Raw genomic sequence first — 144,179 nt, forward strand, 5'->3', positions numbered from 1 at the left:
TGCAGGTGACCAATTCTTTGCTTGCCCACACTCTCTTTCCATCTGTGCATGTGAGTGAACTATGGCTTTGGGTTCTTCTTTCTCCTACCTGTACCATGAGTGTCCTCTCTCTCTATAGGTCATCCTAAAATCAGGTGGGTAAAGAGGAAAGTTTAAGGAAATCCAAAGGTCTCTTACATTTTCCAGTTAGGAAATTGATGAAAAGATTAGTGGTTATTATGATATTCTTGCCAGGTTAGTTTATAGAAGCAATTAGATATTTTTCTACAGAATCTGGGTGGGAGATTCATTTTTCAGAAGTCAAAACTCGCTTGGAGTGATTTGGTTGTGGTAGCCACAAGAAAAGACTTTTCTTGGCTTTGCTTTTGACTTCTTGTGTGACGTCGAGAAAGTAAGTTTCTGTCACCATACTCCATTAACCATGTGTTTCTGGTGTTTTGGCATCTTGGGGTCTGGCAGACCTGGAGAGACTGCCCCTCCAAGGGCTAGCCAATTTCTGGAGAGAGCAAAGAACCAGCCTCCATGTGTGACTTTCATATGCAAGCCAATCCAGAGGCCCCACCCCAAGTATCTTCTTATCAGAGGCTCACATTCCAGGCCAGCATCCCTCTGCCCTAATCATCCCCAGACCAGGTGCCGGAGGAGTAGGAACAGCCCCTAGACCCAGAGCTCCCCTGAAAGTATTCAAACTAGCCACTCCTCAGCAGCTTCCCCTGAATCGCCAATGATTTCCTGCGGAAAACACAAGAAAGGCTCTCCCAGGGCTTCCTCCCACTCCTTCCACCTCCTGACCTATACCCTGGGGCTTCTCTGTGTGGTTCTGCCTGGTGTGGCAACCCCCTCTACTTGGGAACTGTAACAAATGATCTTTTGAACGGTGGTGATCTTGATCTCTTGGCCCTGATATACCTGAATATTGATCTCTTGATCTGTTGGCCTCAGTGTACCTGAATAACAATGAACATTATTAGGACATTTTAAGACATCCATTGAAAACGCAAACTGGGACAATATGGTAAGCGCTGAGCCTCTTGAAGAACGGGGACCTGCAGGGACAGAACCCCTGCGATTTCTTCACTACCAGCAATCACAGTACATGTGCCCCGCGTAGAAGCTTGAGAGGGAAAGAGTACCATCTTGTGGCGTGTTGTGGTCTCTCAGAACATTTCTTTTTCATTTTATAATTTTAATTTTTTATTTTTATTTTTAGGCACGTTTAGGTTCACAGCAAAGTAGAACAGAAAGTATAGAGTTCTCGGGGCACCTGGGTGGCTCAGTGGTCGAGCATCTGCCTTTGGCTCAGGTCGTGATCCTAGGGTCCTGGGATTGAGTCCCACATCAGGCTCCCCACAGGAAGCCTGCTTCTGCCTCTGCCTGTGTCTCTGCCTCTCTCTCTGTGTCTCTCATGAATAAATAAATAAATAATTTTTTAAAAAATGAAAGTACAGTGGTCTCATCCTCCCTGACCCCACATACACAGCCTCCCCACTGTCACATATCCTATCAGAGTGAGACATTTGTTACAATTATGAACCTGCATTGTTACATTATCATCACCCAAAGTCCATAGCTTAGAGTTCACTCTATTGTATATTTCATGGGTTTGGACAAATGTATAATGACACACATCCATCATTATAGCATCATACAGAATAGCTGTACTGCTCTAAAAATCCCATGATCCACCCATTCATCCCTGCTCCCCACCCCCAACATCTGGCACCCACTGAGCTTTTTATCAGCTCTAAACCGCTGAGCTGAGCCACCGAGGGATCCCTCTCAATAGCTTTTTTTTTTTTTTTAACTTTTACTTATTTATGATAGTCACACAGAGAGAGAGAGAGAGAGAGAGAGAGAGAGAGGCAGAGACACAGGCAGAGGGAGAAGCAGGCTCCATGCACTGGGAGCCTGACGTGGGATTCGATCCCGGGTCTCCAGGATTGCGCCCTGGGCCAAAGGCAGGCACTAAACCGCTGCGCCACCCAGGGATCCCTCTCAAGAGCTTTTTAAACCAACCCCGCCCCCAGTTCCAATTTGAGGTTTTAAAATTTATTTAAAAAAAATTTTTTTTTAAAGATTTTATTTATTTATTCATGAGAGACAGGGAGAGAGAGACAAGCAGAGACACAGACAGAGGGAAAAGCAGGCTCCATGGAGGGAGCTCGACGTGGGACTCGATCCCGAGACCCCAGGATCAGGCCCTAGGCCGAAGGCAGCGCTAAACCGCTGAGCCTCCCCGGCTGCCCGAAAAAAATTTTTTATTGAGGTATAATTGACTTACATTATATTCGTTTCAGGTGTACAACATATTGCTTCGGTATTTGTATGTATTACAAAATGATCACTACAGTAAATTCAGCTAACATCCATCCCCATACATAGTTATAACACTTTTTTTTCTTGTGAGAACTTTTAGGATTTACTCTCAGCAATTTTCAAATATATAATACAGTATTAATTGTATTGTCATGTATATTACACCCCACAACTGATTCATTTTGTAAATGGAAGCTTATACCTTTTGACCCCTTCACCTTGATACCATTTTTAAAATGACCATATTTTCTTAGATGCCGCCTTGATCATCTACTAGTTGTTTTGTATGAAGTTTGATCTAATTTTGCACTTTCTTCTCTGTGCTTTAGAAATATCTGTCAATTCATGCGCCACTTCCATATTTTTTGTTTAGAGCTTTTGTAGTATGTTTTAACATCCAGTAAGAGGACTAGTCTCTCCTTATAGTTCTTTCTCTCCATTGTTTTCCTAGATATCCTTTTGTGTTTATTTTTCTCATGTGAATGTTAGAATTGGCTTTTCTAGTTTCCTGAAAAGGATCACTGGAATTTTTATCAGAGTCACATTGAATTTATAAATAAACTGAGAGTGGGCTGACATGAAAGTATATTGAGAAAGCCTAACCAAGAATGAGAATGTTTTCCCATTAGCTCAAGTCTCCTGTGACTTTCAGAAGTGTTTTAGAATACTCTTCATATAAGTTTTGAGTACAGGCATACCTTGTTTATTGCAATTTACTTGATTTTGCTTTGCAAATATTGAACTTTTTACAAATTGAAGATTTGTGGCAACCCTGTGGTGAGCAAGTCTCTCAGTGTCATCCTTCCAATGGCATCTCTCGCTTCATGTTTCTGTGCCACGTTTTGATAAACCTTGCAGAGTTTCCAGCTCTTTCTTTCTTTCTTTCTTTCTTTCTTTCTTTCTTTCTTTCTTTCTTTCTTTCTTTCTTTCTTTCTTTCTTAGTAGGCTCCATGTTAAGCTTGGAGCCCAACACGGGGCTTGAACTCATGATCCTGAAATCAAGACCTGAGCTTAGATCAAGAGTCAGATGCTTAACCTACTGCACCACCCAGATGCCTCTCCAGCATTTTTGTTATTATTATACTTGTTATGATGACTTGTGATCAGTGATTTTTGATGTTACTACTGTAATCATTTGGGGGCACCGTGAACTGCAGCCATATAAGATGGCAAACTTAACATGGATGTTGTGTGTGTTCTGACTGGTCCACCAACCAGCTGCTTTCCTGTCTCTCTCCCTCTCCTCGGGCTTCCCTGTGCCATGAGACACAACAACATTGAAATTAGGCCAATGAATAACTTTAATTATTAACTCTAAGTGTTCAAGTAATAGGAAGTGTTAATTGAAGCAGCAAACTTGATTGTTGTCTTATTTTAAGAAATCACCCCAGCCACCCCCACCTGTAGCTACCACAACCCTGATTAGCCAGCATCCATCAATGTCAAGGCAGGATGCTCCATCAGCAAAAAAATGATGACTCCCTGAAAGCTCAGATGATGGTTAGCATTTTTCTGAAATAAAGTATTTTTAAATTAAGGTGTCTACATTTTTTTTAATTAGATATAGTGTTATTGCTCACTTAATAGGCTACAGTATAGAGTACTCATAAGTATTATATGCGCTGGGAAACCAAAAACTTTGACTCACTTTATTGGAGTATTCTCTACATTGGAGAGCCTGGAACTAAAGCTGCAATATCTATGAGATATGCCTGTATTTCTTGCTGCCTCATTTCTCATATATTCTCTTTATTGCTCTTGCTGTAAATGGGATTCTCCTATTCATTGTACCTTCTGACTGGATATTACTCATGTGTGTGAATACTACTGATTTTTGCACTTTAGTTTTATTCTTTTTTGAGAGAGAGAGAGAGAGAGAGGGAGAGAAACAGCATGCGAGCTGGGGTAGAAGGGGAGCAGAGAGAAAGAGAATCTTTTTTTTTTAAAGATTTTATTTATTTATTCATGAGAGACACAGAGAGAGTGGCAGAGACACAGGCAGAGGAAGAAGCAGGCTCCCTGCAGGGAGCCTGATGTGGAACTTGATCCCAGGATCCTGGCATCATGCCCTAAGTCAAAGGCAGACACTCAACCACTGAGCCACCCAGGTGCCTGAGAAAGAATCTTAGGCAGGCTTCCTGTCCAGCTTGGAGTCCAACCCATGGCTTGATCTCACAACCTTGAGGTCATGACCCGAGCCAAAATCAAGAGGTTGGCACTTAAATGACTGGGCCACCCAGGTGCCCAGTTCTATACCCTTTTATTTTTTAATTAATTAATTAATTAGTTAATTAATTAATTTTTAAAGATTTTATTTACTTATTCATGAGAGACACAGAGAGAGAGAGGCAGAGACACAGGCAGAGGGAGAAGCAGGCTCCATGCAGGGAGCCTGACGGGAGACTCGATCCTGGATCATGCCCTGGGCTGAAGGTGGCGCTAAACCTCTGAGCCACCCGGGCTGCCCTTATACCCTTTTATCTGGATGAATTCTTTTACATTTTGTGTTACTTTTATTATTGATAATCTAGAATTTTCAACGTATATAATCATGTCATCTTGAATATAGATAATTTATTTTCTTTCCCTCTTGTTCTTCTATAGTGTTCTCAGCCAGATTCCATTTACTCATACCTCCACAGCAATATTAAATGGTAGTGGAGTAAGTGGACATTCATGTCTGGTTTGTGACTTTCGGGCAAATATCTCTAGGTGTCCCTCTTGAGTAAGAACTTAAGTAAAACTGTGGTTTTATGATTAAGGTATATATAATCATGTTAAAAAATATATAAAAATAATCATATTTATGATTATATACGCATTTCTGCTTTTTCAAGAGCTTTTACTAGGAATGAGTGCTGCAATCTACCAAAAGCCTTTCCAGCACCTATGGAATAATTATATGGCTTTTCTTTTTAGGCTAATGTGATGCATTTATATTAATCTATTTTCTAACATCAAATCATTGTATTTCTGGCATCAATCCCACTTGATGGTGATATACTATTCTCTTTACATAGCGTAGAACCCTGTTAAGTTTCATTAACATTGTATTTAAGATTTTTGCATCAGCATTCATAAGTGATGTTGATTTTCTTTTTTAGTGCTATCTTTATCAAGTTTAGGTATGAGTGTTATACTTACTTCATAAAGAACAGTTCAAATATTTTTCTTTATTTTCCATGCTCAGTGACAATTTATTAGCACGGAGACTCTCTGACTTTTATTTTTTAAAAGATTTTATTTATTTACTCATGAGAGAGAGAGAGAGAGAGAGAGAGGCAGAGTCACAGGCAGAGGGAGAAGCAGGCTCCATGCAGGGACCCGATGTGGGACTCCAGGATCATGTCCTGGGCTGAAGGCAGGCGCTAAACCACTGAGCCACCCAGGGATCCCACTCTCTGACCTTTAATGGTTTAACTGAATTCCCCTGAAAAATCATCTGGACCTGATGCTTTTTGTGGGGTAGTTCTTTGATAGAACTTTATTTCTTCTATGGAAACTGGTATATCTAAGGTATCCATTTCTGCTGGGGTAAACTTTATTTGCTTAAGAAATTATCCATTCTGTTTTGTTTTGCAGTTTATTTGTAGAGGTACAAAAAGTAGTTTCTCATAATCTATTAAATTATTTATGTATCAATAGTTATTTTCTCTGTATCCTTTCTTATCTTGCATATTACGCTTTTTCCCTTTTTTTTTGATTGTGGAAGTTGGTGGCTTGTTCATTTTATTAATTTTCAAAGAGTCGGGATTTTGATTTACTAATCTGAATGAAAGGTTTTCTGTTCTCTAGCTCATGAATTTTTTTCTTCTTTCTTTATTATTTCATGTGCTTCCTGCTTTCCTTTATTTTTTGAGGTTTTGAATTGAGAATTTAGTTTATTTCTTTTCATTTTTTTATTTAAAAAATTAAAAATCAATTAATTATTTTTAAAGATTTTATTTTTATTTATTTGAGAAAGAGAGAGATAATGACAGAGAGCAAGAGCATGAACTTTAAGTCCGTGGGTCAGGAAACCACTGTGGACATTCTGCAGTTTGCTGGGTGTATCTGTTCAAACCCTGCTTTCTGAAACTGAAGAAATAACCACAGTAACCTAGTGAACTCATCTGAGTTCAGGTAGATCCTAGCCCAAACTTGGAAACCACCCAAAAGTCCAACAACAGGTACATGGATAAACAAATCATGGTATAGTCATACAATGGAATACTACCATGGGTGGGTGGGGAAATGAACAATAGATACACACAAAAACATGGGTAAAGCTCAAAATTACGCTGAATGAAAGGAGCCAAAAAAAGAGTACATAGTGTATGATTCCATTTATAGAAAACTCTAGAAAATGCAAATTAATCTACAGTGACAGCAGATCACTAGTTGCCTAGGGATTGAGGGTGGAGGTCCAGGAGAGACAAATTACGAAGGAGCTGGAGAAAATTTGTGGAGACCCTAAGCCAGGCTGGAGCATTTGACAACATGTAAATCATGGCAGAATGGGAGGAGCAGGAAGCAATTGGCAGCAGGTTGAGAAGTGAATGGGAAGAGTGTGTAGACAGTGAACCTGTGTAACTCTGTCCAGAAGCTTAGCGGGAAAGGGAATCGAAGGATAAAGTGGTTTCAGTGCCAGATTTTATGGAACTTCCTCCTGGCAGCTGTTTATGATTCCAGTTAGCTTATTCCAATTAGCTGCCTCCTCATCCCCTGGAATGCTAGTTCTGCTCCCAGAGTGGCCTTCATTCACTTCTCCACCTTTCTAATAACTGCCAACCTTTATTTTCCACAGCAATTGTTCTCTGTATTAACATCATCAGTCCAAGTAAGTAAGCTCTCCCATCTTGGAATTCAGATGGCATTTGTTGCCTCTTTCTCATCATATGACATGTTCAACTAAATTTTACCAATGTCAAAAGGCACCACAGTGTTCAGCAGGTAGACACTGGCATCAGGGGCACCTGGGTGGATCAGTTGGTTAAATGTCTGCCTAGGACTCAAGTCATGATCTCAGGGTCCTGCGATGGAGCTCCACATTGGGCTCCCTGCTCAGCTTGGAGGAGGCTTCTCACCCTCCCTCTACTCCTCTTCCCAGCTCATTCTCTCTCTCTCTCTCTCAAATAAATAAATAAAATCTTAAAAAAAAAAAAGACACTGGCATCAGATTGTCGGAGTTTGAACCTCAGCTCTGTCATTCCAGTGGCTGTGTGACCTTGATCAAGCCACTCAGCCTCTCCGTGCTTCAGCTTATCCATCAACTTACTGGACAATAGTTACTTTTGTTCTACGGAGTTAATATTTATAAAGACCTTAAAGCAGGATTTGCCACATTCTAAGTCCTAAGAATGTTAGTAAAAATTAATTTGTGTTCTTATTACAGGAAGAAGGTTCATGCTCACAGTTATGTGTTATACAGAGATGTCTGTGGCATTTGCTCTCGCTAGCCGGGAGCTAGGAGCTAGCAATTGCCCATCAGCTTTAACTTTTCTTAGGAGATCTTCTGTGCGCCCGGGGCCCAGCGGCCTCTGCACTTGGTCACCCTTGGCATGAAAGCCAAAGAAGATGGACTCTCAATAGTCACTTTTTGGAATGTATCTGCAAGTTGGAGGAATGGTGACTGCTAGAATTCGCAAGAGGAAAGAGCCACGCTGGAAAGGGAGAGGTTAGCCGTCCCAAGACTTTGGACAATTCGCGTTTCAGCCAACGCATGGTGATATTCATGGCCACCCCTGAAAGCATGGTCAGCCTATTCAGGCCCCACAGCAGTCTACAACCTGACCACCGCGGGCGTGGGTACCCAACCACTGTACCCCAGCCCTGCAACCGCCCCGCCCTTCCCTGTCGTCCGCCTCTCGCCGTGGCCCCGCCTCTCGCCGTGGCCCCGCCTCCCCGCGGCTCCTGTAGTCCCCGCCCCGCAGTGAGCCCCGGCCCCCGCCCCTCCTCGCCCCGCCTCCCCGCAGTACCTGCAGTCTCAGCCCAGCAGTGAGCCCCGCCCCGCCTCTCCCCGCCCCTTGCCTCCCCCGGTCTCCCAGCCCCTCCCCGCCCCCCGCCCCTCCCGGTCTCCCCGCCCCTCCCCGCCCCCCGCCCCTCCCGGTCTCCCCGCCCCTCCCCGCCCCCCGCCCCTCCCGGTCTCCCCGCCCCTCCCCGCCCCCCGCCCCTCCCGGTCTTCCCCCCCTCCCCCCCCCCCCCGCCCCTCCCGGTCTCCCCGTCTCCCCCCGCCCCCCCGCCCCCGCCCCTCCCGGTCTTCCCCCCCCTCCCCGCCCCCCGCCCCTCCCGGTCTCCCCGCCTCCCCCCGCCCCCCGCCTCTCCCGGTCCTCCCCGCCTCCCCCCCGCCCCCCGCCTCTCCCGTCTCCCCGCCCCTCCCCGCCCCCCGCCCCTCCCGGTCTCCCCCGCCTCCCCCCGCCCCCGCCCCTCCCGGTCTCCCCGCCTCCCCCCGCCCCCCGCCCCTCCCGGTCTCCCCGCCCTCCCCGCCCCCCGCCCCTCCCGGTCTCCCCGCCTCCCCCCGCTCCCCGCCCCTCCCGGTCTCCCCGCCCCTCCCGGTCTCCCCGCCTCCCCCCGCTCCCCGCCCCTCCCGGTCTCCCCCGCCCCTCCCCGCCCCCCGCCCCTCCCGGTCTCCCCGCCCCTCCCCGCCCCCCGCCCCTCCCGTCTCTCCCCGCCCCTCCCCGCCCCCCGCCTCTCCCGGTCTTCCCCTCCCCTCCCGCTCCCCCGCCCCCCCTCACGGTCTCCCGCCTCCCCCGCCCACCCGCCCCTCCCGGTCTTCCCCCCCCTCCCGCACCCGCCCCTCCCGGTCTCTCCCCGCCTCCCCCCCGCCCACCGCCTCTCCCGGTCTCCCCGCCCCTCCCCGCCCCCCGCCCCTCCCGGTCTCCCCGCCTCCCCCCCGCCCCCGCCTCTCTCCCGGGTCTCCCCGCCCCTCCCCGGCCCCCCGCCCCTCCCCGGTCTCTCCCGCCCCTCCCCGGCTCCCCGCCCCTCCCGGTCCTCCCCGCCCCTCCACGCCCCCCGCCCCTCCCGGTCTCCCCGCCCCTCCCCCGCTCCCCCGCCCCTCCCGGTCTCACCCGCCACCTCCCGGGTCTCCCCGCCCTCCCCGCTCCCCGCCCCTTCCCGTCCTCCCCGCCCCTCCCGGTCTCCCCCGCCCCTCCCCGCTCCCCGCCCCTCCCGGTCTCCCCGCCCCTCCCCCCGCTCCCCCGCCCCTCCCGGTCTCCCCGCCCCTCCCCGCTCCCCGCCCCTCCCGGTCTCCCCGCCCTCCCCGCCCCCCGCCTCTCCCGGTCTCCCCGCCCCTCCCGGTCTCCCCGCCTCCCCCCGCCCCGCGCCTCTCTCGGTCTCCCCGCCCCTCCCCGCCGCCCCGCCTCCCCGCCTCCCCCGCCGCCCCGCCTCCCGGAGGTTTCCGTAGACCGCCGAGGTCCGGCTGTCCCTCCGCCCCGCCCCGCCCCGCCCCGCCCCGCCCCGCCCCGCCCCGCCCCGCCGCAGCTGCTCCACCTGAGCGGCGTCGGTGGCCCCGGGAGCCGGCCCCATGGCGGCCGAGGCGGTGGCGTCGCGCCTGGAGCGGCAGGAGGAGGACATCCGCTGGCTGTGGGCGGAGGTGCAGCGCCTGAGGGACGAGCAGCTGAACGCGCCCGACCGGGGCCAGGCCGAGGGGCCGTGCCTGACGCGGGAGGTGGCGCAGCTGCGGGCGGAGAACCGCGACCTGCGCCAGCGCCTGTGCCGCCTGCGGCTGTGCCTCGCCGAGGAGCTGAGCCAGCGGGCGCCGCTGGGGGGCGCGGCGCGGGCGGCGGGGAGGAACGGGGCCGGGCGCGCGGCTGCCGGCGCGCAGGTGACCGGGCGCGGGTGGCTGCGGGGAACCTCGCTGCGGGGAGGCGGGGCGGGCGCGGCCCAGAGTCCCGGGCGGGCGGGCGGGGACCGTGGCAGCGGGGCGGCGGGCCCGCCGGAAGCCCTGCGCTGTGCACCTGCCGAGGCCTGGGAACCGCCGAGGCGCCTGGACCCCCTGCGGAGCCCGGTGGTCCCGGCGGTCGCCGGGCTGGATGGTGTTTCCTAGCTCTTCCGGGAAATTGCCTGCCGCGTATTTTCTTCAGTAGCAAAAATAGCGTTTTCCTTCGTTTGAAAAAAAATGCTGGAGTGTGTAAAACTCACTGTTCTTTCCTTAGCAGGAAGACCAACAGCTACATAAACAAAGTCTTCCATCCTGTCTAATGAATGGCTGGTTCATTTATGACAGGTGGTTTTGGGTTTTTTTGTTGTTGTTATTCACTTCTTGAGATCTGTACATTTAGCGTTATTCTTTAATCTAGTGATTTAATATCTTGGCCCATTGAAGGACAGATCATCTTCGTGTAAAATAATACATTTTCTGAAGTTCCAAAGGCTTTCTCAGACTGTGGGATGTTCTTGAGTTCTTTACCAACGGTAACTGTGGTGCACTGGCAGCATCTTCCTGAAACAGTGCATTGAAAGTCCGTGGGCAGCTACACAACCATTTCCCAGCGATATTATCTGTTTAAGGTTTAGGGGAAAGAACTTTAGAGAGCAAAATGTGTTAAATGTACCTAACCAGAGTGTGTGAAAATGCACAGACAAGAAGAAAATGACTTGCCCATGGAGAGCTGTGGTGGTGGTCAGGGAAGCCAGAACTCCGATGTGGGAGCCTTGCTGACTGCTAGCATATCCCTCCCCTCTGCACGTTTCTGATGTGTTCCTCTTTCTTGTCATTGGGATGAGTTATTTATAATTTACCTTTATTTCTCAGCCTCCTTCCAGTCAAAGCCAAGAAAAGAACACTAAAACGGAGGAGGAGGAAAGCAGGCCTGAGAGTGAGGTAAGTTGTTGCTGTCTAAATAATGTAAAATACTACCTGTAATTTAAATATGCCTATACAGTTAATTGCCTGGATTTTTAATTAAAGTATAATTCCTAACTCAATTATGACATTTGTAGTATATTTAAAACCTTGCAAGCCTTAGCTACAATGTGTCTTAACTTCAAGATGAGCTAGCCACACAGCTAGAGTTAAGTTAGCCCCTTGTCTATTTAAGTTGAGATAGCAGAGCTTTTCTTTTCTGTTAAGGAAATTAGCTACCATCTACCTCATTAAAACCACCAGAATATGTTTTGAGCATAAACACTTGGCAGGAGCCAAGGAGGAAAACCTGGTCTCAGAGGGATCAGTCTGGTTGAGATCAGATAAACAGGAAAGACAACCAGAGAAAGTACAGTGGTATATGGGTAGGTGCTGAGTTGTGGGACTGTGTGCACCCACGCATTAAACATGTGTCAGGGGGAGATGTAGTTAGAAGAAGTAGGCTTTGAGCTGGACCCTGAGACCCAAGAAGGAGGTGGGAAGTGACCAGAAGGAGAGTTGGAAATGACCTCGGGTGTGCAGAGAGCGTGTAGAACAGGTATAAAAAAAGTAGGCTGTGTATGTTAACCTCTTTGTATTCTGATGACTTTCAGGGAAATAATCAACCAGATTTTGTAAAGGAAAGATTGAAGCTATATGAAATATTGAAGAAAGACTATCAGCTCTTATTTGCCCTTAATGACAAAAAGGGGAATACAAGCAATGTGATCACAGTAAGAATGGCTGGTGGGAAAACAGTGGAAGGCGAAGTCTGGACAACAACACCTTATCAAGTGGCCGCTGAAATTAGGTAAACCATAGTTTGGAGAAGATACTTGTTATTGAAGTATCTGTTATTATGCCAGAGCTTGGTGGCAGGGTGTTCCCTAGGGACTGCAAAAATATTTTTTTCTAACTCAGTTGAATAAACTAAATATCATTAATTTTTTTCCCTCTGGCTTCTAAAGAGGGCATTTAAAGAAGTAATTGAATACCAGAGTAAAATCTCTTCTTCTTTAAAATGCCCACATTTTAAAGTAATAAAAATATATGGTAGAGAAAAACATCTAATACTTGACAGGTCATTTACATTGACTTTGTTCATCATCAAGATATCTCCATGACATTTTACAGATTTTTTTTTTAAGATTTTATTTATTCATGAGAGACATAGAAAGAGAAGCAGAGACACAGGCAGAAGGAGAAGCACACTCCCTGCAAGGAGCCCAATGTGAGACTTCATCCCAGGACCCTAGGAACATGATCTGAGCCTAAGGCACATGCTCAACCACTGAGCTACCCAGGTGCCCTGAGGTTTTACAGATCTTTTCCTGGACTTGACTCCAAGTCTAGTCATTGTCCCACCAGTAAATAACCATGGGTGATTCTTTCAACCAAGTTAGAAAAATCCCTGAAGGTTTCCAAGCCTGTTTCCTTTTATCTCAGTGGAAGTAATGATGCTTTTCCCATTAATGAGGTTGTAAAGGGGATCCCTGGGTGGCGCAGCGGTTTAGCGCCTGCCTTTGGCCCAGGGCACGATCCTGGAGACCCGGGATCGAATCCCATGTCAGGCTCCCTGCATGGAGCCTGCTTCTCCCTCTGCCTATGTCTCTGCCTCTCTCTCTCTGTCTCTCTCTGTGACTATCATAAATAAATAAAATTTAAAAAAATATTTTAAAAAATGAGGTTGTAAAATTAAGTGAAATACTTTTTTATACTCTGAAAATTAAAGTGCCTCTAGAAATGTACAAAATAACTTATTATAGATTGAAGGTATGTTAGAGCTATTATCAACTCTGGAATAAGTACTTTGACTTTCCTAGAAATTAGATACATTAGTAAAGTTATATTATTTTGACCAATGTTAATTCCTAGCATTAAATATGATTCTATAGAAGCTATAGCTCAGGGCAGCCCGGGTGGCTCAGTGGTTTAGCGCCGCCTTCAGCTCAGCGCATGATCCTGGAGTCCCACGTCAGGCTCCCTGCATGGAGCCTGCTTCTCCCTCTCCCTCTGCCTGTGTCTCTGTGTCTCTCATGAATAATAAATAAATAAAACCTTAAAAAAAAAGAAGCTATAGCTCAAAATTGCCACTTAAATAAACTTTCACTATTTAAAAAGCAAGCTTTTTCAACAATTGAAATCTTCAGATTTCCTTTGGAAACTAGTTAAAGTTGTATTTTTCCCCTTTTTATCATATCTTGCACTCTAACGGCCCCTCCTAACCTGTTCCCCCATTTTCCAGGGGAGATGAATAAATGTGCTGGGAAAAACGGGCTTTGAGGCAAAAAATAAGTTTTTCTTCATGGAGAGTCAGTTTGCATGTTGGCATATTAGAGCCTGAAGAATCCTACACTGAAGAAACCTGTTAAAACTTGGGAAAATAGAACAGGTTCTTCACTGTACTCTCAATAATATGCATTTCCACAGGGTACCAGCTTACAAACCCTACAGTCACATTTCATGATAGAGGGATTGTAGGAATGTTTAAAAAGTAAAGTTATCCAGAACTAAAAGATGAGCAAACCTGGTAAGAAGAAAGCAGTGATCATAATATTACTATGGGGCACCAGAATTCAGGGCCGAAATCATCAGAAATAGACAAACAGTGTATTCCTAGCATTAAATATAATTCTCTGGAAGCTATAGCTCAAAAACTGTTCAAGCTATAGCTCAAAACTAAGTGAGTTAAATAATGTAGCATCAGATCAGAATACAAAACTACAGATACTAGGGAGTATCTTAAACTTTGGGTAGTTTTTAGGCAGGTCAAATAGGTAAACATTAGGGTTAAATGTGACTGAATAATAACACAGTGAGGTGAACTTAGTGGCTGCTCATCAGTCCCTGTGGTCTACAGACAGAGGTCTCTCAACACCTGTGGTTGTGTTTTTGGCTTCTCAGAACCTCAATTAAATGCAGAAATGCAAAGTTCACATATTCCATGAATAAAATGAAATCAGTTTTGAATTCAATACACATTACATGATAGAAAAAGCAGAATAAAACTTGAAAATTGAAAATTCTTCAAAATAACTCAGGTAAAAGGAAACAAAAACTCCAGAGTTTTTAGAAAATACTTAAAAAGGAGAATATGTATCAGAAATCTATGGAATATAGTTAAAGTAGTGATCAGAAACAGATTTGTAGTGTCGAAGGCATTTCTAATAAGAAAGAAGAAAAAGAAACAGACTAAGAATTCAACTCAGGCGGTTAGAAAAGAGAGGGAGCTCTAAAATGAATCAGAGGGGGCACCTGGGTGGCTCAGTTGGTTGGGTGTCAGGCTCTTGATCTCAGCCCAGGTCTTGATCTCAGGGTTGTGAGTTGGACTGTGTGTTGGGCTCTTTTTTAAAAAGTGAGTTAGAGAATAGTATTAACTGAAAAACTATCTGAGTAAGTATGGGTTCAGTGAGGTAGCTGGATATAAAATAAATGAGAAATTAATAGCTTTATTAAATTATACTGCCTGTTCTCCTGGGTAACTGAGAGTTTATTGCATAGATGATTATTCCTGCTCTGGGGGAGTCTAAGCATAACATGAAAAGTGGAAATCATTAGAGAAAGAATGGACAAATTCAAATGGTGCACGAAATAAAACACTTAAGAAAAATGGCTATGTGTAAAAATGACACGTAAGACGGGAAATGACAAATGTGGTAAAAATGTACCATATAAAACAAATGATTGCTCCCTAAGTGTTTTTCAAATTAATAGGAAAAAGATGAAAACTTCAACAGAACAGATTGTCTTAGAAGTGTAAATGAAAATTATGTGTTCTCGATTTGTCTGAGGTTTATGAATAGCAATTAATATTGATAGTCTTGGGAAAGTGGCACTTTTGGAGGGCAGATAAATAGGTCCAGTCTCTTTCTGACTTTTAAAGCCTTAAAAACGTGCTGACCTTGGACCCAGTAATTCTATACATGCCCATATATCCTAAGAAAGCACCCCTGTAGAGGGATGCGTGTGTGGCTCAGTTGGCTAAGCATCTGCCTTCAGCTCAGCTCATGATCCTGGGGTTCTAAGATCAAGCCCTGGGTCAGGCTCCCTGTTCAGTGGAGAGCCTGCTTCTCTCCTTCTGCCGCTGCCCCCTGCTGTGCTCTCTCTCTCTCCATCAAGTAAATAAAATCTTAAAAAAGAAAAGAAAATATCCTGTAGAAAAAAAGGGGCAAAGGACAGTTCATAATAGTTCATGAAAGAATTGTTCGGAGAGTGTGGTCCCCAGACCAACAGCATGAGCATTACCTGGGATCTTAGAAGATCAAATTCATGGGCCCTGCTCCATGCCTCTTGAATTCATTAGCAATCTATTGAGCTCCTAAAGGAGTTTCTGATGCAAGTCCAAGTTTGAGAACCTCTGAGTTAGGCCGCATTGCTGTAACAAGAGACCCCTGAAGACCATGGCATGAATAAGGAAGACATCACATTTTCTCACCTGACAGATGACATCAGCCTGGACTGGTGGCTGTCTCTGGTCCTTGCAGTCATTTGTAGACCTGGGTTCCTTCTGTCTTTTTGCTCTTAGTGCTCTGCACTAGGTACAGTTTGTCCATGTTTGGGGGTGGAAGTTGAGTCCATGCACCTATAGACTTGCCTATAGGCATGGGGAAGAACAGCTGAAGAACAGTGATGCTTTAAGGCCCAGACCCCAACCGTGGCACATTTTAATTACCTCTAATATCCTATTAGCTCACATTTAGGTACCTGACCACCCCTAGCAGTAAGAGAATGGAAATGTCACTCCTGCTGGCCAGCCACACGTCCAGCTAAAGCATTCTCTCCATGGAAGAGGGGAAGCATGGTTTAGGGGACAGCATCTGCCACAGTGTGCCCCTGTGACATCCAGAAATCTGAGACCCTTTTCCATTGTCCCCCACACTCAGTCCCTCCCCAGGTGAGACAACTCTAGGTCCCAACAAGCTGACAGTGTAGGATTTTCAAGGGATGTGCAAAATACTTCATTAGGCTGGCCCCTTATGCTCTAGCAATAAATAAGCTAATAGACAAGGCTGCCCACCCCACGTTTATATTCAGTGGTGGAATACACACAAGACTGTTACAACTGAAGTGTATTTGGGAAAAAGAGGAAAGAGCGATGGGGCAGACGGTAGTGTAGAAGAAGCCAGATCTTGCTGGCAGTGATTGTGAGGCCAGACTGGCAGCAGGTAGTGCTTGGGTCAGCCCATCTGGCCACCCTTTGTTTTTCTGTGAGCAGTCCTCTTGTCCACAGTCCTGCAAAGACTCTGATTTTGCTCTTTGGGAGCTTTGCAGTTGTCTATCCTCATTAGCCACATCTGGAGTGTGGGGCAGTTTGTCCTGGGGGCTGTACAGTTGGTACCATGCAGTTCCTCCTGGTGCACACTTGGTGGCTCAGAGCTTCTTTAAAAAGGATCAAACAGGGATCCCTGGGTGGCACAGCGATTTGGCGCCTGCCTTTGGCCCAGGGCGCGATCCTGGAGACCTGGGATCGAATCCCACATCGGGCTCCCGGTGCATGGAGCCTGCTTCTCCCTCTGCCTATGTCTCTGCCTCTCTCTCTCTCTCTGTGACTATCATAAATAAATTAAAAAAAAAAAAAGAAAAGAAATAGTAAGTCTTATTTAAAAAAAAAAAAAAAAGGATCAAACAGTCATAGGTGTTTGTAAGCTGGGTTTGTCCTTTGGCAAGTACCCTTCTCTCCAGCATAGTAGGCTTCCAGTCTCTTTGCTTCTAATCAGTTCCACGTGAAGTAATCTTGCTTAAGGAATTCTAGACAAAGACTTCTCACCCCCTTTCTTCCCTGGCTTTTGTGCTTGGTCCATTCCTCTGTCCCTCACTTTAATGACCTGAGGTCGCATGAAACAATAGGATGTCAGAGGGCAGCACCCTTTCTCCAATTCCTGCCCTCGGCCTGGCCCCTACTGTCAGTCTTGACATGTGGCCTTTGAGAAGAGCTGTCCCTCCTGCTGTTTGGGACAAAGGACCGTTTCTCCAGTCTTACACAGCCTTACATTTCTGGACTCTTTGTCAGTTTGGATTACAGGCCGCAGGCAGAGCCTCTCTTGGCAAAGCCCTTTCCCTTCCATCTCTGCCTACAAACCCAGTAGTTCTCACCCAGGCCCAGCTTGGTCTGGTATTTTGAAAAAGCTGCAGTAGCTGTCCAGCATTTGCCAACATTCTCCCTTTTTATGACAGCTTCCTTATGTGCTATAGGCATTGTAAGCACATTAGTTTCCCTTCAGACTTTACCAAATATTTTATCAACTATTTAGATCAAGTATCTGTCAGTATTTGATATTTATCAGATATATGCCACAACAAGGGGATATTGGCTTCCCATATCTTACTGCCCATTTGCTAAGCCAGTGCCACATGTTTTGTTTTTGTTACTCACCTCCAGGTCCTTACTTTTTTGGATTAGTTAAGATACAGGCTAAGATGCTGCAACAGAGAGACCAACAAAAATTCAGTGACTTGAAATATGACCAAGTTTCTCTCCTGTAACAGTCTGGGGGAGCGGGGGCTGGCGTGGCAGGGCAGCACTTCTCCATAAGTAAACTGAAGATCTGAATTCCTTCCGTTTGGTCATTTGGTCGAGGGACCATCTGTAGGCATGTACAGCACTGCAGTTGTCTGTGTGGTCCAGGGGAACAGTGCATGTGCACTGTGGTCTGCGGAAGGTAGGGAGGGGATGGAGAAGGGCTCTCTGTTGTCTTGAGGCTGAGATGCAGAAATGCTACAGACCACTGCTGCTTGAATCCATTGCTTCTAGACTTAGTCACATGGCCACATCTGGCTGCAGGGAAGGCTGAAAACTATTGTACCAGAAGGAGAGAATGGGTGTGGAGAACCCCTAGCAGTCTACACAGCCAGTAAAAATGAAAATAAGTTTCTACTTCATTAGTAACAGTAGCTAACATTTAATAAGAAGTTTTTATTATGAGTATGTCTTGTTTCATCCTTAGAATAAATGGATGAGGAAGGTCCTATAAATCCCTATTTTACAGATGAAAAAGCTGAGGCTTAGAGTTAATTGTTCAGTGTTGAAACCCAGGTTGGCCTGACACCAGAGCAGGTACTCTTAACCGCAGCACTGTACTGCCATTCAAGTTATAGAAACGCAAGTTAACACATTATCTGGTAAAGAGGACATGGTCTCATAGTACCTGGCATTACAAGGGGACAGAGAAAAAAGTATTCTTGCTCCTTTCCTGGTTGGAAAATTGGGCAGTATCCTCCAACAGAGATCATTAGAGCTCATTTTCCTTGACTCAGCAGTTTTACTTCATGAATTTTTTCCTGAGAAAATGATTTGGAACTAAGATATGTGTTCAAGAATGTTCACTGCAGTATTATTTGTCATTGGCTAAACAAAACAAAGCAAAATAATCCCACAAAGAAATAACCAAAATGCCCAGCTATAGAGGGTTCAGTTAACAAGTCTTGGTTCTGCCGCGGCTGGTAACTAGTGTGTTTTTCAAGTCTGTCTATGGTCAGGGAAAATATGTAACTTACTAAGTTTAAAAACTACATTACCAAATAACATAAACAGAATGGTACTATTATTAGATTTTCATATTGGTGTATATATTTATCAAAAAATGTGGAAGGACAGACAACAAAATGCTAACAGTAATTTCTGAGTGGTGGGATTGAGGGTGGGTTTTTTTTCTTTTGCTTTTCTGTGTTTTTCAGGGTTTTAATATATTATTTTTGTCAGTAGTTTTCAAACAACAATAAATGTATGTGTGTGTGTGAGAGAGAGAGAGAGAGAAAGAGAGAAAGAAAGAGAGAGAAAGAAGAGGAGGGGTGGATGTAGAAAAAGCCTAGAAAGACATGCATCAAAATGTTAGGCATAGTTATTTCAGGGCAGTAAGATTTACATGGTATTTTTGTTTTATTTTTTATGCTTTCTCTGTTTTCCAATTGTTAGTTTTATTTTGTTTTGTTTTGTTTTTACAGTGGGTGTATACTACTTTTGTATTTAAAATAACTGTTACAAAATTTAAAAAAATATGCGCTATTAATTTACTTTTGTACTTTCTATTCACTTGAAAAACAAGCAACCCTGGAAATTATTCTCTTTTTCTTTAAAGATTTTTTTTTCTTTATTTATTCATGAGAGAGAGAGAGAGAGAGAGAGAGAGGCAGAGACAGGCAAAGGGAGAAGCAGGCTCCATGTAGGATGCCTGATGTGGGACTCGATCCCGGGTCTCCAGGATCATGCCCTGGGCTGAAGGCGGCGCTAAACTGCTGAGCCACCTGGGCTGCCCAACCCTGGAAATTATTCTAATCTATTGTTTTAATGAATCATTGTAGCATGTGATAAGGATAACTCCCAAGTGACTTTTCTCTTATTAGTCCAGAACTGGCTGAAAGCACAGTTGTAGCCAAAGTAAATGGTGAATTGTGGGACTTGGACCGTCCATTGGAAGGGGATTCCACTCTAGAGCTGCTTACATTTGATAATGAGGAAGCTCAAGCTGTAAGTATTTAAAAACAATCAACGAAACCTGAGGTATTTATATTGTAAATGATACTATGCATGAAGACATATCGAAGTCAAGAATGATGAGTTTTATAACCTTCTAAGACTTAAAATTTGTTTATTGGTGTTTAGTAAGTATTTCATGAGTTTCTATGGAACGAATATGTACAAATGTGTATCAGCTTCTAAAGAAACTCCTATTTACCATTTTTTAAAAATAGTTGTTTCCTTAAGCTATAATACTTTATTATAAAATCAATGTATAGTCCAAATGAGTTTTTAATAGATTCTTAAAAGTGGGTCTACTTTATAACATAATAGGTATAGGAGAATTGGAAGACTATCAAAACTCAGATATCTGTTCAATAGTTATTAATTCTGTAAACTAGATACCAGATTTTCATGCAGGTCTCTGATACACAGTATTACCTTAACTTTGAAGTTTCCCTTCATGCAATCTATTATCCACCTAAAAACCTAACCTTAATCTTGAAATTTATGCTAAATTTGTTGATTTATTAATCCAAACCTATAAGAATCATATTTAAAGTATGTGAGGTATAACAATTCAAGAGCTAAATAATGCAATATCAATAAAATCACACTTAAAAGTGATTCAGAAAGAGCAATCTTTAGAAGAAACAAATAGTGTATATGTATTATTGAGTTGTTCTCATGAGCTGTTCACAGCTGTCACTTAACTTCATCTCCAATGTCATCCCTAGACTTTAAAATTTTGTAAATTCCCTCAATCAGCTGATGAGTGTCCAAGGCCCTGGAGGTATGTGCTGGACCCTGTAGGGCCACAGTGAACAAGGCATGCAGACTCTCGCTTCCAAGAGTTTACATCTAGTGGGAGAAGGTAGTAAATGAGAAAACAAACAACTAGAGGTTTCAGATAGTGTCAATTTCTGTAGAAAGTCAAATAGAGCCTGGAACCGAGGGCAGCCATGACAGCTGGCGGGGCAGTTAGTTTTGATCCTCAACTAAGGGCCAGATCCTGCCTGAAAGCCTTGCACTTTCCTATGCTGGCTAGCTGTTGGCTTATTGTGCAGGTGTCGCTGCTACAACTCTTTTTAAATATTTTTGGCTGTTGAATTTTTTTTATTGTGCCAGGTATTAGGGTGGTAGGGGATGGAGGAATGATCAAATTTAATGTTCCATGGAGATGTGAGGTCTTTGGGATTCTTCCCTCCTTGCCTTCAGTGATTTCGTGGAAAAAAAAATTCTTTATCATGGGAAATCTTTCTAGAGTGAAGAACCAGCATGCCCTTCTGCTTGCCATGATCCTAAGATTGGGTTAATTATAGGGCTTCCATAAATATGTGTGGTTGTGAGTGAAAAAGATAATGGTGAAAAAAACAATTACCAAATGTTTATTTACCACTTACCAAATGGCCCTGACCCTTTATGTGCATTATCTCCTTGAGTCCCCAGGTACCCTAGCACGCAGGTACTGTTTTCTGTTTTTTGTTTTTGTTTTTGTTTTTATTTTGGCAATCTTTGATATTTATTTGTTTATTTATTTATTTAAATTTTTTTAAATTAAATTCAATTTGCCAACATGTACTATAACACCCAGTGCTCTTCCCATGAAGTACCTTCCTTAGAGCCTGTCACCCATTCACCCTATTCCCCCATTCACCTCCCCTACTGCAACCCTTTGTTTATTTCCCAGAGTTAGGAGTCTCTCATGGTTTGTCTCCCTCTCTCATTTTTCCCACTCATTTTCCCTTATTTCCCTTATAATCCCTTTCACTGTTTTTTATACTCCCCATATGAGTGAAATCATATGATGATTGTCCTTCTGTGATTGGCTTACTTCACTCAGCATAATACCCTCCAGTTCGATCCACGTCAAAGCAAATGGTGGGTGTTTGTCATTTCTGATGGCGAGTGATACAGGTACTGTTTTAATCCCCATTTTACAGATGAAGCAACCAGAGCTCAGAATGGTTAAGTAACTTCTCCAGAATCTCAATGCTTCTTTTAATGTAACTTAGTAACAAAGATTTCTCTTTTCTGTTCTTGGAATTTATTTTCCTGTTATTCTGAATTCATTAAGATACTGAAGAACATAAACCAATTTATGACTATATAGCACACACATCCATGAAAAAGAAACCGTGTAGGGGATCCCTGGGTGGCTCAGCGGTTCGGTGCCTGCCTTTGGCCCAGGGCGCGATCCTGGAGTCCCGGGATGGGTCCCGCGTCCGGGTCCCAGCATGGAGCCTGCTTCTTCCTCCTCCTGTGTCTCTGCCTTTCTCTCTCTCTCTCTCTCTATCATAAATAAATAAACCTAAAAAAAAAAAAGAAAAAGAAACCCTGTAGAGAAACAAATCTTGAAAACTCAGATCTGGGCAGCCCCAGGTGGCTCAGCAGTTTAGTGCCGCCGTCAGCCCAGGGCCTGATCCTGGAGACCTGGGATCGAGTCCCACCTCGGGCTCCCTGCGTGGAGCCTGCTTCTCCCTCTGCCTGTGTCTCTGCCTCTCTCTCTTTCTGTATGTCTCTCATGAATAAATAAATAAAATCTTTAAAAAAAAAAAAAGAAACCTCAGATCTAAAAAATGAGAAATTAATGATTTTTTAAAAGCAGTTTTTGCTTCACAGAAAAATTCAAGACTCCTTTATATTATAAAAGATGATTCTGTTCATAAGAATATTTAGAGCATAATGTAACATACAGAAGAAATAAATCCCTCTGCTTTCTGGATAGGTTCATATAGAAAATGACAGGAAGCATATTCACATAAAGCTGATAAATACATACAACAGAAACAAGAGTCATTTTATAAAATGATACAGCTTGCAAATTTCAAACATATCTCAGAGTATTTCCTTTTGTAACCATATTGTCCAATAAAAGAATATACATAGGTGTGTATTATTCTACTTTAAATCTTTGGGGGAAATCCCGGAGAAGCCAGTGCTGTGCAGCTGTGATTTCATGCTCAAGAAAACCCCTCAGGGCACTTTATGGTACTTAGAGATGTGAACAAACAAAAGCAGATTTGTGCAAGAACCAAAGCTGCTAGTTCGGTGCTTGTAGTCCCACTACATGGTCCATAGTCACACTCCGTGGTCTCTTGCAGGACATCAGGGCATGAGTCCAGCCTCACCCCCCATTTCAATGGCCACTTCCCCTGCCCCCATCCTCTGGATTTGCTCAGCAGAAGTGACAATCAACCACACCCTTCTTTTAAGTTTTTTTTTTATGGCACCACTGCTTTTCTGGCTTCACTCCATTCCCACCGTGGGTTCTTTTTTTTTTTTTTTTTCTTTAATCTTATTTATTCATGAGAGACACGCAGAGAGAGGCAGAGATATAGGCAGAGGGAGAAGCAGGCTCCCTGCATCGATGTGGGACTTGATCTCAGAACCCTGGGATCACGACCTGAGCCAAAGGCAGATGCTCAACCAACTGAGCCACCCAGGTGCCCCCCACCGTGGGTTCTTTCTAAGACTTCTTTGCTAGCTTTTTCTTCTGCCTTTGCTTCCAGAGTGAGGAATTCTGTGCTCAGTCACAGCACCCTCTGTATATTCCCGTTCCAAGCTGTCGTGTCTATTAACTGCTGTCAATTCTCTTTGTAGTGAGATATGTCTCAGTCTTTTATATGCTACTGCCCATGTGATATCTCCATCTGGAGAACGTTCAGGAATCTTTAGTATGTCCACAGTGGAACTCTTGATCTTAGCCCCAGAACTTACCCCTTCCCTGTCTGCCCATCTCACGGTACACCTCCACCACATGCCCAGTTGCTCAACCTAGAATCTCATGGGTTGAGTGTGATTACTGCCTGCTCTCTCAACTCCAGTCTCTACTTAATTGCCAACCCCTTACTTTCCTAATGTATCTTGAATCTTTCCACTCCTCCCCATCTCTACTGCCATTGCCCAAGAGTCTACAATGGTGGTGTTATAGCACTGCCCAAGAATCTGCCCACCTGCTCTCCTAGTCCCCAAAAATCCATTCCCATGCTGCTACCAGACAGTATGTTAAAATGCAAACTGAATAATTTCTTTCTGCTTCGAGCCCTTCAGTGCATCTCATTGCATTTAGAATAAAACTCAGATTTGTCTTCTCCCCCTGCCCAAGGCCTGCATGGTTGCTGGCTCTTTGATAGCTCTGCAACCTTTCTTTGGCTACCCTGCTTTATCCCTTACATGTTAGTCCTGCAGGCCTTCCTGACTCCCTGGGAATGTAGAGCCTTCACTGTTATTCTTCATCACAGTGTCCTGCTCATCTCTTTCTCTTGTGATTATGCACTTACTGGTTGGTTTATGCCTGTTGCTTCCACACTGCGCAGTAAGCCAACCATATGAGGCCAGTGACTCCTTTTTCTTTCACAAGACAGTGTTTGGCTCAACAAATATCTAGGTGTGGACAGCACACCAAAGAAGAGACTTGGGTTCGTGTTGGCAGTTAGCTTGCCCTCCTGGCACCATCCAGAGCAACAGGGCTCTCCCCAGGGACCAACCAACGCTCTGGGGCTGTTTACAGACCGGATCTCAGCCTAACACTGCGGATTGGGATCACCCGTAGCCTGCTCAGTGCTGGAACTCCCTCTGTTCCAATTTATTTTGTCAACTAGTTTTCTAACTGTAATGTTTTCTATTTAATAAGGGAAAGAAAGTGCTGCCAGGGGACTCAATTGTCTTGCTTCTTTGGTACCTTTATTTATTTGGTGACTTTGGTTAGTTATAATTTATCCATAAAACATTGATTCCTTGGGAATTCAACACCAAATTCAAAACCAAACTTTCTGAACTTGTAGACCCGATGAGCAGCCTTTGGACTTTGGCAAATTTACTGGTGTGTGTACTGCCTCGGGGTCTCAGGCAGCCAGCAGGGATTCCCAGGCCACACTTCTCCCTCCAGAGCCATTTTATCAAAAGCTGTTCAACATGTAAAGACTGCTGCTTAGACACAAACTACTTTGGTCCTCTGCATTCAGCTTAGAGGCTATCTTTGGAGAAACCAAGCATGTGCCTCTGGCATAACTGCAAGGAGCACTCAGAAAATGGTCTCTTCAAAGAGGGCATTGAAGACAAATTGATATTGCTCTGTTTTTGTGTTTATCCCCTTAAAGTTAACCCACTTGCTTCCTTGTATTATTTTACTAATAATTTCCCCTGACACAACTTCAATATCCACTGGCCTCTGTGTTTGATGCTCTGCAGGTATACTGGCACTCCAGTGCTCACATTCTTGGGGAGGCCATGGAGCTTTACTATGGAGGCCATTTGTGCTATGGTCCACCCATTGAAAATGGATTCTATTATGACATGTTCATTGAAGACAGGTAATACCACTGCATATTCATATCTGAAGGCATGTATTAATAGTCCATTATTTTATAATGGTTACATATTAATTTAGTTAATGTGTATGTTCTATAACATGAGTATAGATTGGCTGTTTGAAAATTATTTTTTTATGAGTTTAGATTCCAGAACTAACTGAGCACCCTGGACTGTATAGCTCCTGTATACCAACTTGACCAGCTTCATCTCCTGTTACCACCGTTCTAAGATTCATTCAGCAAGATTTTTTTAACTGCCTGTTATCTGCTCTGTGTTTGATGCTGATGATTCAGTGGTGAACAGATCAGTCTGTTCCCATGGAGCTAACAGTCTCTTTAGCTTAGACAGTAAACTAACAGCCACCTACTACCAGGTGGTGATGAGTGGTATGGAAGAAAATAAACCAGGTATGGGGAGGTGTGTGCCATGACAGGTGGTCAGCAAAGGATAAAGTGATGTTGAAGCAGGGATCAGGATGGACAAAGGGAGCAAGCTCTGAGGTTGTGTGTGTGTGGGGGTGTATTTATGAACATTTTGGGAAAGAACATTCTAGGCCTCTGGGACCTCCCTGGCATGGGCTTATGCCTGGCTGTTTGAGGAAAGTCAAGGAACCCAGTGCGGGTGGAGGAGAACTAGTATAAACCAGGGAGTGGCTGAAAGAGGTCAGCTGATGGCTCACGGAGGCCCATTCCCTGTGAGTGCCATTCTACTCTGCAGTTCACACTCACAGATCTTTCTCCCAACCTGGATCCAAAGTCACTGAGGGTGGGGGTTTGTAAGCACTTACTACAGTTCCTTTGAACAAAAATGTAGATGCATGAAGTATAAAGTAGACCACACAGAAGAACAGGCCTCCAAGGAGCTCACAGTCTAACCAGGGAGTATTTTACCAGGGCTTTCCAATTGCACACCTCATTGCAGAGAAGAACTGCAGGCAAATCTTTTCCTCTGTTGGTGCCTCAGTGTTCTTCAAGAAATGAGATGATCTGCCTTGCATGTGGATACATACAATAAAACACAAAATTCCTTAGTGCATGTCAGAAAGCATGTCAGTTAGTGATGAAGGTCCACAAAAAGGTAACTGCATGATGGCTGAGAAATCTGTGTTGACTCTTACTTGCTTTTCTTTTTAGAGCAGTGTCCAGCACAGAGCTGTCAGCACTGGAGAACATATGTAAGACTATCATAAAAGAAAAGCAACCATTTGAAAGACTGGAAATCAGTAAGGAAGTGCTCCTAGAAATGTTTAAGGTAACTTCAGGAAACTCTTTAGAATAAGAAAACCTTTTGCCAGGAATATTAAAAAAAATTAACAGACAACTTTCTTTTTTAAACAAATAATTAAGTGTTGCTTGCCACATTATTTCAAATAGTCTAGCAGCCTAATGTGAGGTTGTCACCACTTGCCCAATGTGATATTTCCCCACTATCTCCTGAAAATTTTAATGCAGATATAAGTGGGTAAGGGGCCAGGTGAATAGTTTTCACATGTGTGTTTCTAAATCTGATTAATTTTGAGTGTTGTTAATATTCTGACTACTAAATTCCATAATACTTCTGCTTTCTCTTTATCTTGTTTGACCAATATATGTAAATATATTCTTACTTTAATTAATTAATTAGTTAATTAATTTAAAGATTTTATTTCTGTATTCATGAAGAGACACAGAGAGACAGAGGCAGAGACACAGGCAGAGGGAGAAGCAGGCTCCATCCAGGAAGCCCAATGTGGGACTCGATCCCGGGACTCCAGGATCATACCCTGGGCCGAAGGCAGGTGCTAAACCGCTGAGCCACCCAGGGATTCCCCTATTTATTTATTTTTGAGAGAGTGTGTACACGTGTGTTGGGGGGTGATCAGAGGGAAAGAGAATCTAAAGCAGGCTCTGGGGGCAGTTGGGTGGCTCACTGGTTGAATGTCTGCCTTTCGTTCAGGTCATGATCGAAATGGCCGCCATCACCACCATCCATCTCCAGAGATTTTTCCTCTTCCCCAATTAGAACCCCACACGTAGTAAACACTAATTCTCCGTTCCCACTTCCCCTTTTTCTACCTTTATGAATTCGATTACTCTAAGAATCATAGAAGTGGAATCATATGATATTTGCCTTTTTGTGACTTCCTTATTTCAGCAGCATAATGTCCTCAAGATTCGTCCATGGTGTGACATATGTCAGAATTTCCTTCTTTTTAAGGCTTAATAATATTCTATTGTATATATAGACCACATTTTGTTTATTTATTCATCTGTTGGTGGACGTTTGGGTTGTTTCCATCTTTTGACTATTGTGAAAAGTGTTGGTGTGAACATGGCTGTACAAATATCTGTTCTAGTCCCTGCTTTTAATTCTTTGGTGTTTCATGTACTTATTGGGCAGTTGTATGTCTTATTTGGAGAAATGTCTATTCCAGTCCTTTGCCCATTTTGTTGTTGAGTTTGTTTTTTGTTGTTGAGTTGTAGGAGTTCTTTATATATTCTGGATATTAATCTTGTATCAGATATGTGAGTTGCAGTTATTTTCTCCTATCCTATGGGTTGCCTTTTTGCAGCTACTCTTAAGAACTAAACTTGATCAAATCTCTGTGAAGAAAAATGATTTGAATACTTAAGTATGAAATAGTTAAATCATATGAATTTTTTTTTCTCTCAACAACTATCTCCTTTAAATATGAAGTACCTGGCACCAAAGTAGTAGTGATGAAAGCAGGAAAGAAAGGAAAAGTGTCTGTTGATTTTTTTTGTGTGTGTAACAATATGATCATTTACTATAAACTTGGTTTTGTTTTATGCAACTTAATAATGTAGCTGTGCCCTCAGAATTTTATTTACTTCGTGTAGTTAAAATTGGAATCTTCTAACTTAAATGTGAGACCTAAAACCATAAAAATCCTGGAGAGCACAGGCAGTGTCCTTTTTGACAGAGGCTGCAGCAACTCCTGAGGCAAGAGATATAAAAGAAAAAAATAAACTATTGGGACTACATCAAAATAAAAAGCTTCTGCACAGTAATGGAAACAACCAACAAAACTAAAAGGCAACATACTGAATGAAAGAAGTTATTTGTGAATGACATATCTGATAAAAAGTTAGTATCTAAAACATATAAAGAACTTATCAAACAATACCCCCCAAAAAAGAATAATCCAATTAAAAAAGGGCAGAAGATGTGGATAGACATTTTTCCAAAGCAGACATCCAGATGGCCAACAGATACATGAAAGGATGTTCATGATCAGGCAAATACACATCAAAACTTCAGTGAGCTATCACATCACACCTGTCAGAATGGCTAAAATCAACAACACAAGAAACAACAGGTGTTGGCAAAGATGTGAATAAAGAGGATCCCTCTTACACTGTTGGTGGGAATGCAAATTGGTGCAGCCACTCTGGAGAACAGTACAGAGGTTCCTCAGAAAGTTAAAATAGAATTCCCTTAGGATCTGGCAATTGAACTACTAGGTATTTACACAAAGAACACAAAAATACTGATTCAGAGGTATACTTACACCCCAATGTTTATGGCAGCATTATCTGCAATAGCCAAAGTATAGAAATAGATGAGTGTCCATTGACTGATTGATAAAGAAGACGTGGTATATATCTACAATGGAATGTTATTCAGCCATTAAAAAGAAAGAAATGTTGCCCAGCAAGACATGGATTGAGCTAGAGAGTATAATGCTAAGGGAGGTAAGTCAGAGAAAGATAAATTCCTGATTTCATGAGTTTGTGGAATTTAAGAAACAAAACAAGTGAGCAAAGGGAAAATAAAAGAGAGAGGGAAAGAGAGAAGCAAACTAAGAAACAGACTCTTAGCTATACAGAACCAACTGATGGTTACCAGAGGGGAGGTGGGCAGGGGGATGGGTGAAATAGGTGTTGGGGATTAAGGGGTGCACTTGTGATGAGCACTGGGTGGTGGATGGAATTATTGAATCACTATATTGTAGATCTGAAACTAATATAATGCTGTATGTTAACCAACTGGAACTTAAATAAAAACTTTAAAGAAAAACATTCTGAAAATGAGATGAAAAAACTTGGAATCTTCTAGAACAATGCTGTTCAATAAAAACATAACGTGATCCACCAATCCAAGCCTCATAGGTAATCTTAAATCTTCTGATAGCCATATTTTAAAAATAAAAGAATGGTAGAATTAATTTTTACAATATCAAAAATATCACTTCAACATGATAACCAACATAAAAATACTTAATGAGCCATTTTACAATCTTTCTTTCATAGTATGTCTCTGAAATCCAGTGTGTTTTGCACTTCAGCACATTTCATTTCAGACTAGTTCTAATGCAAGTGCTCAGTAGTCAGTTGGGCTTGTAGCTCCCGTTTTGGACACTACAGCTTTAAGCTGTGAGTTCTCCATATTCCCAGGGTCTTAGTACCTAGAACATACTAGACACCCATTCAGTGTTTGTTGAAAAAAGCAAAAGTTTCTTTTCCCACTTAAACATTTTATGTAATAATATATAAATATGTGTGTGTTTTTTTGTAGTACAATAAATTTAAATGCCGTATCCTGAATGAGAAAGTTCACACCTCAACTACCACAGTTTACAGGTGAAGTGTATGTAAATTTTAAGCACTGCTCCGTGGTCTTTGGGTGGGTGGTGTATTTGTAAATTTGCATAGTTGATATACCACTTTAGTTTGGGACTCTGAAATGTTATCAGCGAAGGGAAATGATTCAGCCTTCATTTGTATTATTGCTGGTGCTAAAATCTGAATTTTTGTTTTCTGGATGTTAGCTTTGACAGCATCTTTTTCCATGTGGGTGAGACTGTGTTTGCCCAGGGCTTTATGTTTTAGTGGGGGCTGTTAGGAAAGGGAATCTTGCTTTATCCTGCCACATTCTTATTAATATGGCAGTGGAAGTCATTATGGGCCATCTTCCTCCTGTGGTGATTTTTTGCCTCTTACTATACTCCCCATTTCCTGGAGCCCAAGAGCATTAATTTTCATGCATGGATATTCCTAACGAAACATAATGAAGGACTCTGTTGGGGAACCAAGGGCAAATCAAGTGGTAGGAAGAGGCAAGTAAAATCAATTCTACCCTGACTTAGTTCTGTTTCTTTGACATCTGAGCCCCTTTTTCACTCATGCAATTTTTAAGCTGCCTGACAGGTAATTGCTCTGTGTTCTGCCTGTCTGGCTGCCTCTTTGACTTTCACGGATCCATCTTAAGAAGATCTGATGTCTATGTAATTGAAATCACAAATATCCTCTCTAGGAGCATTTACTTTCCACAGTCAGGTACTTGTGGTTCTGGGGTGTAAACGTCATCTTCGCTCTAAGCAAACCTATGCACAGAGCATTTCTTACATTATAATAAGAACTCATCGCCCTTTGATTTTGAAGAGGGATACCATGGTTACCCTTTACCATTCTCCAATGACCTAATAAGGTTTTATTTTTCATTACCTGTAATTCAAATAAATGTTGGTATATGCATTTCAAAGCTTAAAAATACATGAAGATATAGAAAAGATAGGCTAAGTCTTAAAATTTTGGCTTCTAATACTTGAGCTTTTGTGGTTATTTTTTTGAACCTTACTTAGGTCAACACTGACACTTCTTATTCTGTCAGTTTAATTTTTGGAAAAGGAATTGCTTTTCTTTCTATAGAGTTATTTAAAAATTAGAGTATTGAAGTCTTCTATGCTAATTAGGCATTCCTTTTATTCCTCTGAGCATTGATTTACCACTTCCATCTTGGACAGAGAACAATAAAGCCTGGTCATCCCAAGAAATTGTCATTTCTTTTTTTTTTTTTTTTTTTGAAATTGTCATTTCATTTAAACTTTTCATGTTTAAAGCTTATCCTTTTGGTAAATAAACCAGTCCCTTTATGTATTCATTGTAATTTTTAACTTTTTAACCAGCGAACTTTAAAAATATTTAAAGTTGGTTGGAATAGTTAGGGAAAATATTTTCTTTACTAAATTTTCCTTAAATTAGTTGATGTTAAGTACTTTCCCTCTGACCGGTGTCACTAGTATTTTAACTTTTTAAATGTTTCTGTACTTCAAAAAAAGTCTGTGCTTATTAAAGTTTGGGGGTCCTTGTTTGTTAGAGGTGCAAATGAATCCTCAGCAACAACACCATGTGTTTTGTTTTTTAGAGAGAGAGAGAAAGAGCCCGTGCACGCAGGGGTGGGAGGGGTGGGAGAGGAGGAGAGGGAGAGAGAGATCATAAGTAGGCTCCACACCCAGCATAGGATGCAGGGCCCTGAGGTCATGACCGGAGCAGTAATCAAGGGTCAGACCATTAACTCACTGAGCCACCCAGGCACCCCACTATGTGTGGTTTTTTTTTTTAAGATTTTATTTATTTATTCATGAAAGACACAGAGAGAGAGAGATAGAGGCAGAGACACAGGTAGAGGAGAAGCAGGCTCCATGCAGGGAGCCCGACATGGGACTCGATACCTGGTCTCCAGGATCAGGCCCTGGACTGAAGGTGGCGCTAAACTTCTGAGCCACCCGGGCTGCCCCCCACTATATGTTTTATTATTATTTTATTATTTTTTAAAGATTTTATTTATTTATTCATGAGAGACACAGAAAGAGAGGCAGAGACACAGGCAGAGGGAGAAGCAGGCTCCATGCAGGGAGCCTGATGTGGGACCCAATCCCGGGACTCCAGGATCATGTCCCAGGCCGAAGGCAGGTGCCAAACCGCCGAGCTACCCAGGGATCCCCCCGACTATGTGTTTTAATATAAGTGGTGCCATCTCTGACCTAAACATTTGCGTGAGAATTGCACTCTAGTCAATGTTCTGTTTTAGTAAACCAGAAGACAATTAAGCATTTTGTCACAATGCCAGGGGGTCTAAAAACAGATAAAAGATCCCTGAAATTTATTTACTTATTTTTTAAACAGACCTGATGTTGTTAGCGCAGATTGAGGTTCACAGCAAAATTGAGAAGTACAGCGATTTCTGATTTCTTGTAACCTCCTTCACTATCAGTACCTCCTCCTGCAGACTAGCACATTAGTTACAATTGACAGACCTACATTGACACATCATAGTCACATAGAATCCTGAGTTAACTATATAGTTCACTCTTGCTAGTGTACATTCTATGGGTTTGGTGAAGTTTATTTTTGAAGTAAGGTATCAAGTTGGTGCATTTTGTATAAATTGTAGATAATTTTGGTTTTGAAAGTTAGTGTAAAGCAGAGGAATGGCTTTTTAATTTTATGAATTAAAAGTGGAGAGTTTTTAAGAGCCTTGGCATATGACAACGAAAAGTGTCTTTATGTATAGTTAATTTCAGAAGATTCTGTAACTTCCGATTTTGAGCAAAGGAGGGAAGACTGGGATCAAAGGCTAGATAAATTGCATCTTCATCCTAAATTAAAAATTAAATTATTTTAAATTGTTCCCAAATTAGAAATTGACCTAAGACGTACAAATAAGTGAGATCCTTCACTTAAAACATATGAAAACATGGTTTGTAACAAATGGTCCAAAAAGCTCTAACTGTATCTGGGCATGTCTGAAATATTTCATTGTAGGTGTGGTCCATTAATTGACCTTTGCAAAGGCCCCCATGTAAGACACACTGGAAAAATTAAAGCCATAAAAATTTTCAAGGTAAGGATTTTTTAAAAAATATTTTATTTAAAAAAAAAGATTTTATTTATTTACTCATGAGGGACACAGAGAGAGAGAGAGAGAAAGAGACAGAGAGAGACACAGGCAGAGGGAGAAGCAGGCTTCATGCAGGGAGCCCAACAGGGCTCCATCCTGGGTCTCCAGGATCAGGCCCTGGGCTGAAGGCGGCGCTAAACCACTGAGCTACCTGGGATGCCTGGATTTTTTTTTTTTAATACAGCAAACTTAAGATGATCTAGATAATGAGGAATTTCAATCATATCTTTTATATTCTGAACATCATGGTCTTTTAAAATACTCCATTATTTGATTTTTACATAAATTTCTAAAGATACTATAATTTTTTACATTTCTGGTAATTAGGACCTTACATGTAGCTTTTAATTGTCTATTGCCTAAACTTACTATACACATTACAATGCCTTTCTTTTTCATATGATATGTTAAGGTATTGTTCTCCATATAATGATTTTCTCGGATTACCTTAGTAATTTTTCCACAGCAGATGACATCATTTTCTGATGAATTCCGGCTGGGCAAATTTAATTAGAATCTATTTTAAAGTCTTTCCAGTGCCACAAAAAGTCATTTTTTAAGTAAAGCCATGCTGATGATGTAGCGGAAATTTTTTCACATATATGAGTGATTTCATTTATCACCAGATGTTTGGTGTGTTCACCCAAATCCTGTTTGATACTTAGAATTCCTCAACTTACTGGGAGGGCAATCCTGAAATGGAAACACTGCAGAGGATCTACGGGATATCATTCCCTGATAACAAGATGATGAAGACCTGGGAAAAATTCCAAGAGGAAGCCAAGAACCGAGATCACAGGAAGGTTGGAAAGGTATGCTGCCTGTCCTCATCACCAGCAGGATGGGGATGTCCTTTGTTGGCCTATGATTAAACTGTTTGGTATTTCTTTTCTCTGGTTCCACCTTCTGTTTGCTGTTGAATTCTTGCATGCTAATACCCTGTCTTCTCATCTCTTGCCTTCTTGTGTCTTTTATTAGTTTTAGAAATTACACCCTTCTCTTATTCTTACCATGATAAAAATGTTCTAAAAAATTGTACCTAATAACATACTTTGTATTTGAGAAACAGAGAAGAAAGAAAACATGAGATTTGAGAGCAGACAGACCTGGGTTTCAGCCTCCATCTGGCCACTTACGGCTGTGTTATGTGGAGGCCAGGTATTCACTTAGGGACCTCCACGTGCTTGTCTCTTGCTTGGTAGCATTGGCAGGGCTGATGCAAGGACAGACGCTGGACCATGGTGGCACATGGGGCAGGTGTTCAGTAATGACAGCGTGATGATGAGCACCACCAGGTAGGGCCCACCTCCTGCACTGAACTTTTCTGGTATTTCTGCTGTATTCTCTCCCCATGAGATCCACTCCCAGGTGCCAAGTCAGAAATCAGCAGTAAATAAAGGTACATGAAAAGCTAACTATTCATGTGTGCTAGTACATATAGTTAGAGGTAAGTACTGAGGGGCTTTTGGGAAGTCAGTTATTAGAAGATGGAAATTGTAACTGAGTATGTCTCATTCCTAGCATGTCATATGTATACGGTAAATACTGATCAATGGCAGTGAGATCTGAGATGCAGTTATTGTTTTAATCTAGGAACAAGAACTGTTTTTTTTCCATGATCTCAGTCCTGGAAGCTGCTTTTTTCTTCCCAGAGGAGCCTTCATTTATAATACACTTATGGATTTCATACGAGTAAGTTAACTTTTAAAATGTTTCTCTTATTCAGCCCCATTTTACATTTTACTATTTTTTCATAATAAAATGGCTGAGCATTTTCATTAACTTTAACAATATTAATAAGAATTTTGAACCTAAGAGAGAAATACTGGGTTGCGCTTCCAAAAAACAATGAGATGAATTCTATATCCCCTAAATAAAATGCATTCTTGGGATTTCTAGAAGTGCACTTACTGTCCATTTAAGTTTCTAGAGCACAAACAATACAGAGGTAAACAATAGACTAAGTGTGGAACTCCCTGAGAAGGAGAAGAAAGGAGGAAGTGTCCTATCTGGCATACTATGCTAAATGATCAAATGTTGCTTCTGAAAATGTGGTCCATGGTCCCCCTCCACTGTGACTCCCAGGTGACGTGGCAGCTCCATCCAGAGCAAAGGGTAAAGACAATTGTGTAAGATACCTTCTTGTAATAAAATTTATAGATAGAAAGTCTTCAGTTACATCATTTAAACTACAGATACTGTTCAGAGGTGATCCACGTAGACTATTAGGATTATGTTTCCTTCTGAGTGTGTTTTTTGTCTTTCCATAATTATTACCTGAAATTTCATTTACTCAGTTTTATATCACTAACTTATTCAGTTCCTATCACTAAATTCATCCTCAAACTTTTTCTCAAAACTGCAAAACTTCTTACAGTGTCTTCGGATGATTCAGGTAATATCTCAGTAATTTTTTTTTTTAAGATTCTATTTATTCATTCATGAGAGACACAGAGAGAGAGAAAGGCAGAGACACAGGCAGACAGAGAAGCAGACTCCATGCAGGGAGCCCAATGTGGGACTCGATCCCAGGACCCCAGGACCACACCCTGGGCCAAAGGCAGACGCTAAACCACCAAGCCACCCAGGCGTCCCTATATCTCAGTAATTTTTAAAAATTTGGTCCTCTTGTTCTACAATTAACTTGCTACAAGGATTCTTGCCAACTGATGTCTTAGGACTTGTTTTCTTCATTCTAGCTACTCTTTTCATGTCTCTGCTCTCTTATTCTAGCTATTCTCCTCTTTCCTGATCCTACACCTTCCGCTTCCTTCCTTATCCCTCACATTTGGGGAAGAACTTTCTTTGGCAACTTCCTGAGAAAAGGTTAATGGCATGAGCTGGTTATTCTCTGTCCACCTTACTAGTCTCATTTCCTTTCCTTCTTGTGCGGTGTCCCTGGAGGCTAAACTCTGTGGACTCTATTATCTGGGCTATGTACCTTCCAGTAAGGATTGGCCAGTGTGAAGCCATGGTAGGCCAGAGGGCCTTGAAGAATCACTGAAGATTAGCCAAGGCTTCAGCAGGTCTCAATGACCATCACAGCTGCTGTTTGGATGGTCTGTTTTTGCTGGAAAATCAACACATCCTTGGCACCTTCAACTCTCAAGGTTTGGGGTTGTGTGGAGAATAAACACAGCCTCTATGATGGCCTGAAAAGAATCTTTTATCTTTATAGATGCAAGATACACATGGCTGATGATTAGGCCCAAGGCCTGATTGTATGGGTTGCAGAATTATAAAGTCATTTAAATGCACAATCCCTGTGGTCTATTATTTAAGGTAAGGGTACTTGGAAAGAGTGAGTTCCTGAATTTTGGAATAAGAATATTTGGCAGACACAGATGAGGCAGAGGACTTTGAACTCCTGGATGTCTTTGACGAAATTGGCCTTTCCATGCAAACAAAACAAAAACAAAAACCATTTAAGGATTTTACCTATTTTTTCTCTTGATCTGTTATATGGTCTTGCCTCTTCTCATATTTAGTAATTTTTTATTATATCTAAATATTGTATATAAAAAGAACTTCAGAAGCTGTAGATAATGTCATCTCCCACTAGAGCATTTACCCCCTGACAAGATTGAAGACTAATTCTTCAATCCAATTAAAGATTGAGGTGAGTTAGGGCTGGGCTTCCATTTTTTTTTTTGTTTTTTGGGGGTTTTTTTTTTGAAAATCAAAGTTTTATTCCTAAAGTACAGACAGTAAAAAATATGGAACGCTTCACGAATTTGCGTGTCATCCTTGCGCAGGGGCCATGCTAATCTTCTCTAGATCGTTCCAATTTTAGTATATGTGCTGCCGAAGTGAGCACTGGGCTTCTATTTTGATCAGACACAATCTACCTCTTATTCATCCATATTTCTTTTTTTTTTTTTTTTTAAGATTTTACTTATTTATTCATGAGAGAAACAAAGAGGCAGAGACACAGGCAGAGGGAGAAGCGGGCTCTATGCAGGGAGCCCGATGTGGGACTCGATCCCAGGTCTCCAGGATCATGCCCTGGGCTGAAGGCGGCACTAAACCACTGAGCCACCCGGGCTGCCCTCATCCATATTTCTAGGGCATGACCCTGTGGGGTTTCCAGTTGACAGTCTCCTCTCTTCGGCTCCAAAAGACTGGAGGTCAATCAATCCTGCTCTTCCAATGTGTTCTACTACTGAGTAACAAACTATTCCAAATCTCCTCTGATTATTGGATTAGATTTTGTTAGTTCAAAATCTTGGGATCCCTGGGTGGCACAGCGGTTTGGCGCCTGCCTTTGGCTCAGGGCGCGATCCTGGAGACCCAGGATTGAATCCCACGTCGGGCTCCCGGTGCATGGAGCCTGCTTCTCCCTCTGCCTGTGTCTCTGCCTCTCTCTCTCTCTCACTCTCTCTCTCTCTCTGTGACTATCATAAATTAATAAAAATTAAAAAAAATATATATTCTTCAAAATCTAATAATACGTCATCTGAATCAGGTCTAGGTGCAGATGAGGCTCCTCAGGTGCAAAGTACAGATCACCAAAAGCAGTTCTGCTCATCGTAAGATCTGTGAAGTAAAGGGACAAGTTATCTGTGGGCCAACCCCCCCACCAACATTATAAAATAATGATAAATAGGATGTAGTACATACTGCCATTCCAAAAGGGGTGGGGTAGAGTAATACTCACTGATCTATAGAAATCCTGACAACCTACTCATTCTTTATCCCTGGTCAGAAAATGCACTTTGGTTAGGACCTTTGTCTCTACATGAGTTGTGGTTCTGCCCTTTGAATCATCCTTCCTTTACCATGAGAAATAGCCCATGTGGACCTCTGAGTAGCTTTCTCAATATTCTCAACCTGTTTCTTTCAGTAGAAGTTTGATGAGTCCCAAGGCCTCATTTCATTTTGTGCTGTCTCTGTCCCTTTTAGTCTAAGATAGTAGAATTCCTTTAAAAGATTTGTGGGGTCCTTTGTATACATTGGTAATCAACACTTAGGGGAAAATCACACCTGCATCTCTTTTTGAACCAGATCCTTCTCTACTTAAGCCTGCCTGTGAAGCTGATGTGAGACAGTAAACTTATGATTCTTAAAAGCCTTAATGTTTGGGGCACCTGGGTGGCTCAGTCAGTTAAGCATCCGACTCTTGATTTCAGCTCATGTCATGATCTCGCAGTCTCTAGATTGAGCCCCACATCTGGCTCAATGTAGAGCCTGCTTCGGATTCTTTCTCCTGCTTCCTCCAGCTCATGTGCACGTGCTCTCTCTCTGTCTCATATACATATAAAATAGTAAAATAAAATAAAAGTATAAAATATAAAAAAATAAAATAAAAATAAAATAAAATAAAATAAATAAAATACTCTTAGTGTTTAGCTGTTTAGACTCTCTGTCTACCAAGGCACAATCTTAAGACTCTCAGAAGCCCTACTAGCTACTCAAGTAGCTCATTCTGAGAACTTCACAAATATGGCATACAGCCATACCCTCAAGAGCTTTACCCTAAGGCCATATTTTATTGGTGGTAATCTGTATTTTGTCTTTGTGCTGAAGCCATTCTTATCTTGTTGAGAGAGCCTAAGGATGTAGTGGTTTTATTTTTTAATCTAACGGGTCCTGGCATTTTGATATTTCTTCTCAAAAACTTAATAGTACCCTGTTTAGTTTATGTCTCCCTTGTATTTTGTCATAGGCAGTCATAAGAAGTCAATTGTCCCTTTTTTCTTTCTGCCTAGACACATGCCTAGCTATACTCCATGAATTCTTTGGATACTCTTTCTGTTTTTCATGTTACCTCAGGTGATAGTGTTTTCTGACACCATCTATCGAGTCCCCCTTTCTTCATCCTTCAGTGTATTTTCCTCACTATCCTTCCAAGTCCTCACAGTCTGTAGCCTTCTAGCTTCCATCTACCACTTGCCCCCAAGCCAAGGCTGTGTATTTTAGGTTACTGTTATAGCAGCATCCACATCTAGTGCAAATTCTGTTCTGGTTATCTATTGCAGCATAACAGACTGTTCCAAAGCTTAGTTACTTAAAATGGCCATTTTTTCATTATTATCACTAATGGTTCCAAGTGTTAGGCTTATCGAGGTGATTCTTACATTGAGTTCTATATATGAATATGTTCAGGTGGAGGCTGATGCCAGAGTTTCTGATTGAAGTTTAAGTTACATTTGTTAAAATGCATAAACCTGAAGCTTATAGCTCAATACATTTTTATACGTGTGTACGTCTATACAACCACCTCCCAAATCAAGATAGAATAGTTCCATCCTCCTTTTAAAAAAAAAAAAAGTTTTAAAAATTTATTCGTGGCAGATACACAGAGCGAGGCAGAGACATAGGCAGAGGGAGAAGCAAGCAGGGAGCCTGATTCGGAACTTGATCCCAAGACCCTGTGATCATGACCTGAGTGGAAGGCAGACGCTCAACCACTGAGCCACCCAGGTATCCCGGTTCCATCCTTTTTTAAAAAGATTTTATTCATTTATTTATTCGAGAGAGTAGGTAGGGGGACAGGAACAAGCAGACTCCCTGCTGAGCACAGAGCCTGTGCTAGGACAGTTTATCCTTTCATAAGGTTCTCTTGTGTCTTCCTAGTCAATCAATACCTGCCTCCCCTCTTTTCACCTGAGATGACCTTGCTGTTTTCTATGAACCATAGATCAATTGTGTCTGGTCTTAAACTTCATATAAATCGACTCATACTGTATTAGCTATTGTGTTTCTGACTTCTTTTGTTCAGGTTAATGTCTGAGATTCATTCAAGTTTTGTGTATAATTTTTTCTATTGAAAAAAGAGGTATTATATTTTATGACTGTAGTACAGGGTACTTATTCATTATCCTATAGGGATACTTTTAAGTTTGTTCCCACTTTGGAGCTATTATACATGAAGCTGCTACAAACATTTTTTGTACATGTCTTTTGGTGGGCATGAGTACTCACTTCTCTTAGGCATACACCTAAGAGTGGATTTGCTAAATCATAGGGTGGTAATGACTAACTTAAGAAACTGCTGAACAGTTTTATGTGGTTGAACCATATAATGTTCCTTCCAGAAATATATGAACATTCCAGTTACTCTACATCCTCTTCAACACTTGGTATTATTAGTTTGTCATTCCAGTGGGAACCATGGTATTATTCTGCATTTCCCTAATGAATAATGATGTGACAAGCTTTTTGTTTGTCAGTCATTTGGATATCCTCTTTTATGAAATTCCCATTTAAGTATTTTTCCCATTTTTAAAAACTGAGTTGTCTTTTTGTTATTGATTTTTAGGGGCTTTTCCTGTATTCTGATATGAGTCATTTGCTGAATGTATATATTGCGAGTGGATTTTTTCAGGCTGTAGCTATGGACTCACTTTCTTAATGATGTCTTTTACTAACAGTTCTTATGTTTAACAAAGTCCAATGTATTATTTTTTTCTTTTCTGGTTAGGGCTTTTCGTGCCCTGTTTAAGAAATCCTTGCCTATTTTGGAGTCATGAAAATATTCTTCTTTGTTCTATTCTAGAAGCTTGATTATATTTGTTTTCAGACTCAAGGCCACAATCTATCTTGAATTTGTTTTTAGGTTCTGTGGAAGAGAGGGGTCAGGGTTCATTCCACTGGGTTATCCAGTAGCTTCAGTGCCATTTATTACTATAGTAAAATATTTGTCTTAATAAAATAATTTTTATGTGTGTGTGTTTGTGTGTATATACATGATAACCATTATGCTTGAATTTTGGTTGGAATTACATTCATTCTATAGATTAATTTGCAGATAATTGACACCTTCATCACACTGAGTTTTCCAGTCTATGAACATGGACATTTTGTTGGCTCATTTAGTTCTTTCTTTCCCCTTGGCAGTATTTTGTAACTTCTGTTTTAGAGGTCTTGCACATTTCTCACGGATTGTCCCCTAGACATTTGATTTTTTTGAGTGGAAATGGTGGAGAAACACATAAAAAGGTGCACAACATCATTAGTCATCAAAGAAATGAAAATTAGAGGCACCTGTGTGGCTTAGCTAGCTAAGCATTGACCCTTGATTTTGTTTTGTTTTGTTTTGTTTTGTTTTTTGACCCTTGATTTTGACTCAAGTCACAATCTCAGGGTTGTGAGATCAACCCCCACATCAGGCTCTGCACTGGATGTGGAACCTGCTTAAGATTATCCTTCTCCCTGTGCCCCTCCCCCTGCTTGCACTCTCTGTCTCTCTCCGCAAAAAAAGAAATGAAAAATTAAAACCAGCAAGCTACATGTCCACTAGAATGGCCCCCCACCCATACATACTCCAGGACAAAAAACAAACAAACAAACAAAAACCAAACAAACCCAAAAACCCCACCTCCACAACAACAACCAATACAATCTGAAAACACTAGAGGTTATCAAGAATGTGGAGAAATTCTAACTTCCCTTGCAGGTAGGAATGCAAAATGGTATTACTACCTTATAAAACAGTTTGGCAGTTTCTTACACAGTTAAACATCTGCTTACCATGTGACCTATCCCATTCCTGGTTATTTACCCAAGGAAAATAAAAACAATACAGACTTGTATTTGAATGTCCACAGAAACTTTATTTATAATAGCAAAAAACTAGAAACAAGCCAGATTCTCATTATCTTGTGAAAGGATAAATGTAGTGTGGTATGTCCATACAATGGAATACTCCTCAGCAATAAAAAGGAACAGAGAACTGATGCATGCAATGAGAAGAATGAATCTCACAAGCTTTATGCTAAGCCAAAGAAGTCACAGACACATGTGGTATGACTCCATTATGTGAAATTTTAGATATGGCAAAGGAAAGATGATTAGGATCCTGGGGCTGAGAACAGAGGTTGACTACAGAGGGTCAGGAGGGAACTTTTTGATGTGAAAGAAATATTCTACATCTGGTTTTTAAAAAAGACTTAGAGAGTGGGACACTCCTGGGTGGCTCAGCAGTTTAGAGCCTGCCTTCAGCCCAGGGCGTGATCCTGGAGTCCGGGGATCAAGTCCCACATTGGGCTCCCTGCATGGAGCCAGCTTCTCTCTCTGCCTGTGTCTCTGCCTCTTTCTCTCTGTCTCTCTGTGTCTCTCATGAATAAATAAATAAAAAATCTTTAAAAAATGAATTAAAAAGACTTAGAGAGAGAGAGAGCAGGGGGAGGGTCGGGGAAGAGAATCTTAAGCAAGGCTCCATGTACAGCACAGAGCCTGCCTCGGGGCTCAGTACCATGACCCTGAGATCATGACCTGAGCTGAAACCAAGAGTTGGATGCCTAACCAACTGAGCCACCCAGATGCCCCTGAACTATTCTATGTGTTGATTGTTTTGAGATTACATGACTGTATACATCTGTCAAAAGTCATTAAGAGTTATGTACTCAAAATTGGCGAATTTTATTGCATATAAATTGTACCTTAATAAAGCTATTTTGTAATAAAATATATGTAACATAACATTTACTATTTCAGTCATTTTAATCATACAGTTGAGTTGCATTAAGTACCTTTATATTGTTGTGCAGTCATCATCACCACTCTCCATCTCCAGAATTCTTCTCATCTTGCAGAACCCAAACTCCCAGGACCTTTTCATCATTGCATAATGAATCTCTGCACCTCTTAAGTAATGACTCTCCATTCTCATCTCCCCCAGCCTCTGATAACTACCATTTTACTTCCTGTCTCTATGAATTTGACTATTTTAGGTAACTTGCATAAGTGGAATCATACAGTACTTGACCTTTTAAAGCTAATTTTTAAAAGTCTACTTTGATATTAACATTGGCAAAACTGCTTTCTTATATAAGTGACTGCATGATATATATCATTCTGTCCTTTTATTACCTGCTTATTTCTGTTTGTATATTGAATGTACATTTCTTGAAAGTTAGAACATGGTTGGGTCTTACTTTTTGTTCAGTCTGATCATTTGTGTCTTTTTTTTCTGTGCCCCATCCTGTGTATCTTATGGTCCAGAAGAGAGAGATTTTTTTCTGTTACTCACCAGGCAGCAAAAGATGTACACATAGAGCAGATTCTCAGTCACATCAGGGCCACCTCAAGGGCTGTTGGCTTTGTGCCAGGTCCAAAAGCAGTCAGTTGTGGCCAGAGTGGTAGGGTAGATGGTACCAAGCATAGTGGCCTCTGCAGGAACAGTCCATTTTGTGGGGCCATTTTGCTCAGAAATAGAACTTCTGCCTTTCTGTGGAAGGGCATGCAGGAGGGAATGTTGTTCCCACTAAGAAGGAAATTCCAGAGTTTCTGAGTTTTTGATTCTGGGGTGAGATGACCTCCACTTCTATTTAAGTGAAGGTGAGTGAACTTTTGGATGTATAGGTTACTGACTGTATGGATAACTGATAGTAAATAAATAGAGACATCTTATTGATACTCTACTGGAAACTCTTCCCTCCCCCCAGAATTCTGCAGTGTGTCTATCACCTGGTTCTTTTCCTTTATTACTTCCCTTAAATTTTTTCATTTAAAAATTCCATACAGTAAAATTCATTCCTTTCAACAAATGTGCAGAACTGTGTTATCACCAGAACAACCAAGATGTAGAACAATTTCATTATCCAAGAAATTTCCATCATGCTACCGTTTTAGATGCAAACTCTTTCTTGCTTAATTGTAGGTAACTATTGATTGATTCTCCATCCCTAAAATTTTACCATATAAACAGAATTATCACTGTATATAACCTTTTGAAACTAGTTTCTTTCCTTCAGCATAATACCCTTGAGATCCATCTAAGTGGAGTATATGAGTGGTTTGCTTCTTTTACTACTGAGCGATATTCTATCATATGGACATAGCACAGACTGTTTATTCCCTAACTCAGGGACATTGGCATTGTTTCCAGTTTTAAAAAATTACAAATAAATCTACTTTAAATATTTATGTACAGGTTTTTGTATGAATATAGGTTTTTATTTTACTTGAGTGAGTACATAGGAGTGTGATTTCAGGGTCATATGGTAAATTTATATTTATCTTTACAAGAAAAACATGGAGTAGAAAGGAGTGGCTCCTCTTGTTTTATTCTAATAACCCACTTGGAGAACTTGTGCTTTTTGTTCCCACAACCTTGGATTCAGTGGATTTCCAAACCAAACTTATCTTTGCAGACATGTAAGGTATCAAAACATTTAGTATGTGTGCAGAAAGAGTCCTGGCAGTGCACTCAAAGGGTTTAACTGTAGATAGTCTAGAGAAGAAAATATTTACAGAGATGTGGGTCCAGTTGAGATACTGAGAAGGGGTTGTAGAGCACACAGAGATTACCAACAGCTAGACTTACCTTCCATCCCTAGGCCCAAAACCAGCAAGGAGAGAGAATAGTGTTCCAGAATCTAGAGAGAGCTTGAAGCCATGGAAGAGAGACTATAATTAGAGATCACAGCCAGAGTCAGAATCACCCAAGGCAAGGAAGAAGTGAGAAAGGAGGGAGTAAATACCTTAACTGCTTTCTTCTTCCATCTTCTGAATCCTTTTGGAACCTCCGATTTGTCAAACCCAAATAGGAATCAGAAGGCAAGTAAGCCTTGTGATGTAGTCCATAGATGTCAGCTTTTGGGAACACAGAATAGGGCAGATAAGGGACAAGTTAGCTGAGTATGGGGTGGCTCAGGGAGTGGCAAATGGAGAGGAACTAGCACAACACACCCCTTTTGCTACTCAGTGTCTTTTTTTTTTTTTAAGTAGGCTCCAAGTAGGTAGAGCCCAACATGGGGCTTGAACTCATGACTCTGGAACAAGGCCTGAGCTGATGAGCCACCTAGGCCCCCTTTGGTGTCCATTTTTGTCCTTTGCTTGGATGAAGGCATTTATTTCCTCACCCAAAGTTCCACTAGGCAATGTATTATCATTGATATCAGTTCAGTCTTGGCAAAAATTTAAATTGTGACATTAGCCACCATCAGTGCTTTTCATGTAAGTTTTTAGGGAAAAGAAATAATTAGGTGTAATGGTTCCATCCTGAGCCTCTATAAATGGACACAAGGGCTAAATTGATAAGTCAGAGCTTATTTCTTCCACCACCCATTCCCTTTCCCCCCGTGCCACAAGCATCTCAGGTGGACAGAGTATTTTACTTGGTGAGTGCATTAGTTTCATAGGGTGCCTAACAAAGCACCATAACCAAGTGGTTTAAAACAAGAGGAACATATTGTCTTGAAGTTCTTCAGGCCAGATGTGTAAATTAAGGTGTCGGTGAACTGTGCTCCCTCTGAACCTGTGGGGGAGTCCTTTCCCCACTCTTCCCAGCTAGTGTTGGTTTGTCAGCCATTGTTGGTGTCGCTCAGCTTGTTGGTGTGTCACAGCAGTCCTCTGACCTCACACAGCCTTCTTCCTGCATGTCTTTGCATTGTCTTCCTGTGTATGTGTCTGTCTGTGTCCAAATTCCCCATTTTTATAATAACACCAGTCAAACTGGATTAAAGCCCACTCTAATGATCAAATCTTAATGTGTTCACCTCTGTAAAGGCCCTATTTCCCAAAAAGGCCATACTCTAAGGTTAGGACTTCAAGGGTTAGGACTTCAACATGTCTTCTTTAAGGGACACCATACAACCCATAACAGTGGATGACTTAAATAGGATCTTTAAGCTTCCCATAGGATCCAAACTCTTAGTGATCCTCTCGTTATTAGGTTACCAGGGTTTCCCCACTGACCATCATTGTTGGATATGGAAATACTTAAGGCTCTGTACTGATTCCAGACATAGTCCTCCTTACTCCTTGTATAACAGCAGCACCGTCATCTCTAGTAATTGGGGTCAGTCTTCCTGGTCAGAAGAGCAAGTCATTCTCTGCCTGTTGGTTCAGTACCATAGGAGCTCCAGATGTCCAGGGTCAGGCTCAGCTCCCAACAGAAGTGTGTCTGGGATTTTTGGTGAAAGCATTCTTTCCTTGGGCACCAAGGCACATTACTGAGGGATTCCAAAACTTTAGGGATAAAGAAAAATCCTAAGTCTCTGGAGAGAGAGAAAGCCATAGACACAGGACTGGGTATCAATATGCAATGACATTTTCAATGGAACACTAAAAAACAGAAGACAGGAACAATGCGTTAAAAATGTGAAGCCTAGAAATCTATACCCAGCTAAAGTAGACTTGCTTCTGGAATTCTCCCATTTAGTTTCAGCTTCCCTAGGTCTGCCAAGGTGATTGTTCATATACTTTATAGACTTTAAACTATATAGCTTTCATTTCCCCTCCTATTCCTTTGGCCTTGTAGATTTTTGATTTTATAAAAATTCTTTTATTTGAGTATGGTTTTGGGAAGGAGCTGTTTAAATGTAATTGCTTAGTTTTTGTAATGAAAAATTACTGAAAAATACTTCTCTGTGACACTGATATTTTGGAGTCAGATAACCACATCACTAAGTGCAGGTCAAGTTCAGTACCTTCCATAGCCTGAAACTAGTATTTCAGAGATGAAATGCAATCTTTTTTTTTTTTTTTTAAGATTTTATTTATTTATTCATGAGAGACACACAGAGAGAGGCAGAGACACAGGCAGAGGCAGAAGCAGGCTCCATGCAGGGAGCCTGATGTGGGACTTGATCCCGGGACTCCAGGATCACACCCTGGGCCAAAGGCACGCGCTAAACTGTTGAGCCACGCAGGGGTCCCCGAAATGCAATCTTTAATCTTCAGAATAAGCTATCAGTATTTCTTCAGGAGAGCAGACTGAGCTGGAGACTACTCAACCACCATGACTTTATTCTTTGTGAGCACTTGATATTCTTTACTCTTTAGAGAAATAAATTGATGAAATAGCGTGAGATGTATTTTCCCTCAACTTTTTCTTTTGAAAAGTTCAAAGCTACAGAAAGTTAGAGTACAATACAGTAAACATCCTTGTATCTTTCATCTAGATTCATCAATTTTAACATCTTGCCAATTTGCTTCATCTTTCCTTATCTCTCTCTTATGTGTATGTGTATGTATAAGAAAGACAAAACATTATATATGTATTACATATGTATAACATAAAGATAAGGCAGTGTAGTTGATAGTAATAGTTGGTTTTTGCTAAACTGCACAAAGTAAGCTATAAACATAATGACATTTCCTGTCATAGGGCATACTTTAAAATCATTCCCAAACATATGAATTGCTAGCATGATTAGCAGTTGTACCCAGAGTGGATTAAAAGTCCATTGATGAGATGCCTGTGTGGCTCAGCAGTTAGGTGTCTGCTTTCTGCCGAGGGCGTGATCCCGGAGTGCCGGGATCGAGTCCCACATGGGGCTCCCTGTGTGGGGCCCACTTCTCTCTCTGCCTGTGTCTTTCTTTATGTCTTTCATGAATAAGTTAATAAAATCTTTTTTTAAAAAAGTCCATTGATTATTATCTCCTGAGCCAAGCGTTAAAATAGTCTGTTGTCAAAAGAAACAACCAAAGACACAAAAAATTCTTCAATTTTTGGGACCTTGCTTAATCTGAATATATAGAGACATCTGACATAGCCACAGGATAATAACTGCCATTTGTAATGACCTATAATTTTGTTAAAACTTTCTAATTTAGTAAAAGTAAAGGACAGGTAAATTTAGCTTACTAAATGGCTGAGACCCAGCTATCCACAATTGGACTGACAAGATGCTTTGCTGAAGAGTAACAATGGCATCCTGTTAAGTGGTATAAAACAAGTGGTGTTAGTAATTTTAAAATATTATGCTTTATACTTTTTTAATTGTAATAAATATATTTTTTACATCATTAAAATATGCTGCTCCAGATTTACGCCATATATCCCTTAAGTGATTAACAAATGGTGGGAACCGAAGAAACCAGCAACAAAGATTATCTGATTGATATCTTGAAGAAAACAAAAAGTTTAAATAAAATAAGGATTTTGATTGAAAATCTTCCCTTCCTGAGTGTTGAAATAGGGAAGCTGTTAATAGATGGAGGAGAGAGAGAAGCCAGCTCATGACTTTATAGATATCAACTACTTAATGTGTTATAAATTAAAATTCTCAGCTTCATTTCTGTTTAGAACTAAATAAATCAAAACTAAATTATCATGCAGTATAACATTCAGGCTTATTAAGTTATAAAACTGTTCTACATCTTAAGTAACATAAAAATAACCGGTTGTTTATCTAGAACATAGAAGGCTTTTAGGATTTGTAGTTATAGAAAGTTTATATATACATAGTATATAGATATATATACAATATATGTGATGATATGTGTAATTTGTATAATTTTATATAATTTTGATTAATTTTCAAAGAATTAACAGATTTTGTAACATATACTATTGTATAGTATAAAATAAAGGTACTTAATGTGAACATTGTACTGAGGGTACATCAATCTTTCTTTCATGATCCAGAAAGTTCTACACCTAAAACTGAGGATACCTTAACCACGAATTAATATAAGATGTAATCCTAAATTAAATATTCGTTCCTAGTGTTACTTTGCATGGAATTGTGATCTGTTGTGCCACATTTTAACATTAAGTGTGTTTATCTTGAAGGAGGAGTATCACCGACGTAACTTCACAGAAGTGCTCTCTCCCAACATGTTCAACAGCAAACTCTGGGAAACCTCAGGCCACTGGCAGCATTACAGCGAGAACATGTTTACCTTTGATATTGAAAAGGATACTTTTGCTCTTAAGCCCATGAACTGCCCAGGGCACTGGTGAGTATTAAAAGTGAAGCAAGTCTTTGCATAAGAGCACATAGCACACCTCATCACCGTTAGCTTTTAATATTACTTTTTTGCCTTTTTGGAGTTAGGAGATTCCTTAAATCTGAGGAGTGGTGGCTACCAATCATCTTTACTAAGTTATTTCATTCTGGAAAATGCATTTACACTCCAAGATGTAATTGATCTTTGGCAGGTATGGAATGTTAGCTGGAAGTCATTTAGTTTTTGTGCCTCTTAGAGATAGAATTATGTATCAATTTTATAAATTATTGTATATATTCTTGTAATAGTAATACACTTCAAATATACAGATTACACAACATTTAGTTCTTGTATACTGTTTGGGTTGATTAAAACAAGACCAATGCAGTCATAATCAATGGATTGTTGGATATCATTGATTCTAAGATACCTTCCCATCCACTCCCCAACATTTCAACATCCGTGAAATTAGGATGCATCATATAAATGGAGACATCTTAGCATTATGTCATAACTTAATGGTTATTTTCCTTTCTAGTGGTACATAAAATAGTGATGCATATTACAATATTGCCTTAGATTCTATGAAAGAATGTAATTATCCTAAAGCTAGTATGCAAATTCAACCTTGTAAGACAAGCATATATCATAATAGGGTGTGAACAAACATGAGCCTCCCCAAAAAATATCCCAACTGTTGCTTTGTATCATAGTTGTATTACTATTATAATAGTAATACAACTATTGTAAACTATTATATACATAGTTTCAAGTTGGCCTTAGAAGGTAACTATGAAACCTCAAAACCAACTGAAGAAAAGTCTTTGCCCTTTTCAGTAAAGACTAAAAGAAGTTCAACTTTATGATGACAGCATGTAAAAAATACATATTTACCTTTAATTTTGTGAAAACTGGTGTGTAAATAATATATTTGCTCTCTTTTTAAACAGAAGTTGAAAGCTAACCTAGTGCCTTGCATTCTTTAAAACACTGTTAACTTTTTAACTCAGTTTCCTGTTAGGTACCATTTGAAGCTATAGCCTATGATTTCAACTATAAGTAAGCCTGAATGAAAGTAGGGAATGAAATTTTGATTTTCATACCTTGGAATAAGGGAGTAAGATCACAGTGGCTTAGTGGTGATGGGGTGAGAGACAGAAGTGGTTGTTTTTTTTTCTGTTGGTGTTTTTGTTTTGTTTTTTGGTTTGTTTTTTTTGCAGAAGAGAGGTCTTTTGTTCAACAGGAAACAATTGTTGAGTGCTTATGGTGCTTGGTGCTACAAATGCAAAGATTATTAAGACACAGTCCATTTCCTCAGGGAGCTCATGAGCAGAGTGGGACAGGAGCAGCTAGGTAGACAATCAGTAAGTTCAGTGTCAAAATAGTGGCTTGTTCCAGGTGACCTCAGAGCCTGAGGAGAGAATGCCTAGCCCTGTCTGGGGGAAGTGTCCAGAAGGGCTTCACTTAAGAAGTAGCTTTTGAAATGAATTGTACACAGTAAGTGGAAATTCATGGGTGAATGAGAATAGGGAACAGAATTTCTGGAAGAGATGACCGGGATCTTTCTATTGTGACCTGAGCTGAAATCAAGAGTTGAATGCTTACCCAACTGAACTACTCAGGTGCCCCTGAGGAATTTTTTTTTTTTAAACTGGTGATCTAAGAACTAGGATAAGGTGGTTTACAGATCTTGGGGCTTAACTGTAACTTATTAATATTTAGGTAATTACTTAATCTTTTCTATGCTAAGTGAAAGCTGTGTGTTGTTGCATCTTTTCTAGTCTAATGTTTGCTCATCGTCCACGATCATGGAGGGAAATGCCTGTCAGATTGGCTGATTTTGGAGTTCTTCATAGGAATGAATTATCAGGAACTTTAAGTGGCTTGACTCGAGTTAGGCGCTTCCAGCAGGATGATGCCCACATCTTCTGCACAGTAGAGCAGGTAAACAGTAATACAGGGTGAAGCATGGTTAACAGTGTATTGACTTGGACACATCTCTTAGTTTCCGAGTCACCATAAAATAAGATGTCTGGTCTCATCTCTAAGGTCTCCTTCAGCTCTAACATTTTTGATCCTCTAATTTGGTAATAGATCAGTAATTTCTTGTCATGAAATTTATTATTTTTTCTACCAAGTTTCATCTAGTTTTATTAACTTAAAGACATTAAGTGGAATATTTTAAGGGATTTAAGAATTTTGGTTTTGTTTGTTTTTCAAAATTGCCTAGAAGCGAGAGTTTACTTGTTCAGATTTTCATGTCAATTCAAATAAAAATTGCCATGAAAGAGCCCACTATCAAATGATTTGACCTGACATTCATAGAATACTTCAACCAATAACAGCAGAGTACACATTCTTTGAAAGTGCACACAGAACATTTACCAAAGTAGACCATATTCTGGGACTAAAAGAATTCTCAGTAAATTTAAGGAGATTCAATTCATACAAAATACATTCTCTGGCTGCAGTGAAATTAAAGTAGGAATCCGTAACAGCTTTCTGGAAAATCCCCAAATATTTGAAAAGTAAATAATCCATGGATCAAAGAAGAAATCAAAGAGGAACTTAGAAAATGTTATAAATTAAATGAAATGAAGGGAAATACAATACATCAAAGTACCATTTAAAATGGTACTTAAAATTTTTTTTTTAAATAAGATAAAATAAAATGGTACTTACAGGGACATTTTGTAGCACTAAATGCCTATATCAAAAAAGAATGTTTTCACATCAGTAACCTCAGCTTCCACTTAATAGACTAGAAAAAATATCAAATTATGTCAGAAATAAGCAAAAGAAAGAAAATAACAGCAGAAATCATGAAATAGAAAAAAATAAAAGTACAAACTTTCAGTAAAAAGTCTAGTTTTACTTTGAGTAAAAAGATCAATAAAATTTATAAACCTTTAGACTGATCAGAAAAAAAGAGAAGATACAAATTAAAAATACTAGAAATGAGAGACATGACATTACTTCAGACTCTATAAATAGCAAAAGAATACTAAGGCAATATTATGAACAATTTTATTCCAGTAAATTTGACAACTTTGATAAAATGGACAAGTTCTTTGAAAGACAAACTACCAAACTCTACTTAAGAGTAAATAGATAATTTGAGTAGCCCTTTGTCTGTAAACGAAATTGAATTGGTAGTGAACAGCCTTTGCACAAAGAAAACTCCAAGCCATGATAGAATCCCTGGTAAATTCTACCAAGCATTGAAAGAAAAAAATAATACCAATTCTTCATATCTTTGCCAGGCATTAACAAGGACCTCCAGAGTGTCAGTGGAGACCATGTGGGCTTAGGCTTCCACCCTTATCTGGCAGTAACAAGATGCCTCTTCCAGTCTCTGTTTGAGTGCTGTCAGAGGAGATCTACGGTGAGAGAGCACTTACTACCACCCCACAGTAATGAGGCCATGTACTCAGTGTGGTCAGTAATGGCCACATGAGGAGTAGTAACAAGATAACTCCTACCTCTCCCTGCCAACATGTTATCAGAGGAAACCTAGTGGAGAGCCAGAAATCCCACTGTCACCATTAGTAATGAGGATTCTTGCTTCGTCTTTCATGGATCACCACTGGGAAATCTAGACCATCTACTCTCACTTTGCAGTAATCAGGAAGTACTTCACCCTTCCTGTTGGAGCAGTGGTCTATGGGAGCCAGCTAAAACAGAGGTTTAAATAAAATTAAAATACTAACCAAATTTTAAATTTTATAAATCAAAAGTCACTCATCATGCCAAGAATTAGGAAAATCTCAACTTAATGAAAGGACATCTACATTAGTGTGGAGATGACAAGGATATTAGCATTATCTGACTTAGATTTTAAAGAAGCCATCATAAGTATATCTTACCAAGCAATTACAAACACACTTGAAAACAAGTGAAAAAATAGCTTCAACAAAGGAATAGAAAATCTCAAGAAAAAATAAAAGAGGGGCACCTGGGTGGCTCAATTGGTTAAGTGGCCAACTCTTGGTTTTGGCTCAGGTCATGATCTGAGGAGTCCTGGGATAGAACCCTGCACTGGGCTCTGCTGAGTGTGGAGCCTCCTTAAGGATTCTCTCCCTCTTCTCCTCTCCCTGATCTCTCTTTCTCAAATAAATAAATCTTTAAAAAAAAAAAAAGATATAAAGGAGAACCACATGGAAGTCTTAGAACTGAAAAATTTAATAACTGAAATAAAATAGTGGATGGATCATGAGTAGAATGGAGGGGACAGAGAAAAGAATCAGTGAACTTGAAGGCAACAGTAGAAATGACCCAGTTTGAACAACAAAGAGAAAAGAGACTGAAAGAAAAATGAACACAACTTCAGAGACTAGTGGGATTAAAACAAAATGTCTACTATTTATGTCACCAGAGTTCTGGAAAAAGAGGAGAATAACAGTGGAGGTGAAAAATATTCAAAGACATATGGCTAAAAACTTGCCAAACTTGGCAAAAGACATAAGCCTACAGATTTAAGAAGCTGAGAAAACTCTAAAAAGGATAAACCCAAAATAAAAAAGAAAAGTCTCAAATCAATATCTTGGCACCCACCTCAAGAACCAGAAAAAAGGGAGAGTAAAATAAACCCAATATAATAAGAAGGAAGGAAACAATAAACACCAGAGCATAAATCAATGAAACTGAAAACAGAAAAGCAATGGAAAAAATTAATGAGACAGAAACACTGGTTCTTTGAAAAGTTAACAAAATTAACAGACTTCCTTCAAGACTAACAAAGAGAAAGGTTGGGAAGACACAAATTACCAATATCAGGAATCAATAGGAGATATCACTAAAGACCTTTAAGACATCAAAAGCATAAAAAAAAAAGACATCAAAAGCATAATAAATGAATATAGTAACTCTGCATAAATTAGTTCAGTAACTTACTTGAAAAGTACCAATTCCTTGAGAAGCAGGAACTACCATAAATCACCTGACAGGAAGTAGATCATTTGAAAAGTCCCATCACTATTAAGGAAATTGAATTTGTCATTTAAAAGCTCCCCCAAAAGAAATCTCCAGGCTCAGATTTTTTTCACTGAAGAATTCTATGGAACATTCAAAGAAGAATTAGTACCAATTCTACACACTCTGTTCTGAAATAGAATACTTCCTAGTTGATTTTATGAAGCTAGTATTGACTGATACTAAAACCAGACAGAGCTATATCCAATATCCCACATGGATACAAATGCAAAAGTCCTTAACATAATATTAGCAAATAAAATTCAACAATATATAAAAATAATTACACGTCACTAGCAAGTGAGGTTTAGCCTTCAGAGATGTGAGGCTGATTCCATGTCAGAAAATCTGTCAATGTGGGATCCCTGGGTGGCGCAGCGGTTTGGCACCTGCCTTTGGCCCAGGGCGCGATCCTGGAGACTCAGGATCGAATCCCACATTGGGCTCCCGGTGCATGGAGCCTGCTTCTCCCTCTGACTGTGTCTCTGCCTCTCTCTCTCTCTCTCTCTCTCTCTGACTATCATAAATAAATAAAAATTAAAAAAAAAAAAAAGAATATCTGTCAATGTAATCCACCATATGACACACCCATTCGTGGGAATGTAAAATGGTATAATCACTTTCAAAAACAATTGGGCAGTTTCTTAAAAACTCAAACACATGTCTACCATATGACCCAGCCATCTTACTCCTTTTCTTTCCCCAAGAGAAGAAAAAAGCATACATCCATACAAAGACTTGAACAGAAACATTCATTGCAGCTCTATTTGAAATAGCCAAAATAGAGAAACAACCCTAATGCCCAGAAATAGGTGGATGTAAAAAAGTGACTGTGGTACATCCATACAATGGAAAACTCAGCATTAGTGAAAAGGAATGATCTATTGGCACATATAACATAATTATTTTGTCTCTCAAAATAATTATGCTGAGTGAAAAAAGCCAGACAAAAACAGAGCATGTGCTACATGATTCCACAGATTAAAAAATCTGAAAAATTCAAACTGATACGTAGTGGTAGAACACAGATCCTTGCCTTTCCCCCTATTCTTTTAAAAGGCTTTAGTTTTGCTGACCCTATTCTGTTTGCATTTAAGCATGTCCTTCTTTCCCCCCACCCTCACAACCCCTAGCTCTGATCTGACTGCACTCCCCGGGGCCTTGGTTACATCCTAGGCTCAGCTGCCAATCTCACCTGCATTTCAGCTCTCTTTCCTGAGCTCCAGATCTCAACCTGACAGGGGGCCTGATAGACCTGTCTGCCTGACAATCACAAGCATCCTCATATCTGCCATGTCTAAAATCAGCCCCTATTTCTGCCTCATACACCACTGCTTCCACCTTCCCTGTTCACTCTTTCAGGGGCTATATCAACATCCTCTCTACTGCCTGGGCCAGGAGTCCAGGTGCCCTTTACTCTTCACTCCTTGTGTCTAGTTAGTCACAAGCCCTATTGATAACTCTCCCTAAATGTATTATTAATTCCTGAATAATTTTGTTCATCCCTGAATTTCTGGCACAGATTCCTTGCATTCCAGCTGCTTCTCTCTAGTTCAAACCACCATCATCTCACTCCTAAACAACCCTACCAGGTTCCCAATGGGCCTGGCAATCCATTTTCCATACTTGAAAGGAACAGATTGGATTGTGTTGGTCTCTCGCTGAAGAACCCTTCATTGGTTTTCCATTGCTCTCAGGCTAAAAAGTGTAAACATTAACCCGGCTTTGAAAACCCTTAATTCTCTTTGACCTTTGCCTGCCTCTAGCCTGATCACCTACAACCCTTCTGTGCCCTCATCCCTGTTGTATACAGCTAGGTCCCACAGCAGCTTCCTGTGGCTCTCATGCCCTAGACTGCTTCTCTGTCCTCTGGGCCCTCACTCTCAGTATTTCCTCTGCTCTAAAAGCTCCTGCCCTAGCTTTCCATGGAGATCTCTCACTTACTCTCTGGCTGCAGCAGCACGGGTATTACTTCCTTTGGACAGCTGCCCTTCCCCCTTTTGTGTGTCACTGCTCATGGTGACGCAGCCTTGCCTGCTTCTTTGTCTACCACTTGCACTGGCCCAGGGGCTGCTGGTATCCTGCTCACACCAGGCATGTGCTGGGTTGGGAATTCCCTGGATATCTGAGTAAGGAATGGATGAACAATCAAAACAGTGTCATGGACCATATAGTAAAAACTTGCTTTACTTCTCTCTGACACAAAGACTTTTTAAAATGCCATAAATAGTTGTAATTTGGTGTTAACTATTTAGATTTTCGTTTGTTCTCATTTCAGATTGAAGAAGAAATAAAGGGCTGTTTGCAGTTTTTGCAGTCTGTTTACTCAACGTTTGGCTTCTCCTTTCAATTAAATTTGTCAACAAGACCTGAAAACTTCCTAGGAGAGGTTGAGCTATGGGATGAAGCTGAAAAGGTAGGGAGAGACAAAGCACACACCTTTATTTCTGTGAGTGTGGAAACCACCTGAGTGACTGCAGTTACTTTGCATCAGGAGGATGCCATGCTTTGCAGTAGAATTGTTTAAATTGGTAGTTACAGGATAAATACGCAGACTATAGAATGTGGCTGCCCGGTTTTTCTTCTTTACATTTGTCTCAAACACTTTTAAAGTTTATGTCAGGTTTTTATTTGTACTTTTTCAAGTGTCAGTCACTAATAACCAATTTCCTCAGTTTTTAAAGAAGAATCCTCTGATCTGCAGGCACGCTTGGTGTGTGTTTGGCTTATTTTAAGCTGCTGGATATGGAGCCAATGTAGCATGACTCATAGATACAGATGCATACACCAGATGCTCAAATCCCCTCCACAATCACAGCCTCTAGTGCCATCCTTTGTCTGGGGGCACACAGAGACTCACATGCCACATCTCAGCTTTGGAAAACCAAGATTAAAGAGCTCATCATGCTTTTTTTTTTTCTTATTAAAAGAATACAAGACATGTCCTGTGTCAGTTTTTATTAGAAAAGAGGATGGTGGCCAGACACCCCAGGAAGGCCTGATCCCTGACCTGCCTATTGGTCCACCTCTTCATGGAATACTCATGGACACTGATCACACAGATCATTAAGGAATTAAGAATCAGAGGAACACTGTATTGATAGTGTCACAGTTTTCTGTTAGGTACTGGGGCAGGCAGAAACTGGATAGAAGCAATTTGGGCTTGAGATTTAATTGGGCCTCCTCTCCCCACTGTTCCATGCCCATCCTAAATGCATGTTTTTCCATATCTGTTGAATGGAAAAAGAAAGTCACATGAGACAGCCTGCCCCAGGATGCTGACACAGTTTACCTGCTTAGCCACATGGAAGTAGGAAGAGGAAAAGAGGGCATAAAGCTCGACTCTGGAGCACTTTTTGCCTAGTTTCAAAGGTTAGCTCCATGTATGAATTATAGAAGCATTAAAGTCTGAAATGGTGATGATGATGATGATGATGGTGATGATGATTATACCTACTTCATAAGGTTCTGGTGGACTTAAATGAGTAATTTATGTGAGGAATTTGTCATAGTGCCAGGCACATGTAAGTGTTCAGTGAATATTAGATGTTGGTATTATTAATAGTAGAATCATCATCATCATCATCATCACTCCATACATGGAGCGTGGGGGGTAAACAGTGGGGGGACTCGGTGTGGGCCTGGCATGGGGGGAATGGGGTGTCCCACCATTTTTTTTTTTTTTTTTTTTTTGCACTTTTTTAGCTCATTGACTATTCCCTTAGAAGATGGGAATCCTACTCTGGGGAGTTTTTCCCATGATGTCGACCCCTGATCTGGGAAGTAATTTTATATATATCTATATCTATATCTATATCTATATCTATATCTATATATATCTTCAGATGTCTCTGAAATGGTTTGAAAGAGATATTAGTGAAGTCAGCTCCAAGGCCACATTGTTCCTGGGCTGTCAATTCACTGTTACCTTATTTCCTGTCTCAGATTGTGTGTAGTTAGGGAACCCAGCAGAGCTCTCTAGACAGCTATGGCAATGTAACCATCAGATTGTCCAACCATCAGCTTGTCCAAATAGCCAAAATGTGAGGAGCAAAGGGTAGCGTAGATTTGAATGATGTGAGTCCTGCTTTCTATTAAGTTTAATCAAGGAATCTGTGACCTAAAGAAAATCCACGTTTTCTTATGAAAATTAAAATCCAAATGGGAGTTTAATGTTCTGTCTCTCCAATTTTTTAATTTAACCTAAGCTCAGCTGGAGGGTTCCTACTCAGGTAAGTCTGAAGGGAATGTGGAATGCTGCTTCAGCAGGCCTGGTCTGGCCTCTGCCTCTGGAACCTCTGTAAATCTACCAGCCCCTTGGAGCTGGAATAACCCCACTCCAAATCTCTTTTGCATTCCACTTTTCCATCATTTCAGTGAGTCATCAAGATCTCTAAGAACGTCCCAAACCCATACACACACAATTCTAAGCAAATCAATATGTTTAGAGCCCAGCATGTACCAAAGGCTTTCTTATCCTTGGCTGTTTGTATTGGGCCTTTTGATTACTGTGTCCTCAGAGGCCCAGTGAGGATCAGTACACACTGCTTTATTCTTTTCCCCAAAACCTAGCCTTTCTTTGGCTTTTTAATTCTGTGGGAGCTCCCTAAATTCTCTCCATCACTTAGGTTGCCTCCTGCAGCCGGGTTCGTTTTCTCTGGGAATATATTCCAGTGCCTCTTCTGCTTGCAGAAGCAGAGTAAGGCAGAGGCTAGCTTTCTTGCCTTTGAAATGAATCTGTGGTGGTGGCCTTCTTCAGTGCTAAGTAGGATGCAAGCTGCTGTAGTAGAAGCAGGCCCATGAGAGAGCCTCCTGGATCTGGATCTGGATCTCAGCCAAGACCAACTCCTCATGCACTCTGAGATCTTGGAAGAGCCTGCCAGGACCCCACAAGTCAGCTTGCTTGATAACTCTGGCTTCAGCCCTGAGACATCACCACTGCTTTGACTTCCCTGTCAACAGTTTACTTCCAAATGTCAATCCCCCTCATGGGCAACAGTATATCGAGATGATGACAGGACTTTGAATGCTGGTTTGACAGTATTCTGGCCAGGGACTTAGGAAAGCCCGGATGCTTCCCAAGGAAGCTATATCCATAGGGAATAGCCAGAAGACTCACTGACACTTTTTAAGATACTTATATGTATATCCAATCACCATCAGTTCTGCAGTCTGCACTACAGGCTAGCGTCAAAGGATTTTATGTGGCATAGGCTGAAGATCAGAGTGGGCCTCCTGCTCCCACCCTCCATAATCATGAAGGACACCTCTCCCCAGCTACATGTACAGAGGTAGAAGAAAAGCATGAGACAGTTGGCAAGACCTTCTTATCCACCTAAACAGAGTGAAATGGGAGAACATAGAGTGGATAAAGGAAAAAGATCAAAGTTTTCATGCCTTTTAATGTATAGAGGCCTCAACCACAAAGGGCAGAAGGGGGAATATAAAACATACCCAATAAATACATGTTGAACTAAAACAGAATATAATTAAGATTTGTAATTCCTTACTTTTTTGAGCTATATGGCAAAAAATAAAAAGTACAATGAAGTATAAGTTTTAAATGTTCTTTTTTTTTAAAAAATAGCAATTACAGAACAGCTTAGTGGAATTTGGAAAACCATGGAAGATGAATCCAGGAGATGGAGCATTTTATGGCCCTAAAGTAAGTAGACCATATGCCTCAAAAAGAGTAAAATTTAAAGGAAAAACAAATGCTGTCTTTAAGCAAACATCATTTAATTTACAGATTGATATAAAAATCAAGGATGCTATTGGCAGATACCATCAATGTGCTACAATTCAGCTGGACTTCCAACTCCCTATTAGATTTAATCTTACATATGTTAGGTGAGTAATTGAATATGATAAATAATGTAGTACTAATATGCTGTTATTTGTTATTTGAACATGAGCAATAAAATACTATTTCTATTTTTTTAAAGATTTATTTATTTTTTCATGAGAGACACAGAGAGAGAGGCAGAGACCTAGGTAGAGGGAGAAGCAGGCTCCCTGTGAGGATACCAATGCAGGATTCAATCCCAGGACCCTGGGATCCCGACCTGAGCCAAAGGCAGATGCTGAACCACTTGAGCCACCCAAGTGCCCCAGCAATACAAAATAAGCATTAATACATAGACTAGTAAGTGTCTAGTAGTATATGAGTGATATACTAATTTATTTTTAATTTTTTTTCAAGTTTTTATTTAAATTTCAGTTAGTTAACATGCAATGTAATATTAATTTTAGTTGTACCATATAGTGACAACACTTCCGTGCAACACCCAGTGCTCATCATATGTGCCTTCCTTAATCCCCATCATCTATTTCATCCATCTCCCCATTCACCTACCCTCTCCTAACCATTAGTTTGTTCTCTATAGTTAAGAGTCTTTTTCTTGGTATGTCTCCTTCTCTTTTTTCCCCTCTACTTGTTTGTTTTGTTTCTTAAATTCTGCATGAGTAAATTCCACATATTAGTGTCTCTCTCTAACTTACTTTGCTTAGCATAATACTCTCTAGCCCCATTCATGTTTTTGCAAATGGCAAGATTTCATTCATTTTTATGGCTGAGTAATATTCCATTGTGTGTGTTTTTGCGTGTGTGTGTGTATATATATCATATGTGTGTGTGTGTGTGTGTGTGTGTGTGTGTGACTTCTTCTTTATCCATTCCATTCATTGATTGGTGGACACTTGGGCTGTTTCCATACTTTGGCTATTGTAGATAATGCTGCTATAAACATCAGGGTGCATGAACCCCTTTGAATTAGTATTTTTGTATTCTTTCAGTAAATACCTAGTAGTTCAATTGCTGGATCATAGGGTAGTTCCATTTTTAACTTTTTGAGGATCCTCCATACTCTTCTGCAGTGGCTACACCAGTCTGCATTCCCACCAACAGTACAAGAGAGTTCCCTTTTCTCGCCGACACCTGTTGTTTCTTGTGTTATTGATTATAGCCATTCTGACAGGTGTGAAGTGATTATCTCATTTTAGTTTTGATTTGCATTTCCCTGATGGAGAGTGATGATGAGATTCTTTTCATATTTCTATTGGCCATCTGGAGTGTTTTTTGGAGAAATGTCTGTTCATGTCTTCTGCCCATTTTTAAAATTGGATTAGGGTTTTGTGTGTGTGTGTGTTGAGTTGTATAAGTTCTTTATATATTTTGGAGACTAACCCTTTATCAAATATGTCACTTGCAAAAATCTTCTCCTATTCAGTAGGTTGCTAGTTTTGTTGATTGTTTCCTTCCCTGTGCAGAAGCTTTTTATTTTGATGTAGTCCAATAGTTTAGTTTTGCTTTTATTTCCCTTGCTTCAGAAGACATATCTAGTAAGAAGTTGCCATGGCTGATGTCAAAGAAGTTACTGCTTGTGTTCTCTTCTAGGATTTTTATGGTTTCAGGTCTTACTTTTAGTTCTTTAATCTATTTTGAGTTTATTTTTATGTATGGTGTAAGAAAGTGGTCTAGTTTCATTCTTTTGCATGTAGCTGTCCAGTTTTCCCAACACCATTTGTTGAAGAGACTGTCTTTTCCATTGAATATTATTACCTGCTTTGTTGAAGATTGAAAGACTGTATAATTGTGGGTTCATTTCTGGGTTTTCAGTTGTTTTCTATTGATCTGCATGTCTATTTTTGTGCCCATATCATATTGTTTTGATTACTGCAGCTTTGTAGTATAACTTGAAGTCCAGAATTGTGGTGTTTCCAGCTTTGTTTTCCTTTTTCAAGATTGCTTTGCCTTTTTGGGGTCATTTGTGGTCTTATACAAATTTTAGGACTGTTCTAGCTCTGTGAAAAATGTCGGTGGTATTTTGTTAGGGATTGCGTTAAATGTACAGATTAGTTTGGGTACTATGGACTTTCTAACAATATTTGTTCTTCCAGTCCATAAGCATGGAATGTCTTTCCATTTTTTTGTGTTATCTTCAGTTTCTTTCATGAGTGTTTTATAGTTTTCAGAATATAGGTCTTTCACCTCTTTGGTTAGGTTTATTTTTAGATATTGTATGATTTTTGGTGCAGTTATAAATGGGATTGATTCCTTAATTTCTCTTTCTGTTGTTTCATTGTTAGTATATAGAAATGCAACAGATTTCTGCACATTGATTTTATATCCTCCAACTTTGCCGAATTCATGTATTAGTTTTAGCAGTGTTTTGGTGGAGTCTTGGGGTTTTCTACACAGAATATCATGTCATCTGCAAAGAGCAAAACTTTTACTTCTTCCTTGCTGATTTGGATGCCTCTAATTTCTTTTTGTTGTCTGATTGCTATGGCTAGGACTCCCAGTACTGTATTGAATAAAAATGCTGAGAGTGGACATCCCTGTCTTATTCCTGACTGTAGAGGAAAGCTCTCAGTTTTACCCCCTTGAGGATGGTATCAGCTGTGGGTTTTTCATATATGACCTTTATGATGTTTCCTCTAAACCTACTTTGTTGAGGGTTTTTTTTTTTTTATCATGAATGGATGTTTTACTTTGTCAAATGTTTTTTCTGCATTTAATGATCATATAGTTCATATCCTTTCTTTTTTTAATGTGATATATCATGTTGGTTGATTTGTGAACTTTGAACTACCTTTGCAACCCAGGAATAAATCCCACTTGATCATGGTAAATGATTTTTTAAATGTATTTTAGATTCAGTTTGCTAATATTTTGTTGAGGGTTTTTTGCATTTGTGTTCATGAGAGATATTAGCCTCTAGTTCTCTTCTATTTTGTGTGTGTGGTGTTTTTATCTGCTTTTGTTATCAGAGTTATGCTGGCATCATAGAATGAATTTGGAATTTAACCTTCCTTTTATACTTTTTGGAATAATTTGAGAAGCATAGGTACTAACTCTTCTTTAAATGTTTGGTAGAATTCACCTGTGAAGCTGTCTGGTACTGGACTTTTGTTTTTTGGGAGTTTTTTCATTACTGATTCCATTTCTTTGCTGGTTATCAGTCTGTTCAGGTTTTTTATTTCTTCCTGTTTCATTTTTGGTAATTTATATGTTTCTAGAAATTTATGCATTTCTTTTACATTGTCCAGTTTGTTGGCATATGGTTTTTCATAATGTTCTTTTATAATTGTATTGCATTATAATTGTATTTTTGTGGTGTTGGTTGATATTTTTCTTCTTATTTGTGATTTTATTCACCTTGGTCCTTTCTCTTTTCATTTTGATAAGTCTGACTAGAGGTTTATTAATTTTATTAATTTCTTCAAAAAATCAGCTCCTGTTTTCATTGATCTGTTCTATTGGGTTTTTTTGTTTTTTAATTTCTATATCACTTATTTCTGCTCTAATCTTTATTATTTCCTTTCTTCTGTTGGCTGTAGGCTTCATTTGTTGTTCTTTTAACAGCTCTTTTAAGTGTAAGGTTAGGTTGTTGATTTGAGATTTTTCTTGCTTCTTGAGATAGTCTTGTATTGATATAAACAACCCTCTTGTGGTCCTAAGACCACTGAGTGCTTCATCCTGAAGGTGTTGGACTTTTGTGTTTTCACTTTTGTTTCCATGTATTTTTTTCTTCCTTTATTTTCTGGTTGGCCCATTCATTTTTTTCCAACCTCCATGTATTTTTTATCTTTCCAGATTTTTTCTTTTCTTTTTTTTTTTTTTTTAAACAGTGGGTTTATTTATTTTTATTTATTTATGATAGTCACAGAGAGAGAGAGATGCAGAGACACAGGCAGAGGGAGAAGCAGGCTCCATGCACCGGGAGCCCGATGTGGGATTCGATCCCGGGTCTCCAGGATCGCGCCCTGGGCCAAAGGCAGGCGCCAAACCGCTGCGCCACCCAGGGATCCCTTTCCAGATTTTTTCTTGTGGTGGAGTTCTAGTTTCACAGTATTATGGTCAGAAGAGGTGCATGGTATGACTAAAATGTTCTTAAAATTTGTTGAGGCCTGTTTTATGGTTATATATGTGATCCGTTGTGGAGATTGTTCCATGTACACTTGAAAAGAATGTGTATTCTGCTGTTCTAGGATGGAATGTTCTAAGATTATCTGTTAATAATCACATTTGGTCCAATGTGTCACTGAAAGCCATTGTTTCCTTGTTGATGTTCTGTTTAGATGATCCATCCAATGATATAAATGGGGTTTAAAGTTCCATAATAGTATTTTGTTATCATCAATGAATTTCTTTATGTTTGTTATTAATTGTTTTATATATTTGGGTGCTGCCATGTTGGGTGCATAACTATTTACAATCGTTATGTCTTCTTGTTGGATTATCTTCTTGATGATTAGATATTGTACTTTTTTGTCTCTTGTTACAGTCTTTGTTTTAAAGTCTCATTTGTCCAATGTAAGTATTGCTGCCCTGGCATTCTTTTGGCATCCATTTGCATGATAAATGTTTCTTCATCCTCTCATTTTCAATCTGCAGGTATCTTTAGGTCTAAAATGAGTTTCTTGTAGGCAGCATTTGATGGTTGTTGTGTTTTGTGTTTTTTTATCCATTCTGACACCCTGTATCTTTTGATTGGAGCCTTTAGTCCATTTACCTTCAAAGTAATTATTGAAAGATATGTATTTATTGTCATTTTATTACTTGTTTTGTGGTTGTTTCTGGAGATTTTCTTTGATACTTTCTCTCTTTTATATTTTGCTGATTTTGTTCAGTGATATATTTGGATTTCTTTGATTTCATTCTTTGCATGTTTATTAATGGTTTTTGATATTTGGTTACCATTAGGTTTGTATATAACCTCTTCTGCATACAACAGTCTATATTAAGTTGATGGTCATTAAAAAAATTTTTTTTTTATTCATGAGAGAGGCAGAGACACAGGTAGAGGGAGAAGCAGGCTCCACACACACACAGAGCCTGATGTGGAACTCGATCCTGGGACTCCAGGATCACACCCTGAGCCAAAGGCAGACGCTCAATCGCTGAGCCACCCAGACATCCCAATGGTCATTTAAATTTGAACCCATTCTTCTCTCCATGTTTTAGGTATATGTTATTATATTTTATATCTGTTTTGTGAATTCCTTGACTGGTTTTTTACAGAAATATTCATTTTTACTGCTTTTGTGTTTCCTACGTTTATACTTTGTTAAGGCAATCAGCCCATAGGAACCTAGCCTGGAAGACTTTGTCTCCTCAACCAGGGCCTGCCTTGTCCCTGATTTCCGGTCACAGTCACTCTTGAAGGGACTGTCTTGGAGAGACAGGTGGCTTCTTGTCTCTGCTGTTTTGCATTTGGGCTCATCTCCCTCATGCCAAGACTGGCGTGGCCTCTTCCATCATCTCTGAGCCTTCCTGAGCAAGGGAATTCAGAGGTCAGTGAGGCTCCTTCTGCCCCCAGAGATCCCTCCAGTCTAGGAGAGGTCTAAGGGAGAGGAAGGCAAGCTTAGATACCAGTGCAGCCCCAGGAGAAGAGCTGGTGTGTACAGGGGATTTTAGTAGAGCAGAAGTGGAGTAGTAGGAGGAAGGCCTTGAAGCTGGTTGATAGAAGGGAATTCTAGGAGATGGGTAAGTTTGAAGAATACATGGGAATGGGGCCTAGTCTCCGTGTCAGGCTGGGCTACTGGATTTCCTCTCTGGGCCTGGAATTCTCAGCCAGGGTCAGAATCACCAGGCCAAATCAAGCAGCTGGGAGGGTGTGGCAGATGAGCTATTACCCCCAGAACTTGATGATATATAGCCATTCCGTGAGAGGGGGGTAAAGAAAACTTCCCCTTTATAAGCATAGAGAGAGTTTGATGTTTGGGTGGGAACTTCTGCAAGATCTAGTGAAACATTTCAAAGTTTGGGAGATATTGAAGCGGAGGTGGTGGTACTTTTGGTCTCTCCTTTCCATTCAAAGAGCCCCCTTAATAATTCTTTTTTTTTTTTTTTTCCCCTTAATAATTCTTGCAGGGCTGTTTAATGGTCACAAATTCCTTAGGTTCTAGTTTGTCTGGAGAACTTTTTATCTCTCCTTCTATTCTGAATGATAGCCTTATTGGATAGAGAATTCCTGGCTGCAGATTTTTCCCATTTAACACTTTCAGTACCTTCTGGCTTGTTAAAGTTTCTGTTGATAAATCTCCAGCTAGACTTATGGATTTTTCCTAGGAAGTTACTGACTTCTTTTGTCCTTTTAAGATTTTTTTCCTTTATCACTATATTTTACAAATTTAATTAAAATATATCTTGATGTGGGCCTGCATTTGTTGATTTTGATGGGAGTTCTTTGTGCCTCTTGGATTTGGATGCCTGTTTCCTTCCTCAGATTAGAGAAGTTTTCAGCTATGATTTTCTTAAATTTTTTGCCCCGTTTTTTCTCTCTTCTGGGACTTTTGTAATACAAGTGTTGTTATGTTTGATGGAGTCACTGAGATTCCTAAGCCTATTCTTGTTTTACATAATTCTTTTTTGTCTGTTTTGTTCAGCTTCACTGCTTCCTATTACTTTGTCTTCTAAGTAGTTAATTTGCTCCTCACTTTTTCCAGCCTGCTATTCATTGCATCTGGTGTTTCTCTAATCTCATTTATTATGCACTTCATTTCCTGTTGACTCTTTTTTAACTCTTATCTCTGCAGTAAGGATCTCACTGATGTCTTCCATTCTTTTTTCAATTCCAGCGAGCATTGTTATGATCATTGCTTTAAATTCTCCATCAGGCATGTTACTTATAGTTCTTTCACTTAGATCTCTGGTTGTGGCCTTATCTTGTTCTTTCATTTGAGATAAGTTCCCCTGTCTTCTCATTTTCTGTACATCTCTGTCTGCTTCTCTGTGTTAGAAAACTCAGTTCCATGTTCTGATCCTGAAAGTAATGGCCTTAAGAAGAGGTTGAAAAACTACCCAGGGCCTAGTGCTTCAGGGAGTGTCTCCAGTGTGTGCTGTGTGTTCTGCTGTTCTGTTCTTGCTGCTCTATCCTTCAAGCTGGTCATCTGCAGAGGCTCTCCTTGCCTGATGTGGGTAGTATTTGGTCTCTGGGCTGAGTGTGGTGAGTTTTAATTAGGTATGCTCTGGTCTGTTTGTGAAATGAGACATGTCACCACCTCCACTGGAACTGAGGCCCTATAGAACTCTCTGATTGGGAGATGTGTTGTGGGCTGGGGTTTTTGCTGGTCTTTTGGGGGAGGGCCAACTGCACTGGGATTGGGGTGTGACTGAGAAGGGCAGCTCCATCAGAGTGCCAGGGGTGAGGGTGGGGGACTTGGTGCAAGCAAATTAGGCAGCCGGTGTCCACACTGTGCTTCCTATGGGTGGTTCTGTGTTTATGCTGAGGGCTGGGGGAGGGAAATGGTGGTGGCTAGCTCTGTTGTTCCTGGAGAGGCCTCTCTGTGAATGTTACCTCTTAGGGATGTGCTCCAAGAAGAGCAGATATTCTCCCCACCATGTGCCCCAGGTTCTCTTTAGATCACTTTTTCCATGCTGTCTGCCCCCAAGTTATTTGCTTACCTTCTCTCCAGGAATAGGGCAGTACCCTTCAGGCTCTATCCCAGCTGACTAAAACTCTAGGCTTCAAGCCCCACTAGTTGTAAGAACTCATGAAATTCAGCCCCTCTATTTTCCAAGCCAGCGGCTATGGGGAAACATTCTCCTTGTGTATTGCCCTGTGTGCTCCTCTCTCTCTTGCCTTTCACCACAAGCATGGCTCCCTCCCAACCTCAAGCAGCCAGGATCCGTTTCTCCCCTAAACCACGTCTCTGTACTTTTTGCCTTCTTCAATGTGACCTCTCCCTTTAGTTGTGAAATTTGCTGTCAGTCTTCAGGTTGATTTTTGGGGTATTTAGGGTGATTTGGTAGTTATCGAGTTGTATTTGTGAGAGGATGTGAGCCTAGGGTCTTCTTACTCTACCACCATCTACCTATCTCCAGTTCCAGAATACTCATATATTTACATACCTGCTAATAATCTATTTGGGGATCAACTTGAATTTTCTGAGGACATGGTTTAGTGGGGAAAGGAAGATAAATAAGTGTAAGATTAGAGATATGAACAAAGTACTATAAAACATAATTCAAGCTGCTAACTCCCTGAAGTGGAGGAGGGATGACTTCATAAAGAGTAAACATTGGGTCTGTATCTTGAGGATAAGGTATTTGTCAGAGAAAGCAGAGGGAAAAGGCAATTTTATCATTTCACATTAACAACTCTTTAAAAAAAAAACAATTCTTAACATACAGTGAAGTTCACATGTGTGTGGTGTGTGTATACTGTTCTGTGAGTTTTAACACCCATGTAGAATGGTGTGCCAATACCAAATTATGATTCCATTGTTCCAATAAACTTCTATGTGTTCCCCTGTCATCATATTCTCCTCCCATTCCTCTCCTTTGGCAATCACCAATATGTTGTGCATCACTGTAATTTTGCCTTTTACAGAATGTTTTTTATATGGAATGATACAATATAAAACCTTTGAGATTGGCTTTTTTCACTCAGCATAATGTCTTGGAGATTCATCCATGCTTTTGCATGTATCAACAATTTATTCCTTTTACTGCTAATTAGTATGCTGTTGTATGGATGCACCACAATTTGTTTTTTCAGTCACTCAAATGAAGGAATTTAGTTCATTCCCAGTTTTGGGTGATTATGAATAGAGCTACTATAAACATTAGTGTATAGGCTTTTGTGTGAATTTAAGTTTTCATTTCTCTGGTATATAGACCTAGGAATGGGGCACATGGTAAGTGTATGTTTAACTTACAAGAAGCTGACACACTGTTTTCCAGAGTGGCTGTGCCATTTTGCATTCTCACTAGCAATGTATGAAAGTTCCAGGTGTTCTATATTCTTGCCAGCCTTTGATTTATTTTTCTTTTTTTTTCCTTTCCTTAAAGCCATTCTAATAGGGGTGTAGTAGGATTTCCTCATGGTTTGATTTTGTTTCTCTAGTGGCTAATGATCTTAACATCTTTTAATATATTTTTATACCATTAATACATCTTCATTGGTTTAGTGTCTGTTCCAGTCTTCTGCTAATTTTTAAATTGGGTTGTTTTCTTGCTGTTGAGTTTTGAGAGTTCTTTATATAATCAAAGGCTTTAATATGTTTTTTGCAAATAGTTCCTCCTATAGTTGTTATTTTTTCGTTTTTTACAGTGTCTTAACTTTCCCTTCAATCTTGAGTTTTTAATTTCAATTTTTTCTTTTATAAATCATGCTTTTGGCATGATGTCTACAAATACTTTGCCTAAGCACAGGTGATGAAGATTTTCCTTTATGCTTTATCTTAAAAAGTTTTCTAATACTAAGTTTTATCTTTGGATCTAAGATCCATTTTGAGCTCATGTTTGTGTAAGAAATGAAGTTTAGGTCACATTCATTGTTTGTATCTAGATGTCTAATTGTGCTAACATTTTTGTGGCAGACTGTTCTTTCTTCACTGACTTGCCTTTGGGCCTTTATCAAAAATCAGTCAGACACATTGTATAAGCCTATTTTTAGATTTTCAACTCTGATTCATTGATTATTCCCTTATTAATACCATACTGATTCGATTACTGTAGCTTGATAATGTCTTAAAATTAGATAATGGAAATCTTTTTTTTTTTTAAAGATTTATTTATTTATTCATGAGAGACACAGAGAGAGTCAGAGATAGGCAAAGGGAGAAGCAGGCTCCCCGCAGAGAGCCCAGTGTGGCACTCGATCCTGGAATCCAGAGCCAAAGGCAGACACTCAACCACTGAGCCACCCAGGCGTCCCAGATAATGTGAATCTTTTATTCTTTTTCAAAGTTGTTTTGGCTTTTCTAACTCTTTTGCTTTCAATAGGTCTAAAAAAAATCCCTAGTGAGAATTTTGTTTGGAATTGCATTAAATCTAAAATTAGTTTGGGGGTAGAATTGACTTCTTAACTGTAGTTAATCTTTCAGTATATGAACTTGTTTGATTTCTTTCATCAGTTTTTATAGATTTTGGCATACAAGTTCTGTACATATCTTATTAGCTTTATGCTTAAGTATTTCATTTGGGAGGGGCAATTGTAAATGGTGTATTGTATTCTTAATTTTGTCACCTGTGTGTTTACTGGGAACTAAAACTGATTTTTCTATGTTGATCTTATTTGCTGAACTAACTTATCAGTTCTAGGAGTTCGGGTTTTTGTTTGTTTTTTTGGTAGAATTCTTGTCTATATAGACAGTCATATCATCTTCAAATAGAGACAATTTAACCTTTCCTTTCTCATCTGTATGCTTTTTATTGCCTTTTCTTGTGCTCTCTTGCCTCATGGCACTGGCTAGAACTCCCAGCGCTAGGTTGAATAGAGGGATGAGGGTGGGGATTGTCACTTTCTTCTTCCCAATCTTAGGAGAAAAGCGTATAGTTGTTTCATCTTTAAGTATTACACTAGATATAGGTTTTTGTAGGTGCTCTTTGTCAAATTGAGGGAGTTTCTCTATTCCTAGTTTTCTGAGAGTTTTTTTTTTAATCATAAATGGGTTTTGAATTTTGTCAGATTCCTTTTCTACATCAATTGATGGGATCATATGACTTTACTTTTTTTAGCCTGTTCATATGGTGAATGTACATTGATTTAGAATGTTGAACCAGCTTTGCATTGCTGGAGTAAATTCTACTTGGTCATGGTGTATCCTTGTTTTTATATATTACTGGATTTGAGCTCCTGATAGTTTGCATGTATGTTGAGATGGGATAATGGTCTGTGGTTTTCTTTTCTTGTGCTCTTTCACTGGCTTTGGTATCTGGGTAATGCTGGCCTACAAAATGAGTTGGAAAGTGGTCCACTGTCTTTTATTTTATGGAAGATATGTAGAACTGGTATTATTACTTTTTCAAATGTTTAGTAGAATATACCATTGAAACCATCCATTGCTGGAGGTTTTCTTTAGGAAGGTTTTTAACTATGAGTTCATTTGCATTGAGATAGAAGATAAATTTATGTTACAGATTTCTTTTTGGTTAAATTTAGAGTTTGTGCTTTTCAAGGAATTGATTCATTTAAGTTGTTGAAGTTATGTGCAAATGTGTTTATAATATTACCATATTATGCTTTTAATTTCTGTGTCACCTGAAGCGATATTTTCTCTTTCATTCATAATTTAGTAACATGTGCATCTTTATTTTTTTCTTTGTCAGTTTTTCTAGAGATTCATCAATTTTACTGATCTTCTTAAAGAATTGACTTTTAATATCATTGATTTTCTCTGTTATTATGCTTTTAATTTATTCAATGTCTTCTCTTTATTATTTTCTTCATTTTTGCCTGTTTTGGGTTTTCCTGTCCTTTTACTTTTATCTTTAACCTGCTTATGTCATTTATGTCATTAAATTTAGAGTGGGTTTCTTCTAGATAGCACAGTATGCCTTTTTCTGTGCTATTTTTCCTCTCACTTTGGGATTCAGATGGTGTGAATATTAGGCCTTTTGTTATTGTTACACAATTCTCTGTTTATGTTTTCATCACTTGTTCTATGTATATTTCAGATTGGATACTTTTGTTCATGTATCTTTAAGTTCACTGACTCGTTTCTGTCATCTCCTTTGCTGCGGTGTCCATCTAGTGAATTTTGTTTATTCCAATCCTTGTATTTTTTTTTAGTTTTACAGTTTCTTTTCTAAGACTTTTATCTTTCTAGTCATTTCAAGTGTGTTCAGTTTCACTTGTTGGAGTATGCTTATAATACTCTTTTATAGTCTCCAGTGATTCCACCATCCTTGTCATCTCACTGTTGGAATCTGTGGTCCTTTCCCCTCACCTGTAGACATTTACCTGGTAATGAATATGGCAAGTAACTTTGGATTGTATCCCAGACAGTTTGAATATTAGGAGATGATGGGTTTTGTTTAAATCATAAAGATACTGTTGATTTCTTTCTTGTTGTTTTGTTTGTTTGTTCAGCAGTCAATTTGAAGGGGTAATTAGGTTCAGGCCTTAATTTCTAACATGCCTTCTGTGGGCTGTGGTTCCAATATGAGTTCAGTTTTCAGAGCCTTAGTGGTGCTATTCAGATCTGTCCAGTGTGTGTGCCACCCAGTGGTCAAATCCCATACGTAGTTCAGTTCTCAAGCCTGTTGTGTGCTGTTCAGTCAGACCTACACGTTGCAGCTCAGAGGGGAGGCCAGGTGAGTTCATACATGAGTATGGAGTAGCTATATTGCATGCCCTGCTCTCTGATTTCCCTGGCACTTTTGATTCCCTAGGTTATCTTTTTACAGTTCTATGGCCAGAAAGCTGGGGCTTTAACTTCCTCACTCCACCATATTTCTTTCTGTGACTATATCTGTGCTAGAGACCAAGCATCAGGAGGCCAGAGAGAGAGAGAGAAAAAAAAAAAAGGCAACAGGCATTCATCCCTGACATGTGGGATCATAGTCCCTTCTGGTCAGAGAGAATGATCCTCTTCCTCAGAGTTTTAAGTGCCAGTTTAGTCCCTGGCCTCTGTGGGAATGCCTGGGGGTTGGACAGAAGAGAACAGAAAAAAAGAGGAAAAAAGAAACCCTAGGGTTTCCACAACCCCTACTCTTTTTGAAATTTAGAAGTTATTTTTTCAGGCTCTTGACCAGGAAATGAGGATTTCTCATGACGTTGCATCTAGTGTATACTTTTGGTTTGGGGCCACCTTTTAGTCTAGACCACCAGCCACACAATACTGGAAGACAAAATTACAGGAAACTAACTACTGGTTTGATGGTACTTCAAATTCTCATCTTCTTTAACAATCCACCTGTCATCATTTACTTTCAGAATCCTCGGGTGGCTGTTCCATGCATTTTTTTCCAGGGTGCGTGTTTGTATTCTGTGAGAGAGCTAGGGTGGAGCATGCTTACTCTATTTTGCCTGGAACCAACATCCTGATCTGAGCTAGACAAAAATGACCATATCCCTTTAAACTGCCCTCTTATCAGCATGTCTAAGTTTTGGATATAGTGTTGATTAGATAATGTGCTGAGTTGTCTTTCATTCAAAATTATTAATAAAAATTAAAAAGGAAAAATTATTGGCATGTTTCAAATCTAATAATTTTAATAGAATATTTTCCTAATAAGATCCTTATAATAAGAGAACAACCATCATTTTTCCAGTATGATTTTATGGATTAATCTCAATTTGTGTCCAGCCCTTAAAAATCTTATTTTATTTTGTATTCTTCATCTTGTGTTTTGATTACTACATATATAAAGCTACACTAAGACTTGTAAGTTAAAGAGTTGAAAGAATAGTTGATTAAATATTGAGAGTTACACCAACACATGAGAATAATAAAAATGCTTAGGAAAATGAGGGATAAAACACAGAACTTTCAAAAATAAATTTGGACCTTTTAGGAAAGATGGTGTCTTAAGTTCATGTTTTACAGAACCCATCTTTCCCCAGTAACCTACTAAAATGAACAAAAAAGAATAGGGGATGACAGGACTTTGTTTATGCTGAAATGACACGCTTGTTTAACAAAATTTGAACGTTGATGGACATTCAAGGATGATGTGGAAGAGAAGCAGATCAGGCAAGATAGTCTCCATCCATCCGTTTCTCTGTCCTTTTGTCATCCATCCATCCATCCATCCACTCGGCTACCCATATCTATTTATCCATCTACCCTAGGTGTTGGGTAGATAACAATAGGAGAACAAGAGTGGGAGCAGGGTCTAAAGACAAAGTAAGAGATGATGACAGGTAGAATAAGGTAGCAGTAATAGAGATTTTTTTTTAAAGTGTAGGTATTTGGGGTATATTTTGAAGGTAGAACCAATATGACTTGGTCATAGCTTAGATATGAAGGGAAAAGGAGAGAGGAGCATCAGGATCATCATTATGATCAAATAAGTTTTTTTTTTCCTAAGAAAGCATTAAAAAGTATATTATTGTCACTCATTACATTCAACAATGCTGAAATTCAGTCAACAGAATTTAGCATCCATACTTGTGAGATGACCAAAAAGAAATTTTTTACTATGATAAAGAATATTTATTATAAAATAACAAGAACACCTCAGCTTTGTTGGAAAGAAGGGACTATGCCTACTATTTGTACTATTACTCAGAATTGTTCTGGGAGTACAAATATTTGAAGCAAAAAAGATAAAATTGTTGTTATTTGTAGATGTTAGATGTCTTGAAATCCACCAGAACTAAATGAAGAAAAATGGAGACTAATGATAAAGTTAAATAACATCAAAATGCAGAAGTTAATTTATTTTCATATATAACCTGCTAGGAAAAGCAGTGGGGAAAAAAACATTTCAGAAGCAACAATAATAATGTAAAATACCTAGGAGTAAACTTAACAGACCCTCTAGCCCATTCCCTACCAACCTCCCTCCATCAACCCTCACTTGTTCTCTATCGTTAAGAGTCACTTAGAGCTTGTTTCCGTCCCTCATTTTTTTTTCTTTTCCGCCTTCCCATATGTTCATCTGTTTTCTTGCTTATATTTAGCCATAAAAAAGAATGAAATCCTGCCATTTGCAGTGTTGTGGATGGAGCCAGAGTGTATTATGCTAAGTGAAATAAGTCAGAGAAAGACAAATACTATATGATCTTACTCATATGTGATAAATTCAAGAGAAAAGAAAATTTAAGAAAAAAGTTGTTTAAATGAAAACTCACACCACACTCTTGCAATGGGAAGAACCAATATTGGGAAGATATTAATTCTCTTCAGATTTATCTGTAAATCTAATATAATGCCGACAAAATCCACTGGGGTTATCTTTGGAGACCTTGACATTAATTCTATTGTTTATCTGAACATGTAGATATGTACATATAGGTTATTTCACTATTTTCCCTTCTTAAGGTTAGACCTGATTTTAGTTCTTTTGATATAGATAAGGGACAGAAATTTCTTGTATCCAGGGGCCTGTGAAAGGATCATCCCACTTCTCTTTCATTCCCTATACAAGAACAACATTATGTAACATTCAGGAATATACCATACTGGTTTAGTTTATAGAATGAATTATTTCTTTGTATACCTGTTCAGGCTGGACTCAGCTACCTACCCCACCCCAGAGCTTTCTGTGGGATCGAGACAGGATTTGGCCTGCAGTCACGTTATAATGGCTCTTATTGGAAATGATTGACAATGATGATATCCATCATTGTAATATTTGATGATATCCATCATGTAGTATTTGAAGTGAATTTAATGAATACTGTTTGAATGAATAAATAAATAAAATATTTTAAAAAATAGTTATAGCTGGGTAAACTATTTTTTAAAAATCCATTAAAGTAGTACTGATATGATACCACCTAGAGAAAACCCTAAAGACTCCACCAAAACACTACTAGAACTGAAAAATGAATTCAGTAAAGTCACAGGACACAATATCAATGTACAGAAATCTGTTGCATTTCTATATGTCAATAATGAAGCAATGGAAAGAGAAGTTAAGAAAATCCCATTTATAGTTACACCAAAAATAATAAAATATCTAGGAATAAACTTAATGAAGAAAATAAAAGACCTGTAGTCTGAAAACTGAAGCATTGATGAAAGAAATTGAAGGCAACACAAACAAATGGAAAGATATATCATGCTCATGGAATTAGAAGAACAGATATTGTTAAAATGCCTGTATTACCCAAGACAATCTGCACATTTAATGCAATCCCTGTCAAAATGCCATTTGCATTTTTCAGAGCTAGAACAAACAATCCTAAAATCTGTATGGAACCACAAAAGACCCTGAATAGCCAAAGCAATCTTTAAATTTTTTTTTAATTTTTTTTTATTTATTTATGATAGGCACACAGTGAGAGAGAGAGAGGCAGAGACACAGGCAGAGGGAGAAGCAGGCTCCATGCACCGGGAGCCTGACGTGGGATTTGATCCTGGGTCTCCAGGATCGCGCCCTGGGCCAAAGGCAGGCGCTAAACCGCTGCGCCACCCAGGGATCCCCAAAGCAATCTTTAAAAAGAAAAATAAAGCTGGAGACATCACAATTCCAAATTTCAAATTATACTACAAAGCTGTAGTAATCAAAACAATCTGGTACTGGTATAAAAACAGGCACACAGATCAATGGAACAGAATAGAAAGCCCCAAAATAAACCAACAACTACATGGTCAATTAATTTTTGACAAAGGAGGCAGATATATGCAAGGGGAAAAAGACAATCTCTTTAACAAATGGTGTTGAGAAAGTTGAACAGCTGCATGCAAAAGAATGAAACTGGATCACTTTCTTACAACATACAGAAAAAAGAAAACCCTCCAAATGGTTTAAGGACCTAAATGTGAGACCTAAAACTATAAAAATCCTAGAAGAGAGCATAGGCAGTAGTTTTTCTGACATTGGCCATAACATTTTTCTAGATAGATCTCCCAAGGCAAGGCAAACAAAAGCAAAAATGAACTATTGGGACTACATCAAAATAAAAAGCTTCTGCATAATGAAGGAAACTGTCAACAAAACTAAAAGACCACCTACTACTGAATGGGAGAAGTTATTTGCAAATGACATATCCAATAAAGGTTATTTTCCAAAATATATGAAGAACTTTTACACCTCAACACAAAAACACAAGTAATCCCATTAAAAAGGGGCCAAAGACATGAATAGACATTTCTTCACAGAAGACATCTGGATGGCCAACAGATACATGAAAAGATGCTCAACATTAGTGATCATCAGGGTAATGCAAATCAAACTCTCAATGAGCTATCACCTATACCTATTCAAAATGGCTAAATCAACAACATAAGAAACAACAGCATTGATGAGGATGTGGAGAAAAAGAAACACTCTTACACTGTTGGTGGGAATGCAAACTTCCAGCCACTGTGGAAGACAGTGCAGAGGTTCCTCCAAAAATTAAAAGTAGGACTACCCTATGATCCAGTAAGCGCACTACTGGCATTTACCCAAAGAATACAAAAACCCTAATTCATAAGGGTATATGCACCCCTGTGTTTATTGCAGCATTCTTTACAATAGCCAAACTATGAAAGCAGCACAATTGTACATCCCACTAGACAATGGACAAGGAACAATGATTACTTATATTTCTTTTTCTTCAACTGCCCCCTGGGCCCCTTGTCCATTGTCTAGTGGGAATGGGGGGGGTGATTAACTTTTAAACACATATGTATAAACGTGTCTATATATAGTGTACATATATATATAGTAAACAAATATATGTAAAATGGCATTCAACTTAACTAATTATGGCAGTGCAAATTTTTTAAAATTTCATTTTATATTTTATAAATAACAATCATTCATCTCATGATTCATCTTTAGCATTTGTGAGAAAATCAGAATTTATAATCTTTTTTTAAGATTTATTTATTGATGGGCAGCCTCGGTGGCTCAGCGGTTTAGTGTCACCTTCGGCCCGGGGCATGATCCTGGAGACCCGGGATCGAGTCCCACGTCGGGCTCTCTGCATGGAGCCTGCTTCTCCCTCTGCCTGTGTCTCCCCCTCTCTCTGTCTCCCCCTCTCTCTCTCATGAATAAATTTTTTTTAAAAAGATTTATTTATTGGGACACCTGGGTCGCTCAGCAGTTGGGCATCTGCCTTTGGCTCGGGGCGTGGTCCTGCGTCTGAGGATAGAGTCCCGCATCGGGCTTCCTGTGAGGAGCCTGCTTCTCTCCCTCTATGTCTCTGCCTCTCTCTTTGTGTGTCTCATAAATAAATAAATAAAATGAAAAAAAATAAAGGATTTTTTAATTTATTTTAGAGAGAGAGAGTGTGTGGTGGAGGTGGTGCAGCGGGAGAGGAAGAGAGAGATTTCAAGCAGCATCCCCCCTGAGCACAGAGCCTGACACAGGGTTCCATCCCAGGACCCTGAGATCATGAACTGAGCCAAAAACCAAGAGTCAGTCACTCAACCAACTATGTCACCCAAGCTCCCTGAGAAAATGAGAATTTAGAAACAGAAATCCATTTTCCGTATTTCTTCAATGTCTTCAACAATTGTTCCAACATGGTACTGGTGGAGTAAGCCATAGTTCAAAATAAAGTTAATTTAAAAAAATTACAATTTGCAAGATCACCTGTCAACATTAGTAAACTGATCATAGCCAGTAGTTTAGAATAAAAGATAATCAGTAGACTTATAATAGAAATAGTGCTCTAATATTACCTTGCTTTTTCCTACATAATGTATTTCATTTCCATTTGGTTCGTATTATTATTTCTAATACATGGCACAGTTTATACTTAAAAATGATTTTTGAGGAATTCGTTGTTTTTCCTAGTTCAGGAAAGTAACTTTTAAATAGAAGGTAAGAAGATAAAGTTATTATTGAATCTTAAGAGAATACATAAATGTGTAATTTTCATTTTTTAGTAAGGATGGAGACGATAAGAGGAACCCTGTGATCATTCATCGAGCCATTTTGGGGTCAGTGGAAAGAATGATAGCCATCCTTTCAGAAAACTATGGGGGGAAATGGTAAGTGATATGGAAAAGAAAAACTGTATGTCTGTTATTTTGAAATGTCATGTCTAACAAGAGAGGATCACTGTGAAAAAATTGGTGGCTCCTGCCTTATAATAGCAAGTATCCAAACAGCAAGTAATCTATTCTTGTTGAAGCTGCCAGATCAGGAACCCAAAACAAAGAAGACAAAAGCAGTGTGACATAAAATTGTCTCATTTGCCTTTTGGGGGAAAAAGGCAAGAACTGAAGAGTTATCTTTTCATCTATTTCAAGCCCTTTAAAGATGTAGTTGTGTCTGGTGACCCTGAGAGTACCGTTCCACCACTTGCTGTATGGCCACCCTTCCTTCAACCCATGTTGTTCACCTAATGGGGGTGCCCAATCAGCGTTGGGAGAAAAACATGTAAACCTGCTTCACACATGGCTTTGAACAGTGCTTTGGCACAAACCTAATGAGGACAGCGACAATAGCCTAGTGCTACTTAGGGAAGAAGTATAGAAGAGAAATGCCATCAAGTACAGGAATTTGAGTACATCTCCTAGTCCTCTTCCCCTGAAAGGAAAAATGGCCAGACCTATGGAGTTTCAGTGATGCCTGGGTCCTGTTACTGCTTTGGCCACAAGATAAGAGACCTAGAAGTAATTAGGTTGGAAAACAGATAATAAGTGAATTTGCAGGAGAGAAATGTGAATAATTACTCAGAATGGGCCATGAGGGTGGTGTCGCCCACACAAAACCCTTAGTGTGGGGTGTTTTTAAATATTCAAACTCAGGAGGACCCGTTCTGTGGTTCCCATCAGCTTCACTCTTCCCGTAGTGACTGTTCAGTGGTTCATGAACAAAGGAGCCACCCAGGAGTATGGACTCAACACAGACCTCCCTGAGTTCCATCTGGCTGTGCCTCTTCCAAGGCCTCAGTCTGCCATCAGTAGTGATCAATCCTGGTCCCTCATGAGGAACCAAAATCCTGGGGAAGAGTCAGCTTCTTGGGTCCTTTTCATCATACAAGGGCCATGACTTGTCCTTGCTGGAAAAGAGATCAACTCTAGAATCTGCTTAGCTCTTCTTTTCTCCCATGTCTCTGTCTACAGCACCATATATATACTTACTGAGCCTGGACACTCAGAAACACAATAAGGCTTCTGACCATGGAAATAATTTTTTTAGCAAAAGAAGTAAGGCACTGAGCTGACATTGTGGGATCCACTAATACTACTGTGTCCCCAGAAGCAACTGGCCTTACTGGCAGTCAGGGCACCAGCTGACAGATGATACATTTTATGATGGTGTGTCCTATGCCATATGAAAGTGCTGCAGACCAGCAACCACTGGTCTGTGACATCTTTGTCTCCCATCTCATTTTGAAGAAATTGATCACACCAGTTCACATGCACTTGTGTGCATGTGTAGGTTTCATTCTGTAAAATTTTATCACCTGTGTACCCACCACCAGTCAAGACATAGGACAGTTATGTTGCTTATGAGGATTCCTCGTGCTGCCATTTTATTGTCACATACCTCCTACCCCATCTCCATCATCATCCTTGGACAGGCACTCACCTGTTCTCCCATCTTCATAATTTCATCATTTCAAGAATGTAACATACATGGAATCACACAGTATGCAGCTGTGTGGGATTGGCTTTAATCCCTCAATGGAATTCCCTTGATACCCATCCAACTGGTTTCAAGTCTCAGTAGTTGGTCCTCTTTTATCGCTGTTGGTGTTCCATGGTGTGGATGCACCAGTTTGATCTTCCATTGAAGGACATTCAGAGTGTTTCCAGCTGCTATGAAAATTAGCAGGAAGGTTTCTGGGTGAGCATGTTTTCATTTCTCTGGGGTAAATGCCTGGAGTTCAATTGCCCAGTGGTATTGATAAGTGATGTGTAGCCCTTCCACTCAGCAGCTGACTTGTTCTTCCCTTCCTTTCCTCCCATAATCCCCAGCTTCCTCTTTTGTCTACTCTGTTGCTTTTTAGCTCTCAATATGATTTGGTTTACATCCACACCACCCTGTCGAATCTGATCTCTTGTGAAGTCTTACTTTAAACCAAATATTTGGTTATTTTTTAGATCACATAATAAAGTGATCATCATTAGATTTTGAAAATACGTATTTTTACATATTTTTCAGGCCTTTCTGGCTGTCTCCTCGTCAGGTAATGGTGATCCCTGTGGGGCCAACTTGTGAAAAATATGCACTTCAGGTAAAAAAGAGACAAGAAAGTACATAATAATATTGATATGTAGTCTGTGAAGATTTTGACTCGGAATGTTATTTGTGCCTTAAAATATTGCATCACTAATACATTACTTTAGCAGCCTGCATTTTCAGTAATTGAGAGTAACATCTGAATCATGTCTGTGTATTTGGATCAGAACTATTTTTGCTTCTTAATGTTTTTGAGAAATTGGGAATTTTTAAATAAGATTTTATTTATTCATGAGAGACACAGAGAAAGCCAGAGACACAGGCAGAGGAGAAGCAGGCTTCATGCAGGGAGCCCAATGTGGGACTTGATCCCGGAACTCCAAGATCATGCCCTGAGCCAAAGGCAGATGCTCAACCGCTGAGCCACCCAGGTGTCCCCAGAAATCTGTATTTTCAAATATCTCGTATTTAAGTTATTCTTTCCCACATGGCTCTGTTAAGGAAGAATATTTGTCTATTGCAGTGTAACAGATACCTCCAAGACTTAGCAGCCTGAGACAACAAACATTTATTATGTTATGGTTTCTGTGACTCAGAATCTGGGAGCAGTGGCGAGGTGATTCTGGCTCAGGGCCCCTAAGAGGCTCTAGTTGTGCTGCTGGCCTCTCAGGGCTACCTCCTTGGGGATCACTCACATTACGGTTGGAGGCCCCAGTTGTGCACCATGTGGGATTTCAGGGGTTCCTTGAGTATCCTTCCAACACGGCAACTGGTGTCCCCAGAGGGAGTGATGTTAAAGACATAGAAGCTATAGTCTTTTAGCTTAATCTCGGAAGTGACGCGCCATCACTTCTGCCCTGCTCTGTAGTCACACAGAGCCACTGGTACAGTGGGAAGGAAATGACACAAGCTGTGAATACAAAAGGCAAGGACCCTGTGGGTCATCTCAGAGGCTGGCTCCCATAAATACTGTGATTGTAAAAGTGTCTCATTTTCTTGTAGGTATCCAGTGCATTTTTTGAAGAAGGATTCATGGCTGATGTTGACTTAGATCACAGCTGTACACTAAATAAGAAAATACGAAATGCGCAGCTGGCTCAGTATAATTTTATTTTGGGTAACTTAAGTTTGTATTTTCTCAAATGCTTGTTTTCTTCCACTTTAATTCCAAAAACCAAAATGGTATAACTGTATGAATATACTGTAAACTACATGAGTATGATATAACTATGTGAATGGTAAAACTACATGAATATGGTATAATTATGTGATTATGACAATTTGTTTGTTACCTGTACACAAAGAACAGTCCATGGTGTTCCTGGTTAATTGTTCATAAATACTCTTTGTTATTTGCTGGAAGAAGAGTTATAAAATCTCACATGAATCCTGTGGTATAGTATCACTAGCAGTAGTTAATATCTTAAACCAACAATGAAAAAATGTGAAAATGATTTTCTCAGAATTATGCTTTTTATATTTCAGCCATGTGACAGGTCTCCAATATTCTCCCTTGCTTTTCTGATTTATTATAAATCTTTGGGATTAAGATAATGAGTTGGAAAGATTCCAAATTTAAAGTGATCAAAAGAAAATTTAAGTGAAAAAGTGTCCTTAAGGGATATAAGTACTTAGATGTAGCATCTAAAATTTTGATTTTAAAATGTTTCGGAAATCAAGAGAAACTGATACTGGATGCTTCCAGGCATGATATTATTATCTCCAGTAAGTTGACTGATTCTGTAGAAGGTAAAATAAATATGTATAGGATTGTACTATTAGCAATTTGTCATTGAAAGCATTTATGTAGTAGATATTGTGATGTTTCAATCAGGCTCCTTCTGGTGACAGAACTCTCGCATCGACTTAGACAAAGATGGAATTTATTGGAAGGGTAATGGAGAATTTCATGACATGGAAGGTGGAATTAAATAGTAAAATCATTGGGAGAGTAACTAGAACAAACTGCTTAACTCTTATCCAGACTGTTCCTCCTAATTTCTGGGCCCTACTTTGCTCCGGTTCTTTATGCTCTTCTTGAATATCTACTTTATTCCTTTTACTTGGTGACCAGTTTCTTCCTTCTACATGGCAAGAAACAAGTCTGCAGATTGCTGCATCATCCCACAGGAAGGGGCGCTAGAGAGAAACATTTTACCTAGATTCCAGAAAATTCTGGTTTTCTGGCAGGGGAAGGGTCTTGAAGATCTATCTCCCTGCTCCAATTTGTACTCCAAGACCATAGTATGTGTTCTTGCAAGTGGATAATAAGGAGAGGGGATCTAATCCTTTTCTCAAGAAACTTACTATCAGAGGATGACTTCATGGTCATTAGATTAATACTGAAGAAGAACTCAATAAGACATGTATCATATGACTGTCGACTTAATATTTAACACATCATTTATTTAAAATATGTTTATTACCCTTTCTTTTCTGCAGTGGTTGGAGAAAAGGAAAAGACAAATAATGCTGTAAATGTTCGAACAAGAGACAACAAAATTCATGGAGAGATTTCTGTAACATCTGCCATTCATAAGTTGAAGAATTTCAAGAAATCACGTATACTAAATGCTGAGGAGGACTTCTGAAGTTTTCCTTGTACTTGGCTTCTATGTAACCTTGTTTTGACTCCTAAAAATGCATTTTTCTTAATTATCGCTATTATTCTAAGAACTTTTGACTCACTGATGGGTACAGTGAGAAAGGAGACAATGGATAAGTAGTTAATATAAAAAGTTTAGCTCATTAATGTGTCCAGGAACAATGTGAGAATGAGCTGGGGAAATTTTTAATTTCCCAAATGCCTTGAGATTTATGTGGGAAAATGTTATTTATTGAAAGAGGGAAATACTAGGATATGAAAATTAGGAGAGATTATTGCTTAGATTGTTGGTTTCAAAAGATAGGCTCCAAATAAGAACCTGCAAAGCTTTTTTTAAATATAAGGGAAAATCCTATTTTCTAGGACAATACCTCTCAGGTATTTTTATGGTTGTTTTACTGAAGTTCACACTGAAAGAAACTTTATCTCAAAAATTGGAATCATCACTTAATTTGTTTTACCCAACAACCACTGAAGCAGCAGCTAGTACTAAATATTGGATTACTGATAAAAGACTCAGAACCTCAAATTCAGTGTTATGGAATATACTGGTTGTTTGCAGTGTAGGTTAAGAGTTTCTGTTTAATGCTTCTAATTGCCAACTGAGTCTTGCTCATTTGTAGAAAAAATAAATTCCTAAATAAAATGCAACGTGCAGTGTTTCCAGTATTTCAGCTATGGGGTTTATAACAGTAGGTTGCTCCCCTAGAGTTAAACTTGCTCCCCTAGAGTTACTCCCCTAGAGTTGCTCCCCTAGAGTTAAACTACTTTTTTCATGAGATGACATTCTCCTGAATGTCAACTCTGTTAACCTTAGAAATAAAACTTTCCATTATTTTACCAGCAAAAATGGATTCATTCGGGAATAGCAGATAATTATAATTTGAGACATGTAAGCTACCACAAAACCATAGACAATCTGAAGCACAAAGGAGAGAGGGCTGCTCTTTATAAAGGGCGCAGGTGGGTGGTTGGGAAGGGCTGTAATAAACCAAATGTCCACTGGAGTAAGCTGGGAGTTGAAATGTAGTGGCTTTTCATTGGCTGGGTTGAGACAGTTTCTCATTGGTTGGACTGTTGCTGGGCAAAAAGAAAAATATTTCTTCCTCTTGCTGGGGTAGTAAAGCATAGGCTCTTCCTTTTGGAAATGCAAGGTGCCTGCAGGACAAGTCTATATAGTTCTTTAGAAGCGGTAGGGCATGAGAGCTCCCCCTTCTGGCCTCCTGGCTCCATCTTTTTTTTTTTTTTTTTCCGGGGCTCCGTCTTAAATGAAGTTTCCTTTATTCAGTTTCGCAATTCAGATGGATTTCTGATTTTAACTGAGAGTTATACCTCACTGCTCAGAGCTGATTTGAAAGAGCTTTATGCCAGTAGAGAATTTAGCTACCAATCAAGAAGTATTTATTGTGTGTTTATTTGGCTAGGTGTTGTGGAATTCAAAATAAGTTTAAGACACGCTCTCTCAACATCTATTATTTTAGCATCCTGAACAGTTAGTAAACAAAACTGTACTATAGATCAGACCTGTATAGTACTCAAAGGTGCAAATTTTGTGATACAATTTTTAAGGTAGTATTTATTGAGGTCTTACTGTGTGCCAGACACCATTCAGTATATTCTTTCCATTCATCAAAACTGCAAGTGAAGGAGTTGGGGAGTCAGAAGGCCCCAAAAAGAATCTTGTGGCAGGTGGGTGGGAAGGGGGAACGCAGGTCAACAACACAGGACAAAGTATGCTCTGACAAAAACAGATGCAGAGGCCTGGGGTACAGCTCCCCTCTGCAAGGCTGGCCTTCTCTAGGGACGGGCCCATGCTTTACACCCCGCCTTTCACATCCCGAGGTTCTTGTCTCAGAACTTCTGGACCTGAATACTTGCCAGATACACTTACTGTCCTCTCTCTCCGTCTCAGAGGAACGAACTTTCTGGAAGTAATGCATGTCTTTAAGGGGTTGGCTAGTGGTGAAACCCATAGCTGGCCACAGAGAGATGCTAGCTGGGCACTGATCAGGTCAGCAACGCAGGGAAGGTCCTGCCTACCACAGCTTGGCGGGGAGGTCACTTCCCTTACCGGGTATGTGCCACGGTTTCATCTGTAAATAAATACCTTTTCAGAATGCAACCAAGTACATAATCAACACCTTCGCAGAGTACCGAGCACATGGCAGTTTTTAACCTCTGAACATATATACCGAGCCATGCATACAGATGATGGCCACCTTCCCCAATCTGCCCGCCTCTGACTGCAGCCTCTGCAAGTGTGAATTTGGGTCCCAGGTGACCGTTCCCAGGCGCTAGTCATGGAGAGAGAAGTGATGCCGTGGGGCACAGTTGGGACCCGAACCACCTCCACCGCAGCCGCAAGGAGCGGGCGAGCGCGACGCCGTAGAACCCACGCGGAGCCGCCTGCGCCTGCGCCTGCGCCTGCGCCTGCGCCCTCGGGCTCCCCGGGGACGCGCCCGCACCCGCCCCTGCGGCGTGCGCCGGCGCCCCTCCCCCTCCTGGCCCCGCCCCTCTGCCTAGCCCCGCCGCAGGCCCGGAAGTGGCGCGCGCCGGCGACATGGCGGCCGCGGCGGTTCCGTTGCGGACCTTGCGCCGCCTATGCCGCGTGCTGCTGTTCCTCTCCCAGTTCTACATCTTGTCCGGCGGGGGTGAGTTAAAGGCCGGGGTCCACGCGGGGCCGGGCGGAGCGGCAGCGAGGCCCCCGGGAGCGGCGGGAGGCGTCCGCGCCAGGCCGGCGGGCGCAGGGCGGAGGCTGAGTGCCGGGCGGCGGGTCGCTGCAGCGGGTCTGGGGAGTCCCGGCCCTCGGCTCCGCGGCGGCCCCTCCTCCCAGGGGTCCCGGAGCCTCCCAGCTCGGCTGAGGAGCCCTCGGGCGGGGGACCGAGGGCTCGGCTCTCGGCCTGGGAAGCGGACCTGGAGCCCGGTACCACGCCTGGTTCCCTCGTTGCCTGTCGACCCAAATCGGTGTCGACCCCATTAGCGGGTCTTTGATTTTTCTGGACAATCGAGCTGTAAGGTTTTCATGAACAGTTATTGGTCTGGGGTGAGCCTTGTGTCTTAACCACACAAAGCTAGGTTTCCATATCCCAGGATAACATGTTTCTCTAATTGTAGGATCCTTAAATTTAGAGCAGTCGCAGCCGCTCGCTCAGTCAATAAAGGATCCGGGCCCAACACGTACTTTCACAGTAGTTCCCAGGGCAGCAGGTACTAGACATTTTTTATTCTAGTAAATGTGGAAATTTATATCTAGTGGTTGTTTTCTTATTTTTTTTTTCTTTTAGATAAAATAACTTTCCTTTTTTTTGAAATTTTTATTTTAGGTAATGTGATGGACTAAAGACAGATGTTTTCTGTAGACTGCCTTGATATTGCAGTACCATCTGAGATTCTGGTCTCATCTCTTTTTCCACTTGCACATTCCTCATTTCGATCTCTCTATTTTTCCACCTCATTCATCGAGATCACTTTCAACCCGTGCTTCTTTCCCTTCAGAAAATTTCTTCTTCTTCATAAGCCCCATTCCTGATATTGGACCTGAAAGGCTCCTCCCAAGGCTGTGTGAAATGGATCACAGAGGGATTAAGACCTGGAGTCTAGGTCTGGTTGAGCTACTGGGAGCTTGAGCAAACTGCCGTTCACCCCTTCAGCATCACTTTCCTCACGTTAAAGTGGTGAAGCTGGTCTGGCCTTCTAAAGTCAGTTGGGCTGTGTGATTTCTAAAGGTCCAACTTCAACCACAATAGTGATCGGAATAAAAGAAAAGAAAAATGGTATTTTATAGAATTGCCCACATAATCCAGTGACTTAAAGTAAGACCAATTTATTTATTTATTTTTTAAGATTTTATTTATTTATTCATGAGAGACGGAGGCAGAGACACAGGCAGAGGGAGAAGCAGGCTCCCTGTGGGGAGCCCAGTGCAGGACTCCATCCCAGGATTCCAGGATCACTTCCTGAGCCAAAGGCAGATGCTCAACCACTGAGCCACCCAGGTGCCCCAGGACCAGTTTTAAATGAGTCTTAAAGTGTTTTGCTAAACAGAACCTTTGTGTCTATAGTTCATCCTTGTAGAGTTCCATTATTTTAAAGAATTGAAACTGGCAGAGGTGTTTTATGGGTTGTTACTTGGATGTAAAGACTACTACAAGACAGGAGCATACTTGAGTCTAAAACACAAATTATAGAGAAAGCACAAGAATTTTCTATTCTTTGGATTTTTTGGTAAAGATTTATTTACTTATCTATTTGAGGGAGAGGGAGAGGGAGAAGCAAGCTCCCCGCTGAGTAGGGAGCCTGAGGTGAGGCTGTATCCCAGAACCCTGAGATCATGACCTGAGCTGAAGGCAGCTGCTTAACTGACTGAGCCACCAGGTGCTGCCCCTCTTTTGGATGTTTTTGAAAGCCTCACAACCTCCCCCAGAATACGTGGAATTAATCCTGTCAGTGGATAAAAATATATGGTACTCCTGGCAAGGTTGGCTGGGAAAACAATTGCAACCCATATGAACGTGGAGAACTATGTTGAACTTTGGTAGTATAAAACTGTAAATGTTACAAGGGAATTATGGCTTATTGAGGTACCAGTGTGGAATAATGACAACATTTTCTAAAGTTGGTACCCTGTTGTACTGATTGATAGCCTGGGTAGACGGCCAGGGTCCTAATTTCCAAATCAGTGAGTGCAGATGAAAAGAATATCAGATTAGAAACAGATTTGAGTCTTGGTTCTAGTTTTGTCCCTCCCTCTGTGATCATGAACAAACCCTACCACCTCTATGTCTGAATTTTTCATCTTGTTTCAGAGTAGATTTTTTTTGAAGCCCCAACTTAGCCTAGCTTTGTGTGTACATTGTATGTACATAAGTACCTTTGAATTTCATGCTCATTTTGTGGGGAATGATTAAATGCTTCATACCACGCTTTTGAACTCTTAGGCCAGGTCACACAGCTTGGTGGCAGAACCTTGCTTTAATTGCAGGTGTCTCTGACTCCCACTCTGTCATTTTCCACTCCAGTGTAGTATTTCATCGCTAGCCATCATGCCCCTTAGCCTCAGGAAATTGTTTTCTTCTGCGATGCTGATCAATATTATATGAGAGTAAGCTTCTCTCTTACTTTTCACAGAAAGTACTGATATTCCACCTTATGTGATGAAGTGTCCAAGTAATGGTTTGTGTAGCCGACTTCCTGCAGACTGTGTAGAATGTAAGACAAATTTCTCCTGTGTCTATGGGAAGCCCGTCACCTTTGACTGCACCGTCAAACCTTCTGTTACCTGTGTTGTAAGTACTGCCACTTACGTATTTCAGATGAACTCACTGTAAACCTCAAGCTCTAAGTACAGTTTAGACTTGAAAGTGGGGGAAATCATGAAAGAAGGTGGTCTGCTTCTACAAGTAATATTTTAGGAACAAAGACAACCTGGATCAGAAAACCGAAACTTTTCATATGCAAGTGAAATTTGGTTACAGGGGCTCAGATGACAGTTTCCTGACAAATTAAATTGGAGCAATGATCAGACTCCTTATAGGAAGTCAGAAATAGAAGAGGCTCAAGTGTACTGTTGCCTGTTAGACATGACCATGTTACAAACATCACACATATATTCTCTCTCCTGATATTTTGACAGACGGGAAGGGGCCTAGAAAGGCTTACATAGTCAGGTATTCAATAGAGTGCTCTATGGATACCTGGTTCCAAGCTACTTGAATCCAGCTGCTGTTAGAATCACTTCTGGACAGGGCATCTGGGTGGCTCAGTGGTTGAACATCTGCTTTCTGCTTAGGCTGTGATCTCAGGGTCCTGGAATCAAGTCCTGCATCACACTTCCCGCAAGGAGCCTGCTTCTCCCTCTGCCTATGTCTCTGCCTCTCTCTCTGTGTCTCTCATGATTAAATAAATACAATCTTAAAAAAAAAAAAAAAAAAATCACTCCTGAAGACAGCCCCAGACCTTCTGAATGTGAATAGGATAGGTCAGGGAGACTCAGGTACTTGAATTTTTTAACAACTGAACCAGGTAAATGATTGCACACTCCCTTGTTTGGGGCTGCTATCTGGGTGAGGTGAAGAGTAGAAATGAATAATGAGGTAGTGTTCTACTCTTGGCTCTGCCATAACTAGCTTTCTGACTGACTTATTGATCTGTTTCTTGTTAAATGAGGGAAATGAGCACATGGACCCAGAACACCTTTTTTCTAAAGTGTTTCCATGGAACCCTGCTTTGGGAAAGTGGTTGAAGAGGAAGAAACAGATTCTCTACCATGTCCTCTCTTGCAGATCTCTTTTGACCCGATGGCCCTAGCATTTCTGTCACTTGAACAGGATACCTTCCCTCTCCGTCCTTTGGAACTTGGTTTGTAGAGGGCTAGATTGGAAAGTTTCTTCCACCCCTACATTCTTTCTGTAATTTTCCTTGTGAAGTCTAGTATCAGAGAGGGAGCGAGGAAGGCCTTACTTCAAAAGGGAAGTAAGAGTTTGTTCTGTCAGTATCTGAATTTAGTTTTCATAAACTTAACTATTGCCATTTTAAAAATTGTATCAGCACTCTGGAAAATCCAGTGTAAGTGCCGGATAGTCTTCATGACTGCCCTTGAGTTATTAGTCTTTGTTGCTGAATCTTAAATACTTTATCGTCCATAATTACCTAAGGGTGAAATGTATTTATTTGAAGGCTTTTAAAAAGTTTTCTCTCTACCTGAAACTAATGTAACTATGTGTCAACTATACTCCAATGAAAAAGTTTTAAAAAGATGTTATTTCATGGGCCTGATAGGAGGTATTTATTAAAAAAGGGGAAAACTGACATCCAGTTTCTGAACTCCTGTGTCATGGTTCCTGGTGCTGTCCTCACCCCCTGGCTGAGATGTGTCTTGGGTGGGATTTTTTTCTCTCCTCTCCTCCAGGAGCTTTCATATTGCCTGCCTCCTCTTTTGGCCAGTAACCGTAAGTCCTGAAACCATAAGTCCTGAACAAGTTGCCCTGTTCTCAGGTGCAGGACCTGAAGTCTGGCCCGAGAGAGCCTGATGGTCTGTTTCTCAAAGTGGAGAACAGTGAATACATGAACTGGCTGCCGAGAGACATGGGTTCTAGGATTGCTGTCACCAGGCGAGCCAGGGCAAGTCATGGGTATTTTCCTTATTTGTTTTATGAAGATCTGTAGGGTCCCTTCTTGGTAAAAAAAAAAGTTACCATTTCAGGAAGGAATAATCCATGACCATCACATGCAGGCGCGCAGATGCTTATTTATCTCTCATTTGCGTGTGTGTGCACACACAGATGCCTCCCTGCTCCCTCTTATTTTGAACTTAATGGCAAAAAATGAACTCTTTTATCCTCCAGACATGCTGAGCAGGGATTCACAGGCTAAGGGACTCTCACCTGGATTCCTTTATAGAAATAAATGTAAAAATCCTGTAACACCTGTTATATCAGATCGTTCCTATTCCAGTTACAATGGTAACTGTCAAGACAGTGGACGTCTGCTGAAATGTGCTCGACAGAAATGTTTTGCATTACTTGGAGAAGCTGTCAGACTGCTAGTGTATCTGAAGCAGGTATAATTTCTTTCAGTGGGTTATGGGTTCTTAAGTAATGACAACTTTCACAGAGGGAAAGCGGATAGATCTTTTTACTATGGATAAGCTTTTGAAGGGGTCCGTACTTCTCCAGAGAGAAGATGGATTCAGTCAGTGCTGCGAATGCCTGGGTCGCTCTGGGTAAAAAAGTGGAATCCCTCACTTGTCCACAATAAACCCAGAGAGATCAGGGATTTAATGTGATACAGTGAAGCCTTGAGGTAGCAGAGAAAGCTTGATTGTTTTTGCTATAATCTCAAAGTAGGAAGTATATTTCTACGTAAGAAATGAAATTTAGAGGGCAGCCCGGGTGGCTCAGCGGTTTAGTGCCTGCTTTCGGCCCAGGGCGTGATCCTGGAGTCCCGGGATCGAGTCCCACATCAGGCTTCCTGGATGGAGCCTGCTTCTCCCTCTGCCTGTGTCTCTGCCTCTTTCTCTGTCTCTCCTGAGTAAATAAAATGTCAAAAAAAAAAAAAAAAAAAAGAACATAACTTTAAAAAAGAAAAAGAAAAAGAAATGAAATTTAGAAGCCATAAAAGAATTGATATCTTTGGCAGCCCCGGTGGCGCAGCGGTTTAGCGCCGCCTGCAGCCCAGGGTGTGATCCTGGAGACCCGGGATCGAGTCCCACATCGGGTTCCCTGCATGGAGCCTGGAGCCTGCTTCACCCTCTGCCTGTGTCTCTATGAATAAATAAATAAAATCTTAAAAAAAAAAAAAAAAAGAATTGATATCTTTGACTACTAAAAATATCCCAAAAAAGCATAAAGGCAAAAAATCAATGGCAAACTAGGAAAAAGTATTTCTAACACCTGTGACAAATAATGCACTAATGTCTGTAGTATGTAAAGATTTCCTAAAAGCAATGAGAAAAAGATGACAGTGCTATAGAAAAAATAGTATGAGGACTTAAGTAGATGATGGTTCATAGGAAAGGAAATACAAATGGGCTTTCAACACATGAAAAAATGTTGAATTTTTCTCATAATTAAATACAAATGATGTGTTTTTAAACCTTTCAGGTTGGCAAAGAAATAAAAAAGCTTGTTGTGACACTCTGAGTTCGTGAGGACATAAGGGACGCTCCTGTCTTGTTAGTGGGTGGGCAGATTGCTCAGCCTTTTGTAGGCAGTTGTCACATGTGAAACTTACGGATGTATATATCTTTTGATCCAGCAGTTGCAAATCTAGCAATTTATCTTACAGATGCTGTACATAGATGCAAATAAATACACCTGTGGATATTCTTAGCTTCATTGTTCTCCTGGACAGAAGATTTAAAATAAGTTTAATGTCCAAGAGAAAACTGTTTATGATCCACTATGAAATGAAATAAAAAGCAGCTATTAGAAAGAAGTAGGCAGCTCTTTGAGATACTTACTGATAGCTACAGAATTCAAACATACCAGTGGGAAAGTTAAGTTTAAAAAAAAAAAAAAAAAAAAAGGTTATATATCTGACATAAACGTCCTCACGCATAGAATAGATTCCCTGGAAGGCCAGAGGCCAAGCAGGGCTTGCTGTCAGGGAGGCAGTGGCTGCTGAGGGCCAGACCTGGAGTGGTTTCCCCTTCCCTTCTGTCACACTTAGGAATCTACCACATTCACAGCTTACCTCGTTTTAAAAAACCATTGGTAACTGTGCATTATCCGTGTGTATTGCCAGAGATATGCAGATGTTTCAAACAATTTTGCCTAAATAGTACCTTAGCCAGTTTTGGATGCTATTCATAAGTGCAGTTTTGCATTGATCAAAAAAACTAGTAAATTGATACTTCCAAAGGAGATTGACCATTTAAAAATGATTTTGAAAAATATGTATTACAGTATAATGTCAAGTGGGGAAAAAAGGATACAAAATAGCTTTCAGTATAATGCACTTACATCTATATTATAGGAATTAAAAATGAAAGATTAAAAGTAGTTCTCTTGGGAGAGGTTACAGGTTTTTTACTGTAATTTCCAAAGGTGCAGCACACAAAGTGATGTGCTGGTCTTACAAGCAGAAAACAAAATAATGATTTTTTAATTGAAGTGAAAAAAATCTACAGCCTTAAAAGCTTAGTGCCAACCAGAATACTTGCTGAGTCTCTACATGTGGTTCTTTCAAAGTGGAGAGTGATTGTCTGGGCCACCCGTTAGTTGATTATACTAAGTGGAGGTGTGAGTAGCCTGGAGGTCTTAGAGATATTTGGGAAGATTTGAGACTTAGCAGCCAGTCAGTGTGTTGTACTTGTAGGAGCTTCAAATAGGGGTTGGAGAACGTGGGTCCTGCACATAGCTAGCAGTTCAGCAGACCTTGAACAGATGTACTCATATCTCTTTCCAGCTCCCTGTGACTCTGTGGTTTGATAAAATGAATTTCCTTTTTTTTTTTTTTTTTTTTTTTTTTTTTGGTATTACAAAAATACCTATGTTCATTATGAAAAATTTAGCCAAGTGAAAGTGGCAAAATATGTCCTGGAATAACCTGTTATTTTGATGTAAATTTATGTAGATTTTTTTCCTTAGGCATATATTTTGGGGTGTATATTTTTATGATTATGGGATCATACCACATACATTTATTTTGCATACATATTGGTTTGGTACCTATATTTCTGCCACTTTCTGCTAGTTTTATTCACCAGTCTTTTAGAAGCTTTGTGCCTTGTATTTTTATTGATATATTAATGAACTATTATGATTGATTCATTCTATGTCCTTTGGCATGCAGGATCAAGACTTCAAATCCCAAAAGAACTTCATCATCAACATGACTTGCAGGTTTTGCTGGCAGCTTCCAGAAACTGATTATGAGTGTTCCAATTCTACCAGCTGCATGACAGTGTCTTGTCCCCGGCAGCGTTACACTGCCAATTGCACAGTGCGGGACCACATTCATTGCTTGGGTAAGTTGGAGTTCAAGGAAATTCGTGAGCAAAATACTTTCCTTTAAGCTTACATTATGGAACTTTAATAAGCAATTTGAGAATTAAATTTAAATTGTTAATATTTTTATTTGAGAGAGAGAAAGAGAGAGATCGTGCATGAGCAGGGAAAGGCAGAGGGGGAAGGGAGAGAGAATCTGAAGTAGACTCCACATGGAGCCCATTGTGGGGCTAAATCCCAGGACCCTGAGATCATGACCTGAATCGAAACCAAGTCAGACACTTAACTGACTGAACCACCCAGGCACCCTAAATTTAAATTGATCAATCAGAAACATTTATTAGCACTTTTTAGTTACACCAAACCTCATTAATAAACTCAGTGGTGACAGATGGTAGCTACGCTTGTGGCCAGCATAACATATGGTTGTTGAGTTACTGTGTTGTATATCTGAAGTTAATATAACATTGTGTGCCAACTAAAAAATAAAAAAAACTCAATGAACTAAAAAAAATCGAGAAAATTTGCAGTTCTCTTATCTTTTAAGATGTAATATTTAATAAAACAAGGAAAAATGTATAAGGTATAAAGCATAAAGTATAGTAATAACATTTCACCCAATTACCAAGTAAAGCAATCTAATGCCATCAGAACTACCTGAGTGCTTTTTCTGTACCTGGTTGTCCTACTTTCTCTGGAGAGGTAACTGCCTTTATGAATTTTCTCATCTCACTTGCTTTTCTTTGCATTATATATAGTTCTATCAAATGTAAGTAATAAAACATAGTATGATATATCATTTAGTAATGCATATTTTAGACTTAGTAGTCTATTTATGGTCTTGTACTTTTATTTTTTCCTCTCAACATTATGGCTCTGAGATGATCCATGTGTCTTATTTTTTTACTTCTGTATAATAAGCCATCGTAGGATTGTATCATAGTTTATCCATTTTATGGATTTTGATTATATATAGTTTTTTGTTCTCACACATGGTGCTGCTATTAAAGTTTCTGTACCCGTCTCCTGGTTGCACATTTACAGGCGTGTGTCTAGCATGTATTAGTATATTCTTCTAGCATGTATTATTTTCCAAAATGGCTCTAACAATTTACATTCCCACCATTGGTACATAAATATTCTGGATTCACATGCTCTCCAATTCTTATTATTCATAAATGTTGTCTTTTTTAAAGGATTTCCAGGAATTCTTTTATATTTGGGATCATAACCTTTTGGTGTCCCTAAAATCTTTCTCATATTTTAACTACTCCCCTCCTGCCACATTTTTGGGGTATCTTTTGGATAGAACTTGAATTTTTTTTTTTTAACACAACTTGAAAATTTTAATTAGTTGAATTTAATAAGTCTTTCATAGCCTTTTGGAAGTTTGGCCTTTCACACAAATAGGTTAAGTAGGAATTGGTTTTGGTGTATGGTTTGAAGTTGATTCAGGTTTATGTTTTTTTCCCACATGGATACCATTTGTCTTTGGGCTCTTCTGGGGCAACCCGTGTGTGCCCTGTGTCCCACAGGAAGTGTTTCTGTGTGGGTGCAGCTCTCTTTTTTCCCTGTTGCTTGATTTATCGTTTTTTTTTTTTTTTTTTAAGATTTTATTTGTTTATTCATGAAAGACACAGAGAGAGAGACAGAGACACAGGCAGAGAGAGAAGCAGGCTCCATGCAGGGAGCCCGATGTGGGACTCGATCCTGGGACTCCGGGATCATGCCCTGAGCTGAAGGCAGGTGCTAAACCACTGAGCCACCCAGGTGTCCTGACTTATCTGTTTGATAAACAAGACCACACTGCCATATTTGCTCTAAACTTTGCCTGAACCTTGATAGCTTCACATACTTTAAGACTATAACCCTTACTTAACTGATTTAAGCATTAAATGTATGCTTATAGATGGTAAGGACTTTATTTTTACCATTTACTGCGCCAAACTTTAATTATCGTAGGGAGAGTTGACTTTTAGATTCTAAATTACAAAGCCACTAGTATCTGTGTAAGAATATTTATATCCATGTTTCTATGTAGAATGTTTTCCCTTTTTTTAAGGTAACCGTACTTTTCCAAAAATGCTGTACTGCAACTGGACTGGAGGTTATAAGTGGTCTACTGCTCTGGCTCTGAGGTAAGCTTGACTACTGATAAGTTAGGATGCCATTTGAATTTTATTGGGATCAGTGGAATCTTCCATACATTGAGCTTAGCTAAGTTCCTCCTTCTTTTGAATTCTTTCACATGTGTTAGGTAGGCCCTAGAAAACATAGCTGTAGGGAATTACTTAGATGATCAGACAAGTATTTAGTGGAAATTCATGGTAGGATGTTTGCTTTTCTCCCTGGGATGTCTGCACATTCTAGAGATGCCTTACTGAGCCATGATTATAGATCATTAGAATCAGTCAGAGTTTCCCATCCTGAGTGTAAGTGTAAAGTGCTATATACTATTTAAAATAGGTAGATTTATAATTTGTAGTTTTATTTTTTAGTAGTTTTCTCCTTTATTATAAAAACTAATAAATAATACTAAAAACTGGAAAAATTGAAATAAAACATTAAAGATCACCTCCAATTCCACCATCCAGAAATAATTGTGGACTTATAATTTTAACATAAAAATGTGCTTGAATTTGTTAAACTTTTCAACAGTTTGAGGGAAAAACTGCAATTTTTGTTGTCGTCCCCCACCCAGAGGGAAGGACAGGTGAGATGCTGGTTAAACAGTTCTAATTAAAAAGTTGGGGCATCTACAGTGGAAGGTTTAGGCTAGAGCCTGAGACCCTGTGGCCTGCAATGTAAGGTGGGCAGGGTTTCTCCCCTTCATCACTGTTGACATTCAGGCCAAATATAATTCTTTGTTGTGGGACCAGTAGGGTGTGCACAATAGAGTGGTTAGCAGTGCCTATGGACCAGATGCCAGTAGCACTCTAAGGTGTGATAATCAAGAATGTCTTCAGGTACTGCCAAGTTGCCCGATGTGCACCACTGCTTTAGGATTTGGGCTGGGGAGAGCCAGAGCCTGCCTGGCAGAAAGGCACAACTGGAGAATAAAAGAATAGTCCAAGATAGAAAATTCAGTATAACAAAAATGAGATTTGATAACTGGCCATTGTCTTTGTCAGCAGTGGTTCAAATTAGAATGAACAACGAACTTTTTTTTTTTTTTTTAATAACCTCTTTATTTTGGAATAACTTGAAACTTACAGAAAAGCTACAAAGATCATTCCTGCATACGTGCCACCCACTTTCCCCTAGATTGTTAGCATCTCGAGTTAACATACTACATCTAACAGCTTCACTTTTAAAAAGTAAGAATAGTTTTCATTTTGAAGTGCAACACAGTTTTTTTCAGAATATTCACTTCACAGTTCGCTTCACAGTATGCCAGCACGGGGAGGTGGGAATACAGACAAAACGGGGCCGACACATAATATTTGGAGCTGAAGGGGTACTGTTCTCTTCACTTCTTTTATTTGTTTTGAAATTTTCCATAATAATAAGCTTAAAAGAAGTACAATGAGAGGTGATCTGGATATTGTTAGATCTTAGAATTTGAAAGAACCTCAAAAGTCATTTATTCTTAACACTCCATTTTTGGGGACAAGTGTGACAGAAGTTCAGATGACTTGATCTGGGACAACCAAGTGTTGGTGGGCTGCCTCCCAACCCTACCTCCTGACTCCGTGTTTGTGTACTTTTTGTTGGACTGGCTCCCTGCTTTTTTCTCCTACATGTGCCATTTTGAAGACTGCAGGCAACAAGGTGGATTACTTTAAAAGGAACATTAGATTTCAGCACAGCTGAAAAATTGTGCATTTACTTTTGATATTTAAACAGTCTTCTTGCCCATGATTATGTGGTGTCATGGATTTGTGAAATAGTCATTTGTGTCCTTGTGAAGCTTTGTGATCATTTTGAGGCCCTTTCATACGTGTGACTTAATACCAGTGTCGAGCCACATCTGGCTGCAGCTTGGGGGTGGCTGATGGCCTCCCCCATCCCATAATCTGTTTGTTCTTGCAGCATCACTCTCGGTGGGTTTGGGGCTGACCGTTTCTACCTGGGCCAGTGGCGGGAAGGCCTCGGCAAGCTCTTCAGCTTTGGTGGCCTGGGGATATGGACACTGATAGATGTCTTGCTGATTGGTGTTGGCTACGTGGGACCAGCAGATGGCTCTTTGTACATTTAGCTGTGGTTACGTGCTTCAGAGAGGAGCTCTCTGCCTATAGGAGTTGATGTGCTGTGAGTAATGTATTTGTATGTTTTTAATGTACAGCATCTGTACTTTGCCTGCCTTGATGAAGGTAAAATAAAAAAATACTGAACCATGTTTATCTGGAATTTGTCTTTATTTGCCTGAAATCAATATTTTTTCTGTGAAAAAATTTAAGCTTTTACTCAACATCACTTCTTGGCCTTTTGGCTAAGATCAAGTGTAAAAAATGTGAATTTCCTTAAACTAGGAACAAATGCTCCAGGATTGAAAATCTGCTTAATTCCTATGACTTTAGTTTTAGATTAAGTCAGTATGTCACTTGGATCTCCAGTCTTGAAAAGCTTTTCAGTCATGATTGCAGAAAGTGGAATGTGTTTTCATTCTTTAGCTAGATAAAAGTTATCTACCTAAACTTCCATCTGCAAGTTTTGCAGTGTACTATCTATGTAGGCTGGGCTTTATTTATGACCTGCTGGAAGCAAACTGCAGAACTTTTATAAGTAGTTGCTGTGGTTTGAATTTTGTTAGTAACATACTTGCAAAAGTACTGAAAAATTAATAAAATTACAAGTTACTTTAAATAGGTTGATCTGTTTTCTGTATTAAGATGGAATCTTTAGTAATCATAACAACTGTTCTTGATGTAAAATGTTTATTTTTCAGAGCCTTACTCCATTTCAACAGATATGTTCATAATTGGTTGATTCATTGACACACAGTGGAACTCTTAAACAGTGTTACAGTGTGAGAAATATTTTTGAGTCTTTATAAATCTATTGTAGGCCCTTTAGTGGAAAGAAAAGTTATTTCAAGTGCATTTTATTTATGGTTTTCGTTGAAACATTAAAAAATTCTTAGCATTTTTCCTTCCAAATTGGAGTATCTGAGTATTATGTTTTAAACATCTGTGTTAATAGCTGCAAGGCTTCACCAGCCAACAGATTCAGAAGCCATAAACTATCTTTCAGCATATCTCCATAAATCTCATGGAAAAACATCTTTTCTTCACAAGATTATTAATTATAGTTTACCTATAAACTGCAGGGGAATTGAACCACTTTGGTGTGATAACCTGCCAGTTAAGAATGGGCTTCTTTTGAAGCTCAGAATCTCTTCTCAGATTTTTTTTTTAAAGATTTTTAAGATTTTTAAAATTTATTTATTCATGAGAGACACAGACAGGGGCATAGGCAGAGGGAGAAGCAGGCTCCCTGTGGGGAGACTGATGTGGGACTCGATCCCAGGACCCCAGGATCATGCCCTGAGCCTAAGGTAGATGCTCACTCAACCACTGAGCCACCCAGGTGCTTCTCTTGTGCTCAGATTTTGAAGCAAAAATCTCTTGGTCTAGTTGAGTAACAGTTCCAGCCCTGATCACTAGGTGGTACATTTCCATTATATTTGTAAGAAGCTGCTGAGATTAACTGGTTCTTCCTAGGAACATGAGCATAGGCACAGAGCATGGGCAGTGCTTCCAGATGGGAATAGCCCAGAATGCATGGACCTTTCTTTTCTAGGACAAACACACTTTCATCCATCCTGGGTACATGAGACTCTTGGTCAAGCCAGTATTTCTTTAGTAGGGTTGTGTTCCTACAAGGAAGCAGCTCCTTTGCTAACTATATAAAAATTTCCCCTGAATCCCCTCCATAGTTAGCTCTATGCAGAAGAGACTCTCCAACATTTCCCTGTTGAGCCTGCCCATGAGGAGCCAGGGAAGTAATGGGAATCACTGGCTGTACATAGTGCTCATGGAGGAAGTAGGTATCAACTGCTTTGACAGTTGAGCGTCATTATGGCTTTGGGGTCTGAGTTCAGGAACAAAGTTCCAATGTTTGAAAGGTGAAAACTTAAAGATTCAGAATCCATGAAAGGAGATGTATAAATGAAATTATTCTCAAATCCTGAGACACTTAGAAGGAGATAGTCTTTGGGACCTAAACGCTATAAGCAAGTCAGAGAGGCTTCCTATCCAGCATTTGGTGGAGCTGAAGGGCTCTGCGACAGAGAACTAGAAGGAGAAGGAAGAGAAGGAAATATAGTTTAAACAAGTTTGTGAATGATGAACTTTCATACATGGCCCCTGAAAAAAAATAAACCTAATAAAACTGCACTTGCCACTGGCACCAGAGAGTGGGTGTGGTCTCTAGAAAACCCCATGGGCCTCTGCTGGCAGCAAAAAGGTCACTTTTGGATCTGACCTTCAGATTCTAGGGCTGTGTGCTGCAAACTGACTGGGGACTGTTAAGTCCCTACACAGGTAGGACCGTATCAAACATTACCCTCTATTGACAGTTCTCTGGAAATTCAGAATTTATCACTGCAGCATGCCGTATGTCACTACTTCATCTTAAGAACCTCTCCCTTGCTTTGTCAGGGCTCTTCCAATTGCCTTAGTAATTCCTTGGGGGCAGGTGCCATGTTATTTCTGTTTCCCCCTTTGTCCCGAGCACAATATCTTACACACCGTGGCTCTCATATATTTGCTGATTGGGTTAATGCCATGGGTGCCTTAGGGGTATTGAAAGACTAGAGGTGTCTCAGGGAGTGCAGCTGAGGTGGCTGCTGGGAAGTAGTGTGCAGTAATTGGCTTTGAGTAAATATTGGCTGTAGCACCATGTTAATCTAGTTTTTGCAAATTGCTGAGGAACAGCTCTGGTTTATGGTGCTTATAAAAAGATTTTTTTTAAAGATCTTAATATTTCAAGATCTTAAACTGTCTCCTCTTTACTACAGGTCTTTAATACTTTCTGCCAGAATTGTATTTATTTTTGGCATACCCTCAGCTAAGGAATTTGCAAATGATTTTAGCTCATCCCATAAGCAAAGCCTGGAAAAGGAGCTATATCTGCTGCAGCTTTTCAAATACAGTGTTGGTACCTTGAATATGAAGACAAATTCCTTTTCTTCTGCTCTGAAGCTTCCTTTTCCTGTCCACACTGCATCTGCTGGAAGGGTCACAAAATGTTAGAGGATATATTAGTTAATTTCATAATCTGGATGAATTTGGCCTAAGTCTTTATCTTGGGAGTATTGAAATTGTCTTCTACAAACACATTTTGATGCAAAATAAGGAAGCTTTAGTTGAGATACTTGGCATAATTTACTAAGTGAGAGGCTTCATGAGAGTAGGGCTCTGGTTCTGTTCTGTAGCCCTGCTTTGAGATCCCTACCTGGTGCACAGTGGGTGCACAGTGACTATTTGTTCAAAGAATGAATAATGGGGAATCTCCATGAGTATGCTAAATCCCTAAAAGTATTGCTAAGAGTGTTTGGATAAAGTGGTGGATGGAGTGCAGCAGGCTTACAACAGCTCTCTTTCAAAAAATGCCTAATGACCCAAATACAGTATAGTAAAAACTGACCCTTCAGCAAAAAAACAAACAGAACCCATCAGCAAACAAGGAAAAAGACAACCAGATGTCAAAAATAAAAAAATGGTAAGAAAAAAACACTAGGATGACTATAAGACAATAACGGGTATTGATGAGGAGGTGGAGAAATTGGAAACTTCTTACACTACTGATGGGAATGTAAAATGATTACAGCCACTTGGAAAACCGTCTGGAAGTTCTTAAATTTTTTAAACAGTTACCATGTGACTCAACAATTCTCCTAGATAGATATGTCCAAGAAGAATGAAAATATGTGTCCCTACAAAAACTTGTTCATAGCATTATCCATAATAGTCAAAAAGTGGAAACAACCCAAGTATCTATCAACTGAAGAATAATGCATACAGAAATGTGATGTATCCATGCAGTGGAATATTAGTCATAAAGAATGAAGTACTGATACATACTATAACATGGATAAACCTCAAAAACCCTGCTAATTGGGGAAAAAAAAAAAAGCCAGTTACGTTTAAGCAGGTGAACTTTATACAAATTATATCTCAATAAAGCTATTTTTAAAAAAGAAATGGCAATTGCCTGCGTACATATAGACACATACTCAGGATATGAATTTGCCTTCCCATAGCCTTACTGCTTCTGAGATCAAAGAACTCATTTCACAGCAAAAGAAAAGTAGCAGCAAGTGTGAGTTCATCCTGAGAAAGGGAAAAATGTAGTAGCCAGGCTGTGATTTTAACCTCTAGATGTGAAAAAAAAAAAAATACAGAATACAAGCAACAGTCCGCCACTTCTAGTTTCTTAAGGTGGAAATTTGGGTCATTATTCAAGACATTTCTCACTTCTGACAGAAGTATTTAATTTGGTAAATTTACCCCTAAACTTTGGGTACATCTCAAAAAAATTCTGTTGTGTCCAATTAAAAGTACTTTTAAGTCTTCATTTGGTTTCCTTTTTTGACCCAAGGGTTATTTATTTATTTATTTTTTAGAAACCCCATGAGTGGGCTCCCAAGGGGTAAGAGGGAGAGAGAATCTCAAGCAGACTCCCTGCCCAGCGCTGAGCTTGATATGGGGGGCTGAACTCAGGATCCTGAGATCATGAACTGAGCTGAAACCAAGAGTTGGCTGCTTAACTGACCAAGCCACCCAGGGTCCTGACCCAAGGGTTATCTTTAAATTTACTATTTAATTTCCAAACATATGGGATACAGTTTTGTAACTTCTAGTTGAATTTCACTGTGGTTAGAGAATAAAATTTATATTTTGATTCTTTTCAGTTCATTGGTTTGCTTTATGGCTCAAAATATCATCTGTCATGCTAATAATTAATTAATCATGCATATGACCTCAAAAGAATGTGTAATCTGCTCCAGGTAATTGTTTGAATTAATGTCAATTAGGTCGGTTGATATTTTTCAGGATTTCTGCATATGTGCCAATATTCTATCTACTTATCTATCAATTATTGACAGAGGAGTATTCTAGTCTCCAATTATAATGGTGGATTTATTTCTCTTTTCCGTTCTATCAATTGTTGTTAGGCCTACACATTTAGGATTGTGATGACTTCTTTTTTTAGTTGTAAAATGTATGTAACACAAAATTTACTATTTTAACTATCTTATGTGTACAGTTCAGTGAGATTAAAGTACATCATCATCATACATGATTAAAGCACAACCATCATTACCATCCATCTCAAGAAGGTTTTCATCTTCCCAAATTGAAACTCTGTACCCATTACTTCTTTATTTCCCTTCCCCCAGCCCATGGCTGCCATCATTCTACTTTCTGTCTCTATGAATTTGATGATTCTGGGTACATCATATAAGTGGAACTAAACAATGGTTTTTCATGTGTCACTTGGCGTAATGTCTTTGAGGCTTATCCATATTTTAGCATGTGTCAGAATTTCTTTCCTTTGTAAGTCTGAATATATGTGTCAGAATTTCTTTCCTTTGTAAGTCTGAATAGCATATGATTATTTGTATATACTACATTCTGTTTATCCGTTCATCTGTTGATAGAAATTTGAGTTGTCTCTACCTGTTATGAGCGTGGTTTGTACAAATATCTGTTTGAATCCCTGCTTTCAGTTACTGTGGGTAACCCGAGAGTGTGCTGCTCAATGATGTGATAATTCTATGTTTAATTTTTTGAGGAACCTGTGATGTCTTCTTGATGGATTGATTGACCCTTTTATTATCATGAAATGTCTCTGGTAATATGTATTGTTCTGAAGTCTACTTTGTCTGATATTAGTATAAACACCTCCCCTTTTATTTTATTAGTGTTTGCTTGGTATATTTTTTTCACCCTTTTTTTGCTTTTGTAATCTTCTATGTGTTCATATTTAAACTGATTTTCTTTTTTTTTTGGTCCTGTTTTTTCCCTGTAATCTGATAACCTCTTCTGTTGGGAGATTTTATTTTATTTTATTTTATTTTATTTTATTTTATTTTATTTTATTTTATTTTATTTTATTTTATTTTATTATTTATTTTATTATTTTTTTTGTTGGGAGATTTTAGACCATTTACATTTAACATCACAAGTGATATGACTGGATTTAAATCTGCATCAGGTTAGTTTTCTGTTTGTGCCATCCATTCTTGTTCCTCTTACCCTGCTTACTTTTAGATTTGTTGAATTTTTTTTTTTAGATTTTTATTTATTTATTCAGAGTGAGAAGCAGGCTCCTTTTGGGTAGCCTGATGCGGGACTCTATCCCAGGACCCCAGGATCATGCCCTGAGCGGAAGGCAGACTGCTCACCCATTGAGCCACCCAGGTGCCCCTAGATTTGTTAAATTTTTAAAAATTATTTTCAGCCCCACACTCTTTCTCCACTTCTTCTGAGACTAATGATACAAATGTTAGATTTTACTTTTTTATTGTCCCATAGATTCCTGAGGCATTGTTCTTTGTAAAATATTTTAGTCTATTCAGGTTGTTCATATTGGAAATTTCAATTGATCTGTTTTTGAGTTCAGTCATTCTTTCCTTGTTCATCTCCAATCTACTATTGAGCCTGTCCATTGAGTTTTTAGATTAAAGTGTTGAAGTTTTAGTTACACATTTCTCTTTGGTTCTTTTTTATATCTTCAATTTATTTGCTGAGATTTTCCATTTTTATTTTCAGAGTGTTCATAATTGAGGCATTTTTATTATTGCTGCTTTAAAAATCCCTAAAATCCCTAAGTGTTGGCAGACTTTATCTTTTTTTACTCAAGTTGTGATTGCCCTTGTTATAGTATGGCGGGTGATTTTTTATTGTTATCTTGGGCATTTGGGATACCATGTTGTGAGAGCTGTTTAATCTTTTATTTAAACTTTTCTATTTAGGTGTAGTGTGCAGGTACAGGTTGGGGTACAATGTTCAGCTCCCTGCTGGACTTCATTGACTTCATCCTGACAAAAGTGGACCATTGATTTACATTGCATTGTTGAGGACGGGTGTGGGCTAATCATAGGAGTCCCTGAAGAAGCAAGCTGCTATGATATAAACACATATAGAGGACCACATGGCAGGGAACTGTGGGTGGCTGAGGGCCTTAGTCCCACAACTGCAAGGAGTTGAATTCTTCCAACAACTGTGTGCACTTGGAAGAAGATCCAGAAAGGAATGCAACCCCACTGACACTTGGATTGCAATCTGGTGAGACCCTGAAGCAGAGAAGCCAGCTGAAACATACCAGATTCCTGATCCCCATGTGTTCCAAGTTTCCCAGTTTCTGGTGATTAGTGATATAGCAGTAGAAAACTAATGCATACATTCTGTTGCTCTTTTTCATTCCTAATGTTTCAGGTTTCCTTCTGTTATCATCTTTCTGTCTGAAGAACTTCCTTCAGCATTTTTTTTAGTGTAAGTCTTCTGATGAAAAAATTTCTTAAATTCTTTTCATATAAGGATACTTTTATTTCACTTTCATCTCTGAAAGATAGTTTTGCTGAATACAAGTTCTGGATCACAGTTTTTTCTTTCAGAATTTGGAAAATGTTATGACATTTTCTTCTGGCCTTCATGATTTCTTTTTTTTTTTTTTCCTATTTTCTTTCTTTCTTCATCCTCTCCTCCTCCTCCTCTTCCTTCTTTTCCTCTTCTTTTTAGAGAGATTGAGCATGTGATGAAGGGGAGGGGCAGAGGAAGAGGGAGAGAGAGAAGCCACCCAGGTACCCCTGGCCTTCATGATTTCTGATGAGAAATGTGCTATCATTTGAATATTTTACTGCTGCAGGTAAAACATTTTTTTCTGGCTGCTTTCAAGATTTTTTCTTTGTCTTTAGTTTTGAGAAATTTGATTATGATATACCTAGGCATGGATTTCTTTGAGTTTATCCTATTTGGGGTTTGATTGCCTTCTCAGATCTGTAAGTTTGTCTTTGCCAAATTTGGGAAGTTTTTAGTCATTATTTAAATATTCGTTCAGCACCACATTCTTACTGAGTTTCTGATAACATGAATGTCAGATTATTTTGTTATTGTCCACATGTTTCTGAGATTCTATCCATTTAAAAAGTTTATTCTCTATCTGTTCATATTAGATAATTTCTATTATTCTATCTTTAGGTTCATCAAGTCCTTCTAATGTCATCTCCATCTGCTATTCAGCCCATTCAATGAGCTTTAAATTTTTACTTACCTTATTTTTCAGTTCTCAATTTTTTATTGGGTTCTTCTTAAGTCTTCTTTTTCTTTGCTTAAGATTTGTATTTTTTTCTTTATTACCCCCAGAGTGCTAGTACTTACTTTTTGGAACATTTTTGTGGTAGCTCCTTTAAAAACCTTGTCCCATAATTTTAACATCTGTATCATCTTGGTGTTCATGTCTGTTGATTGTCTTTTCCCATTCAAGTTGAGATTTTCCTGGTCTTAGTATGATGAGTAATTGTGGGTAACCAGGACATTTTGAGTGCTGTTAGGAGGTTCTGGTTTCTATTTAAATCTCTCTCAGCAGCCAGTCAACCTGTTTAGGTTCAGAGTGCATGTTCTGGCACATTTTTGCAGGCTGTGGTTCAAATGCTAATTTAGTTTGCTGTGCTATTCTGGTCTGCTCAGCTTGTATGCTGCTCTGAGACCAATCAGAAATGAGAGCAATATTTGGCATTAGGTTAAGTTCTTCAATCTCTTGATTTGATTCTGGTTGGTCATGCATGGACTGCTTTGGAGTCTGCTCAGGACTTCATACACAGATGTAAAGTGTCTCTGTCTCCAGTTCTTTTTTTTTCCTGTAACCCTCCCCTCCACCTTACTCACTTTCTGATTTGGAAGAGGAGGGTGCTGCCTCCTTGCTGCATTTTGCTTAGCACACAGCGGAATAGTGATAGTCCCTGTAATTGGTACACCAGTAGATGATGGAGGAGCAGCACCATTTGCTGACATTTGCTTAGTGCAGGGCAGAGATGGTAGACAAGGATCCCTCTACAGTCTTTGCAGTGCTAGGAATGGAGGAGGAGGGGTGCCATCTCTGCTCATGTTAGTCTAGGATCAGAACAGTTGGTGGAGCTTCACTCCAAAGTATTCCTCAAATCCCAGGGTAGATGAGGTGGATCAATCTCATTAGTGCAGGACAGACATGATCAGCAAGTCTCTGCCTATGGTCCCCATTGGTATCCTCCCCATGGGAGGAGGGAGGCTGCCTCCTCATCAGTGTAGGGCAGGGATGGTTGAACCGACTCTAGTCCCTGCAGCTGGTTGGGTGGGGGTGGGATGGCTTTTTGTGAGGAGTCCCATCTGGAGTAGAGTGGGTTCCATCCTGTAAGGCTCCCCTTTGTTGTCAAAGCTTTTGTCCAGAGAGAACAAGCTTTCTCCGGAAATTTCTTTTTTTGGTCTGTGTCTGTTGACATTTCTGGATTGTGGATGTCTCTAACGCTCAGGAAAGGATATATAGGGGGCTAAACACATACACACACACATCACAGACAAAAAACCCAAGGAAATGATTACCTGGTTGTTCCTCGAGGTCCCTGGTCAGCCCAACTTCTCATCTCTATCTCTCAGAGTCTTCTGATGGTTGCTTTATGTATTTTGTTCAGAGTTTTGGTTGCAAATAGTGGGAGGAATAAGGTGAAATGTGATTACTCCATTTTGTCTGGAACCAGAAGCTATGAATTTATCTTTTACTGTGATTAAAAATAATGCTCTTCATTTCTGTGTAAATCCAAGTTTCCATCTACCATCATACTACATGTAATAAAGAGTAAGACTCCATTTTTGATATTGGACCATTTACAGCTTGCGAGGCCCAGTCCTCCTTCTTCCCTTTTTGCCCTACATCTGGGACAAAAGCCAATAAGAAAGCTGATAAGAAAGCTTGAACACTTCTTCTGGTGTGCCAACAAGAAGTTTAAACCACACAAACCCTAGCCTGAGTGCATGGACACTTTCCTCAACCCTACTCTCCACCACAGTACAAGCCAAAGTCACTGACCTCACCTTGCTTTTGTGCCCTGCCCTTCTCTCCTCAGGAAATCCCATGAATAATAAATCTTCCCACATCTTCTTGGTGTGTGTGGCATTATCAGTCTCAACATCTCAACTATTCCAGGACAGAGGGGAGGGTTTATCCTGCCCTGTTTGGTGTGACTGTCAAGCACTCCTTCTGCCTCAAGAAGTTTCTTTAACAATTCTTATAATGCAAGTCTGCTGTCGATGAGTTCTCTTCAGCTTTTGTTTGTTTGAAAATGTGTTTTACCTTAATTTTGAAAGATATTTCCACTGGGTATACAATTGTGAGTTCCATTGTCTTTTGGTTTGCATAGTTTCTAATCAGAAGTGTTCTATAATGCTTTCCTTGTTCTTCTATATGTAACTTCCCTCTTTTCTCTGACTACCTTCAACCTTTAATCTTCAGCTTTAAACAATCAGACAGTGATGTGTATAGGTGTGTGTGAGGGGAGGGGGTTGTTGGTGGTGGTGTTTTTTTCTTTTTTTCTTTTTGCTGTTTATTTTGCTTGGATTGGAGTTCCTTGAATTCTTGAACCTGTCATTGAATGTCTGTTCTTACTTTGGGAAAATTCTTTTTTTTTTTTTTTTTTTTTTTACTTTGGGAAAATTCTTAACTATTATCTTCAAATATTTCCTTTCTTCAAATTATCTTAAAATTCTCTCTTCTCTATCTATGACTTTAATTGCCTTTGTGTTAGGCCATCTGATGATGTCCTAGTTCTTGAATGCTCTGATTTGCTTTCACCACTTTTTTCTGTGTTTCAGCTCACATTATTCCTATTGATTTATCTTCAAGTTTGTTGATTTTTCCAAAGCTATACTTATTTTACTTATGCACTGGTCACAAGAATTATCCATCTATGATATATATTTTATTTCTAACGTTTCTGTTTCACTCCTTCTTATAGGTGGCATCTCTGGTGAAATTCTCCATCTGTTCATGCTTGTTGACCTCACTTTTCACTGATGCATTGACATATTCCTTAAAGTTATTTTTAAATCCCTGTCTAATAGTTCCAACTACCTGGGGCATCAGATCAACTTCTGCTGATTGTTCTATCTCTAGATTGTTGTTTCTTAATTTTTTTTTTTTAATGATTGTGTGCTACTGCCAGACATTGTGTTAGAAGAATAGTACGTTACATGGTCTCATTCATTTGGGGAATATAGAAAATAGTGAAAGGGAATAAAGGGGAAAGGAGAGAAAATGAGTGGGAAATATCAGTGAGGGTGACAGAACATGAGAGACGCTTAACTTTGGGAAAGTTAAGTGGAAGGGGAGGTGGGTGGGGGATGGGGGGACTGGGTGACGGGCACTGAGGGGGGCACTTGATGGAGTGAGCACTTGGTATTATGCTATATATTGGCAAATTGAACTCCAATAAAAAAGTTAAAAAAAAATTGTAAAGCATCAGGCAGCCCGGGTGGCTCAGCGGTTTGGTGCCTGCCTTCAGCCCAGGGCGTGATCCTGGAGACCTGGGATCAAGTCCCACATCAGGCTCCCTGTGTGGAGCCTGCTTCTCCCTCTGCCTGTGTCTCTGCCTCCCCCTCTCTCTGTCTCTGTCTCTGTCTCTCATGAATAAATAAATAAAATCTTAAGAAAAAAATTGTAAAGCATCAATATAAAATACACCATCATTTATTTGTGAGACATAACTTTGATCGATATATCTTTCTGGGAATAAATATGTGCAGAGCTTGTATAAGATTATGGAATTAAGAGCTAATGCTACTAAAAAAGAACAGTACAGACTAAGGTAAGTTTACACCTGCAAATGAGCATGCCTCTTCCGTCTGGATTTTAGTATTCAAGGTTCAGTACATCCAATTAGGAGTTGAGCCAGGTTTGGGTTTTGTTGTGGCTATTGCTACATGCAGAGCAGTTGATGCTTTCAATTTCTCTAAGTGTGGGATGCCTTTATGTGTGCCGATAGTAGGGACTGGGGTACTGGTTCCCTCAGTGTTCTTGATAATCCTTGCACCTTTCCTGCATATCTGTGCCACTGAGAGCCTCTTCCTATACTCTTGCCACTCTCTCAGGGGTTGTGCCATGACTTGTTTCTCAAAACTAGGCCTCTGAATAGAGGGGCCACTCTGTTATCCTGATCCAGCCTCTTAAATCGTAAACCTCAGTGTGGGGCTTTCTCAGCATTCCTGCTTAACCTTCTAAAGGCAACTCAGTTCTGCTTTGTGTCTAAATTCTGCTTTTGGGAGGAAGTTTCCTGACCCTCCCGACTCACTGGTAGCAGACCTCTGCTTGTATTGGCATCAGATCCTGAGCCCCAAATGATTTCTTGCCTTTCCCTCCTTTCCCTTCTCGAAATGGGTTTTTCCCTGTATCCTTGGGGTGAGAGGTTTCCTACCTCTCTTCCAGAGGCAAATGGTTTTGCTTCTACTCCTTCAAAAGCAATGGATTTTTACCTGACCTTCCCTCAGAGTCTCAGGCTCTTGCTTCATAGTGGGGATGGATGTGGGGAAGGGGCAGGGCCTTGTGCCGGTCCTCCAATAGCGGCTTGCCTCTTCCTGCATCCTCACATGCCTGTCCCTCCCCAGTCCCCTGCTCTGCTCCTAACATTTCTGTTAAGAACAAGTGGGTGCTGACTGAGTTAAGTCTGGATTCCTCAACCATTCCAAACATATCCACACTTGGCTTTTAATGATTTGCTAAAATGTTAGCTAATGTCTTCATACCTCCTGGTGGCTTCTCTTGTGCTTGACTGAAGGGGAAACAGGTTGTGCACTGCAATTCCCCTTGAAGGGTCTACTCCTTTGGAATTCAGCTTGTTTGGTTTCCTTGTAACCTTACATCTCTGATAAAACCAAGGAAAATTGGGTACTCCTAATTGTAGACTTCTCCAGATTTTCTCATTGTTCCTTGAAGCTTTCTGTATCCTATATGGAAGCAGAAATTAGATGTTTTAAATTAAAATTAATAACCCACTCCAAAATGTTTACAGTCCTCTATCAAAAACATTTCATGAACTTTTCTTCAATTATATCCTTCTACATTTATAAAATGACCTTAAAAGAGTTTCCCAGCTATATTTAAAAGCTAAAAGCTGTGAATGACCTACTTATATTCTTATTTTGTAACCAAGGTCATTAATGAATATCACAGTTAAACTTGTTCCCTTTGACAAAATGTGAGTCAACAACAAAATCAATGGGTGAATTTTTTTCTTTCTCCTTTGGAAGTTCTTGAATTGTCTTCTTTTAAATTTATATAAGCTCTCTATAACCAGTTAGGACAGTGTCTCCCATGGATTTTAAGAGACCTTACAGCCTAGTTTATTTTTCTTTCATGTTCGATTTGTTTGCCTGAGTGGTTAGTTCTGGAGCATGCACATAATGACAGAACCCTTTCTGATTACTTAATGTTCGAATTTCCATGGCTACGTAACAAATTACCTCAGAGCTTAGTGACATAAAACAATTACTTTTACAGATACTGTTGACCAGAAATTTGGACATGGCATAGTAGAATGGTGTGTTCTGTCCCATGATGACTAGGGACTGCAGCTGGGAGACCCCAAGAATGGGGCCAGAATCACCTGATGGCTCATTTTCACATGCCTGGTTCTTCCCCTCTATGCAGACACCTCCAGGTGGTCTCTGCATGGGTCTGGTTGGGCTTCCTTATAACATGGTGGTTGGCTACACAGAAGTTGGATCACCTATTCTAGCCCAACTCCAGAAGTCATTATACCATTACTTCTATCCCAGTCTATCCAGTAAATCAGTTACAAAGGCCCATTCAAGCTCAAGGGGAATAGACAGGAACTCCATCTCTTATTGAGAGAGTACGTAGACTCATGAGACTCCTAGGAAACTAGAAATATTGTAGTAGACATTTTTCAAAAATACAATCTATTGCAATTAATTTCCAAAGACTTTCATGAGATGGAACAAAAGAGGGAAAGGGGGGTAGAAAAGGATAGGAGAGGGAACTAGCTATTGTCTCCCTTGGAGCCCCTTTAGAATACCTCAGAACTTTTGAGTTCTTGTTCCTTTATGGCTAGGATGAGACGATTAATTGGCAGCTACTCTTTTGTTTGCAATATTGACAAGTGTCCCTGCTAGCAGAGGTTCTACTTTGTGTTGTTAAGGATTTGTCAGCCTTGTGACCATTTTAAGGTCATGCTAACTAGCATCTCTCATCCAAGGCCTTCCATCTCCTGGCCTGACCACAGATGGACTAGCTGGGGAGAGGTCAGTAAAGCCTGGAGTGTTTGTGCTAAGCATGAGTCTGAATTCATCCATAAAGTTTTTCCTTTCTCACTGGGGATTTGGGAAATCTTCTAGGTAGACGATTTTAGAATTTGAATTGAACTTGGAGGTCTCCTCATGTCAAATAAAGAATGTAAGCTATGGGATATTCAGGATTTTTTTTCTATTAATTTTCAGATGCCAATCAAAATAGCAATCCTGTCTATGTCAAAAGTTACCCAAAATGGCCACTGTGACTTCAAACTGTCCTTAGAGAAATAATAGCATTTATGGAAGTGATTACAGGACTTGTAATATGGAAATATAGAATAAATAGATATTAGGGATGCAGACTCAGACCGAGATGATCCCTCAAGAATCATCTCAAGAATTGTGGTGGTTGGTAGAATGACATGTATGCAATCTAGTGTCTCCAGAGCCCACTGTCCTCGACTGTGGAGCCAAGTACTCTCTTGTGATCTATGCACTTGTCCACGTCCTGAGTGTTGTTCATCTGTAAGAAGACATCTACAGTGAGAGGACAAATAAAGCCCTTGGAGCTGGTTGGAGGAGGGACTTATCTGCCCTACATTTGCCCTCTCCCTGTAGACAACCCTTCACAGACAAACAACACTCAATTCACTGAAGGGCTTAGTGAAATATTCGGAGCTCAGACTGACACTCAACCTTACTGTCGCTGGCAGGATGTGGCCTCCCACAGAAGTTGACCCAAGGGGTCTCAGATGAGCACGCAATCACCTTGTCAAGGACCTGGTCTGTAGGACTGAGGGTCTTATCTGGATTGTGGTGGGCCCTCCACCTGTTCCAACTCACTAACCTAAAACCAACTGGGGTCACATCAATCAATGGTTTAAAAGAGTAAGCTTTTTTAGCTGGCTGCAGCAAAGAAGAAACTTCACTCCTGATGCATCTCAACCCTCAGTGGTTCTGACTTGACTGGTTTCCACAAACTGCACAGAAGTTCCTGTTGTGCACATATTCCGTTGCTGCGCAGTAGAGGCCAAGTTAGCCTTTGCTTCCTTGGGCTGTTGCAGCGTCAGCCCTGCTGCTCCCCCTGAGGTGTGGCTCAGCCTTCTGAGCTGCCCATTATGGCCATGCCACCTCTCTCGTGTGTTCTCCAGCCCTGACTGCCATGCTGCTTGGAGCAGCTAATGAGATCATGGCTACCTGGGCATCCGTATTTGCTCTTTTTCCTCCTTCCGCCTTCTAGTTCCCTGTGTTAGCCTCCTTTTGATTGATCCACCAAGAATAGTTACTGGATGTTTTGTTTTTGGAACCAAACCCTGACAAACACAACACCTTAAGAAGGAGCCTGTGTTCTTTCTGCCTGCTCTTTTTACCCTCTTTCTTCTGGTTGGGACGGGGATGCAGTGACCTTCATAACAGAGCCATGCACCGAGGAAGGTAGACAGCCAAGTGCTGCTCCTAAGTGACCTGCCCCCACAGGACCTGATTCAGCATCTGATGGAAACGGGAACAGCTGAGGTCTGGGCTACATAGGGAAGGAAATTGTTTGAAGAAGTAAATAATTCAGCTAGTCTTTTGTGTAATAATCATGACAACATCCTGAAAGCATATGATGAAACCAGAGATGTAAAAAAACCTTCCTGGTCTGTGACACACAGGAGGTAGGCGGGCGAGGTCCAGTGAGCCAGTTATCCCTGTACTCCTCTCTCTCCTGAACCAGGGTACAAGTGATGTGTACCTCAGTGTGGCCTTTGACTGCCCAAGGCCTCAGCTTCTTCATCTGTAAAATGGGGGTATTATTAGTGGCTACCTCATTGATGTGGACACCAGACAAGACCATCTATATGAAACAGCACAATGCATGATCTCACCATTTGATATTTATAAACCATTCTAATTTATAAGCTAAAAGATTGCAAATCTTTGTTTACTTTTACTGTTACCAGTCACAGTGCCTCCTTGGGTGACAGTAACCGTGAGCCAGGGTTAACCGTCAGCTTTGTAGCTCCTGGCCCTCAGCTGAATCAAGGCCCTTAGCGGACCACTAGGGGCCAGAGGACCGAGTCAGCCAGCTGACTTCAGGAGGCACAGAAGTGAATAATGCACCCTGCTGGTGTTTCCACTGAGCATGGGCCACGTGCTGCAGGCACCCCTTCCCTGGCAGGCAGCAGAGGGTGCGCAGAGGGTCCACGTTCAGGGTGACAAGTGGTCACCACTTCAAATCCTCCAGGGAACATGGTAGGAGAAAAGCCATCCAGTAACAGCAAGGCTGCATGGTCTTGAGCACTGTGGTATATAAACTGCCAGAGCTTGAAGATCGGCCCCAGGCGCAGACCAACCCCCTGGGGTTAGCAGATGGGTAATCTGCTAACCTCCCTGCCTCCTGCCTCCCTGCACTCCAGCTCCAGCCTCTCGGCCCCCTGTCAAAGTCTACACAGATGACAATGCAATCCATTATGTGTCAACTCAGCCAGAGCATTTCAATTGATTATGATGATATTAACCTGGGCCGTTTTGCTATAATTGATCCCTGTGGGCCCTTCTCAATTGCTTCGGCTGCACGGAAGATGTGAGGCCAAAAGATGCAGTGACCTGGAGCCCTTTTCTCCCAGGGCCAAATGGTCACCCTTACTGCTGAAGCCATCCTGATCAGAGCCCGCAGAGTGACCCATCTTCCACCAGAGTCTCCAGTTCCCAGAGGAAGATTAAATTGTGCCTGGTATACTTCGGTTAAGGATAACAATGTTTTTGATAAAATGCTAATTTGTAAGTTTGAGTGATTACAGGGATAACCCAAGTTATCTAGAAAAATTAGATTCTGTTGTTTCCTGCTAGGGCTGAATTAATGAGATGTCACCGCCTTGTACCCACTCTTTTATCAAGATCTCCTTTATGATGTATAATCCAAGGTTGATGGACCTACAGTGCCCAGAGCCATTCGTCCTACAATTAACACATTTGTCTGCTGTTTCTACAAATCATGCATCTTCTGACACAGGATAAGGGGCCCTCGTGCCACCCTGTGTCATCACCAAATACACACTCACACACACACACATCCTGCCTCGCCTGTGTTGTAAGTTAGCTTTTATTTCACCCACCTCGTAGCAACTGACCAGATACACATGTTGTGCATGTGTATGTGTTTTCTAAGACCCCACCCGCTGTTTGGACAATGACAATGACACAGGTTTATAAAGCAGCGGGGAAGCATATAAAGGGCAGGGAAAGTGAAGGGACATTGGGGTCTGGGGTTGGGGCGTGTAGACCAGATTCCTGATGGGAGTGAGAGGCTACTGCCCCTCCCTGAGTGATTTAACCATGACTTTGAGTTGCAGCTTCTGTGTTCCACATGGGATGTCCGATCCAGGACTCTGATGCGACTGGGTAGGGGGCATCTGGCTTCCCCGATGCAATGCCTGCCTTGTGCTGCCTGCTTTGAGGTTGGAACATAATCACGGTGAACAAGCCAAAGTGGATGAGAAAAGGGCACTTCTGGGGTCTTGTCTGTTCTGTGTACATGAATCTGTGCAATTGTCCATCTCTAGCCATGACACTGATCTGGTTTCCAGTCCCATTTACAAATCTCTGTTGTGGGGGGTCCCAGTGGAGGTTTGGGGCTGGAAGAAGTGAATCACTTGCTCTGTGAGTGGCAGAGCCCCCAAGTGCTCAGCCTGTGGCCCTCCTGCCTCTGTGGGTGGCATTGTCAAGTCCTGTCCAGTCAGATGCCACCCCCGCCCCCGGCCCCCGCCACCCGTTCAGCTCTTCAGGACCAGCAGGAGCCCAACGCCTCTTCCTCTTCCGTGAGCTTGACCCTGAGGGTGGTGACTGTGCCCAGGAGAGGGGGGCATGTCCACTGCCTTCACTGCACTGCCCCGGAGGCCTCGGTGGCCTCCTCAGGGCTGCTCTGTTTGCCGGAGCCTGGCCCCAGATGGCCAATGCATCCTGCTGACATCTCACGGGCCCCGGCTCAAGTAGTTGGTTCCAAACACTGATTCTGATCTGGCCATTACCTGTGGCCAGGCCCAGCTCTCCCCACTCCCAGACCTAATGGGGGAAGGCTGTGAATTCCAGGTGTACTCATTACTACCTGGGGACGTTGGGCAAAGGTATGCTCCTCTGCGGGCCCCAGTGTCCTCCTCTCTCAAACGTACCTTGGGGCTGAGAAGTAAGCAAGGTGCCTCACGCTGTCATTCACTCACATCGATGAATGCTCTTTGCCAGGCTGCAGGGCAGGATGGAGCTTGACACCATGGAGGGCAGACAGGCCAGTGAGGATGGAGGCTATTGGCAGAAGGACGTGGCTCCAGCCATGTGGGGTGGGGATGGTGGGGACGAGGAGGGCGGCTCTCAGGTGGGCTCTGCTCCCACTTGCCTGCTCTGGGCTCTGTGTCTCCTCTGCCTCATGCTTGCTTTGGCCCCCCATGGGGCCAGATCCTTCTTTATGTCCCCCTGGGCCAGCAGGGTGCTCATGCTGCCCTGTGAGCCAGCACCATGCTCTCCACCCTCCAGCTTGTACTCTCGGTGACTTCTGGGTGTGAGCCCTGGACCAGCCCAGCCAGGGCTTCCAGGGGCCTGGGCCTGCCCTTCCTCCCCACAGGGCCTCTGCCTCCCTGGCACTGGGCTCCCCCAGGGGGATCGGGGCAGTCCTCACCTGCCAGCCGCTCCTTGCCCCACACTTAACCTCCCAGTCACAACCTTCTCACAAAACAAGGCTGGTAACATGAAGAATGTGTGGAAAATACCAGCCCACCATCCCAGCTAGGTTGCCGTTACGATGAAGTCACCAGGCTCTGCCTGTGAGACTGCCGGGGACACTGGCTTCAATTCTTGGCCCGGGACTTGGTGGCCTCTGCACCCAAATACTGAAGCCCCTGCAAGCATGGCCAAGCCTTGCGAGAGCTCACCGACGATGCTGTGCTCCCCAGGACCGCCTTCACCTTGGCCTCCAAAGGCATGTGTGGTGACACTGAGCTTGAGGCTCGTGTTTTGTTCTGCTGGCTCAGTATTTTACCCAAAGTTGCATTTGTTGCCCACACTTAAAAATGTGGAGTTTTAAGATAAAACCTGGATTTCCGGTGCCACCTCCCTCACTTCACTATCCCTAACCCCCCCATCCCTGCACTCCTCAGCCCTCTGTGATTCAGTTTTGCATCCATCCCCTTACACCCCTTCATTCCTAATCCCTGGTTTCCCACTGGTTACATCCCATGCACCTGCTTTCCTCAATACGGCTGCCCTCCCCGCTCCATCTCTCAAACCTGCCGCCTGCATCCCTTTGCCGCTCATCTCTGCAGCCCTGTATTCTGCCTCCTAGCATTGTTCACACTGTCCTCCCTCATCTCTGCTTCCCCATGAGCCCCAGCACCCCTCAATCCCCTCCCTCCCGCAACCATTTATTCCTGCACCTCTCATCCCTGAGTCCTTCATCCCTGAATCCCTCCATTCCTGCATCCCTCCATTGCACACCCTTACCTTCCCTCCCTCCCCGCCCCCTCGTCCCTCCTCCTCCTCCTCCCCCTGTCCCTCCTCCTCCTCCTCTTTGGGCTTCTCTTCCTCCTTCACTCATGAGGCTGTTCTCAGCTGCCCAGCGGAGGACATGCATTATTATCCATTCTGGCGGATGCTCAAAGCCATCTCTTTCTTTGATGGTGGGCTTCTAGGGGGGTTCTTCAGGGACCCCTTTCCTGCATCCTGTGGCACATGTAACCCCCTGCTGGCATCCCCCGCCCCTGCAGGTCATTTCTTGAGCAAAGTCTGATCAAGATGGCCTGAACTCAGACACATTCTGCATTCTTTGTCCTGCTGAGGGGGACCAGTAGCCTGCCTGCACTGTAACCCCTCTGCCAGCCAGCTTCGTGCCTGCAGAAGGGCCAAGATGCAGTCCCTGTGCCCCAATTCCAGATCGGATCCCCTCTGTGAGCTTCCCGAGTCCGTCTCCATGTTCTGCTCCCTGCGCTGGGCGCCAGGACCCTCAGAGCCTCTGCCCCAGGCCTGAGGTGGGCCAGGAGCATCAGCCCCTCCTCCACTCCCCATGGTGAGAGCAGAGACATCACAGAGCTTCTAACAAACCGTCCCCAAAGCTCTCTAACCAGAAACCCTCCCTTCTCAGCCTCCCTGGTCAAACAACCTTCTAAAAGCGTTCAGAGTGGTTTGGGGCCCTCTTGGCAAGTCGGCCTCAAAATGGTAGACCCATTTAGGGTCTGATGCTCACAGGCCATTTGCTGAGGTATATGCCCAGCATCCTCAGGATGTGGGGCGCTCAGCTCTTCTCACTCTCGGTGTGGTGGCCTCAGCTGAGACTGTGTCGTGTGCTGCCATAAGCACTATCCTGAGGCTTATTTCTGGAACGTGATGGGCTCAGAGACCATGCACTAGCACTTTCCCAGTGTGCTCTGGTTTTTTCACGGCTGTGTAGGTGTCCACTGGATTGTTCATGTGTTCTTTACCCAGCCCCTAGCTTGTGGGGTGAGAACCCTGTACCTCCACCTCTGTGCACAGGTGTGAAAAGACCTGTAGGAGACCGTCCTGGGGGTGGGGCTTCATTTTACTTGTACCCTACAAGTTACCTGCTGTCCACATCCATGTCACTGGGCTGGGTTTGTGAACTGGGGACTCTTGGTGGCCCGATTAGGGGGCCTGCTCCTGCCCTTCCTGCTCTTGCAACCATGTTTCTGTGGGAATGGCCTCAGACTCCCAATTCTAAATAATTTTGGAGGGTGTGGAAGGGAAGTCAGTGCCCTGGAACTTCAGAGGGAAACACTGTGCTGGGCGCTAGAGCCCTGATGGGTGGCTCCCTTGAGATGTAGCAGGCACGGGGCTGAGGTGTGGGGGACCAGGGCACTGGTTGCCAGGAGCAGAACATTTGTAAGGATATCTAAGTCTTCCACTGATACTGGGGCCCTTCCTGGGCTGGTATTTCTGGGCATCCTCTGGCAATCCTATAATGCTCAGGATTAAGTCTGCCCCCTACTCCACACCCCTCCCCTTGACTCTGCAGGAAGGTCTCTCCCTGAGCACTGCTGACCTAGGATGTGTGGATGGCTGCCCCTCACTCACGTGCTCTGTTGAGTGGATCTGCAGCTATCCTACTCATGCTCCCACCTCCCCATGGAGTCTCTGGTGCAGAAGCCCTTTTGGTTCTCCTCCCCTAGTGACTTGGCTGTCTGGATAGATCTGGCTGGCCCATCCTGACATCTCTGTTCTTTTGCATAAAGACTGATGCTTCAGTCTTTATGCAAAAGGGCAGAGACTCCATTAGCATATAATGGCACCTTCATATGAATTAGGACAGGTATCCCTACAAGGTAGACAAAGCTGCCAGAGGTGCCCCTTCTGTCGAGCAGAGCAGAGCTCCAGGGCCAGGCATTTTACCTTGGTCCCCTCCACTGGGAGCCCTGGTGTCTGGTGGCTGCGAGCAGGCATGTCTGTCCCTGAGAGGTGCTGAGAGAGGGACCAGGCTACACAGACCCCTCTGGTTGAAGCGCCCAGCTCTTTTGAACACCAGATGAAGAGGAATTGGGGCCAGCATCTCTTTAACGCTAGTTCCCTGCTCCAGACACACTTGGGTAGTCTCGGGGCCTATTGGCTGCTGAGGAAGGCTGGAAAGAGCGGAGAACCATTAGAATGATGCGTGCCTCAGGGACGCCCACAGGGAGGTGCCACCAGGCCTGGGAAAGCACCGGGAGGGAGCCAAGAGGGAGAGCCCAGAGCCCTGCAGGCCCTGGATGTGTGAGATGGCAACCCCAGCAGGCAGGAGCAGTTGCCCTCTGCACAGTGAGGCACCCACAGTCCGATGGGTGCTCATCCCTGGAAGAGGGAATGGGGTGGGGGCCCTGTGGCTCTGCCAGCCCTTGCAGCCAGCAGCCCCCAGCACAGGCTTTGGAAGTGGGGTCTGGGACGGGGGAGTGCAGCATGGTCACCCGCATTGGTGACTGGTTATCCAAAGCTTGAAGCTCATCCCACATCAACCACTTTACAGCGAGGGTGCGAGGGTGCGAGGGTGCGAGGGTGCGAGGGTGCGAGGGTGCGGCCGGAGCAGGTTGCCCGAGGCCGCAGTGGGGGCGGGGCGGGGCCGGAGCCCGCCCAGGGAAGAGCCAGAGCGCGTGGGGGAACCACACCATCCTGGGGCGCTGGTGCCAAAGCCGGAAAGCGAGGGATCCAACAACTGAGAAAACCCGGCGATGGATGGCCATGGTGGGAGACGCCATGTCCAGCTTCTGTGGGCAGGGAAGAGACGATGGTGTGAGGTCCAGGGCAGGTGTCTAGTGGTGGCTGGGTCCCTGGGTCTGGAGCCCCAGAGCCGTCGGGCTGGATGTCCAAGCCAAGTGTCCTTAGTGTCTCATGGTAGCTGAAGCCACAGGGGGAGCCGGTGTGGCTCAGGGACAGAAGAGTAAGGTAACTGAGACGAGGGCCCCGGTCACCTGCTCTGCCACAAGGGCTGTGAAAACTGGGAGGTTCACCCTCCTGGCCTGGCACCTGCTGCCCTCCACCTGACTCACTGATGTGTACTCACCTCTCCAGGTTCCCTGTCCTGAGTGTAGAATGTTCTTTCTCGAAGAGTTCCGTGCCTGGCCCTCGATCAGATGACTGGTCAGGTTAAGCCTTGTTCATTTAGAGTAGTTGGTACATCCATACACACACGTACCTATACGTGTGTATAGATGCACACACATGTAAACATATCCATATGCATATATATATGTTATAAATATAATATACATAGTGTATATATGGGGTTTTTTGGATTTTATTTATTTATTCATGAGAGACACAGAGAGAGAGGTAGAGGGAGAAGCAGGCTCCCTGCAGGGAGCTTAATGTGGGACTTGATCCCGGGACCCCGGAATCACGACCTGAGCCAAAGGCAGATGCCCAAAAACTGAGCCACCCAGGCACCCCACAGTGTGTATATGTACTGGTATATACATGTATTTGTAATTCCATTTCCCTCTCTGTCTGTCTGTTTCCTTCCAGAATAAACTTCTAGTCAATTAAACTTTATCCTTGTTTCATTGACCTCTCACTAGTAAGCTCAAGAAAAGAAGTGCGTATATGCCAGGCTGCTCAACAGCCTGTGATCTTCGTGACTTAGTGGTGACCTATGTAGGCAAAGGGCGCCATGGTCCAGCAGGTGGAGGGAGGGCTGCAGACCAGGCTCCCTGGAAGTGGATCACACTGCCTGGGCCCTTCCTGCCCGTCAGTTAGCAGCTTTCTTGGACTAGGTCAGACTTTAAAGCTGTTTTAGGGAAGAAAGGATGACCTGAGGGAGGGTCTTTGGTTGTGGCTCGGAGGGTGATGGAGCAGGAGGGGCAGGTGGCCAGAGACTGAGCAAATGGGAGAGGGGGATGGGGAAGGCCTGGTGGGGATGGCTAATGGGAGTCTGGGAGCCTACGTCAAAGAAGAGAGTCTTTTCTAGGAGAGCCCTTCTGGACATTGGTTTTGAGTTGCCCAAGTAAAATCTCTCCAAGAATGCAACGTGGAGCTTTGCCAAGGTGCCGCTGGCTAGACCTGGGGTGCTGGCCCTCGAGCAGGAAGGCCAGTGTGCAGATGGGGCGGGCAGGAAGGGAAGGACTGCAGCTCTTGGCCGGTGCTCTACAAGCTGGATCTTTCTGGGTCTGCCCTTTGGCCCTGGGGTGCCTGGCATCACCCCAACACAGGTGCATCCTGGATTTCCTGTTTAGGATTTCCATTTTGCCCCTTAACTGTGGGGAATGTTGGTACCCTCTCATATTCTTTATGCTGACCCCCCTCCATAGACTGCCCCCCACTCCGGCAAAGTGCTCCAAAGCAGAGGAGAGCTTTGTTTCCTTACTGCATGGGCTCCAGGCAGCTGGTTCAAGTCTTGACACCGCCCCCAGCCCTGCCCATTCCCTTGGTGGAGAGCTCTCGGGGCTCCCTGTCAAGCCTCACATGGTCCCAGAGGACAGCTGGGCAAAGGCTTTATTTCGGAGGAGGGTCTGTCTCCCCTGGGTTCTGTTACAGAGACTGGTCCCTGGGAAAGGGGAAAAGGAAGATCATATGTCTTGCCTGTGTTTTGTTTTCTCTGGATGAAGGCTGAGCTATCTGACAGCAAGGCCTGTGACCAGGTCCCTGGGCCAGTTCCCAGGGATAAAGTTTCCCAGCAGGACCACGCCACCTGTGGATGCTGCTACAGCTCCCGGAAACTGCGGGGGTCCACACGTCCTGCCATCAAAGTGAACGTGAAGCAACACTCTGTCCACCGGAAAAGCACGCAGGCCCACCCTGGCTAAGGGTGGCAGTGAAATCAGAACCAGAACCCTGGCTCTTGGACTCACGTGCCCACCATTACTCCCTCAATGAGTGAACACAGAATAGGAGCGGCCGTGGTGATGACAAACTCGGATCCATGGAGAATGGTAGGTCTGACCATGCTGGAAGGGGAAGGCCTGCAGCCTTCACATTCAGGGAATGGGATGAGGAGCCGTCCAGGTCAAGAGTGCAGTCAAGGTCAGGAGCAACGGGCAAGCAGTGAGTGAGACCTTCTGCTGAGAAACCCCTGCCTTCACCTCCTCCCACACTGGGCCCACTGCTAGAGGACATACCCAGGACCCTTCTTGATCCCTGCAGTGGCCGGTCCCAGCCCCAAGAATGCTCAGCACCCCTGGCCTGTTTCTGGGGCTCTTCATCTCAGTGTCATGCTGGGGCTGGTGTGTACCACTCAACGAGAATCAACAATGGAATGTGCTGGAAGTTTGTGAGCCAGGCATGAAGACAGGTATTAATAACAATTAATTCTATGAACTTGTGATGAAATATGTTATCTTAAAACAAAAAAAATCCTGAGCAAATTTGTTAATTTTAACTAATTATTTTATTGACATCTACACAGTGGAAACACTGTACCATGGTGGCTACTGGCCGTCTCTTCTCAGCGGCACAGCCTGTGATGTCACGTTGGCAGCCTGAAATTGGCCATGGTGGGAATATTTACAGCATGGAAATCAGAACACTACAAATCAGGGCTTGGATCTGCAGCAGTTAGGGTCTAATCAATTCACAGAATTCCGCAGTAAGTTGAACAAGGGTGGGGTAGTATACAATTCCTAAGGAAACAAAGGAGTAACTAAGCTATAAGGGAATGATGTGTTGCCCCCTAGGGTTGAGGACAAAGTTGTCTGGGGTTCTGACCTTGTTGGAGGGGTGGTTCCACCATAGATATCAGAGAGATTCTCTAGTTGAGCCAGGCCAGAGCCGGCCGGTTGCTAGACAGACAACAGGCCATCCTCCAGGAAGCAATCAGTTTGCAAATGGTCAGCAAAGGATGGCGTGTGCATGTGCTGTGAATCTGAGCACCCACTGGGTCTCAGGGGGTGGAGTAGGGTGAGGAGGGTGCAGAGAGAGCTGTCACTCTGGGTGTGCTCCCTTCCTCTCCATCTCTTGTCCCTCCCCCCACTTAGGCAGGCTCTTGGTGGGAGTGGGGCTGTTTCTGTGTTGAGAGGGCTCTAGGCAGTTATCACCAAGAGAGGTGATAGAGGGATAGCATTCTGGGCTTGATGCTCCGAGACTCCACTAGAAATCCTCACACCCACACGGGACCCTCCCTCCAGCCACCTTGGATATTGCAAGAAGCCTGTTCCTCTTGCAGTGAACCTCCAGTGCCATCTACTGAGAAAGGGTAACTCTGTGCTCAGAGTTCTTTAAAGAAGAAATACTTAACGGCCTACTTTCTTTGTCATAAAGCCTTTATTTTTATTTTATTTTATTTTTTTAAGATTTTATTTATTCATGAGAGACACACAGAGAGAGGCAGAGACATAGGCAGAGGGAGAAGCAAGTTCCCTGAGAGGAGCCTGACGCAGGACTTGATCCCAGGACCCTAGGATCAATACCCTAGCCAATGGCAGATACTCAACCAGTGAGCCACCCAGAAGTCCCAATTGGGAGGCTATTAAAAAAGAACATAAAATAATGCAAAGGAAACTAAGTATTACATAAAAGGTGAATATTTAATAAGAAAAGAAATCACGAGAAGTTACAAATTTTAAACATGAACTATCACAACATTCTGAAAAAACAATGTAATTCTAAAAATTAATTTTCTACCCTAACTTACCCTAGGTATCTCTTTTCTATGTTTTTGGATAATAATTTTGTATTGGCATTTTATATGGAGAGAATTGAAAGATAGATGGAGTTTTCTTTTAGCATTGTTGATTAAAATTTGTTTTTCTTACTGATAGGTAAGAAAAGTTATTTTCTTTTCTTTTTTTTTAGAAAAGTTATTTTCAACTTTACAACTTGTCATTACTGAAATGTCTGAATTCAGTAATGTCATTATAAAATAAAGTTTTGTATTATTTCCAGTTTGGGAAAAATTTTTTATCAAATTCCTATCATATATGAGCTCTCAGATTACAAAGCATCACAGTTTTCTTGTGCGGTGGCTGATTTGAACTACTCCTTCAACTAATGACATTTGTTATCCAATTAGTCCCCAGTCTTCTCTTGTAGCTTACTAAGAGTCAACACAGTGGGCAATAAGCAGATTTTGGTGAGCTATGCTATATCAGATGGCTTCTGATAATTTAACTATACATTGAAATAACTATGAATCATATAAATACATCCAACTGGACTCAAATTAAATATATTCTCCAGTATACTTACTCTTAACAGTTGTTCAGCCACCCCAGAATATCCGAGGGACTTCAAAATCACCCAAGAAGAGGGAACATGTAATGGAAGAAAAATCAGAGTGGAAACAAAGTGATCCTAAGCAATTACACTTCTCACCCTTATTTTTTATTTTTTTAAATTTAATTTATTTATTTATTTACGATAGTCACGGAGAGAGAGAGAGGCAGAGACACAGGCAGAGGGAGAAGCAGGCTCCATGCAGGGAGCCCGACGCGGGACTCGATCCGGGTCTCCAGGATCGCGCCCTGGGCCAAAGGCAGGCGCTAAACCGCTGCGCCACCCAGGGATCCCCCTTACCCGTATTTTTTAAAGAACTTATTTATTTATCTATTTATTTGAGAGAGAGAGAGCACAAGGGGAGTAGCAGGCAGAGGGAGAGGGAAAAGCAGGCTCCCCACTGAGCAGAAAGCCTGATATGGGGTTCAATCCCAGGACCCCAGGAATGTGAGTGGGTCATGACCTAAGCTGAAGGCAGATGCCTAAGTGACTGAACCACCCAGGCACACCCACATCCCTATTATTGTAAATTTTATAAAGTATGCAACCATTTAAAACACTGCCCGAGTCCCTCCTAGGGATTCAGAAGGACTCATGCAAGTTAGGGATAGGAGGGTGTCCAGATATGCAGCATGACTGGCATCACTATAATTCTGTCTCAGTCTCCAATAGTAATAAGTAAGTAAGTAAGTAAGTAAGTAAATAAATAAATAAATGTTAATTAATTTGGTTTCAAATTTATGTAAAAGCCAAACCACAAAAAGGTGAATTAGTATCCTGAAACCTTTATTAAATTGTCTGAATGTTTCCATGGGCTTTACACCATTGCACTACATCCTAACACTGCAGTAGAATTAGGATAGTTTTTGTTTTGCAAATTCTTCTCAGAAGTGAAGCAATATAATGTGGTCTTGGAGATTTGCAAAATATTTAAAGGGTAGTCTTCTTTGTACTGTGAAAAAGATCAGTTCCTGATCTTGAGTAAATGAAGGAAAATTGATATCTAAAAATGCAAATTGCCAGAAAGTAAATGAAGGAAAATTGACATCTAAAAATGCAAATTGCCCAGAAATTTAAGTATAATTAAAACACTGGGCATTATATATTAAAGCAATACAAGAAACCTCTGAAAGTTTGAGAGGAGAAGGCAGACAAGTTGGGGACTGCAGGATCCAATAAACAACACAGTGATGAGTTCTCTGGGTTCTCTTTTTGCCTCACATATTTAGGCATGGAGCTAAAGAAACAGGTGACCTGGAAACACCAAGTGTTAAAAAAAAAAAAAAAAAAAGATCCCAAGAAAGGCCTGCTATCTCTAGCCAAAGAACCAGGAAGGAAGTAGCCTCATAGAACAGAAAAATTTTAGTCAGTAACTGCTAGAGTCTAGCCAATCACTCCAGGAAAAATATGGACCACCACTTCCCATGCTAAGTAGGTGAGCCTAGACTTCCACCCTTGCCAGACTGTAAAGCAAAATGCTCCAGTTTCTCTGACAAAGTGGTGTCAGAGAAGGCTGTGTAGGAACTGGGACTTTAATCCATGCCAAGCAGCTATGAGCACCACACCAACCAAACTATGGTGTCAGTAGAAGTCATGTGGGAAACAGTAGTGAAGCACTTCTGTCCCTCCAGCAAAGCCTAGTAGGGAACCAGAATTCTCACCTCTGATCAGCAGTGACAAGGGGTCCTTCCCCTGCCTGTTGCTAATGAAAGCTAAGTGGGGAACCTGGACTTCTATCCCCACTTGGCAATAACAAGGCAGTGCCTTCTGTTCACCTGCCAGAATGGTGTCAAAAAAGCCATCTAAAACAGAAGGTTTAAATAATACCCAGAGTCTCATAATATAATACTCAAGTGTCCTGGTTTCAACTGAAAGTCATTCATTATACCAAGAACTTGGAAAAATCTCAATTTGAATGAAAGAGACCATCAGTACATGATAACACTGAGATAACAGAGTTACTAGCATTATCTGACAATAATTTTAAAGCAGCCATGACAAAAATGTTTCAATGAGAAAATAGGAATACATTTGAGACAAATGAAAGATGGAAAGTCTCAGGAAAGAAATAATAGACATAAAGAAGAAAATGGAACTTTAAGAACTGAAAAATAGAGCAATAGAAATAAAAACCTCAGTGGGTGGACTCAATAGCAGAATGGAAGGGAAAGAAGAAAGAATCAGTGAACTTGAACACAGAACAATAACAATGGCTCAATCTAAACTACAGAGGCAAATAGACTGAAAAAAATAAAAAGGGGAGCAGTTTCAGGGATCTGTGGGGCTATAAAAGATCTAACATTAGGGTCATTGGAATTCCAGAATGTGAGAGAAAAAGGGCAAGACTTGAGGAAATAATGCCTGGAAATACCCCCAAGTTTGGCAAAAGACATAAATGTATAAATTCAAGATTTATTTTCAAATAGGATGAATTTTAAAAAAAAATATTTTACTTATTTATTCATGAGAGACACAGAGAGAAGGCAGAGACATAGGCAGAGGAAGAAGCAGCCTCCCTGTAGGGAGCATGATGCCGGACTAGATCTCTGAACCCCAGAATCACACCCTGAGGCAAAAGCAGACACTCAACTGCTGAGCCACCCAGCTGACCTCAAATAGGATGACTATAATGAAATCCATGTGAAAACACATCATAATCAAATGCCTGGAAGCTAAAGACAAAGTAAAAATCTTGGAAGCAGCAAGAGAAAAGCAACACCTCACCTATAGGAAAGAAAATCAATTCAAATGACAGCAATTTCCTCTTTAGAAACCATGGAGGCTAGAAGACAGTGGCACCACATTTTCCAAGTGCTGAAAGAAAATGACTTTCCACCCAGAACTTCATATTTAGGGAAAACATTCTTCAGGAATAAAGGGAGAAATCAAGCCATTCTAAGATGAAGGAAGACTAAGGGAATTTGTTGTAAGTCTATCCTAGAGGTTAATGGAAAATTCACAACAGGAAGAAAATAATAAAGCATTGAGAAATGTTTTATTAAACTCACAAAACATTGGGAAAGAAAAGTAAGTAAAAATCAGGTTAAATATAATAAATTCTGCTTTACCTCTTGGGCCTTCTATGTTTGAAGAGTTGAAATAAAAATTATAACACTTTGATGAAGCTCTAAATGTATATAGAAAAATATGTAAGACAATTATAAACAGTAGAGGGAAAACGGGTATAGGGAAGGTAAGATTTCTATGCTTCATGCAAACTAGTAACATGTTCACATCAGTAGACTGATTAATTATGCATACATATATAATTTACAACCACTAAAACTACTATACAAAGAGATTCACTCAAAAACACTATAGACATACAAAACAGAATTCTAAAAACATGTTCAAGTAACCCACAGGAAGGTAGGAAAAAGAAAACAGAAACTGAAAAGATGATAGAAAACAAGGTAAAATGACTAACTTAAACCCTAACACAGGAACAATCAAATTAAATGTAAATGATATACACATATTGATTAAAAGACAAATTTGAAGTGTGTTAGAAAATATGACACAGGGCAGCCCGGGTGCTCAGCGGTTTAGCACTGCCTTCAGCCCAGGGCGTGATCCTGGAGATCCAGGATCGAGTCCCACATCGGGCTCCCTGCATGGAGCCTGCTTCTCCATCTGCCTGTGTCTCTGCCTCTCTCTCTCTCTCTGTGTCTCTCATGAATAAATGAATAAAATTTTTTTTAAAAAAGAAAATATGACACAATTATATGCTAATAGAAAATCAAATATAATTACATAGAATAAATGTTAAAGGATAAAAAAAGATAGTACATGCAACATTAAGTAGAAAACATGAGTAACTACATTAATATTAAATAAAGTGACTTCAGAGAAAAGAAAATTACTAAGCACAGATAGAGAAATTATAGAGTATATGAAGGGCCAATCCATCAAGGAGACATAGCAAGTTATATGTGCATGCACCAAACAACAGAGCTGTAAAAATATGTGAAACAAAAGCTAATAAAACAGACAAGAAATAGATAAATTCAAAGTTATAGTTGGAGACCTCAGCATCCCTCTTTCAACAATTGATAGGACAACTAGAGAGAAAATCAGAAAGAATACAGAGCTCAACAAAACTGTCAACCAAAAGAATCTAACTGACATGTGGAGAATACTCCACCCAAAAGCAGCATGGTCCAAACTCTTGCATACATCACCACAGATCATATCTGACCCACTAAAACCAATACTCAACAAATTAAAAAGAATTGAAATCATGCAGAGTGTTTTCTCCAGCTGCAATGGAATTGAACTAGAAATCAACAACAGAAAGAACACAAGAAAATCTCTAGACACTTGAAACTGAACAACATACTTGAAATAATCATTTGGTTTTTACCAGAGGAATTTACCACAGAGGAATTCCCCTGGATAATTTAAATAATACTTTGAATTGAATGAAAATGAAAATACAACATCAAAATTTGTGAGATGTAGCTAAATCAGTGTTAAAAGGCTAATAGATAGCACTGAATACTTACATTGGAAAAGAGAGAAATCTCAAATTTATCATCTAAATTCACACTGTAGAATATAGAAAAAAGAGCAAAATAAAGCCAAAGCATGTAAAAGGAAGGTAATAAGAAAAACAATAGCAGAAATCATGAAATTAAAAACAAAAAGAATAGAGAAAAATAAACAAAAGCTACTTTTTAAAAAAAGATCAAGAAAATGCATTTTTCAAAGAATCAATAAAACTAACAATAAAATTGATACAGAAGTCAATAATAGATCAATAAAATGGACAAAACTTTAGCAAGACTGACAAAGAAACAAAGAAAAGATACACATTACCAATATTAGGAGTCAAACAGTGGCTATTAGTACAGAATCTGTAAGACATCAAAAAGAAAATGAGAAAACATTGCAAACACCTAACTTTGACAACTTAAATGAAAAAGACCAATTTCTGAAAATGCACCAACTTCTACAATTTGCTCGATATTAATTAAAAAATTTCAATAGACTTATAGTTATTAGGGAGATTGAATTTTTTAAAAAATTAATAAACTTTTATTTTTAAAGAAGTTTTAGATTTATGAAAAATTGAGCAGAAAGTACAGAGATTTTTTTTTTCTATTCACACTACCTGTCTCCAGTTTCCCCATTACTGACATTCTGCATTAATTTGGTACTTTGTTACAACTGGTAAACCAATATTGATACATTATCATTGACTAAATTTCATAATTTTCTTTAGGATTCATTCTTTGTCTTGTACAGTTCTATGGATTGTTTTCTTTTTTAAACAGACTTTCAGTTTTAGAGTAGTTTTAGGTTCACAGAAAAATCAAGCAGAAAGTACCAAAAGTTTCCATATACTCCCTGTTCCCATACATTCACAGCTTCCTTCACTATCAAATCCCACGCTAGAGTAGTATATACGTTATAATTGATAAATCTACACTGACATATCCTTATCATCCAAAATACATAGTTTACATTAGGGTTTACTTACTCTTGGTGTTGTACATTGTATGGGTTTGGACGAATGCATAATGACATGTGTCCACCATTATAGTAGCATGCAGAATAAATTCATTGCCCCGTGCTCTATTTATCCCTATCTCCCCCTACTCCTTGGCAACCACTGATCTTTTTACTGTCTGTATAGTTTTGCCTTTTCCAAAATGTCATATAGTTGGAATTATGCAGTATAAGCCTGTTCAGATTAGCTTCTTTCACTTAGTAATATGCATTTAAGATTCCTCCACATGTTTTCGTGGTTTGGTAGCTCATTTCTATTCAGTGCTGAATAATATTCCATCATAGATATAGAACAATTTATGTATCCATTGACATATTGAAGGATATCTTGGTTCCTACCAAGTTTTGGCAATTATAAATGAAGCTGCTGTAGATATCTGTGTACATGTTTTTGCGTAGACATAGTTTTTAATTCATTTGGGTAAATAGCAAGAAGTGTAATTGTTGGGTTGAATAATAAGATTATATTTAGCTTTGTAAGAAACTGCCAAATTGTCTCCCAAGGTGACTATACCATTTTGTATATCCACCACTAATAAATGAGAGTTTCCATTACTTTACATGCTCACCAGCATTTGGTATCGTCAGTGTTTTGGATTTTGGTCATTCTAATAGGTATACACTGATACCTCAGTGATACCTCACGTTGAAATAAATGACATATGATGTGCCTCTTTCCATATGCTTATTTGCCAGAAGTATATTTTCTTTGGTGAAATGCCTGTTCAGATTTTCTGCCAACTTTTTAACTGAGTTGTTTGTTTTCTTATTATTGACTTGGAAGAGTTTTTTGCATATTTTAGATATAATTCCCTTATAAGTTAAGTGCTTTGCAAATATTTTATCTTAGTCTATGACTTGTCCTTTTTATTCTCTTAACAGTGTCATTCACAGAACAAAAGTTTATTGTATTTTAATGAAATGCATTTTATCAGTATTTTTTTTTAATTTATTTATGATAGTCATACAGAGAGAGAGAGAGAGGCAGAGACACAGGCAGAGGGAGAAGCAGGCTCCATGCACTGGGAGCCTGACGTGGGATTCGATCCCGGATCTCCAGGATCGCTCCCTGGGCCAAAGGCAGGCGCCAAACCGCTGCGCCACCCAAGGATCCCCATTTTATCAGTATTTTCATTGTGCTTTTGGCATGTCTCAAAAGTCATTGCCAAGCCCAAAGTCACCGAGGTTCTTCTCTTATGTTATAGCCTATAAGTTTTATAGTTTTGCCTTTTACATCTAGATCTGTGATTCATTTTGAGTTCATTTCTATTAAAGATGTAAAGTCTGTGTCTTGATTAGGTTTTTGTATATATATATAACCAGTTTCTGTAGTATCATTTCCTGAGAAGACTTTCCTTTCTCCATTGAATTGCCTTTGCTGCCTTTTGTCAAAGAGCAGTTAACTATATCTGTGTGTCAATTTCTGAGTTATATATTCTGTTCCATTTGTCTGTCCTTTCACAAAAACCATACTGCCTTGATTACTGTCTCTTCACAGTAAATCTTGAAATTGGATAAGGTCAGTTCTCTAACTTTGTTCTTTTTTTTTCAAGATGGTATTGACTATTCTAGGTCTTTTATCTGCCATATAAACTTCAGATTCAATTTGTCTGTATCCAAAAATCCTTACTAGGATTTTTATAAGGATTGTGTTGAATCTATACATCAACAATAGTTGGAAAGAAGTAACATTTTAAGAACATTAAGTCTTCCTATAAATAAACATGGAATATATCTCTCTTTATTTAGTTTTCTTTAATTTCATTCATCAAAGCTTTATAGTTTACTTTATATATATCTTGTGCATATTATGTTAGATTTATACCTAAGTATTTCATTTTATGGTGCTAATGTAAGTGGTGCTATGTTTTTAATTCAAATTCTTATTGTTCATTGCTAGTATATAGGAAAGCAATTGATTTTTTTAATATATTAGTTTATATCTTGCAACCTTGCTTTAATCAGTTATTAGCTCCAGGGATTTCTGCTTATTTAATAATTCCCAAGAAAAAATCACCAGGAAGAGATGGCTTCACCAAGCATTTAAAGTATATTTAAAAACCATTCTACACAATCTCCCCAAATATAGAAGAGGAGGGAACACATTCCAATTCACTTTATGAAGCCAATATTACCCTAATACAAACCCAGAAAAGATAGTACAAAAAAAGGAAAACTACAGACAAATATCCTTCTTTAATGTAGATACAAAATTTCTTTACATGGTGTTAGAAAACCCAATTCAGTAATATTTTGGGGAAAAAAAAAGACAATAAATTATGACCAAGTAGGATTTTTTTTCCAGGATGTGAGCCTGGTTCAATATTCAAAAACCAATCAATATAATCCAATCCTAATCCTGCTTAAGCTAAGCAAGAAAAATCATATGATCATATCACTTGATACAGGAAAGCATTTAACAAATGCTTGTTAGTTTACAGGAAAGCATTTAACAAACATTCACGATTTAAAATTTCCCAGGAAATTAGGAATAGAGAACGTTCTCTACTGGACAAAGGACATCTACAAAAACTTACAACTAACATTATATTCAATACTTAATTGAAACACTGAATATTTTACCTCTAAATTAGGAAATAAGGCACATACACCCATTCTCACCACTCACTCAAAATTGTAGGGAAGTTCTAGCTAGTGCAATAAAGTAATAAAAGGAAATAAAAATTTTGCAAGTCAGAAAGGAAGAACTAAAAGTGTCCCTATTTGCAGGTGACATGATTGGGATTGTAGAAAATCCCAAGAAATTTACCCCCCAAAATGCTAAAACTAAAAAGTGCATTCTTCAAAGACACAAGAACATCAACACACAAAAATCAATTGTATTTCTCTCTACTATTAATAAATCATTTACAATTGCTAAAAAAAAAAAAGAAAAACTTAAGTGTAATTCTAACAAAACATGTATAGGACTCGTATGCTAAAAGTATAAAACACCAATGATAGAATTCAGAGAAGCCCTAAACGAAAGGCGAGACATATTGTGCCCATGGATTGCAAAACATATATCATAAAATTACCAATTCTCTCCAAATGTACCTATTGGTTAAATATAAATTCCCACCAAAATACCAGGAGGGTTTTTTTTTTTGTAGATATATACACAGATACAGATATGGATTCTAAAATTTATATGGAAAGGCAAAGGAACTGGAAGAGTTGAAGCAATTTTGAGAAAGAAGAATAAATCGGGAAGAGTTAAGTCTTTCCAATTTCAAGATTTATTATTCAGTAACTGTAATCAAGACTCTGTGGTATTGGTAAAGGGACAGACACTTCGATCAATGGGACATAAAAGAAAACTCAGAAATAGACTCACACAAATATGCCAAACTGAATTTTTACAAAGATGCAAAAGAATTCAGTGCAGGGAGGATAGACTTTTCAATTAATGGTGCCAGGGAAATGAGGCATCTGGAGGAGGGGAAAAGGAACTTTAGCCTACTCTTGATACTTTACACAAAAAGTAAATTGAAGTAAATCATGGATTTAATTGTGGAATTTTATGGAAAAAAATCATAGGAGACAACCTTTGGGATATGAAGTGAGGCCAAGAGATCTTAAACTTAATGCCAAAAGCACAATCCATAAAGAGAAAATTTATAAACTTGACTTTATCATATTTTGCTTTATGAAAGTCCCTGTTAAGAGGTGAAAAGACAAGCTGCTACAGATTAGAAGGAAACACTGCAAACTACATAAAGGACAAAAGACTAGTATCTGTAATAGATAAACAACTTTTGAAGCTCAACAGAAAGAAAATAAATTAGGAAATTGGGCAAAAAGACATTTCACTGAAGGGGATATACAGGTGCAGAGGAGCACATGAAAAGGTGTTCACCATCAGTAGCCATTAGGGAAATGCAAATTAAAAACCACAATGGAGTATTACTACACACCTATCAGAATGACTAAAATAAAAAACAGTGACAACACCAAATGCTAGCAAGGATGCAGGGAAATTGGAACACTTCACTTGTACATTGCTGGTGGAAATGTAGATGGAAAAGCCACTCTGGAAAACAGTCTGGCAGTTTCTTAAGACATAAACATGCAACTACCATACAACTCAACAATTGGTCCCTGGGCATTTATTCTGGAGAAATCAAGACTTAGGTTCATGTAAATAACCTGTACATGAATGTTCATAGCAGCTTAATTCATGGTAGCCAAAAACTGGAAACCATCCAGTTCTATGAGCAAACAGTTGAACTGTGGTACATTACCCATGGAATACTACTCAGCAATAAAAAGGAATAGTTACTGATACATTAAACAATGTGGATGGATCTCCAGGGAATTATGGACAACAACATTTGTTGTTTCTCTGTCACTCCTTGCTGAGTGAAAAGCAAACAGACTCAACAGGTTTCTTACTATATGAGTTCATTTATGTATAACTGTTCTTGAAATGACAAAACTAAGTGAATGGAGAACATGTAATAGATTAGCAGTTGCCAGAGTTTCAATTGGGAATCGTGTGGGACAAAAGTGAGTGTGGCTATTGAGGGGCACTGGAGGGATCCTTGTGATGTTGGAAATGTTCTGTATCTTGATATCCATGTCAGTTTCCTGGTTGTCATAGTATGCCATTGTTTTGCAAGATGTTATCCACCATTGGGTAAAGGATATGTTGTATCTCTCTATATTCTTCTTACAACTGCAGAGAAAACTGCAATTATCTAAAAATTAAAAGTCTAATTTTCAAAAAGCAAGAAAAATACAAATTATCCAGAAGTGTTAAGCTGTGTGATACAAAGCTATGGTGCCTGTCAGCAGCAATTCTCCCTGATGACTCCAGATGTGAGTGGAGATATACGCCAATGAATTGTGTATCAGTCATTTGGCGTGTGTTTAAAGGAGTGTGGAAAACCTTTATTTTTTTATTTATTTTTTTTTTTTGGAAAACCTTTAAAAGTGGAATTCCAAGTAGGTAAGATGAGCCCTGGCCTGCATCTTATTCAGGTTCTATTTCAAACCAGCTTGCTAACTGTGAGTGTAGTGTTTGGATGCTTTGAGCAACAAGAAACAAGATATAATATCATCTCATGCAATACAGATTTATTATCTAATCCAACAGGAAGCAGAGCTAGGCAGCTACAAGGTGGATCTATGTTTGCGAATTGACCTTTCAGAGTTTCTCTAAGATGGCTGCAGCGATTCAAAGTCACCCAGCCTGAGACCATGTGTACAAAGCCACAGAAAAGGGGACAACAAAAAAAGGAATCTTTTCCTCATCCCTTTCTCTAATTCAGAAGGAAAAGACCCCACCATTTCCTAGCAGACTTCTCCTTATGTTTCATTGGTCAAAACAGGTGACAGGCCTCCATCATCAGTGGAGGGACTCATGATTCATTCCTTGTTGCTGGGTGAATTGCCAGCCAGAAACAACTGGAGTTTGTCAGCAAGAAAGAATGGAGAAAAGATGTTGGATGGGCAAATAACTCTTCTGCCATAGTGGAAAGCTGGCCCCTGCCGTGTGGGATGTTCTGAGCCTTCTGGGTAGAGGGTCTATGCTGCATATGGTCTTCCCTCTGCAATCTTGGAGAGGCCCTCCATAAGGGGCAGTTGGAGTGGAGGGTGATGCTAGGTTTTAGGGTCAGCCCTAACCATGGTCCCTTATCCATCCAGTGAAAGAAGAATGGTTACCTCAAAATAAACTGGGCCATCCTTGGCAAGACACCTGGCCCAAATATTTGCCCCATTGACTTCATCTCTATGCCAGAGAAACAGAAGTTCTCTGGCTTCCTTAGAACTTTTCTGCAGCAATAACAGGCCTGCCAAGGTGGCCTGAGGACCCTGTAATGGATGAACGTCAATGAGATTAGCAGAAATAAGGAAGAGATGAGCCGATTGTTGGCAAGTACACCTTGTCTCTCTATCTCAAGTAAGATCTTTGAGACATTCTTCATCCATTCCCTGGGGAGCTAGAAAATGACCAAGACTTCCCCCTGCATGTGTGCAGTTTAATATAAGTGCCCGTTAAATTTCTTCTGCAATTTAAGGGAACTATATCTGGTTGGCTGTCTTGGTCAGCTTTAGGATATTGGTTTGAAAAAGGGTCATACATTTTATTTTCAATTTTGTTTCTGTGGCTCTTATACTTTAATATGCCCCTGCAGACTTGCTGAGCCTGACGGTCAGGTGAAGGAGAGAAATGGGTATTGGAGAAGAGTCCTCCACCCCACGAGAGGATTTTCAGCTTCAGAAAGCGTCCTTCCCTCTCTTTGTGAGTGTCAGGCCAATTTGGGGCTTAAATTGGCATGTGGTGTAGGGTTGAAGGTGCATATATTTTGTCTGACCTTTTCTCTTGAGGAGACAACTCCTCCTTCCTTTTCTTGGTTGGGGATGACCCCATATTCTGGCCATAGGGTTGACATGTGACCCAGATCCAGCCAATCAGAGAATTCCAACCTATCGGAATGGGTAGGGATAACGAAAGTTGGGCCAGTCTTAGCTTTCCCTGGAGCTGCTAGGCACCAGGCTGCCCATTTCCTGCATCCAGCTATCCCTGAAGCCAGATGCTCCTATGGCCACCCCCATTTCACAAACCAGTATATACCCTACCTGCCCTCCTTTGAAACTTGTAAGCAATTTTGAGTTGATGTAGTTCCTTGCAACTGAAAGAGCCCGGAATAATACATAAGTGTTTTGAATACTAAATCTAGGTATCCATCAGGTGTTCCCCACATCAACATTGGCTTCCACAAACATTGGCTTCAAACAGTGTCAGAAGGCTTGCAGCCATTTTCATCCCTACTACTGCCAGGACCACAGGAGGGCAATCTTTCCTGCCCCTGGCTCCAGTTTTCTTTGCTCTAGAATGAGTTGCCTCAATGAGTGTGACACTGAAATGAGAAGCCTGGGATAATGCAAAAGTACAATGTCTGACAATTCTTGACTTGTAATTCCCAAGTCCAAAGAGTTTTGAAACTGAAGGTTTTTCCTAGTTTTTTTAATGCCCAAAACCTGACCGGGAGTGATAGGAGATTATCTAAATATAGTCTGTGACAGCTTTCATCACTACTTTGGGGCTTCTTATATCTTCGAGTCTCCCTTAAAGGTATTTCCAGCTTGATCTGCTTCACTGCAAACTTAATGTCTTCTAGTTCCCATGGCTTCTGTGTCACTCAACAAGCCTCATGCCCTGCTCAGGGAAAGCACATCTTTCCCTGTCTTCAAGGTGGTTATAAGATATTTTCTCCCCTTCTCTCTCTCTCTCTCTCTCTCTCTCTCTCTTTCTCTCCCCCTCCCTCCCTCCCTCCCCAAAGGGGGGACATGAAAGCACAACACTATTATTCATGGATTCAAAGGAATGAACAGTAATGAGGAATGCAGAGGGGCAGTGGCAGGGGGGTGGGGGTGGGGGGTCCCAGCCAGGGATGGGTGCTATGGTGGCCGTGGCAGATAATGTTTGGCCACCTTCTCTCATCCTAGCTTCCTTAGAGATGCCTTCTTGAGGCCAGAAAATTCAAACATATATTTGCCAGACTCCCTTATAGAGGGACTGTCAGTGAGGGCGTGACAATTAGACAATTAGGTGTAGGATATCTGGATACTCTGCTGCTTCTATTCTGCTCTGTTGGCAAAAATGGTGGAGGAGGCATCTGGTTTTTCTGCAGCTGTGGAAACAAGAGACAGAGGGCATCTGTGTGACTGGTGTGGCTTGTGACTTGTGGCTGAGAGCTGAGAGGTGAGGGGGCTTCCTGAGCAAAGGTCCAGTTTTGCAATGGGAGAACCAGTCCAGAAGCCACACTTCCAGTCCATATGATTTTGTGCATCCCTTCCATTAACTCCTTGTTTAAAAAAAATTTTTTTATTGGGGTTCAATTTGCCAACATATAGCATATCACCCAGTGCTCATCCTTGTCAAGTGCCCCCCTCAAGCCTGTCACCCAGTCACCCCCACCCCCGCCGACCTCCCCTTCCACCACCCCTTGTTCGTTTCTCAGAGCTAGGAGTCTCTCATGTTTTGTCACCCTCATGATATTTCCCACTCATTTTCTCTCCTTTCCCCTTTAATCCCTTTCACTATTTTTTATATTTCCCGTATGAGTGAAACCATATAATGTTTGTCCTTCTCCGATTGACTTATTTCACTCAGCATAATACCCTCCAGTTCCATCCACGTTGAAGCAAATGGTGGGTATTTGTCGTTTCTAATGGCTGAGTGATATTCCATTGTATACATAGACCACATCTTCTTTATCCATTCATCTTTCGATGGACACCGAGAGGCTCCTTCCACAATTTGGCTATTGTGGACATTGCTGCTATACACATTGGGGTGCAGGTGTCCCGGCGTTTCATTGCATCTGTATCTTTGGGGTAAATCCCCAGCAGTGCAATTGTTGGGTCGTAGAACAGGTCTATTTTTAACTCTTTGAGGAACCTCCACAGTTTTCCAGAGTGGCTGCACCAGTTCCCATTCCCACCAACAGTGCAGGAGGGTTCCCCTTTCTCCGCATCCTCTCCAACATTTGTTGTTTCCTGTCTTGTTAATTTTCCCCATTCTCACTGGTGTGAGGTGGTATCTCATTGTGGTTTTGATTTGAATTTCCCTGATGGCCAGTGATGCAGAGCATTTTCTCGTGTGCGTGCTGGCCATGTCTGTGTCTTCCTCTGTGAAATTTCTGTTCATGTCTTTTGCCCATTTCATGATTGGATTGTTTGTTTCTTTGCTGTTGAGTTTAATAAGTTCTTTATAGATCTTGGAAACTAGCCCTTTATCTGATACGTCATTTGCAAATATCTTCTCCCATTCTGTACGTTGTCTTTGAGTTTTGTTGACTGTATCCTTTGCTGTGCAAAAGCTTCTTATCTTATCTTCTTATCTTATCTTCTTATCTTATCTTCCAATAGTTCATTTTTGCTTTTGTTTCTTTTGCCTTTGAGGATGTATCTTGCAAGAAGTTGCTTGGCCAAGTTCTAAAAGGGTGTTGCCTATGTTCTCCTCTAGGATTTTGATGGATTATTGTCTCACATTTAGGTCTTTCATCCATTTTGAGTTTATCTTTGTGTATGGTGTAAGAGAATGGTCTTGTTTCATTCTTCTGCATGTGGATGTCCAATTTTCCCAGCACCATTTATTGAAGAGACTGTCCTTTTTCCAATGGATAGTCTTTCCTGCTTTGTCGAATATTAGTTGACCATAAAGTTGAGGACCCATTTCTGGATTCTCTATTCTGTTCCATTGATCTAAGTGTCTGTTTTTGTGCCAGTACCACACTGTCTTAATGACCACAGCTTTGTAGTGCAACCTGAAATCTGGCATTGTGATGCCCCCGAGATTGACTTTGTTTTTTAATATTCCCCTGGCTATTCAGGGTCTTTTCTGATTCCACACAAATCTTAAGATGATTTGTTCCAACTCTCTGAAGAAAGGACATGGTATCTTGATCGGGATTGCATTAAATGTGTAAATTGCCCTGGGTAGCATTGACATCTTCACAATATTAATTCTTCCAATCCATGAGCATGGAATGTTTTCCATCTCCTTGTGTCTTCCTCAATTTCTTTCAGAAGTGTTCTGTAGTTTTTGGGGTATAGATCCTTTACCTCTTTCGTTAGGTTTATTCCTAGGTATCTTATGCTTTTGGGTGCAATTGTAAATGGGATTGACTCCTTAATTTCTCTTTCTTCAGTCTCATTGTTAGTGTATAGAAATGTCACTGACTTCTGGGCATTGATTTTGTATCCTGCCACACTGCCAAATTTCTGTATGAGTTCTAGCAATCCTGGGGTGGAGTCTTTTGGGTTTTCTATGTACAGTATCATGTCATCTGCAAAAAGGGAGAGTTTGACTTCTTTGCCAATTTGAATGCCTTTTATTTCTTTTTGTTGCCTGATTGCTGAGGCTACGACTTCCAGTACTATGTTGAATAGCAGTGGTGAGAGTGGACATCCCTGTCATGTTCCTGATCTTAGGGGAAAGGCTCCCAGTGTTTCCCCATTGAGAATGATATTTGCTGTGGGCTTTTCGTAGATGGCTTTTAGGATGCTGAGGAATGTTCCCTCTATCCCTACACTCTGAAGAGTTTTGATCAGGAATGGATGCTGTATTTTGTCAAATGCTTTCTCTGCATCTATTGAGAGGATCATATTGTTCTTGTTTTTTCTCTTGTTGATATGATCTATCATATTGATTGCTTAATGAGTGTTGAACAAACCTTGCATCCCAGGGATAAATCCCCCTTGGTCATGGTGAGTAATCTTCCTAATGTACTGTTGGATCCTATTGGCTAGTATCTTGTTGAGAATTTTTACATCTGTGTTCATCAGGGATATTCGCCTATAATTCTCCTTTTTGGTAGGGCCTTTGTCTGGTTTTGGATAAGGTGATGTTGGCCTCAGAGAACAAGTTTGGAAGTATTCCATCCCTTTCTATCTTTCGGAACAGGTTTAGAGAACAGGTATTGTTTCTTCTTTAAACGTTGATAGAATTCCCCTGGGATGCCATCTGGCCCTGGACTTTTGTGTCTTGGGAGGTTTTTGATGACTGCTTCAATTTCCTCCCTAGTTATTGGTCTGTTCAGGTTTTCTATTTCTTCCTTTTCCATTTTTGGTAGTTTGTGGTTTTCCAGAAATGCATCCATTTCTTCTAGATTGCCTAATTTATTGGCATATAGCTGCCAATTGTTTTTTAAATTGTTTGTATTTCCTTGGTATTGGTGGTGATCTCTCCTTTTTCATTCGTCATTTTATTAATTTGAATCTAAAAACAAAAGAGAACTTCAAAAGAACAAAAGTTCTCTTTTGTTTTTAATGAGATTGGCTAATGGCTTATGTATCTTATTAATTCTTTCAAAGAACCAACTCCTCGTTTTGTTGATCTGTTCTACAGTTCTGGTCGCTATTTCATTGAGTTCTGCTCAAATCTTTATTAACTCTTTTTCTGCTGGGTGTAGGTTTTATTTGCTGTTCTTTCTCCAGTTCCTTCAGGTGCAAGGTTAGCTTGTGTATTTGAGTTTTTTCCAGTTTTTTGAGGGATGCTTGTATTGCGATGTATTTCCCTCTCAGGACTGCTTTTGCTGTATCCCAAAGATTTTGAACTATTGTACCTTCATTCTCATTAGTTTCCATGAATCTTTTTAATTCTTCTCTAATTTTCTGGTTGACCCTTTCATCTTTTAGAAGGATGGTCTTTAACCTCCACATGTTTGAATTTCTTCCAAATTTCTTCTTGAGATTGAGTTCTAGTTTCAAAGAATTATGGTCTGAAAATATGCAGGGGATAATCCCAATCTTTTGGTATTGGTTAAGACCTGATTTGTGACCCAGTATGTGGTCTATTCTGGAGAAAGTTCCATGTGCACTTGAGAAGAATGTGCATTCAGTTGTGTTTGGATGTAAAGTTCTGTAAATATCTGTGAAATCCATCTGGTCCAGTGTATCTTTTAAAGCCTTGTTTCATTGGAGATGTTGTACTTAGAATATCTGTCATTTGCAGAAAGCGCCATGTTGAAGTCTCCCAGTGTAAGTATATTATTATCTAAGTATGTCTTAACTTTGGCTATTAATTGATTGATATACTTGGCAGCTCCCACATTAGGGGCATAAATATTCATGATTGTTAGGTCCTTTTTTTGGATAGATCCTTTAAGTGTGATATAATGTCCCTCTTCATCTCTTACTACAGTTTTTGGGATAAATTTTAATTTATCTGGTATAAGGATGGCTACCCCTGCTTTCTTTTGAAGACCATTTGAATGGTAAATGGTTCTCCAACCTTTTATTTTTAGGATGTAAGTGTCCTTAGGTCTAAAATGAGTCTCTTGTAGACAGCAAATAGATGGGTCCTGTTTTTTTATCCAGTCTGAAACCCTGCACCTTTGATGGGATCATTAAGCCCATTCACGTTCAGAGTTACTATTGAAAGATATGAATTTAGTTTCATCATAATACCTATTCAGTCCCTGTTTTTGTGGATTATTTCTTTGGACTTCCTCTTTCTTTTACAGAGTCCCCCTTAACATTTCTTGTAGAGATGGTTTGTTGGTCACATATTCTTTCAGTTTCTGCTTATCTTGGAAGCTCTTTATCTCTCCTATTCTGAATGAGAGCCTTGCTGGATACAGTATTCTTGGCTGCATGTTCTTCTCATTTAGGACCCTGAATATATCCTGCCAGTCCTTTCTGGCCTGCCAGGTCTCTGTGGAGAGGTCTGCTGTTAACCTAATACTTCTCCCCATAAAGGTTAGGGATCTCTTGTCTCTTGCTGCTTTAAGGATCTTCTCTTTATCTTTGGAATTTGCAAGCTTAACTATTAAATGTTGAGGTGTTGAAGTTTTTATTGATTTTAGGGGGGGGGAATCTCTCTATCTTCTGGATCTGAATGCCTGTTTCCCTCCCCAAGTTAGGGAAGTTCTCAGCTATGATTTGTTCAAATATACTTTCTGGTCCCCTGTCCCTTTTGGCGCCCTGGGGAACCCCAATTAAATGTAGATTTTTCCTTCTGAGGCTGTCATTTATTTCCCTTAACATTTCCTCATGATCTTTTAGTTGCTTTTCTCTTTCTTCCTCAGCTTCGTGACTTGCCATCAACTTGTCTTCTGTGTCACTCACTCGTTCTTCTACCTCATTAACCCTCATTGTTAGGACTTCCAGTTTGGATTGCATCTCATTTAATTGATTTTTAATTTCAGCCTGAGTAGATCTAAATTCTGCAGTCATGAAGTCTCTTGAATCCTTTATGCTTTTTTGCAGAGCCACCAGTAGCTTTATAACTGTGCTTCTGAATTGGCTTTCTGACGTGGAATTGTAATCCAAATTCTGTAACTCTGTGGGAAAGGGTACTATTTCTTATTCTTTCTTTTATGGTGAGTTCTTCTTTGTAGTCATTTTGCTCAGTGCAGAGTGGCTAAAAACAAGTACTGGAAAAAGGAAGGGAAAAAAAAGAAAAAAAAAGGGAAACAAAAACAAACAAACAAAAAGCAAAAACAGAAACAAAAAAACAAGGAGGATATCCTCTGGTTGTATATACTGTAAATCCCTTGACTTCCCCTGGAGCTTTCCAGCGCTGCTCGGTCAAGAACTTGCTCTTCGGGATCCCTGGGTGGCGCAGCGGTTTGGCGCCTGCCTTTGGCCCTACCGCCATCCTGGAGACTCGGGATCGAATCCCACCACGGGCTCCCGGTGCATGGAGCCTGCTTCTCCCTCTGCCTGTGTCTCTGCCTCTTTCTCATTCTTTCTCTCTCTCTCTCTCTCTCTCTGTGACTATCATAAAAAAAATAATAATAAATAAATTAAAAAAAAAAAAGAACTTGCTCTTCCCCTGTCCTTCCAGCTGGTCTTCTGGGGGAGGGGCCTGCTGTGCTGACTCTCAGGTGTGTGCACCTGGGGGAGCTGCCCAACCCCCTGCCGGGTGCCAGGCTCACTAGGAGCTATTTACCCCATGAGGTCCCTGTCCCTTGGCGGCCTTGCTCCGTCCCAGGCACAGAGTGACACCAGGAGGAACAACAGCAGTGGCGGCGGCCAGCTCTCCAGCCCTAGAGTCAGCTCCCGCAGTAACTACCGCAGCTTCCAGTCCGCAGGGGCCTGGATAGGGGGTAGGGGGCGCTGATCTGCACAGCTCGAGACCCCTGGGGGCAGGAGCGTCCTTGCTGTCTTGTGTCCTCTCAGCCTCCGCCTGTCCCGGGGAGAGCGCAGGAGCCTGGGCTGTGTCCCTCCCGTCCTGGGCTCCGGGGCCTGCACTGCTGGAATTGCGCTCTGGGGTGCAGCTGGAGCTGCTCCCGGGCCCTGCTTGGCGCGCGCTGTAGCCCTTTAGGGAGCTCGGCCGTGGGGTGTGGTGCTCTCCCTGGGGCGCAGGTGTCTGTTAGTGACCCCGGGAACCTGAGGGCATCCCCGCCCTCCTGGGGTCCTGCCCGAGCTCCCTGCGAGTGCCTTTCCGCCCGGGAAGATTGGGGAAGCCCCTGCTTCTCCGGGTCGGGGCTCTCCTGTCCTGGGGCCTCTCGCCCCGGCCTTAGCCCGACTCCTCGCGGGGCGCCCTCCCCGTTGGATGTTTTTATATTTATTTATTTTCCGTCTTCCTACCTTGTTAGAAGGGCCAACTCTTCTCTCTCTAGCATTCCAGCTGTTCTCTCTTTAAATCTCAAGTCAAAGTCGTAGGTTTTCAGGATGATTTGGAAGTTATCTAGGTAAGTCGATGGGGCCAGATGACCTGGGGACCCTACTCCTCCGCCGTCGTGCCCCGCCCCCCCCCCCATTAACTCATTTTCTGCATAAATCTGTAAGGTAGTTTGTGATTGCACATGAGTCCTGACCATCATGGGAACATGGGAAAGACAATGCAGAAATCATTTAGAATCGAGGGAAAGATATTCTAGAGGACTAGGAGCTCTGAAGGACCTTGTGTGTGGAAGAGTTGGAGTGGGTCTGGTAGTATCTTAGGTAATGCTGATGGGGAGAGGGTGGATGGTGCAGAATTTCTAAGAGAGATGACCATGAAGCAATGTTCTGGATGCAGCTCCAAAATGTGTGGATCCTTCCTGCATCTTCCGGGCCATAATACACACTTTAACACATTTAAAAGAATAGAAATCACATAACGTCTGATTTCAGACCACAGTGGAATTAAACTAGAAATAACAAAAAATAACTTGAAAATCCTGAAATAGTTGTAAATCAAACAACACGCTTCTAAATAATGCATGAAGAAGAAAGAAAGAAAGAAGAAGAAATCTCAGGAGAAATGTTAAAATATTTTAAGCTAGATGCTCCTGGGTGGCCCAGTGGTTGAGCATCTGCCTTGGGCTCAGGGCGTGATCCCGGGGTCCCAGAATCAAGTCCGGCTTCGGGCTCCCTGCATGGAACCTGCTTCACTCTCTGCCTGTGTCTCTCCCTCTCTCTTTGTGTCTCTCATGAATAAATAAATAAAATCTTTTTAAAAATATTTTAAGCTAAATGAAAATGAAAAAAGAACTTATAAACTTATAAAAATCTGTGGGATTTGGGGGAGACAGCAATCCCTCCAAAGAAGACAGCCCAGCATGGGGAGCCCAGGGAGGCCTCAGGCTTGTTTAGATCCTGGAGAGGAAAGAGACACAGAAGAAGTGAGCT

The 144,179-nt window shown here is 40.9% G+C and overlaps 2 protein-coding genes, 1 long non-coding RNA gene and 1 other non-coding gene across 10 annotated transcripts; 2 read left to right on the forward strand and 2 right to left on the reverse strand.

Moving 5' to 3' along the window:
• Positions 1–9,777: 9,777 nt before the first annotated feature.
• TARS3 (threonyl-tRNA synthetase 3) lies at positions 9,778–82,918 on the forward strand. 2 transcript variants are annotated; one of them, XM_038532626.1, is made up of 19 exons: positions 9,778–10,117; positions 11,048–11,116; positions 11,752–11,948; positions 19,478–19,601; positions 24,786–24,907; positions 26,042–26,159; positions 29,427–29,491; positions 32,456–32,534; positions 33,257–33,403; positions 34,185–34,283; positions 48,058–48,224; positions 49,997–50,159; positions 55,465–55,602; positions 58,774–58,851; positions 58,936–59,036; positions 77,415–77,519; positions 79,645–79,717; positions 80,665–80,779; positions 82,105–82,918. In XM_038532626.1, exons 1-19 carry the CDS (start codon positions 9,818–9,820, stop codon positions 82,251–82,253), a joined length of 2,409 nt encoding a protein of 802 aa, XP_038388554.1. In that variant the 5' UTR covers positions 9,778–9,817; the 3' UTR covers positions 82,254–82,918. The 2 variants fall into 2 exon arrangements, with proteins under 2 accessions (XP_038388554.1, XP_038388555.1); XM_038532627.1 differs by having other exon boundaries at positions 9,803–9,886.
• Positions 36,302–36,408, reverse strand: LOC119871389. The gene has a single exon (XR_005357486.1). It is a non-coding gene; the product is annotated as a U6 spliceosomal RNA (small nuclear RNA).
• LOC119871192 lies at positions 41,764–53,244 on the reverse strand. Of its 2 annotated transcripts, none has more exons than XR_005356915.1 (4): positions 53,109–53,244; positions 47,128–47,197; positions 45,297–45,535; positions 41,764–44,129 (listed from the first exon to the last, which is right to left on the reverse strand). It is a non-coding gene; the product is annotated as an uncharacterized LOC119871192 (long non-coding RNA). The 2 variants fall into 2 exon arrangements; XR_005356914.1 differs by having other exon boundaries at positions 45,297–45,602.
• A 1,855-nt stretch (positions 82,919–84,773) lies between the features above and the next one.
• On the forward strand, positions 84,774–97,056 carry TM2D3 (TM2 domain containing 3). 5 transcript variants are annotated; one of them, XM_038532628.1, is made up of 7 exons: positions 84,774–84,918; positions 85,382–85,474; positions 87,395–87,552; positions 89,261–89,386; positions 92,561–92,735; positions 94,778–94,853; positions 96,748–97,056. In XM_038532628.1, exons 1-7 carry the CDS (start codon positions 84,828–84,830, stop codon positions 96,911–96,913), a joined length of 885 nt encoding a protein of 294 aa, XP_038388556.1. In that variant the 5' UTR covers positions 84,774–84,827; the 3' UTR covers positions 96,914–97,056. The 5 variants fall into 5 exon arrangements, with proteins under 5 accessions (XP_038388556.1, XP_038388558.1, XP_038388557.1 ...); XM_038532631.1 differs by lacking the exon at positions 84,774–84,918 and adding an exon at positions 85,123–85,278; XM_038532630.1 differs by lacking the exon at positions 89,261–89,386.
• The last annotated feature ends 47,123 nt before the right edge of the window (positions 97,057–144,179 follow it).

Source organism: Canis lupus, chromosome 3 (assembly GCF_011100685.1).
Source record: "Canis lupus familiaris isolate Mischka breed German Shepherd chromosome 3, alternate assembly UU_Cfam_GSD_1.0, whole genome shotgun sequence".
NCBI classification, from domain to species: Eukaryota; Metazoa; Chordata; class Mammalia; order Carnivora; family Canidae; genus Canis; species Canis lupus.

Excerpts from the sequence above, each read along its gene's own strand:
- TARS3 (XM_038532626.1), top strand. The coding sequence starts at position 9,818 with ATGGCGGCCGAGGCGGTGGCGTCGCGCCTGGAGCGGCAGGAGGAGGAC. Across the intron at positions 24,908-26,041 it reads GACATGTTCATTGAAGACAG|AGCAGTGTCCAGCACAGAGC; the intron begins GTAATACCACTG and ends TTTTCTTTTTAG. Across the intron at positions 48,225-49,996 it reads ATGAACTGCCCAGGGCACTG|TCTAATGTTTGCTCATCGTC; the intron begins GTGAGTATTAAA and ends CATCTTTTCTAG.
- TM2D3 (XM_038532628.1), top strand. The coding sequence starts at position 84,828 with ATGGCGGCCGCGGCGGTTCCGTTGCGGACCTTGCGCCGCCTATGCCGC. Across the intron at positions 89,387-92,560 it reads CTGTCACCAGGCGAGCCAGG|GATCAAGACTTCAAATCCCA; the intron begins GCAAGTCATGGG and ends TTTGGCATGCAG. Across the intron at positions 92,736-94,777 it reads GGACCACATTCATTGCTTGG|GTAACCGTACTTTTCCAAAA; the intron begins GTAAGTTGGAGT and ends CCTTTTTTTAAG.